General features: G+C 44.8%; 1 protein-coding gene across 1 annotated transcript; it reads right to left on the bottom strand.

Moving 5' to 3' along the window:
* Window positions 1-82,260: 82,260 nt before the first annotated feature.
* Window positions 82,261-142,793, bottom strand: SEPTIN7 (septin 7). Its single transcript, XM_004606886.2, has 13 exons — window positions 142,776-142,793; window positions 139,936-140,038; window positions 120,594-120,700; window positions 109,030-109,130; window positions 107,034-107,168; window positions 101,938-102,055; window positions 99,033-99,125; window positions 97,592-97,688; window positions 95,047-95,098; window positions 92,803-92,928; window positions 85,969-86,104; window positions 85,480-85,619; window positions 82,261-83,324 (listed from the first exon to the last, which is right to left on the bottom strand). Exons 2-13 carry the CDS (start codon window positions 139,943-139,945, stop codon window positions 83,285-83,287), a joined length of 1,155 nt encoding a protein of 384 aa, XP_004606943.1. The 5' UTR covers window positions 139,946-140,038; window positions 142,776-142,793; the 3' UTR covers window positions 82,261-83,284.
* Window positions 142,794-144,179: the final 1,386 nt, after the last annotated feature.

Here is a 144,179-nt window from a genome sequence, read left to right as displayed (position 1 = left end):
TAGCACAGCAGGGGGATGGAGAGATAGCACAGCAGGGGGATGGAGAGATAGCACAGCAGGGGATGGAGAGATAGCACAGCAGGGGGATGGAGAGATAGCACAGCAGGGGGATGCAGGAATATCACAGCAGAGGATGGAGAGATAGCAGAGCAGGGGGATGGAGAGATAGCATGGCAAAGTGATGGAGAGATAGCAGAGCAGGGGGATGGAGAGATAGCACAGCAGGGGATGGAGAGATAGCAGAGCAGGGGGATGGAGAGATAGCAGAGCAGGGGGATGGAGAGATAACATGGCAAAGTGATGGAGAGATAGCAGAGCAGGGGGATGGAGAGATAGCACAGCAGGGGATGGAGAGATAGCACAGCAGGGGGATGGAGAGATAGCACAGCAGGGGATGGAGAGATAGCACACCAGGGGATGGAGAGATAGCACAGCAGGTGGATGGAGAGATAGCAGAGCAGGGGGATGGAGAGATAGCACAGCAGGGGATGGAGAGATAGCAGAGCAGGGGGATGGAGAGATAGCACAGCAGGGGGATGCAGGAATATCACAGCAGAGGATGGAGAGATAGCAGAGCAGGGGATGGAGAGATAGCACAGCAGGGGATGGAGAGATAGCACAGCAGGGGATGGAGAGACAGCACAGCAGAGGATGGAGAGATAGCACAGCAGGGGATAAAGAGATAGCACAGCAGGGGATGGAGAGATAGCACAGCAGGGGATGGAGAGATAGCACAGCAGGGGATGGAGAGATAGCACAGCAGGGGATGGAGAGATAGCACAGCAGGGGATGGAGAGATAGCACGGCAAAGTGATGGAGAGATAGCACAGCAGGGGGATGCAGGAATATCACAGCAGAGGATGGAGAGATAGCAGAGCAGGGGGATGGAGAGATAGCATGGCAAAGTGATGGAGAGATAGCAGAGCAGGGGGATGGAGAGATAGCACAGCAGGGGATGGAGAGATAGCACAGCAGGGGATGGAGAGATAGCACAGCAGGGGGATGGAGAGATAGCACAGCAGGGGATGGAGAGATAGCACACCAGGGGATGGAGAGATAGCACAGCAGGGGGATGGAGAGATAGCACAGCAGGGGATGGAGAGATAGCACAGCAGGGGATGGAGAGATAGCACAGCAGGGGGATGGAGAGATAGCACAGCAGGGGATGGAGAGATAGCACAGCAGGGGATGGAGAGATAGCACACCAGGGGATGGAGAGATAGCACAGCAGGGGGATGGAGAGATAGCAGAGCAGGGGGATGGAGAGATAGCACAGCAGGGGATGGAGAGATAGCACAGCAGGGGATGGAGAGATAGCACAGCAAGGGATGGAGAGATAGCACAGCAGGGGGATGGAGAGATAGCACAGCAGGGGATGGAGAGATAGCACAGCAGGGGATGGAGAGATAGCACAGCAGGGGATGGAGAGATAGCACAGCAGGGGATGGAGAGATAGCACAGCAGGGGATGGAGAGATAGCACAGCAGGGGGATGGAGAGATAGCAGAGCAGGGGGATGGAGAGATAGCACAGCAGGGGATGGAGAGATAGCACAGCAAGGGATGGAGAGATAGCACAGCAGGGGGATGGAGAGATAGCACAGCAGGGGATGGAGAGATAGCACAGCAGGGCATGGAGAGATAGCAGAGCAGGGGGATGGAGAGATAGCACAGCAGGGGGATGGAGAGATAGCACAGCAGGGGATGGAGAGATAGCACAGCAGGGGCTGGAGAGATAGCACAGCAGACAGGGAACTTCTCTTGCAGATTGTCAACTCAGGTTCAATGCTCAGCAACTCATATGTTCCTTTAGTTCCTGTAATCAGGACCAGAAATGATCCCTGAGCACTCAACCAGAAGTAAGCCCTGAGCACCGCTGAGGCTTTTTTGCTGTAGTTCTTTTAAGCAGCACCCCACCAGCATGCCCCCACCCCAAGGAAAAACATTAGGCAAGACAAAAGCAGGTCATAGCACGAGTCCCTTTCACACCCAGCATCCTCCTCAGAGCATGGAGTCTGGGCCAATCGTGGTGCCTCCACTTCAGATAAACCCAGGCTCCGAGCCTTCCCAGCCCGTGTCTGCTCTGCCGCTGGTCCCTCCTGCCCTGCTCCATCTAGTCTGACGGCTCTCAGCTGGAGCCAGCTCCAAGGCTGCTAGGGTGCACCTCTGCCTGCCTCCCCTTCACCCTGACTGCACCCAACCACAGCCTCACTCTCAGAGCCTTTGCATCCTGGAGTGCACCCACCCCACAGCCCAAGCACTGAAGCCCCTGCTTCCCAACGATCTTCAGGGACATCCCTGTCAGAAGTGGCAATACTCCTGCCCGTGTAGCACCTTTGTCTTAGTTCTCCTTGAGGACTCAGCCAGTGCTGGCTCTAGGCCTGGGTGCAGAGCAGGTAGACTCAGCACTTGCCAAAAATTTCCTGTCAAGTGACAAATCTGATGGGGCTGGAGTGATACTACAGTGGGCAGGTGCTTGCCCTGCACCTGGTCCATCCACACCCCTTCCCGTTGCCCCGTATAGTTCCCCAAGCTCATGGATCTCCTCCAGACACATAAAACGGTCCACAGACATGCTTCAGTAATGTCCTCAGTGAGATAGAGAGAGAGAGAGAGAGAGAGAGAGAGAGAGAGGAAAGAGAGATTCTCCCTAAAATAATTTATCACAAAGTCTCTGCCAATTGGGGTTCCTGCAGCCCAGCCCATACCCACAAGCCCACCCACATCTCTGACCACCATGTTTCTGGCCCACCCCCATCTATGGCCGGGAGCACAGTGCTGACCCTACCCTCTCACCTGGGGCAGTGGCGCTGCTGGCCCTTCTCTCACCCCTGCTGTCTCTGTAGGTCATGCTTTACTCGCACAAACCCCCGTTAGCCTTGGGGTTCTGGCCCCCAGAAGCCTCAGCAGGGTTTGCACAGCACCCATCCCTGACTCCTCCTCTCCCGCACTTCAGCAGTGCCGCTCTGCACGCTGGTGGCTAGTCTGTCTCCTTCCTCGGTCCAAGCTCTCGGCCAGCCAGGGTCCTTGCCCTGCCTGGCCATGAGCTGGCCCGGTGTCTGTGTGCAGAAGGATGAAATGTGGCCCAAATCTGCACTAATAACCACCATGGCAACTTTGCCAGCCACTGACCTCTGCTCAAAGTGTCCAGAGTGTTCCAGAATGCATCATTGCAAGAGCTCTCTGAGCTGACCAGGAGACTTATGTGGCTTAAAGTAGTTTAGATAACAACTCCTCCATTAGCCCATCATTCCTGTGTATGCAGACTCACACCTGTATAAACCTAACAAATATATGAGTGCATGCACACTTATAAGTAGCACTGTAGAACTGTCATCCCACTGTTCATCGATTTGCTCGAACAGGCACCAGTAATGTCTCCACTGTGAGATTTGTTGTTACTGTTTTTGGCATATTGAATACACCATGGAGTGGAGCTTGCCAGGCTCTACTGTGCGGGCGGGATACTCTCGGTAGCTTGCCAGGCTCTCCGAAAGGGGCGGAGGAATCAAACCCAGGTTGGCCACATGCAAGGCAAACGCCCTACCCATATTTACACTTATAAGTAAATATGCATATACATACCTGTTCAATGGAAGATTCTGGAAGTCTTCTTAGCTGAGAGTCTACGCTAAGAGTCTCTTACATGTGGTTGAGCCTTCTGCCTCAGGAAGGAGAGGGAAAAAAAATCAATAGTCTCCTCTTCCCAAACTCTAATGAACCAAGGATTTTACTCAGATAGATGTCTCTCATGCATAGGGTACACGATCCAATTTCTTTCCCATAATTTTAATCCACAATTCTATGACCATAGAGGACGCCAGCCAATCGTCTCATGAAAATCACATATGTCACATTCGCTTGTCATAAACATTCCTGTGACTCAGACTATGATTTCATTCATTCAGTGGCTTTGACCAGTTCCACCAGAAACCTAGCAAGTGCTCCTGGGGGTCTGGTGGATGGCGGAAACCTGGTGTCCAACACACAACAAAAGGCTCCAATTGTGATGAATTCAAAGTGTGAGAAGGGAATGAGAGCTGGGGGGGGGGGGGGCAGGAAGTGCCTGTCACAGTGACAGGAGCTCTTCTGACAGAGGTGGCGTCTGAAATAGAACCCGATGAGAGGCTGGAGCAGGAGGTCACGCAGGGGAGCAGGGGAGGAGCCCAGGGGAACCAAGTCTTTGCTCCTGGACAGGCCAGCGTAATTCTCACTCCCTCTCTCCTCCTGCAGCCTCGCCAGGGTCGTCCACTGCCCTCTGCTTCTTTGTCTCTGGAGCTGTTTCCTTGTCACCTAAGACCCAGCTGCCAGCCAGCTCGCCCTTTCACCTGGTATCCACTCCCAGTGCTTGGCAAACAGGCGGAACTCCATAAACGCTGTGCATTGCTGGGTGCTGACTCCATGCCTAGCAGAGGGTCACTACGTGATGCAGCTCCCGGAGCACAATAGGAAACAGCATTCTGGACACCTATAGGAGAGGTTTCTAGCCTGGGGGACTACTGCCGTGATCCCAAAAAAAAAGGAAAATAAACTCACTATGAAGAAGGAGTTCAGCAGTAAAGCCCACAGGAAAGATGGGATTGATTTTGTCCATTATGGAAATGCAGTTTGACATTGTTGCCATTCGTTGAATTGGCTTTAGCTCCATAGGCCACAGCCACATGGGCCTGGGCGGTGTGGTGGGCACGATCCTAGAGGCCAGAGTCCTGTCAGAGCTGTTCTGGGGTCCAGGTCAGGTTGGCAAAGAGTGGAGCCGCCAGGTGTGAGTCGGCACCCCGGGCCCGGCGTGCCTGCATGGGGAAGCCAGCTGGGGACCAGGCCCACCTCTAGGAGCCCGAGACCAGCAACCAGCTGCTAACCTTCTGCTGACCAGGGGGCTGAATTTATCCAGAACTGGCCCAAGTCAGAGCAAACGTCTTTTCTAATCCTATTTGTGCAGAGCATTTCACTAAGGCTGGCAGCAGTATGAATCCCTCCGTGGAGGACCCCTCCCGGTGAGTGTGTATTAACAAATTGCTCTAGAAGCCACAGCCAACTTGACCAACCGTCTGCTGAGGGGGGACTCCCATTCAGACCCGGGCTGCTGGGGACTTGAGAAACGGTCACCAAAGTCCTTAAGAGCACCTTTCGTTTTCATTTGGAACGCTGATAGGTCTGCACTCAGGAATCGCTCCTGGTGGGCTCAGGGGGCCAGAGGGCATGCCAGAGATTGAACCCGGGTCAGCTCATGCATGCTGTACCTATTGTGCTGTTGCTTGGTGGAACACTGGCAGAGGTGAGCCCAGAAAGCTCTCCAGGGTCTTTCACAATCTGTGATGGTCTACAAGGGTCCAGGGCCTGGATGTTCTGAGAATTTGCACCAGGCAGCATCTCTCCTTGCTGTGTGCTTGCACCCAGCCTCACCCCACAGGGAGGAAAGCAGCACCTCCTTCCTGTTGGCCCCCAGGGAGGCCACTGAGGGCAGGTCAGGGAAGAGAGAGAAGCAGGGAATGCACACGGCACTGGATCTTTTCTTTGGAAGAAAGACGAGCATGTACAAGGCAAAGTGCTCAGAGAGTGAGCGTAGAGCTTGCTGAACTTTCACAGCTCATGCACTGGCGTCCAGTGAAGCTTGGTCTGGTGGACTTTTGTGTTTGCACAGAGGGTTGTGCACTGTGTGCCGCTTGCTGCCAGGCTTCACTTTCCAGCGGCGGAGCCTGGAACTTGCTCATTCCTGCTGCTCTCAAATATCCCCCCTGCAACGGGGCCTCGGTCTCCTTACATGCCCGGTCAGAGGCCTCTGGGTCGTTTCCAGCACCCACCAATGTGGACATGTGTCTGGTGTCATGGACACGTGGACTTCTCCAGCTGCCCGTTTCTCTTGGGTCTGTCCTCCCTGTGTGTGGGGGAGTCCCAGAGTCAGTCTGTCCTTGGCCATTCCTGCTGAGTTGTGTCTGCCACTGGACATGGTCTGGGTGCTCTGGGGCAGGACAGCCTGGGCTAATTCCCTGACGCCCACTGGCCCTGTACACTTCCCTTATCCCTCACTGGGAATGCGGAGAATCGCTTCACCCCCAGGGGGCTGTTCAGCGATCTCGCTCCCTGCCTGCCCACACTCTGTGGTCCAGTGAAGCAGCGACACCGCTCCTCAGCTCTTTCTGCCGTAGCTCAGCTACCGTCTATTTCATAACGAGTGCGTCACTTCGGGTCTCCCAGGAGTGCTTTTGGGTGAGAGGCGCAGGAATTTTTATTAACTGAGATACTCAGAAAGAACTTCCATGAAACATATGGTGGCACATATGGGTGCATCATGGCTGCAGCTGTTTGTACCCCAAGGTACAAGGAGGAACCATGTGTTTTAGGGCCACATTGTTGGATGTACTCGGGGAACCAGGAGGTGCCAGGAACCAAATCCAGGCCTCCCACACGGAGAGCAGGAGCATTTAGGCATTTTTCTTGGTTACTTCTGACTCTGAGCTCCAGCTGAGGCATTGAATCTTTGAGGACAAGCAGGTCAGTGTGACAGGCTCCATTTTTAGTGATAATTGGATATTTGTTATCACTCAAGATTTGACTTGGCAGCTATTTAACACTTTACCAGGGATGAAGCAGATGGTTGCATCTCGGTGTTGGTCAGATAGGCAACACCTCAGTGAGTTCAGGTGGCCTCAGACTAAGCAAACTGAGCTTCTTAAGGCCTCACTTACTTAAACAAACCCATTAAAATCATTATCTCTCATTGTCAGTGAAAAGACAGGGAAAAAAAATAAGTCAGGGCAATATTTATTTGCTTCTAGCATTGAGCAGTTTTGGAACAATACAGTTGTTGGTGGCCTGAGGTCTCCAAGAAGAGAGAGCAGATAACAGGATCAATAGGATCCCACTGGCCAGTGAAATGGAGATGTGGGCTGGGCTGGGGTGTGACAGAGCCAGGCCACTTTGGGGTGGGCCTTGGGGTCTGGCTGTACTGTTCAGGATGGGGTGCCCTGGGCCAAGCGGGGCCCATTGCTGACTCGGCTCTTCCTAGTCAGGCCCTGTGTGATTCACTTCTCCACCCCCGTGGATGTGCTAATTCCCACCTCCTGTGACTGGCTGAAATGAGATGTGATGCATGTGGCACAGCCAGGGGCAATCAATGTCATCCCCTCCCCCTTACAGATGTGGGGCTGCCTTCCTCTACTCGGGAGAGGGTCCCAACTCCCGCCTCAGTCGCACCAGGAAAGGCCGGGTCCCACATTCCTGGGCATTCCTCCCTTCACTGGCTTTTATCTCACTCAGATAAGACACAGCCCCATCCCCCCCCAACCATTTATCACCACCCTCAGATGAGGCGTTGCTCTACCATGTGCACATGGAGGCGAGTCGGGAAACGCAGCGTTACAAAAGCCTGACCCAGGCTGCTTGTTTCTTCCTCCCTCCCTTGTGTCACAAACACCTGCACCCATTCAGGCCCAGTTTCTGCCATGTGAGCCATGCGTCTCTCTACTCCTCTTCCTCCCTCGTTATGTGTCTTGCTTTGTTCTATGGGGTCACTCTAGACTGTGTGCAGGGCTTATTCCTGGCACTGTGCTCAAACCTGGCTGTGTCCACGGCCCACATGTGGTACCAAGGAGGAAACTGGGGTGAGTGACCACATGCACAGCAGCTGCCTGAACCCTGTGCAATCTCTTGGATCCTTCTTCCTCCTTCTCCCCTGAACCCTTCTCCTTCCTGGCCCTCTGCTAATGTTGTCATGTCTATCATTTTAAGATGGATGTTTGGTACCCTGCCAGCTCAGTCCCCTCCTCCCTCCTCTTCCAGTTTCACTAGTTTATTTTCTTGAGCATGTGGTTCCTTCCCTGAGGTCATTGAAACCCTCTGGTACAATGCATCTTTTCCATGGTCCTGCGTCCTCGGCTTTCCTTGGTCTCAGGCCACAGCTATGTACACGTGGTGAGATCACTGTCATCCTGTCTCTGGGTGTAGGTGAGGGGCAAGCAGCATTAGTTTTCTGGGAGCTTTTTGAATCTCCTATTATCTCCCACCCAGCCACCCCATCATCCATCTTGAGTGGATCCCCATTCAGTTGAGATATAAGTGACTAGTCAAATTCACTAGTTCAGTGTTGCCATGCCCTCCTGTCTGCCCCAACGTTCCCCTGGAAGATGGCCTTTGTCTACCCCTGGCTCTGTCCTCGTGCTCGGCTGGGACTGGTGGTGTAGGCGTAGGGCAAGGCATCAGGCACAGGAGGCAGCAGTGTGAGTAAGGAGGTCCCAAGTTTCTCTCTCCCGGTCTTTCATTTGTTTGTTTTTGCTTTTTCGGTCTCACCTGGTGATGCTCAGGGGTAATAACCCTGGCTGTGCACTCAGGAATTGTTTCTGGCGATGCGTGGGATGCCAGGGATTGAATTTGGGTCAGTTGTATGCAAGGCAAAAGTCCTCCCCACTGTCCTATCACTCCAGCCCCTCTCAGGGCCTTTGTTTCTGACCCCGCTGCTCACCTGGAGGCTGGGGAAGGTCTGCTGCCCCTTCCTCACCTCCCACCCAGGGCCTGCATCTGTCTTTTACCTTTTCTTTGTGTGTTTTTGGGCTGCACCAACAATGTTCAGGACTTACTCCTGGCAGGTTCAGGGAACCACATGGGATGCTGGCGATCAAACCCTTTTTGGCTGGGTGCAAGGTAAAAGAACTCTACCTGCTGTGCTATCTCTCCAGCCTGGACCTGCATCTTTCTGTGGGCCCTCAGAAGACACGATTGGTGGGCATGAGCTGTTTCTACTGGCCAGAGTCCTCCAATGTGGGAATATTTGGGAGGTTATGGAAGTTGATGCAAAGACAAAAAATTCTATGCAATGGAGTGAAGAGCAAGGAGAACTCCCGAATGTGGCTAGTGCCCTAGGCTGAGCCCCAGGGAACTGTTCCTGGGCCCTGTGCTGGCCCTTCCAGTAGGTGCAGGTAGAACAGCAGCAGAGATGAGGCTGCAGGGCTGAGGGCAATGCCCTGTACACCAATAGGTAGATTTTGGCTGCAAATCCCACTTATATCGATGAGTCATGGGAATGTTGTGTCATGACCGTGTTAGTAATCCTGCACCACGTGTTTTATGGTGGCTGAGTGGAGGTCTTGAAAGTCCTTATGAGAAGAGCGATGGTTTTGCAACCCTGTGTGGTGACGGACATGACGAGAGCTTGTTTTGCAAAACATGCAAATATTGTGTCATTAGGTGGCACCCGAAACGAGTATAACAGTCTCTCCCAATGGCACCTGAAAACAGAGACACCACAGGCAGCTGACAATGGCATTACTGCACAGCTTCCTTCTGGCCCTGGTGGCTGGGAGAGGGGGCTGGGACTGGGAGCATTTGCCTTTGCCAGGGGACCTTCACTTCCAGAGAGTGGTGTCATGGTGGAAAGGGGTCAGCTGATGGCACCCGGGGGACTATACCCCAATGCACTGACCTGGCTCCTGTGGAGCTGGGTGCCCCCAGGAATTGTGTACAGTGCTCTGTGCAAGTCCTGGCTAACCAGGGTGTCTTGACTGCAGGGAGACCATTGATCCAGGCACAGTCGACACCCTGCTGGCGGCAATGAGCACCCACAACTCCTCCTGCGCCATACCCTCAGCAAGCCCCGTGGCCCTCTGTCGAAGATGGCGCTGCCTGGCTGCCCCTCAGGTGTGGTCAGGGAGAGGGAGTATCCTCCAGGGTGTTTCCTCTCAAGGTTACAAGGACAGGCTTGGGAAGCTGTGGAGAAACTAGCCCAGCTGGGACTTCGGGGCCAGCTGCAGTTCTATGCAGACCCGGTGCCTTGGGCCACCCATCGTGCCATGGCCACAAAGGCTGGTTTCTGCACCAGCTTCCCTGAGAACACAGAGTGCCTAGGCCTTGCTCTGGCTGGCCACGGCGCCCACCTGAAGTTAGCAAGTATCCCGAGGAGGGGACCACTGGGTCCATCAAGGCAGATGAAAGTTTCCTGATGCACAAAGCTTCCCGATCTGCTTGGAGACCTCAGGCCACCAACAACCGGATTGTTCCGAAACTGCTCCATCCGCTCCTGCCATCTGCTGCCTCCACTCTTCTCCTTGAGGAGGGAGCCCTTCCCATCTGTGTGGCCCCCACAGCCCTGCTTTTCTGCGCCAGCCCTGGGCGGTGAGGAGGAACTGGGGAGATGTGGAAGCAAGTGCAGAATCAGGGGATCAGACTCCAGGGGATGAATTGTCCTGACCCAGGCCACTTTCCTCTCCATCTGGAGGAGTGCTAGATTGTTCTCGAGCAAAGCAACACAGGAAGGAATTCATCCCCTCAAATACATCGTACTGCTGTAGTTTCTTCAACCCTGGGAAAGCCTATTGTATCTTCCTCCATGATGCCTGAATGGAAAACCTCCTCTTGCTAATTGAAGGGTTTCAGGTTAATTTGCAACCTAAGGTAGATCTCTTATCCCCTCTACAAGAGTCAAGAGAAGCTGGCCCACAGGACTCATGTGATAGACACTTTATACAGTTCCTTTGTGTGACCCGTTGAAATGTGGATGGGAAAGGTTAAGGAGCTGCACCTCACAGTGCCACACCAGAGAAAACTTGGCATGAAAATGCAAGAAGCTTTCAAACTACAATAACATCAAATGACAAGAACCACCAACTGGATGGTTCTTCTCCAGGTTTCCTTTTCCAGGCCATACTCAGTCAAGAAGTTTTAACCGGTTTCAATCTTAGGAGCAAAACATTTGTGCCAGAGACACAGTGCAGCTCAGATGGGTGGGAGGTCGGGTGGGGAGGTACTGTGGACCATGACATAGTCCCAGGATTCTGGGAAGCAGACCCCCATTTCAACATCTGCCTCAGTCAGACCTTCACAGTCACACCCAACAACCAGCAGAGTCAGAGGTCTGGGAGTAAGGACTTGAGTGAGGGGAGCCAGCGAGGAAGCCTGAATCCTATTGTATCTGAAACCCAGTGGAAACGGACAGAGGCCTTGAGGGTTGAAGACCCACAGAGACCAAGGAAGGCTCTGGGAATGGGAAGGAGCTGAAGCCTTTTGCACGGCCCCAGGTGCTCAGACTTCACCAGCCGCTAGCACAATGGGCTAGAAGCAAAGGAGATGCTGCATTTACTTGTCTTGGTAGGCTTGTGCTGAAATGACTGACTCCAGAGCTTATTCCATACGCTGGCATCAGTTTAATCAGGGCCATTCTGCACACAAGTGCACATGATTAGAAAATTCCTTCATCCTTTCAGCAGAGATGGCTCTGGATCTGGTGGGCAAAACCGGGTCATTTATGAATGACAGGAGGATAAGGGTTACAGGGAATTGAATGTTTCTTGGCTTTTCTTGGGCATTGTTCCACCACCAATGTTCTTTCCCTAACCTCTCGCCGGCACTCCAGGTGTATGTCATTGTCACTGCCCCTTGCGCATGGTCATGTGCGCAGTGGAAAGTGGGTCTAAGCTTCGAGTCATGTTCCAGGCCTATGCTGGGGCCTGCGCTTCTCATCCACGTCAGAGCAGAGATCGCTCATGAGGGGTACTCTGCAGACACCGAGTGTGCATTTGGGGATGTTGGCAGCATCAGCACAAAGGAGTGTCCATCTGAGTCACATTCAGGGCACTAGAGTCGCCCATGCTCAGGAAACATTAGAAAGGGTGTGAGGCTTGTGTTGGTAGCAAACCTCAGCCGGCACTGGAGATTTATCAGTGCAGAACAAGAGCTGTGGTGGCGGGGGAGGGGGGATCTGCAGGGGGCAGAGGGGATGGGGATTCCAGGTCACAGCTACGTTCCATGAAATAGTTCTTGGCACTGTATATAGGAAAGAAGATAGGCCACGACTAAACAGCAAACTAATTAATGGAACAGCAGCGTGGAGAAATGTTGAGTTAATCAGGCATTAGCTCTATACTACCCTGGAATAAATGGTGACTGAAAGCAAATTTAGGGCCCAAGAGATAGTACAGTGGGAAGGGTGCTCATCTTGTACATGGCTGAACCAGGTTCTGTCCCCGGCACGTCATAGGGTCCCCGAGCCCCGCCCTGTGTAATCTCTGAGTGCAGAGCTAGGAAAAAGCCCTGAGCACTACTAGCTGTGGCCCCCAAACAAAAATCTGTATAGTCCTTTTGCCATGTATGATCAGCACAGTCATCCAGGGTCACGGAGACAGGACATAACTCAGAGCAGAGACAACATCTGTCTAGCATGATGGGGCAAGTGGTAGGTCTTGTCTTTTTTTTTTTAAAGATTATTTCTGATTCATTTGAGATGCACAGAAAAGGTGTAAATGCAGTGTGAGCTCCATGTCTTTTTAAAAATATTTTTCTATTTCTGTTCAAGTTGTACCAGTGTTTTACACTAGAAATGATGTGAAAACAAGTGAGTCATTGAGTCATCTGCACGAGTACTTGGCGTTCTCGCGTGGAAGGTGCTGGAAGTGCCAGGCATGTGGCACGAGCCTCCTTCAGGAAGCCAAGTGGCCTTTCCTGCCAGAGCAGCCAGTGTCCCCGTCCCTGGGAGCTGCTGCCTGCGGCTGATTCTGTGTGTGCAGGGCACTGCTGCTGACCAGTGAACTCGACATGGCTTTGGATGGGGCAAATGTATTCCACACCACTTCTCTCCAGAAAGTCCTTCCTCCTGTCTCTCAGCATGTTGGGCAGTCACCATCTCAAAATGGCTGTGAATGTTGTGCAGGCTGCTCGAGTCACCTGGCCATGGTGTGGACCAGTTCCTGGCCTGGGGAGCCCGTGTGGGGCACATTTCCCTGGGGTCTGGGGGCCTGACCTTCCCCCAGCCAGCACCTGCCCAAGAACCTTCCTCCTCCACTTGCTACAGCCTCTTGTTCTGGAGCCAGACCTCATCCTGCTGACAGCTGATGCGACCGTCCAGCTCTGTCACACATGTCAGTGGGCAGCATTGGTGAGAAACACTCCACGAGATGGGTCTGGGACACCTGGATGCAAAAGAAAGCAAGAAGCTGCTCCACCCAGAGAACCTTGGGGACTTGTTAAAACAACCCCAGAGCCAAATCTGGGACAACTTGAGCATCAGAGAGACAGTACAGGGGTTCAGGCACCTGCCTTGCACACAGCTGATGCCAGTTTGACCCCCAACACCACTTAGGGGCCCCTGAGCACCTCAAGGAGTGAGCCTATAACCTAAAGTGCTGCCTAAGAAGGACGGCAATGGGACCCAGGGTCATTTCTGGTTGTTTTGCTTTATTTGGGCTCACAGTCGGCAGTGCTCAGGCCTTACTAGTTCTGTGTTCAGGGATCACTCCTGGCAAAGCTTGGGTGCCCTGTGGAGCCCAGGGCTGGACCCTGGTCAGCCTTTGGGTGAAAAGCACTTAAATCTCTCCCTTCACTCTCTCGGGCCTCATTTCTGTTTAAGAGGCTCCCTCTGGAGCCAGGGGAGACACTCAAGGCCCGGAAGGACTGGCCTGACCTCTCCAGAGTGGGGGCCACAGACAGCCCAAATTGTCACCTTGTCCCTGAAACTGCCTGTCCTCAGACATGCATGCTGCTTCCCAGGAGGGGCCCGGGGTCTTTCCAGGCGCTGGCGAGGGGGTCGACTTAAAGGTCGCTGTGCTTCTCGCGGCCATGCAAGGCCAGCGCTGGTGAATGCTGGTGACCGCACACAGCCAGCAGCGTCCCTGGCCCCAGCCCAGTTCAGGGTGAGCCACTGTACCCCAGTGCCACACTGCAGAGAAGGCCGTGCGGAGCCCTGGGTCCACTCCCCACAGCTCAGCCCTGCCCACTGACCTCTCCTGGGAGCCAAGCTGGTGGGCATGCAGATGGCCAGCCTGTCCATCAGGATCTGAATGAGGGACCAGGTAGCCGGTGAGGCCTAGCAGACAGCCAACCCCAGCTTGACCCCCAGCATAGAGCCCTCCAAGCACCACCAGGAATGAGCCCTGAGCACAGAGCCTGGGGCATTGCAGAGTGTGGCTGCAAAGCAAACAAAGCCATAAGAGAATCCGTGTTTGGACTCTAGCCCCAGGACATTGGCATGCACCTCAAGATCTAAGAAGAGCCGGTCTTGGCAAGTCTCTCTGATGGCAGGTCTCTGATAGGGTGGATGTGCTGGAGGATTGGGTGGGGGCGAGCAAGGCCAAGAGCCTTGGGGTGCTCCAGATCAAAGGTGTTGGAGCCCAGGACACTGACACTGCACTGGCCTTGCACTGGGCACCCAGGAGCTTCTCCAGCTAATGTCCTATATGCAAGAGCCTTAGATGAGCATAGTGCCCTCTGCAGCTATTGTCTACACTGGGTGGAGGCAGGAGATGGCCCCTCCCCCACATACACACCCCACAAGCAGACCCTGCCTTGCCCCGTTCTCTTCCTTCATACCCTTCCAGGCAGTTCCGGGCCCACCTCTTCCCCTTGACTCATTCTGCCCAGAGGCAGGTGTGAGTCACCCAGGTGATGTGTAAGGCAGAAGGGAGGAAGTGTGGGAGCCGCCCCCCACTTTCCACCTTCCACTGAAAAAGGCTGTGTTCAGGTCTTTGACAAATCCGTTTCAGTCTCTGGTGCCCTGCCCCTCAGATCCGCACTGAGACACCCCAAAAAACATATTCCTGGCTTTGCTAAGGCTCCTTTTCTTCACCTGTCATGGGTCGGCGGTCCCTGGGATATGTCCCGTGGCCCCTGGCTGGACTGTCAATGCTCCAGGCCCCTGCCCAGCTCAGGCTACAGCATCCATGCCTGACTTCTGTGGGCGTGGCGAGGACCACAGGCAGCGGGCGCTGAGCACGGGATGGGGCCTGGAGCCCTCCTGAATCAAGGTGTTTTTTGCCCTGGAACAGACTGGTTGCGTGCAGATCCCCTGCAGAGTAGGCGGGTCAGGGGCGGGCTTCTGGAGAGCTGGGGTGCCATCCCACCCACGCCCCAGCTCTGATTTCAAACCACATACAAAGCTTTCTCTGCGTTCCCTGGGGCTTATGATAAAAAGATCAAGGCCTTTTCACATTTTTACTGCTTGGCGGTCTATTTTGGCCACACCCTGCGATGCTCAGGGCTTACCCTGGCAATGCCTGAAAGAGCCGTGAGTGATTGAGTGATGCGGGGCACGGCGCTGGGCTCGGCTGCTGCTGGTTATCTCTCCGGCACTTTCTATTGCTGTGTTTTTGTTTGTGTTTGTTTTTAGTGAAATCAAATTGCTCTTATGGAGAGAAATGTATGAGAGAGACACAGCAGGGGGGAGGCGGGTCCCTCTTAAAGTGCGATCTTGGTTTTTACACAGTTACAAAGTTACAAACTTCCAGCAATCTCGCCAGGTGTTGCAGGAGATGGGATGGAGTGGGGACCGAGTGGTGAGGCGCCATGCCTGACCCACCTCGGCCCCCTGGGAAACACCTGGCGGATGCCGCACTGCTCCCATCCCACAGCCCTGCCCAGCAGCCGTCAAGCTGTGCCGAAAGCCCACTTGGTCCACACGGCCTGGGAACGGGTCCCCCCCGCCCCGGGTTCCGGGGCGCCATGGACGCAGGGTGGAGGAGGATCTGCTCTCTGTTGGCCCTCACCTGGGTGCAGGCGTGCCAGGAACGTTGCTTTCCCACGACATTAACGAGGAGCCAGAATCGTGGAGGAAAATAGTTTTATTTCAGGAGTATGAGGTGGGTGGGAGGAGCGGGAGGCGCTGGTCAGGGGCGGACATGGGCTCTCTGGAAAGGCTGGGAGTCACGGCCCAGGGCGAATCTGCAGGCTGGAGGGTTGGGCCCGTATGGCCATGTCCTGAGTGAAGAATGAAATTAGCTTAAGAATGTCGGGGTGAAGAGCTAGTACAGGGGAAGATGCAGCCAACCTGGGTTTTATCCCGGGTACCCTGAGGTATCCTGAGGGTCCCCTGAGCCCCATCAGAAGCAACTCCTGAGCACAGACCCAGGAGAAAGTGCTCAGCATGGCCGGGAGTGGGCCCCAAAAATGAAAAAGAAAAAAAACAACCAATATCTGCATGTGGGCACCAGGAGTAGTCAGCGCCTGCCTTGCTGTCAGCACAGGGTGGTGGGTTTGACCCCCCCAGCCCCACATGAGCCACAGCCCAAGGCTCTGCCGCCACAGGTCAGAAGCAGGTGTGTGCGATCAGCCGGCACGAACAGTGCCCTGGCCAGCACCGCACCAAAGATGTGTGGGTGCCGTGGGCAGGGAGCGGGTGCCTGGCCGTGCTGGCAGAAGCCAGGAGCATGAAGAAGAGCATCAGAAGTCAGGCCTGGTGTACCGCTGCTCGCTTCACCACCCCCTGCAGAATCAAACCCTGCCCGTGCCAAGCACGACGGCCGGGGCAGGCCCAAGAGCAGACACAGAGCGCCAATGCAGACGCTGAGGGCGGCGCCAGGCACCACACACAGCCTCTCAGAGGACACACGCTCCCTGGGCTGTGCTTGCCTGTTCAGGACCCCACACCAGGCTCAGAAACATCCCAGACACTTCCCTCTGACCTTGAGATGCTCTGCAGCTTTGAAGCCCCCTCCCCCCGTCCTGAGGTCAGACAGGAGGGGAGTGGGTACGAGCTGTTGAGGGGCTTCCTTCAGGAGAGTCTCCAGGGTCCAGGTTGGCTCTGGGAGTTTGTCCTTCCTTCCTTCCTTCCTTCCTTCCTTCCTTCCTTCCTTCCTTCCTTCCTTCCTTCCTTCCTTCCTTCCTTCCTTCCTTCCTTCCTTCCTTCCTTCCCCTCTCTCTCTCTCTTTCTCTCTTTCTTTCTTTCTTTCTTTCTTTCTTTCTTTCTTTCTTTCTTTCTTTCTTTCTTTCTTTCTTTCTTTCTTTCTTTCTTTCTTTCTTTCTTTCTTTCTTTCTTTCTTTCTTTCTCTCTCTCTCTTTCTTTCTCTCTCTTTCTTTCTTTCTTTCTTTCTTTCTTTCTTTCTTTCTTTCTTTCTTTCTTTCTTTCTTTCTTTCTTTCTTTCTTTCTTTCTTTCTTTCTTTCTTTCTTTCTTTCTTTCCTTCTTTCTTTCCTTCTTTCTTTCTTTCTTATTGAATTACTGTGAAATACAGTTACAAAGTTGTTCATTATTTATTTGGTTTCAGTCATTCAATATTCCAACACCTGTCCCTTCACCAGTGCACATTTCCCACCATGATGTCCCCAGTTTCCCTCCCACTACCTCCCTCTGCACCCCCTGCCCCTGTAGCCTGCCTTTATGTTAGACATTTCTCTCTCTATCTTTTTCTCCCTCTCTCTCATTTTCCTTTTAGGCACGTGTCGGTGCTTCGTGAAACAGAGAAGGGCAGAGCTTTCCCTAAGGACACCCACACTGGAAGGGTATCTTGCATATCACTTTACCTCCTTTCAAAATATTCAGTTTTTGTCCAGAGTGATCATTTTTAACTATCATTGTCACAGTGGTCTCTACTCTGTCCTAACTTCCCTCCCCCCTGCCCAGTGGTAAGCTTCCTACCATGGGCCAATCTTTCTGGCCCTTGTTCCTACTGTATTGGGTATTATTCCATCGCACAAATGAGTGCAATCATTCTGTTTGTCCCTCTACCTCTCACCGACTTCACTCGTCATGATACTCTCCATGTCTATCCATGGATAAGCAAACCTCATTTTTCCTGGTGGCTAAATGGTATTCCCTTGTGTAGATGTGCCATGGTTTCTTTATCCAGTCTGTTTCCAAATTCTGGCCACTGTGGCTAGTGATGCAATGAACATAGGCGTGCAGATGGCCAGGAGATTTTCACTGAGATGCAGACCCAGACTGTCAACAGACCTGGTAGAGGACAATTATTGTGGTGCTGGGCTCCTGATTGTAGAGGGGAGGCCCTGCTCTGTGATGTCACCAGACAGGAGGGAAGAGGTGCACCCCATTTCCAGAGCGCTGTTTAGACTAGACACAACTGCTGCTGGCTTTACTATTCACAAACAGCCACTGTAGAGATAAGGAAACTCAGCTCTCTGCTGCAGAGGAATCTTTGTCCAGAGTTGCAATGAAGAACGGTTGCCTGTATGGTTGATGGTGTCGGTGCTTCGTGAAACAGAGGAGGGCAGAGCTTTCCCTAAGGACACCCAGCTATGGGTGGTACTTAGCCAGATGGTTCCTGGGTTCCTAGGGTCTGGCAGTGCCCAGAGCTAGGCTTTCTCTTCTGCTACAGCTGAAGGGTTCCAGACTGCATCACCTTCCCTGGCAAAAGTCTCACGAGTGCAGTCTGCATGTCCACCATCCTTGCCATGGGGCCCCCAACTCCCCAAAACTCTGAAGGACTAAGCTGGGCAGTTGTGGCACCACAGCCAACTGGCTTAGCTGTTGTGAAACGATTTCTAGTCTTATTTATCCTATGGGGGAAGGCCATTCCCACAGAGGAACTAACACAATTCATTACACCTTATTGGAAACGAAGTAATGTAGTGAAGAATGTCTCTACACTGGCAGTGAGACCCGCATCTTAATTACTGACATCTTCAGGTGTGTAAGAATGATGGCTGTAGGGGAGAATTCAGAAGTGTCCCCATAACAGTCTGTCCACTATTGACAGGAAATCCCCACCTAGGATTTCCCTCCCTCCTCTCATTGGCTGGTCTCTGTCTCATTTTTACATGAAAACAGAATTCGAATAGGAAACTGTGTCATAGGGAAGAGAACGGAGAAATGATGAGCTGGGGGAAGGTAACTCTATCCGAGCCAGGTGGAAATCAATTGGAATTCAGCAGGGATAAGGAGCCTGTGCCTGGGATCAAAATTGTCTTTGGAGTCCCTTTCCACCCACATTTGCGCCAGCACTGGTTGTTCTTGTTTTTTTTTGATGGTGACAGTCTTTGTGGTGTGAGATGATATCTCATAGTTGTTTTGATTTGCATCTCCCTGATGACTAGCAATGTAGAGCATTTTTTCATGTGCCTTTTGGCATTCGCATTTCTTTTTTGATCACTTCTTCTCCCCATTTGTTGATGGGGTTGGAGTTTTTTTTTCTTGTACAATTCTAGTAGGGTCTTGTATATCCTGGATATTAACCCCTTATCTGATGAGTATTGGGTGAACAATCTTTCCTGTTTCATGAGCTCTCTCTGTATTTTAGTCACTGTTTCATTTGAGCTGCAGAAGCTCCTTAGTTTAATGTAGTCCCATTTGTTTATGTTTGTTTCCACTTGCTTGGTCAGTGGTGTTTCATCCTTAAAGATGTTTTTAGCTCCAGTGTCATGGAGGGTTCTGCCTACATTTTCCTCCATGTACCTTGTGGATTCAGGTCTGATATCAAGGTCTTCAATCCACTTTTATCTGACTTTTGTGCCTGGTGTTAGACAGAGGTCTGGCTTCATTTTTTTTTTTTTGCAGGTAACTGTCCAGTTTTCCCAGCATCGCTTGTCAAAAAAATGTGAAGTGCTTGTTTCACTTCACATTTCTTGCTTTCATCAAAGATTAAGTGATCATATATTTGAGAGTCTGTGACAGAATATTCAACTCTGTTCCTTTGGTCTGTGGGTCTGTTTCTATTCCAATACCATGCTGTTTTAATGACTACTACTTTGTAGTACAATTGGAAGTACAATTTGTAGTACAATTTAAGTACAACTTGAAGATGTCCCCCATCTTCTTTTTCCCAAGGATTGCTTTAATTATTCATTGGGGTTTTTTGTTCCATATGAATTTCAGTAGTGTTTTGTGTATTTCTTTGAAGAATGTCATAGGTATCCTTATAGGGACTGCATAAAACTTGTATAGTGCTTTGGGAGTGTTGCCATTTTGACAATGTTAATCCTCCCTATCCATGAGCAGGGCATGTGTCTCTGTTTCCTATTGTCCTCTTTTATTTCTTGAAGTAGTGTTTTGTAATTTTCTTTGTATAGGTCCTTCACCTCTTTAGTTAAGCTGATTCTGAGGTACTTGATTTTCTGAGGCACTATTGTGAACAGGATTGTTATTTTAATATCTCTTTCAATATTTGTATATAGGAAAGTCATGAACTTTGGGTGTTGATTTTGTAGTCTGCCACTTTACTAGGATGTGGGGAGAAAGGGACTCTCTTTCACTGTTGGTGGGAATGCCGACTGGTCCAGCCTTTCTGGAAAACAATATGGCCATTCCTTAAAAAACTAGAAATTGAGCTTCCATGTGACCCAGAAATACCACTTCTGGGAATACATCTCGGGGGTGCAAAAAAAGCACAGTAGAAATGACATCTGCACCTGTATGTTCATTGCAGCACTATTCACAATAGCCAGAAACTGGCAATAATCCAAATGTCTGAGAACAGATGACTGGTTAAAGAAACTTTGGTACATTTACACAATGGAATACTATGCAGCTGTTAGGAAATATGAAGTCATAAAATTTGTTTGTAAGTAGATGGACATGGAGAATATCATGCTAAGTGAAATGAGTAAGAAAGAGAGGGCCAGACATAAAAAGGTTGCACTCATTTGTGGAATATAAAATAACAATATAAAATAATATAACACCTAAGGACAGTATAGACAAGGGTCAGGAAGGGTCCATGGTTGGAAGTCTACCTCATGAGCTGAGGGAGAAGGCAGCTGTAATAAAGAATGGATCATTAAGTCAATGATGGTGGGAGGGATTGCTTGGTATTGGAGACATGTGCTGAAAGTAGATAAAGGACCAAACAGACAGCATCTCAGTACTTGTATTAAAAACCATAATGCTCCAAAGTAGAGAGAGAGTAAGAAATAAATTGCCATGCAGGTGGGGGGAGGAGTGGGATGGTGGGGGGGTATACTGGGGACATTGGTGATGGAAAATGTGCACTGGTGAAGGGAATGGGTGTTCAATCATTGTATGACTGAAACTCAAACAAGGAAGCTTTGTAACCATATCCCATGGTGATTCAATTAAAAATAAACAAACATAGTTATTTTATAATGTAAAAAAATTGTCTTTGGCTCTTCATTTGAGAATGTTTGGACATTGCCCTTTCGCTCACTTCCAAAGTCCATCTTCAGAGCTGGGATGAATCCACCACGTTGTCCCCACAGTGCTGCCTCTGATGCAACGGGAACTGGGTGATGCTGCAATGGCTAGTCATTTGGGACAAAAGTCAGGCAGTGATTGCTGCAAGTTTGCCAAAGGTGAACACTGAGCTTGAGGAGATGTTGATTAACTCCGTGAATTGAGACAAATAACTGGTACCTCCTTCGAGGCATTTACCTAGCACTGCTTCTCCTGAAGCATGCATTTCTGTCTGTCCTTGGGAGGAGGTGAGAACTGTGCACAGGCCTTTTGTGGATAGGACCAGCGGTGCAAGCAAGAAGGCATCAAGGAAATGAGCAAGTTAGCTTGCTCATCCGCTCCCCTCCTTTAATGCAATGTTTCTAAACGCCGACCCTGCTGACATTTTGGTCTGGAAAAGGTTCGGTTGTCCATGCTGACTTATAATTTGGAGTTTGCTCTATCCCTGGCCACGATCACTAGATGTGAAGAGCCACCTCCAAGATGTGACCATTCACAATGTCTCCAAACACAGATCACCCCGGGTCAGGATGGAAGGTCACTCCACGTTAAGAATCACTACTTCAGATGCCAGGGCAGGTACAGCGGCAGGTAGGGATTTTTGCCTTGCACGTGATGCACTGATGGGATTTGGTCCCCAGCATCTCATATGTTCCCTTAAGTACTGCCGGGAGTCCTGAGCACAGAGACAGAAGTAGCCCTTGAGCATTTTCTAAGTGTGGCCCAAAAACAACAAAAAAGAATCACTGGTCCAGAGTCTGGCTCCCGGGGCAGGGACAGTAGAGGCGATGCCTGAGGATGACTTTTCATTTTCATTTTCCCCTAAAAACATTCACAGGTAGCATCTGGGAGGACACAGCATCTGGGAGGACACGATCTCTCCTGAGCCCAACTTAAAGTTAAAGGGGTTAAAAGCATATTGTTTGCTTTTTACCAGAAGCCAAATGAATGTGGCATCCAGACTAGGAGCACAGTGCAAGGAAGTGGTGGAGTGAGTGCAGACCCAGTTGAGTGAGGCCTGAGCTCCAACTCAGCACAATGCATGGCCCCCCAGCAGTGCTGGGATAGCCCTGGAGGCCACCAAGCATGAGTACCAAAGCATCAGGCCTGCATCACAAGACTGAGTACCCTGGGCGGGCTCTGAGTTCCCCTGACACTACTGGGTTTGGTAAACTCTGTTCTAGAAAGAATGCAGCTTTCTCAAAATACCACATGGAGGACTGCAAGCAGAGGTCAGCATGCTGAGAAAAAAGAGCAGAAGAAGAAAGAAAACCTGAAAACAGACACTCAGTGGTATCTGGTGGGACTCAACAATCACCAGTGTCGATCTCATTCCTGGTCTAAGAGTGGGTTTGTGAGATTCAGAAAGAGCTTCCTCCTGGGAAGCAGGAATGGTAAGAAGGAGGTAGTGGGGCTGAGAGAAAGAGTCCTTTTCTGTTGTTGTTGTTGTTGTTCCAGAGATTACTCCTGGCTCTGTGCTCAGAGATCACTGCGGATAATGCTCAGGGGACTATATGGGAAGCCGGGGATCAAACTACATTGGCTGTGTGCAAGGCCTATGGGCTGTACCATTGCTCTGCCCTGAAAGCTCTTTTTGGCCCTCCCTTCCTTGCCTTTCTTATAAGGTGGAACTTTTGGTGCCACAACAACTACTCTGCAACCACTAACGATCACAGCCTGTTGAAGACACAGGCTGGGCGTTTTGATGATCTGACTGAACCAATAAAGGAACAGAGCAACCTGAGACGAACTGTTACATGGTGTTAGTGCCTGTGACCAAAGATAGAGCCAGCTGGTTTCTATCATTTATTGCTGAAGATGTTACTAACACCCGGAGGTGTTCAACAGCGGCCAATAGAGTACCCCACTGAACAAAAGCAGAGGGAGGAAGCAGGTGGTTTTCTCACCAAGCAGGAACTGAAATCAGGGTCCCGTGGTTGGGTTGGTGAATGGAGAGCATCAGCGCTCTGGGCTGACCTATGTGAGCTCCCTGACCTTTTCCTCGGGGTGCACTATTGCCGCCACACTTCCTCGAGTCACTCCACAGACAGGGAGATGGAGGCAAGTTTCTCTTGCTTAGCTCTCCCTTTTACTCAGGAGAAAAATAATTTCCCCTAATGCTCCTAATAAACTATTCATTGTCTCACTGACTAAAAGTGAACCATGTACCAAAATAGTCTGGGAGAATTTGGCATTTTAAGTCTGTCATGGGAACCGGGTTCTTCCAGAGAATGATCCTTGGGTCAGCAGACAACAGTTACTACCACCAAATTATTGCTCACACCGTGGATTATCAAGTCAGTCTTCCCCTGCGGAGGACCCTAAGCCATTCCATCCTAACTGTCCTCACACCACCCAAAGGAGGCGGGCCGAGTTTCCATGCTCCAGAGGAGAGTGCTAGAGCCAATGAGATCAGTCCTGGTGGTCTTTCTCTCTGACTGAGGGCCCAAGTCCCTCATAGCAATGCCTTGCAGCCTCTGCTGAGTGCCCTCCCCCAACCACGTCCCTCAGAAAGCCTGTCTGTGGAGGACGCAGCGATTTCTTTAGGAGAGACCGTAATGCACCCTCAGCACTAGGCCAAGTGGTGGTGGTCTCTCACATTCACTGGGTGATGTGACCTGTAAGCTTTTCTGTTCAATGAAACAAAATCATGAAAATATGTTGTTGTCGTCTAGCAGAGACTCCATTCTGATATGATTCGTACATAAGCACGTACGGTTCCCCAGTTTAATTCTGGCCAAGGTGCTCTCTCTCTCTCCCTCCCTCTCTCCCTCTCTCTCTCTCTCTCCCTCCCTCCCTCTCTCTCTCTCTCTTTCTCTCCCTCTCTCTCGATCTCTCTCTCTCTCCACCACCCCCTCACTTTCTCTCTCCCTTGTTTTCCCTGCACCTGCTTTATCAAGTAGACTTTTTGGTAGATTTCTACCCAAATCTTTTGTCATCCTCCTTCTGTCCTGCCATGAAATCCAGAGCAGCTTTCCAATCAATTCAAAACTGACCCTGATATAAAGTGAGGCCTTGCCTCTATATGTGTCTGTCACCAAAATAATGGCGAGAAGGCCCTAAGTGAGCTCCTGCTCTCCAGCTGGGACATTTGGAAGCTCAAGTTTGTTTTCCAAAACTGTTGCCTGAAAGCCTTTTTCATTGACAGGAGGGAGCAATTTGACATCATGCATAATCCTGGATTACTGGTTTGGTTAATATTTCATGATATCTTAGTCATTCACATTTATAGCAAAATGGGTCATGAAAAATTAAAGCTTTAATTGCTTTGGGTTGCCTTAATTTTTTTAATGATTGGGACCTGTCCTCTGTGTTGAACTGTCTTCCAAATCTTAAGCTCAGTTACTCAAAAGAATCTGAGAATTTGGAGTTATAATTTGACCATAGACTGATATATAGTCAGACAAAGCAGTGTATAAATAATGAATGTCATTTCTCAGCTCAGCAGTGAGGTTCTGCAATCAAGGAAGAGTGAGCCAACATATCATTTTTCACTCTCAGCAAGACAACTTTTTGCCAGGAAATAAAAGCTGAATCTATAACTGCAGAACTTCAGGAGTGAGGATGACCCAACACTAGAGATCATGACAGTATGATTCATGGAAAGCCCGTCTCAGTGCACTGGCTGGTGGGACAGTTGGGTTCTTAAATGCTAGCCGGGCATTTCAGATAGGGTTGGGCCATAGGCATCAAAAGTGTCCAGCATGAAGCACCCAGAACAGTAGCCAGCCGGACTGGCCCCACCCTGGGAAATTAGACCTGAGAGCTGAGGGGCTTTGACCAAGTGTTCATGACTCCTCAGTGTTGCTACTGGCCTAAGAAATAAACATTTGGTCTTTGTGGTTCTATACCTCTCTTTTCGTTCATTAATTTAAATTTCATTTCATTTTAGTGACTATGATACTGTCAGTGATACGGTATCATACATCTAATGTTCCAGCGCCATACCTTACCAGTGTATGTTTCCCTCCATTGTTGTCTCAGAGTCCCCCACGCCCGCAAACTCCCATCTCCCTAACGTGGTAAGCTCAGTTCTTACACTATTTACCAATTCTGTTGCTTTGGGCCATTTGTTGCTCTTTACTATGTCTTTTTAAAAATTTCTCATATGAGAGATTATTCTTTATCCTTCCTCTCCATTAGGCTGACTTCTCTCAACCTGCTACTCCCTAGTTCTACCCAAGCAGAGGTAAATTGCGTGACTTTGTCTTATATCTCAGGAGCATCCATCGTGTCTACACATCACAGCTTCCTATGAGCTATCTGCCTTTGTCCCTCTCTGAACTGCTCATCTTTATTTGAAGTATGTGTTGGGAAGATGAGGTATAGCTTATATTTGACTTGGTTGTTTTTTTTTAAAAAAATAATGTTTAATATCTTGGCTTTGTCTTTTGGGGCATGAAATTGGCTATTAAAGGGATTTGTAGAGTGGGGCCTTAGGTTTTATCTTCTTAAGACTTTGGGGAGATGGGGGGGATGTAAGGAGATTGGTTGTTCGTGTTGAAGGAAGAGGTAATCCATTTGGAACTAGTGGAAAGGCCTGGGGGATCATTGTTTTATCTCACTTTCCTTTAAACCATGGAAATCACTTCATTGAAAATTAGTTTGGCAGCTGAAAAGACAGTAGGGTGGGTGAAGCACTTGCCTTGCTTGTGACCAACCCCAGTTCTGTATGGTTCCCCGAGAACCATCAAGATTTATCTCTGAGCACAGAGCCAGAAGTGAGCCCTGAACACCGCTGGATGTGACCCAGAGAGAAGAAAAAGAAACGTGAATAATTTTTAACTTCTGAATTAAGCAAAGCTTAATTAAACCAAACGTACTGCAATTCACTCTTCCCACTCGACTGTATTTGTCAGACACCCGAGTTGGGATAGGTTTATAACACTATAAACCCACCTAAAACTAAGTTTTCTACAAGGTGGCACTATATAAGGAAACCAACTGAAGAGATATTTTATTTCAGGATTAATGCTTTAGGTTTCATGAGATTTTTACAAATGTACTTAAGCTTTTTCTGTGATATTAATCCTCAGAAATTCACAAAACATTGGAATGTCTAGACCATTCCAATCACAGGCAGCTTATTTCAGCATAGAAACATACAAATTATTTCTTGAATGTGTTCTCATAGTATAGTGAGCACTTTAAAAAAAAGGTGAAAGCAGACCTTTGGAAAGTAGCATCTTAGTTACTCTGGTTAGTTTCATTTTTTTCTTTCCATGAACTCCTTGAATGCTCAAAGAGTTGAGTTCAGGGAAAGAAAAGGGCAGGAACTTGCTAGATCTATGATGAATGAATATGGAAAAGCTATTCACTGCAAAAAATGAGTATTTAGAAAACACATTTAGATTTTTAAAGAATTGAAAATTTTTATTTTCACACGAAGCCCTTAGGTACTTATTTTGCTTACATGTATACATACATGTTGCAGAAATGGTGAGATACGGCTGCCAAAAGACAAAAGATCTCATGAATTTGAATGACATGTTCATATCTTTTACTGCAACTCTTTCGTCTGCAAGTAAACCACTGTCTTACACAATCACTCGGTCCTACTTGCTAACCCAGAAGTTAGCAAGCAAAAGAAAGAAACTCAAAGCTAATCTTTGCAAAAGGAAGCCAAGAGAGCTGCACCTGCCATGCACACAGTGTTCCCATGAAGGCAGATTCTGGGAGGGAGTGGGCATGGCCCATTGGCAAGAAGCATGAATAGCCGCCCCCTGCTGACTTAGCCATGGATGCAAACAGATTCATTGCTTTATTAGAAAATGCCTAGACACAAATAGTTCCAAACAATGACCATGAAAAGCAGTCATAGCTATTTCAAAAGGCTGGAGAGATAGCACAGCAGGTAGGGCATTTGCCTTGCACTTAGCTGACCTGGGTTCAATTCCTCTATCCCTCTCAGAGAGCCCAGCAAGCTACCACCCACAGGACAGAGCTTGGCAAACTACCCATGGCGTATTCGATATGCCAAAAACAGTAACAACAAGTCTCACAATGGAGACCTTACTGGTACCCTCTTGAGCAAATCGATGAGCAACGGGATAACAGTGACAGTGACAGCTATTTCAACACATCCTCAAAACAAAACCACAGTGCATTGATAAGCCCCACTTCCCTTCTTGGTCTCTTTCCCCCATATCCTCACAGTAGTCACATAATGCAGCTTGACAGGAAGACAAAAGGGCCTTTTCTTTTTTTTTTTAATTATTTATTTTTAATTAGTGAATCAACGTGAGGGTACAGTTACAGTTTTATACATTTTTGTGTTCGTGTTTTCCCCATACAAATTTCAAGAACCCATCCCTTCACCAGTGCCCATTCCCTACCACCAGTAAACCCAGCATCTCTCCCGCTCTCCCCAGTCCCGTCTCCCCCCACCCCACACTGCCACTATGGCAGGGTATTCCCTTTTGATCTCTCTCTCTGATTAGGTGTTGTGGTTTGCAATAAAGGTGTTCAGTGGCCATTGTGTTCAGTTTCTAGTCTATATTCGGCACGCATCACCCTTCCCCCGCATGACCTCGGGCCACATTTTACTTGGTGTTCCCTTCTCTGAGTTTCCCAGAATGAGAGACCAGCCTCCAAGCCATGGGGACAACCTCCTGGTACTTATTTCTACTAATCTTGGGTGTTAGTCTTATAGTCTATTATTCTATGCTCCACAGATGAGTGCAATCTTTCTATGTCTGTCTCTCTCTTTCTGACTCATTTCACTTAGCATGATACTTTCCATGCTGATCCACTTATATGCAAACGTCATGACCTCATTTTTTCTAACAGCTGCGTAGTATTCCATTGTATAGATGTACCAGAGTTTCTTCAACCAGTCATCTGTTCTAGGGCACTCGGGTTTTTTCCAGATTCTGGCTATTGTAAACAGTGCTGTGATGAACATATAAGTGCAGATGTCATTTTGACTATACTTTTTGGCTTTTCTGGGATATATTCCCAGCAGTGGTATTGCTGGGTCAAATGGGATTTCAACCTCTAATTTTTTGAGAATCGTCCATATTGTTTTCCAAAAGGGCTGAACTAGTCAGCATTCCCACCAGCAGTGTAGAAGGGTCCAAAAGGGCCTTTTCAGTCCTGACAGCATTCCCAGGACAATTCCATTGCTTAAAAGAGAAAAGAAACCGGCAAGAGTAACTCCATCTTTACTATTGTATGTTCTCATCTTTACTTCATTTCCTCTCCAAAGGCTTATTCTCCAGTGAAGTCACATTCTGAAGTTCTGCAATTAGGACTTCAAAATATCAATTTTGGGATGGAAAGAGTTTTAGTCCATAATGTGGGAGGGGTAATAAATTCCCAGATTTCTACCCCCTTTCACGATATTCTCTTTAATATTCATTTTCTAAAGTCAGGGGCATCGTATTTTAAATTCCAATAACATTTAGCAGCCTTTCCTCTCCTCTCCCCTGGGATGTTATTTCTCTGCCCAAAGGAAAGTGAATTCAATTCTTTTAGCTCTTTATTCTAAGTTTCACCTCCCTGTTCAGAAAACATGTTGTGTGAGTTTTCATTTTTATATGTTCTCCACTGGTTTTCTACTTTAAAAGATAAACTGAACTCTCAATACTCTCCTTGTACATTTGGACCCTCTCCATTCTCCTGAGAAATCACAGCACAATTTAAAATATTAAGCAATATGGAGTATTTTCACCATTATGCACTTGCTTTGCCTTGTTCAGTTTATATTCTACCTTATCAACACTCAAATTTGAGAGTTGGTCTCACCTTTCTGTGAGGGGATTGTTGTGTTAAGTTATCCTTGCCCTGTGCTTCTCTTTGTGTTTATCAGTCACTGGGTATGTGCCGCTCTAGCACTGCTCGGTTCCCCTGTGTCTACGAAACTAACTAGACTCCTGTGTTCTTTTAAGAAATACACTTGACTTAGAGTCATGTTAGATTTACAGAAAAATTCCGAGATCAATACAGATAGGTCCCATATAACATCACACTCAATTCCCACTATTATTAACACCCAGCATCTTGTATAATGGAATATTTGTTACAATTACTGCATGCTAGTAGTGGTACATTACTATAAACAAAAGTCTGTAAACTGTTCTTATATTCTTAGCTATTACCTAAAGTTCTTAGCTATTACCTAAACACGTCTAGGTGTTTCTTAACCTTTTTCTGACCTCAGTACCATTCTGTCTTGTTTCCTTCCTGGCTTGGTCCCCTTGGAGTACCCTCGAGGCCATATGCTCCCAGCTGAGAAATGCTGGATAAAGTCTCTTTTCTCTACCGAATCCATTAAGATGCTGTGTACCATGGTCATCATGTCTTTTAACTCCCCCATGAGGGTTTAGGACGTGAATCAGATGCATTCTAGGGATGCATAATTTCCTTGTTAGGAACTTCAGAGCTAGAGACAGAAAGGGTGTTAAGAAGAAAACTTGTCTTCAAAATGTACTTATGAGTCGCAGGAGAAAAGGAGAGGAGTTTGGAATAATATTCAGATTAGAGAAGGAAGAAAGGGAGTTACCAGGTGGAAGAACTCCTATTGGGTATAGACTGTGGACAAGTAGGTCTCTTACGCTTGATATCACCTTGGCGTGATTCTGTTGGAGAACTGACTGGACTTCGGACATCTGACCCCATGCAGAGTTGCTTCCACAAATTCAGAGCTCTTTATTTCACTGCTGTTGCTAAGTTGGGTTCAATCCATGGTGGACAGGGATTCTGCTGGTGGCTCAGTTCTGCCACCTGGCTATGTGGGATCCCACACCAGCTTCTAGGAGTGGCGAGAGCCAGCAGGAGGATGTGCACCCCTGGAGAGGGAAATGGGATGGGTTCGTTCTGCAGTGCCAGGACGGTTAGCGTGCGGCGGAGAATCAAGACGGTGTGAACTTGCTACCTCAAGGAAACCTGGCTTTGGAGAGGAGAGGGCAGAGAGAGAAAGTGTCTCCAGGGTTCATCAGGATGTCATTTTGATGCAGGAAGAATTTGTGGGCTACAGAAAGCCAGGGAGGAACTCCAGAGAAAACAAGACATCAAGACAAGACAATATCAAAACAAGACAACAAAAGGGACTAGCTTTTTTTTCTTTTTGGGTCACACCCAGCGTTGCACAAGGGCTACTCCTGGTTCATGCACTCAGGAATTACTCTTGGCAGTGCTCAAGGGACCATATGGGATGCTGGGAATTGAACCCGGGTCGGCCACGTCCAAGGCAAATGCCCTACCCGCTGTGCTATCACTCCAATCCCCAAGGTGACTAGTTCTCGAAGGATTGGCCTCCGTGACACTCACATAGCTCTCCCAAAGATGTGCAGGACTTGCAGTCTTGGAGTCTCTTTTCCTCCTACAAAGAGACTTTTTCTACGATCCCTCTCCTGGAAGGTGGAGACTCTCAAAGAAGACCCTGTGAACTTCTGGAGAAACTGCTGCCGAGTGGCAACCCCTGAGCAGCATGAAGATGGCCGAGTCCTCGCAGAGCTGCTCTGCTTCTGGGCCTCTTCTCTGTCCTCCAGCACAAGCGCTGGGCCAGGCGTCAGTCATGAACAAAACTTCCCAAGCATCCTGTTTACTCTGAGATTGACAGTCATGCAAATTCCTCATACTTAAGCAACTAGCTTTGGTCTTTTTCTCCTACCAATATTTCTAATGTAGGTTTGTTTGCTGGACCTGCCAGGTGGAGAAATTTCATCTCTGCCCGCCTTTCTGCAACTGGCACCCTGACACCCCAGGCTCTGCCGTGTTTGCATGACACCCACCGCAGTGCATAACTTCATCATGGAGGGCACAGGCAGTGTCCCAGGGGCACGCTGGCCCCAGGTGCCCTCCACTCCATCCTCACAGCGGGGCCCTCCCCTCTACGTCTCCTCTGGGTCTGCTCCTCTTCTTTCTTGTCCAGCCACAAATAATCCACGACAAAGGTCTTTTTAAAGTTTTTATGTAACCATTTTTTTCTGCTTAAAAGAAAAATGTCAAATATTTTCCTCCCCATTTAAAAATTAATAATAGGTTATTTATAAATCATTTAAAATAAGATTTACTGGTAACAGTTTGCTGTGTATCTTGTCAGACTTTTAAAAAGCAGGCATTCTTTTTAGTGAGAACTGAGAACTGTGTTCATATGCTGCTTCCTGACTTGTTTCACTGGATGGAAAATATTTCTTAGTAGCTCACGCCAAGGGCCACTTACGTACAGCAAAGGAGAAGGCCACTCACGGAGGACTCAAACAAAGCACAGATGCTCACGGCCCGGTGTGAGCTTAGTGGCAAATGTTTTGAGGTTTTATTGTTTGTTTTGTTTTAGGGTCAGACTTGGTGGTGCTCAGGGCTAAATCCTGGCTTTGTGCTCAGGGATCACTCCTGGAGGGCCTTGGGGACTCAATGTGGTGCTGGGGATAGAACACAGATCAACAGTGTGCAAGGCAAGTGCCCTGCCCGATGTACCATCACTCCAGCCCTGCATGCTTTAGTTCATCGAGGGCATTTCTTGAGAGTCTTCAATGCACCCAGGACATGCCATGGGCTGGACCATCTGAGATGAGGGTGGTGGGAGCGTGGAAGGGTCAGAAGAAGTGGAGAACTCAGGGGCTGCTCATCTTTCCAGCAGCCGTGGGCGGTCTGTGGAACCACAGGAGCAGACGAAAGTGGTGCTTCATGCTCGTAACCCAGGAGCGAGGACAGGGAGGCAGGGGGCACTGGAGAGAAGGAGCAGATGTGCGGAAGGGAGAGCATCAGTACTGAGGGGTGGGGGAGGGCGGGGAAGAGCCACTGGAGAAAGACGGGGGGCGAGGGAAAGTGCATTCACAGGACTTTTTTTTCCTTTTTGGGTCACATCCGGATGCACAGGGGTTACTCCTGGCTCTGCACTCAGGAATCACCACTGGTGGTGCTCAGGGGACCATATGGGATGCTGGGAGTCGAACCCAGGTTAGCCGAGAGCAAGGCAAACGCCATACCCCGCTGTGCTATTGCTCCAGCCCTGCATTCACAGGACTTGATGTCTTTCTGGGTTGTGTGAAGTCCCTGAACCCCATTAGCTATTTGAGTTATCGACCGCCCATGGGTGACAATTTGTTATGATTCTTGGACTCTGCATTTCCTTAGCTGAAAGCAGGCAAAGAAAACAAATGTTTTCCTGTAAATTCCGCATGTAGTAAACATGTTGGGCTTTTTTATATCATGGACTCCTATTCAACTCTGCTAGTATGGCATCTAACAGCCATGGATGATAACTCAACAGTGAACATGGGTGTGTGATAAAGAAACTTTTTTTTAACAAAACTCAGCTGTGGGCTAGATTTAGTCAGGATGTGAAAATTTGTTGGCCCCCTGGCCTCTAGGAGAATGCTTCTGTTGTTTTCTGTTGAGGGCATTCTAGTGACAGAGAAAGGTAGGTTTATATCCCACGGGTCTTAGGGGGATGCTTAGAGAAGTTTATTACAAGCATGAAATGACTTTGGACTTTCACATATATTTACACATTTGGATAAAATTTTACTGTTCTTAATATCTCTGATTCAGCTGATTGGGGGAATAGTCAGCCTTAAAGAGACTGGGGAGCTCAAGGGAGCTTTCTGTCCAGACCTTTCTTACATGTAGACCCTCCTTAAGCCGAGGTAACTAGTCAGAGATCTCCTTCCCATTGAGTCAGGAATCTGAGGTCAGAGGAGATGGATTTGGACTCACTCACTGCCTCTGATCCAGCCTCAGATTCTCCACTGGGTTCCTGAAAAACAGCACCACTATGGCGCTTAACCAAACTCACAACAGGGCACACATCTTCAGGACCCCACCTGTCTTGAGGGCATGCAGCAATGATGGCAGGTGGAAATGAGTACATTTAGAGCCAGTATATTTGGTATTCTTCAGAGAGAAAGAAACTAGAGAAAACAGGATCCAGCTAGAAGTGAAGATGGCTCTTGGGACCTCATTGCACCGAGAATTGAAGTTAGATGGACTTAGTAGGTCTGGGCTGTCGGAACTAAGTCTCTCTGCTTCCCAGCAAGGGCCACCTGAACTCAGAAGAATTAGCTTTTCTATTTTCAAATCACAAAAACTTACATCTTCTCTGAATGAGAGACCGTCATTGGCAGTCAGCTTTGCTGAAAGGAGCTGATCATGATGATTCATTCTGAAGACAAACCCACCTTCAAGTACCCGGTAATAAACTCACTCACGTCTATGCACCATCACTTTCAAAGACAGGTGCATGATCATCTCATTATCCCTGCAGAAGGAAGAGCCAAGCATCTAGCCTAGCAGAATCAGTTCTCAACAGTAGGTCTGTCAAAGCCCAGTGCAGCCTTCTCACCACTTACAATCCCTGGAAACACAGGAAATGAGGACAAAGTGGAATAAAGTCTGATGATGCCTCGGGGAAAGAACTTAAAGACCCTCCCCAGAGTCTCTTGCCAGATCCCCCTCTCCCTTGGGCAGACTCAGCTCTCCAGAGTGAGACTTCATTCTCCCTGGCTGAGGAGCCTGGGGGAAGAGATGGAGGGGGTGGGGTGGCCCTCTGACACCAGGGGAGCCTCCCTCAGGGTAATTTGAGAGATGACTGGGAATAAATGACTTCAGCTGTCCTCCTCAGAGGGGAAGGCAGATCAGATTTCAGGCCAGTTTTCTTGGAAGTAGCCCAGCTCCTTCTGTGCCAGTCTGTGCCCCAGCCTCGCTGAGGGGGCATTAGAGCTGGGAGTGCAACAGCCACAGAGTGAGCTAGACAGGCCGTGCTGGGGGCATTAAGCACAGCTTTGAAAACTGCCACAAAAAAACTGCCTGGAAAAGGGTGCCCAGTGCAAGCACATGCCTGGGATTAAATCTAAACACTCCTCACGTTTGAATTCTGTGGGGTTACTTGGTGATTCATTAAAATCCTGGCATACAGTGTTGGCAGGGCTGTGGTGAGAAAGGAAGCCTCATCCACTGTTGGTGGGAACGTCCTCTGGTCCAGCCTCTGTGGAAAGCAACATGGGGGTCTCTCCAAACATTAGGAATAGAACGACTATTCAAGACACCACTACCTCTTTTTGACATCTATGCCCCAAATACAAAAGCATTAATCTGAAAGAATATATGCACATATACGTTCATCTCTATACTTAGTACAATAGCCTGGACATGAAAACAACTCAAATGTACAACTACAGATAAATGAATCAAAAAGTTGCAGTTTATATACAAAATGGAATACTATGCAGCTCTAAGAAAGAACAAAATCATTCAATTTGCAGCAACAGAGATGGAACTGACGGATATCATGCCTAGTGACATCAGTCAGAAGGAAGAGGACAGATACAGAATGATCTCTCTCATATGTGAGACTTAAGATACACAGCAATGTGGCAACAAAGGGCCAAAGGCAACACAACAGGAGAAATGATCCACACAATTGAGTTCTCGTGGGAGGGTTGGGTGTGGGGGGTGTATTGTGGTCCTTGGGAGAGGGAGATGGGTACACTGGTCATGGGTGTGGTGTTGAAACTTTGTGCATACGAATCCATTATAAATAGCATTGTAAACCACCACAGAATCTCAATTAATTTTTTAATTAATTGAGATTAATTAATTGAAAATAAAATCCTGGCATAGACATGGTCAGAAGAGGTTGGTGAGCGTGGCAAGTTAAAGCAGCAATGGGCTAGGTCATTACTGGGAGCCTGGCAGCTACCCCCAGCCTCCAGTCTCTGTAAAGAACCAATGAGTGGCATTTGAGAGAGGGAGAGGGAAGGACCATTTTCTGGAAACCGGAGGATTGAGGGGAAACCAGGTTAGGAGAGGGGAGTTGACCTGCCTGTGGCAATCAAACCAAGACCCCCTGCTGAATTGCCACTGTTTTCCTGCTGACAGGGAGATGGCCAATAAAACAAGCAAATACACCCTCTGGGGCTGGAGCAATAGCACAGCAGGTAAGGCATCTGCCTTGCTGACCCAGGTTTGATTCCCAGCATCCCATATGGTCCCCTGAGCACCGCCAGGAGTAATTCCTGAGTGCAGAGCCAGGAGTAACCCCTATGCATCTTTTTGGGTGTGACCCAAAAAGAAAAAAAACAAAAAACAAGCAAATACACCCTCAAGACTGGAGATAGTTCAGTATGAAAAGACTAGTAGAGAATTTCATAATCAGTACCCGTATCCCCAAGCAAAAGCTAAATGAATGCATATTAGTAATATTTAGTTTAATAAGAGAAGCATACTGTATTTTGCAATAGAAGCCATAAAAAAATCCAATACAAGTATCCCAGATTGGCTGTTGGCAATTTAGAGTGTGCGTGCATATGTACACACACACACACACACACACACACACACACACACACACACACACACATTCCCATCATTACAATGCTCTTTCCACCATTGCCCAGGCTAGAGGCTTTATGGCTCTAGTTCCCTCAAATCCTTTGTCAGTACGATTTTGATTTAGAATCTACTAATAAGAGACCCCAAGCAATATCAAAGTTTAGGGATACTATAAAACTTCTCTGACAATGTTGGCAGATGTATAAACTTCTGAATTCAGAGATTTTCTATCAAGGCCCAGGAATTTCTCTGGAAATCGCCTGTTTTTATGTTACCAACCATGGAGACTACCTCTGGTGCCTTTTGTAAGTCTTACAAATGTCTGTTTCTCTAAAACTAATTGCAAACTTGAGAGTTAGCAGGAGTTTTGCCTCATCATTGCTCCAAATAACAATACTAAAAAAAGAGGGAAAAAGACATTCAAATTGGAAAAGATACTAAATTATTCATTTTCAAATGACATAATCTTACGTGTAGAAAGTCCTAAAGAATTCACATATGTATACATACACAAACATACATCCTTGTTAAAATAAAAATATAAAAAAATTTCAGAGTGCAAAATCAATATCTAAAAAGATCAGCTGCATTTCTTTACACTAATAATTGCAATCAGACTGACAGCTGCCTACTGTGCTAAGAAGGCAATTAGAGCCTGGCAAGCTCCCCGTGGCATATCCGATATGCCAGAAACAGTAACAACAAGTCTTACAATGGAGACATTACTGGTGCCCACTCTAGCAAATCGATGAACAAAGGAGTACAGTGCTACAACAGTGCTACAGTGCTAATAATTGGCAATATGAAAAGAAAATTAACTAAATAATTGCATCGAATTAATAGCATATAATAGCACCAAAATTATATAATATCATATATAACATCGAAATATAATAGCATCGATTATAATAACATCAAAATTATATAATAGCATATAATAGCATCAAAAAGAACAAAAAATTTAGGAGTAAATATGCATAAGGATATAAAAGATTTATACACTGAAACTATAAAACAATGCTAAAAATAGAAGTACATGGAAGCAAGATGGAGAACCAATCTATGGCTATATATGGAAAGCCTAATATTAAAATGTTTTAGTACCCAAAGCAATCTATAAATCCAACTCAGTCTCTACCCTGTAAAAATTCCAGTGATAGTTTTTGTGGGGAAAAATTCCTAAAATTCGCGTTTACCCTCAAAGCACCATGAAAAACCAAAACAATCTTTTAAAACAGAATGAAAAAGAGCAAAATTGGGACTTTTAAAATTCTGATTTAAAATCACAACATAAATAATACATCTCAAGACAATATAGTAGTACTAGCTTAAAAACAAACAGAACAGAGCCCAAAGTAAATAATTATGTATATGCTCAAATGATCTTTTCTAAAGATGTCAAAACCACATAACTCTGAAAGAACAATCTCTTTAACAAACAGTGTTGGGAAAACCAGTTATCCGCATACAAATTAATTATATTGAACACTTAACTCACAGCATACACAAAAATTAACTCGAGGTGGATTAAAGACTTCAACGTAATTGAAGAAGAACTGGAGCAATAGCACAATGGGTAGGGCATTTGCCTTGCACTCCTCGGCCGACCCGAGTTCAATTCCTCCGTCCCTCTCAGAGAGCCCGGCAAGCTCCTGAGAGTATCCCACCTGCATGGCAAAGCCTGGCAAGCTCTCTAATATTTCCCCTTCACATATTGGAGGCTCTTTCAGGGTCAGGGGAATGAGACCCATTACTGTTATGGTTTTTGGCTTATCGAATACGCCACGGGGAAATTGCCAGGCTCTGCCGTGTGGGCAGGATACTCTCGGTAGCTTGCTAAGCTCTCCAAGAGGGATGGGGGAGTCGAACCCGGGTCGGCCGCGTGCAAGGCAAATGCCCTACCTGCTGTGCAGTTGCTCCAGTCCTTCCACTAATATAGCATCTAAAATAGTCAGAATACATAAACAGAAAATAGAGGGATGTTGGAGGCAAGAGAGGAGAATGTGTATCTACAGATACAATTTCACTTCTGCAAGATGAATAAACTATAGACATATGAACCTGTAGACATCTGAATTTGTACATTAATCATGATTGGGACGTTAAAGTTAATTTGATATGTGTTTTATGACAAAATCAATACCAAAAAAGCACGAACAAAAAGAGAAGTTCATTTAGAATCTTTCTAGTCATTGAATATTTTCAAGAACCACACTGTCCTCTGTAATAGAGAATTGTTTTCTTGACATACCCGTGTTCACACATCTTTTCACTCCGGTGCCTGCAAAGGGCCACGCGCCTTAGTTCTGGTGTCACGTACAGCTGGCCGAGATGGGCCGGAGCTCACACCTCTTTGCAGCAGGCCAGGGGGCCTCCCAGAGGTAAAGCACGCAGGTGGCACCAGGGGTCTAACTCTGTGCACTCCCCCCCAGGGGCAGGTGCTTTTCACCACCGAGCATTCCTGGGCCCTCCCACCTCTTCGATTGATAAGAAAGATGGTCACGTAAATTAAATGTCTAACATTTGTATTTTGGCTGTCTTCATGGCCTCATGTCTTCTCACAGAAATGAATCGTTTTGTTTTTCTTTGTGGGGGTGGGGCAGGGGGTGGGTTCTCCATTTCAGAGTAGCCAATGGATGCAAATATTTTTATTTACTTATGTATTACCACAGCAGAACCTGGCAAGTTACCTGTGGCATATTTGATATGCCAAAAACCGTAACAATGATGGGTCTCATTCCCCTGACCCTGAAAGAGCCTCCAGTACAGCAACGTTGGGAAAGACGAGTAAGGAGAGGCTGCTAAAATCTCAGGGCTGGGATGAATGGAGATGTTACTGGTGCCCGCTCAAGTAAATCAATGAACAATGGGATGACAGTGACAGTGACAGTGACTGACAGTGACCCCCTGCCCAAAACATCCATTTTCTTCTAAAGCTGCCCCTGAGGGCTCATGGCTCTCAGCTGTGACTCACTGACATGTTTTCGGGTTGGGCCATGGGGCTGCAGGAATCCGTGGGTAGATCACAAACTTGTTTTCTCTCTCTGCTTTTGCCTTCCCTACCTCACCTCACCCTTCAAACTTGCATTTTCTAGGAGAAGCAGATTGAAGCATCCTCTGATCATGGGAAAACGCAATTAGACTCAGGACAACTAGTGACGTTTGAAATGGTAACGAGGAGCCTTTAGCGCCCTCTTCAGCTCAGAACCTGGGCCTGAGTGACCTGCTTGCTCTTTGCACCTGTCAAGGGACAGAGCAGATACTAGGACTACGCAATAAAAATCATCTCCCTCTGAACCCCTTTCTCTCTCCTCTTGAATACACAGATGGATTTCATTTCCCATGAGATATTCCTGAAAAAAATATGAGCTTCTGACTGGAAACATAAGCTGCTGATGGCCAAATGCCTAGAGGGACAGAGGCTAAGGAACAGTGAGGCTACACAGAAAGTCTCCTGCAGAACCACGATGAAATGTGGGTTAACAGGGGAGTGTATGGCATGCAAAGTTCCAAAGATCACCCAGTACATAGTACAATTATAACAAGAGGGAAGGTGGAGAGAATGAGGGGGTGTGCAAAAGAAATTCTAACTTCACAGAATATTGAAATGATACAATTAGTATTGCTATTTCAAGACCGCTGTGTATATAATTTGGAAGAAAGGAGATGAGTCATTATGGAATATTCTAGTTCCTTTACCCCCTGGGTTGAACAAAAACCTGAAGAAACTAGAACCACTAATGCTGAAGAAAGGGGATAAATGTCATCAGAAGCGAGGAAGTGTGAAAATCCTATAGTCTGGAATCTAAATTAGAAGGATCAGTATGAACTGATGAGATATTTTATCTTTAAAATAGACCTGATTTTTATTCTGTCTGCAGAAGGGACTTGAGCCAATGCTTAGCTCCCGGCAGCATCTACCCCAGTCTTTGTCTTGAAATACCACTTTCCCCTTGAGCACGCTGAGCCATGACCATATCATTACCTTCAAAATTCTGTTGAAATAAATAGTATTTTTATTAAAAACACTAAGCAAAGAAGAGAGAAGGGGGAGGAAGGGGAGTAGAAGGAGGAGGAGGAGGTAAAGGAAGAGGAGGAAGAAGAGGAAGGAGGAAAAGAGAACTAGGAGGAGGTAGAGTAAGGAGAAAGAGAGTAGTAAGAAAGAAGAGGAGAGGGGGAGTGGGAAGATTCTGCTTTATTTCTCAGCTCTGGGTTTCTCGTGCACCAGGGGGTCTCCGCAGCAGACCCCTTCAGCCAGGCTGGGCTACTCTCCCCTAGTGCAGCACCACTTTCTCTTCGCCAGAAAGTTGTCCTCAGCTGATTGAAGCCAGCCATCCACTCCCATAGCTTCTCTGAAGGTGGTAAGTGTTGCTTTGTTACAGGGGTGTGGGGGGCAGAGAGCAATTCTGCAGGACACAACCCTGGCTCCCGAGAGGCAGGAGACAGGGCTGAAACTAGCTCTTGCTGTGTTTGCCTCCTTCCCTCACTGACAGGTTTCTGGGATGTGCTCCCTCAATACACCGTAAGTTCTGATTTCAGCAACCAAACTAAGCCAGTTCTTTAATTTCCCTAAAACCCAAAGACCTCACTTGGTCATGCCTATTGGGGGGGCTGGAAAGTCACGTGGGACATGCATATACTTTTAAAATGCCATATTAAAATAAAATACTTATTACTGAAGAAAGATATACTGTCTCCCAGTCAAATAAACAGGAGCCTCTTGGGGAAATGGCTAATTGCAAGTTCCTAGCAGCTGAGAGGGACCCGGAGCACAGCAGCACCCCAGACAAGGAAGATGCTCTTGAGCATTCCTGAGCCCTGTCCCAGGAACTCTGGGCCACTTCACAGCGGTCCTCTGACTATCAGGGGCAATTTGAACTTCAGAACAAACCATCATTTAAACAGACCTGATATACCTGACTCACATGCCCAGAACGATGTTTTTATCATTGGTGGTCACTTAGGCTGGAGAGAGGGTGCATGGGTAGGGTGCTCACCTTGCAACATGGTAGACCCGGGTTCTGACCCCCCCCACCACCTATGGTTCCCCAGCTGTCCAGGTGTGATACCTGACACAGAGCCAGGAGTAAGTCCTGAGCACAGCTGGGTGTGCACCTCAGCCCCCAAACAATCAACCAACCATAGGTGGTCACCCTGAGGCTCTGAGAGAGAAGTGACTAAGTCTCTTGGAAAGTGAATGATCCTCACACTCCTGGTTGCAGGGTCCCCTGTGCAGTCACTTCAGGGACAGGGAATGAATTTCTCCTTAAAAGCACTTCAACGAGCAAATGGAAATAAATTACAAGCACTGTTCCTAAAACATATAGTGATATAAACCAATGTTACCTCAATAATGCAATGAAATGAAAAGATTAAAAATAGAGCATGAGATTGTATTCACAGTCCCTGCAGAATTATAGATCCAGGCATTGAGCATTAACTTCAGCAGTGGCGGGCAACACAAAAGTGGCAGAGGTGAGAAAGAAAGGGGGAGGGAAACAATGGAGGGGGAGGGGAAGAATGGGGGAGGAGGGTGGAGGAAGAGGGAAGAGTAGAGGAGGAGGAGGGTGGAGGAGAGAAAGGAAGAGGAGTAGAGTAGGGGGAGGAGTAGAGTAGGAGAAGTAGAGTAGAGGAGGAGGAGGGTGGAGGAGAGAGAAGAGGTGCAATGGTAGAGGAAGGGGAAGGGAGGGGAAGGAGAGGAGTATTTAGGGAGAAGGGGAGGAATAGAGAAAGGGAGGAGTGGTAGGGAGGAGGGAAGGAGGATAAAGAGTAGAGCGGAAGGAGAGGAAAGAAGGAAGGGAAGGAGAAGGGAGGAGAGTCAGGGAGGAGAGGGAGGGGAAGGGAAGGGCAGGAGTTGGGGGGGAGGGGGGAGGAGAGGAAGCGAGAGAAATCCAGACACCATGCTCCCCCTGACGAGAGAACAGCCGCCACTACACAGCATGGCAAAAGGGCCTGGAGTGAGAGCGAGAAACCTCTCCTCTCAGCTGCCACCTGCAGGAAGTCGTTCAGCTGCACCTGAGTCTGCAGTGACACATTCCCGATGGCGAGAGAGGATGCTTACACCTTCTCGAGCTTAGAGGGAAGATGGTGAGGCTATATGACAGGTCCACAAGGACTGGCACTGCCCATTTCGGTCAGGCGCTGCAGTGAGAGAAAGGGTAGCCAGTGGTGAGTGCCAGGCCAGGAGAGGCGTGTTTGAGGTTGTTAGGGGGCAATGGGGCAGGTTGGGGGTGTCAGACAAAGCTCTTCTGGGAAGTGACTAAGGGATGACCACCTTCAACTCAGGAAGTTCTAAACGTACTTTATGTGGTGTCCACGTGTCCTTTCATTCTTTATTTAGGTGGTGTGATGTACACAGCTACTTATAACAGAGAATCCAATGTGGGCATCTCATGTGGGCACCTGCACCCACCAGTGTCCACATCCCTCTGCCAATGGCCCCTGTTCTCTCCCACACCCACCTACCTCCTCAGCAAACTCATCATTTCCTGTAGGGTCTCAATATGCCTCATTTTCTCACCTCAACTCATGTGTCTTTTATTTTATACATTTTTAAAAGGAGGGGAGAGAGAGAGAATCACATACACAAAGACACACACACAAACACACGAGGAACTTTCCCTTAATTGCAATGATGGCCCCAGACTCAGGGTTCTTGGATGGTATTTTCAGGGCACAGTAGCACTGAGGTTGCTGTGTTGCCCAGCTGTCCTCTAAAATGGTGGTGATCCGAGCCAGAGCAATGTAAGTGGGTAGAGCATTTGCCTTGCACGCAGTCGACCCAGGTTCAGTCCCCAGCATCCTCTGAGCACCACAGGAGCAAGTCCTGAGTACAGAGCCAGGAGTAACCCCCAAGCATCACTGGACGTGGCCCCTCCAAACCTTCAAAAGCTGGTTGTCTCAAGAATGATGAGTCAGACGAGAAATGGCAGCTGAAGCTGATTCTGTTCTTTCTTTGGGAGAGAGAGTTTCTCCACCAGGAGTACCTGGCACTCTGCAGAACCCAGGGCCTCACTGATGCAAGGTTTGTGCTCCTCCACATTGAAATAACCCCACATGCCAGCCTGCCAGCCACCTCTTCTATTGGGGAGGAAATCATGATTCCAGAAGAACAGCTCCCAAACGGTGTGGTATTGAGCTGGAATGGCGGGGCAGTAAAGGGTGGTCAGGGAGTTTTCTGAGAAGAGGAGGCTCTCCTCCTCAGGGAGGGCACATGGGCCAGTGCCCAGGGAGCCGGGGTTACGGGGCCAGGTGAAGCACTGGGCAGTGCAGCTCCCCACTGAATCTGGGCAGGGCTTTGCTCATTCGCTGGGAACAATGAGAATATGGCTGCCCTGCCCAGTCCTGTGAGTCAGTAGGACTAGGAATAGATGCCATGATGAGTATTTCTTTGGGGGGCACAGAAGGATCTGTTGGGTCATGCCCTGAGAAGCCCAGAGCTTACTCCTGGCTCTGAGCTCAGAAGTGACCCCTGGCAGTGCTCAGGAGAACTATATGCAGTACCAGGGATAGAACTGGAGTCTACTGCACACAAGGTGGGTGCCTTAACCTTGGTGCTATGCCTCTGACCCCAGGATCCACAGCTCCTCCTGCAAGTCTCCTGCAAAGCGGCTCCCCTCATTCTGATGTGCAAGCAGGTTCAGGAACTTACGGCCAAAAGATGTCACTGGACTAGGAACATGGAGGAAAATGAAAGCAATTGAGCTGATGCTTTGAATTTTTTCTTCAGGCCCTGAATGTGCTCATTTGTCAATGGGAATAGAAGTGCCCTCTTTGGCTATCTACCTGGAACTTGTATAATGGAATAAGCCAGTGTCACATAAATAATTTTTTTAAATGCCTTATCGGGGCAGGGGCGGGGGGTAGGTTTACCGTGGTTCTTGGTGGTGGAATATATGCACTGGTGAAGGGATGGGTGTTCAAGCATTATGTAACTGAGACTTAAGCCTGAAAACTTTGTAACTTTCCACATGGTGATTCAATAAAAAATAAATAAATAAATAAAATGCCTTCTTCATGGTGTTGAAACAGGCTTGTCCCAGTGCAGGCATGGTTACCTTGGAGCATGCCAACACATATGGACTGTAATTACACCATTTCCTTGTTTTCTAAGAGGACTATTTTTAGAAAGAAGGGTAATTTTAATCAGGTGGTGTCATATCTGGGTTTTTTTTGGAAACTGCTTTTACCCCTCATAAACCTGAAGCGAACCCCCCTGCTCCCCGCTTCCCTAGTGAGAGCAGATTAAGGTAAGGGCTGTTGGCAATTTTTATGGCCCTCTGCGGCCAGCAGGGCTCTGTTCTCAGCTGTCCGCAAGGGTGAAGAATCTTTGTCCTAAAATAGACAGTGGGCACAGGCTCTGCCTGGATTGGCTTTCACCTCTGTCAGTCTGGCAGCCAGTACTGAGGCCAAATTATCTCATTGAAAAATCTTAAATGATGAAAAGGCCTCTGGGGTACAGATTCTTGGCCTTGGAACAGTTATGTGACAAAACTCTCCAGATCTGAAAACTCAAGCAAGAGCTGCATCTGAACCACGGTGACTTACCCTTGCAAAACCCGCACCGACACCTGAGCTGCTCTGGCGGGGAGGATGCGCCAGGACCAAGGGGCGCGCCGGATCCAAGGAGGGGGAGAGGGAGGGGCCCAGAGCTCATGTCTAGATCTCATCCAAGAAGTGTCCGGTCTAACGGCCAGTGCTGTGGTTTTCAAAGGAAAACTCCAGAGAGTTCAAACGGAGAGGAGGGGTGTGTGAAAGGGCAAGGAGAGACGAACAGAAGGGAGATGGGGCTCGCTGAGTTGGGCCTGCGCCCCTCTCTGTTGTCTGCTCCAGGCTTCTCTCTGATTAGTTGCGGAAGTGCGTGTGTGTGTGTGTGTGTGTGTGTGTGTGTGTGTGTGTGTGTGTGTGTGTGTGTTGGGGGGGGCGGTCCTCTGTCTATCTAGACTTTTCTGTGCAGAGTCCTTTGCCTGGGCAGCTTCACCTCGAAGCACAGCCCTGGGGCCGTTCCTTTATTCCCTCAAACACAGGGGACACGAGGCAGCTGTGTCCAGCAAACTTGGCCAATGCCTCCACATTACTTGAGAGAATTATATGGCCCAGTGGAGCAACTTAAATGCTCCACCACTCAGGAGCCCCGGGCCCAGCCTCTGCCCAGACCCTGCCGAGTCTTTCTTCTCTCTTCTTGTCTGAGGCAGCACCATTAAGGCTTCCTCCCTCAGGAGCATGATTGTTTCAGATACTGGCACATCCTGTGCCCAGGCTCAAGAAGATGAGGCCGGCATTGAAATAGGCGTCAGCTCACCCACCACTTGCCTCTGCCCTAGCTGCTTCTCTTTCTGCTCTTGGGAAATCATCTGTGGATTGCTAGACCCAACAGTCACATCTGGTCCACAAACACACAGCGTCACCTTCCCTGGCCCCTCAGCCCCTGCTCCGGGGGCCCAAGCAGTCTGCCTTTTTGTGCAGGAAACACCGGAGGTTGCTTCTGTGAAGACTAGAGGCCAAACTCCTGCAGAGATGGTGAGAGACTGGAGACACTGTCTGGAACATGAGCGTCTCCAGCTGCATGCTGGGAAGGGCTTTGAAAATGTATGATCGAAGAAGGAGCAGGATTGAGTGGCTGGGCTGAGTGTTCCTAGCTGACCCTCCAGTGCCATCCCTTTCTTGAAGAGCAGCACCACGTTTGGAGCAGTGAAACCCACACCCGGGTTAAGCATGAAACATGCTCAGGAAAGAGAAGACGTGATTAAAGGGCCTGTGTTTACTTGGTGTCAATACATGATGCTTCACACAGCAAACATCAGTATTTGCTCAGCTTACTCCTCTCCCTGGGGCTTCTTCCCCGCCCCACTGGCTGAAGAACTAGATCCCTCCCTCCCTTTTAAGACTGCAGAAGGCATCTCCTTCCTTCCTTCCTTCCTTCCTTCCTTCCTTCCTTCCTTCCTTCCTTCCTTCCTTCCTTCCTTCCTTCCTTCCTTCCTTCCTTCCTTCCTTCCTTCCTTCCTTCCTTCCTTCCTTCCTTCCTTCCTTCCTTCCTTCCTTCCTTCCTTCCTCCCTTCCTCCCTTCCTCCCTTCCTCCCTTCCTCCCTTCCTCCCTTCCTCCCTTCCTCCCTCCCTCCCTCCCTCCCTCCCTTCCTCCCTTCCTCCCTTCCTCCCTCCCTCCCTCCCTCCCTCCCTTTCTTCCTTCCTTCCTCCCTGATTCCCTGCCTCTCTCTCTTTCTATTTTGTTTCGGGGCCACCACACCCAGCCATGCTCAGGGGTCAGCATTACTTAGTGCTCCTGAAGTTGGTCAGGAGATTACGAATGAGAGAGGCTTATCCTGTGTATGCCCAGGCAGTTTTCCATCCAACACAGAAAAGAATAATAAGAACAATCAACTATTATTAAAAAAACATGGTACAAGTGATGTTTTAGGGGAGATACAAACAATTTGGGAAAGTTTTAAAGAATAATTTTGTGCAATAAAGACATGATATCTAAATAAATAACTTGTTATCTAAATCCATCTTGAAAAAGCTTGCTGCTAATTGTATCTTTTTGCAATGTATTTGTTTTATAAATAGTAGGGAGATAGCAGTTAATTTAATAATGTGATGAGTTTATTCATAATTTGAGATGCTTTAAACTTTTAAAATAGTTATTGATCCAAGGAGATAACTCAGAGGGCTGGAGTTGCTTCCATAGGGGCCCAGGTTCCATCCCAGCACTCCGCAGATAAGGAGGCTCCCCATGTGCCAAACATTTGCTAAGAATTTTTCAATTACCCTTCTTTCTGGCAGTAAAATCAATGGAGTACAAAATGGTCAAGTGATTTGGCCAAAGGCCTCCAGGAGTAGAGAGTGACCAAGGTCAGATTCTGAACTCACTGACTGATGCAACATCTGGGGCACACGAGGTCTCCTGGAGATGCAGTTACAGATGAGGCTAATGTTGGCATTTGTGGAAGGCTGGCCAATGAGAGTTTAATCGGGTCCTTGATGTCCTAGAAAGAAAAACGGTACCTAATTCACTGAATTAAGTAGGCAAGCCTCCATTCAAGTTCAAACCACAGGTTCTGCATGGTTTGGGGGTGAACTGGCAGTTTTGAATGTATCTAGAAGAGAAAGCATTGGCTCAAGGGTAAGTGAGAGGAAAGACAAGTGCCCTGCCCCTGGGCCTTGGGGTCATCTCACGGTCCCATGGCTGCCCGGGGGTGGCCCTGTGGATGCAGTGCAGAGTCGTGAGCTGGGCCTTGTCCAGGGTCAGGCAGCAGACAGAGCCTGTGGGTGGCTGTGATCCATGTTCCTCCGCAGCTCCTCTCTCCTCCCCAGCCGGGGGCCTGTGGTCCCGGCCTGTGCAGGACATCCTGGTGCAACACTCAGCCTCCTTTGAGATCTCACCCAGCAGAGCTAAGGGCTCATTTTCACCCAACACGGCTTGAAGCCAGCACTTTTGTAATTCTATAACGTGTGGACAGGAGGCATAGAGGGTGGCGGTTCCCATCCCTCTCACTTCAGCCGCGGCTGCACTTGATCACAGCCCTGCCTCCCCCTGCTCCTCAACAGACCCTCAGCTCCTTCCCAAACAGTCCACAACTTTCTCCGAGAAGAAGCCCGAGGAGTAATGTTTCCCTGTTTCACTGCAAAATGAAGGCTGGGAGACGTGACAAGGGCAAAGATCTTGGAAGCTTTGGAGATTTGGAGATTTGATTGCTGTTGTATGAAAACTGGGCGAATGAGGGAAACTTCACAGTCACGAAAAGGCTGAGAAACTTGAGTTCAAGCCACTGTTGATGCAAAACTATTGATCAGGACTGGTAGCTGTGAACATGTTTCTGCATATCACACTGCATACCACACTCTGTCAGATGCACCCAGCTCAAGTCTTAAGGGGATACAGGGATAAGGCAGATTTCTTGCTGTGAAACCCAGGGATGCCGGAATAGTCTCATTGGCATGTGGGGGGACTGCGCCCCTCTGGCCTATCTGGCCTTCGTCTCTAACCACTTAGTTTCTATTGAGGAATCAGCTCTGAATCAAAAGTCCTTTCAGATTTCGGGTCCTCATTCTCGTTTAAATTCAAAGTACAATAGTGCCGCTTGTCAGTTCTGGGCCCAGGCCCCTCGAGGAGTGTCTGTCACTTGGGGTGTCCGTGCAGGTGTGGCACCCACAGCCCAGCAGCCGTTAGTGCCAGAAATCTCCCTCTCCTGCCCACTCCTTGCTTCACACCCCACCCCCATCGTTTCCTTCCAAGTCAATTAAAAGCATTAGAAATTTTTCCTACTGCAATGAAAACAAAGTTTGTCTAGTACACTAACTATTTGAAGGGTTTAAAGGTTACTCATGATGTGAGAAATACATGACACAGGAAATGAGCAGAAAGCTGCAGCAGTGTTAGAGAAACATGAGACAACATGTCTGCTATGGAAAATCTCTATCTTTCAGCAAAATAGTTAGAATAACAGCGAATATTGGGCCAGAGTTAGTACAGGGTTAAGACACTTGCCTTGCAGGAGTCTGGCCCTGGTTGGAACACAGCGTCCCTCCTTCAGTGATCCTTGAGCTCAGAACCAGGGGTAAGTCCTGAGCAACAGCAGGTGTGGCCCCCAAACAAAAACAGTTAATATTTATTAAGCAGTTACAATATTTTCATAAGTTATATCACTCAATCCTACAAAGTGGGATTGTTAGGATTCCCATTTTACAGCTCAGGAGACTGAGGTTTGGAGACAAGCATGGGCATACCACCTACTTGCTCAGCTGGTATATTTTAGAGTCATAATTTCCACTCCAGCAGCTACCCTCAGTTCATGCTCTTGGGTCTTGCTATCCAAACCACGAAATCATGTTGGGTAGTGGCCTCACCTGTGAAGAAGCCCTTACTGGCAATCTTCCAAGTGACGAGAGCATTTTTCTGCTTATTTCTCTTGAGAAAGTACTTTTTCACTTGTTTCTCATTTACTGTTGGCCATCTTTCACAGCCAGGCCAAGCTCGGACCAGGTCTATCTGGATTCCACAGTCTTCCTCCAGGGCTGTCACGCAGTGCTCAAAAATACCTAAGAATCCAAAAGTGAATAAGTGAATGCTAATCCCAATCATTAGCCAAAAAGAAAGCTCCGAGGTCAAGGTATACCAAATTTCTAAATGAAATCCCTCCTCCACTAGGGAACGTCATAAACATGTCAGTAGTGGGCAACACATTCAGTGCATGTTTGAAGCATGCCCAGAGACTCAGAAATAAGCACACACATTGATTACACACATGGTGAGTGAGTGTAGACTTTGCAGTGCGAGATGAATCCTGGAGTTTTCCTTCAGCCCTTTAAAAAGAGCCCTTGCTCGTTGTCAGTCACACTGTCAGCGCCGCGGTGCGAAGTGAGCAGGGGAGAGGGAGAGGGGTGCGAGAAGCAGCCGTTGTTTTTGTTCGATTGTGTGGTTGGTTTTTGGATCACACCCTGCAGTGCTCAGGGGTCACTCCTCAGGGACTATCGTGGTGCTGGGGATTGGGGCTCAGGCCAGCTGTGTGCAAGGCAAGCACCCACCCACTGTCCTCTTGCTCTGGCCCAAAAGTCATTGTTTGAACACTTGGGCGTGTGCCAGGATCCGTCTGAACTTAGGAAGCTCATCCTGGCAAGGCCCACTGGGAGAGGAGTGAGGGTGATGCAGAAGTGGGGGCGTAGAGGAGAGCCCCTGACAGCCTGCATGAAGGCACGGCGGGGAGGGGCGGGGAGGCTGGGATGCCGAGAGGGATGCGGCTCCGAGCTCTGAACTCCAAGGAGGAGTGGACACCACTATCAGGCGTGACCATAGGCCTGACACCCGGCCTCAGGAGAGGGCAGGAAAGAGGTCTTCAATCTACAAGGCTTTGAAGTGTCTCGTGCATTGCCTCCTCGTGCTAAAGAAACCCTCACTCCAGGGATTGCCTTGCACGGGCCTCCTGGCCTGCTCACTGCCCAACCCGCCCTGCCCTGAAACACACCTGCACAAGACCATCTGCCAAGAAGAGGCAACCGTGACCTCTCCTTCTCCGCAAGGGTCAGCCTCTGCTTGCAGCTTGGAAAGCTGACCCCCCTCCTGCCCTCTCACAGGGAGGATTTTCTAGCACTCTCCACAAAGAGGCTCTCATCCAGCCAGGGGCCCCTCCTTCCAGTCTGCCCTAGAACTCTCACTCTGGGCCTTGTCCCTGCTTCCTCTGACCCAGGGCAGACTCTCCCCGCCTCTCCCGGGTGAACAGCGTTTTCTTCCTTTTGGTTCTGACGTCAAAGCCAAGGCCTCATACATACATGGCATGTGTTCACCGCTCAGCAACCCTCTGGTCCTCCACCCACCACCACATGACTCATTTCTGTGAGGAAAGGGTCATCGTAAGCAAAGCTGAAAAGCAGTAACTGGGAGAAAATATTTGTGATGTCAAGTATGAAGAATTATTGTTCTTAAAGTAACTTGGAAAGAAGCAAAGGACTAAAAGCAATATAGAAAAATGAAGGAAGTGGAGCAACGCGCAACTCACACACACAAAGATATGGAGGAGGCCCTGAGACAGGAGGTGGGGGCTAGCAGACTCAGAAAATGTTATCAAAACACCGAGATTTTCCTTACCAGACTGATAGAAATGAAAAGGCTTGTCGGTGCATTCTCTAGGCAAAACTGTGATGAACTGGGCTCATAAAAAGTTGGCAGAGCTAACTGGAATATCACTGTGGACATAAGCTAGGAAAAATCCAACAGAATTACATATGCAGCTAACCCTTTGACCCACTGCTGGCAATCTACCTGAGCATCTCAACAACACAAAATACATATGCACAGGGTTACTCAAAAATATTGTCTGCTGTTGTCAAACACTGAAAACCACCTGCATATCCAGACATAAAAAAGGGGTTGAACAAATTAATGCAGAAGCTCATGATGGGGTCCTTAAAAACAATGGGAAGATAGCACTATGAAGAGAGTCAGAGTGATTCCTAGGGCATAGTTTGGAGTATAAAGCAAGTCTAGTATGCGATAGAGGGTACAAATAAAACATGCATGCATCTGTTCATTTGCACAAACAAAATATAGAAAGAATAAAGCAGAAAACTAAAAGGATTGGTTACTGAAAGGTAGGAGATGGACACTGGGGGTAGAAGGGGTGGAAAATGGGATGGGATGAAAGACTGACTGCCTTAGTAGAAAGGAGAGGAACGAGAAGCACTTCCTGCAGAAAATTCCCTGTAGGTTTTCCCCTGGTTCCCCAGTTAAATTCACCCAGGAAGTGGGATGAACCCAAATAGTAGTGAATTAACTATATTTTAAATGGGCTGTTGTAACCATACTAAAGAGTATGGGGAAGAAAAGAGCTAATTTAAATAAGTTCAGAATTTGTGTTTGACTAAATACTACAGCAAAGATAAAGATGAAAAAGATCTTGACATAGGCTTGCAGCCTACGCCCTCAACGCGCCCCTGGCACCATCTTGTCACACTCAGCAGTGAAGAATCCTGGCTGGGAGGCGCCACCACACCGGAGAATGCTCGGGAGCCCAGATTGAGCCGATAACACCAGGTGCCCCAGATGGAGCAGGTGCAGTCTCCCTGCCTTCTCCAGATGGAATCCCAGCGACCATGAGCTTCTACAAACATGGCTCCGGTATGTGGGAACCAGGACTATTTCTCCAAACCACATGGCCGCTTATGTGGCCGCACGACCTTTCCTGATGTACAAAAAAGTGCTCAGGAATGGCTCCTCCGTCCCTGAACGGCCATGATCCCAGGGGCATACAAACCAATCTCAGAACACAGTGGTTACTGGCAGAAATGCTCCTGGCTATAAACTAAGTTACGGCCCTGTGCCGCCCCCGGAGGGGAAGGGTTTTTGTCCCTCGGCCTTTTCCCCTTTGCGGCAACATGGCCGCCTTTCACAGCCAATTGGACAGAGAGGTAGGAGCTTGCAGTGATGGGGTGCGTGGGAAATCTCGCAATGGGGGGATCAGAACCGGCCCTGCTCCCTGCCCAAACGAGACCCAGAGTGGCTGCCCACAAATGGCTCCTCCGCTCCTAAACAGCCATGATCCCAGAGACACACAAAGTAATCTCAGAAAGCAGCCGCTGCTGGCAGAAATATTTCTGTACTTAATTACTAAAAAAAAGTACCAGAATTCCAAAACCATGCAGCCGCTGTCACGGCCGTGTGACATCATATGCTCTTCATTATCAGCAATAGAAAACAAATGATCTAATTATGCCTTTTCGGCAGGTCTGATTGTTGGGGGAAATTCCAAATAATAATAGTGGGTTTTCTGTCAAAAATTGAATGTAATCAAAGTAAAGAGAGAGTAAAGTGAAAATCATCTGCCACACAGGCAGGGTGGGAGGTGAGAGGGGGGTATACTGGGGTTCTTGGTGGTGGAACATGTGCACTGGTGAAGGGATGGGTGTATGATCATTGTATGACTGAGACTTAGACATGAAAGCTTTGTAACTGTTCTTACGGTGATTCAATAAATAATAATAATAATAAAATGAACAAATAAAAAAATTTTAAAATTTTATTTTTTAAATTTAGTGGGTCAAGCCAGCCTAGTGGGTCAAGGTACTCCTATAAGAGCATAGAAGAGTCATCCTGAAACGGCTTGAAGGGCACACGGAACTGAACAGACACATAGCTCTATGGAGTGCAAAAAGAGTAAAAGTCATTCCAAGTAATGAAAGAGGAAAATCTCTAATGAAACAAGTGCTGCTGGATTAGAATTGGCATTGCAATATAAAATGCTTCTATAATGCTTTAAAAGATAACAGCATTAAAGAAGTATAATTCATATTCAGTAAAATATGCACATTCAAAGCATACAACTGGTAAGTTTTGACCTGGACCATGCACACATCTCCACAAGCAATGTAGTGACTGAAGATAATTTTTTGTGTGTGCCAAAGTTTTTCCTTTAATGTCATCAAATGGATCCATCCTTTACAATATTGCAATTACATTGCATTTATTTATTTGGAGTTGGTATAACTTTGGGGAATAATTTAATTTTAATTTTTTTTTGTTTGGGAGAGATACACCCAAGTGCCTCTGGACTTTAAATCAGGGATCATTTTTCCCCATGCCAAAGCAATGGAGAAATTCAGTTTTCTTCCATGTTTTCCCTGCTGTACTTGTACCATTTCACATTCCCTACACTTGCCAGTGATCAAAATTCAGGGGAAAGGGCCCCAGAGATCAGAGAGCACATGCTTTCCTTGCATGTGGCTGCGTGTGGTTCCCTGAACCCCACCAACACTAGTCTCCCAGAGTACGAGCCAGGAGTAATCCCTGAGCCAGGTGAGTGTGGCTGAAAGCAAAGCAGAACCAAAAATCCACATACACAGGTTTGTCTGGAGAAGACAGAGTAGCGCTGAGCAGTAGAAGGCCTCAACCCTATGATCTGGCCAAATGTCATTGCTCATTCATATGTCAGTGCGTGTGAGGACCCTGGGCACCAGAGACCTGGGCTTCCCACTGTATAGATGGGGCTGGGCCTTTGGACAGCAGACTGGGTGCAGCCCACAGACCAGGGGCAGCTGGGGTCTGCCTCTCCTCTCAGCACCTCTTGATGTGGGCGAGTCTCTTCAACCTTCCAAACTCCACCTTCAACTCTGCACAAACCCCCAGTGCCTGCTGGCCACTTCTGAGAACCTCAGGAGTCCTTTGAGAAGCTTCTGTTTGCCCAGTTTGTCTGTGGGGGGCAGAAGTGGAGAGAGGGCGGCAGGAACAGAGCCTCGAGACCTCCTCAGAGCCAGGCCAGCGCCACGTGGGTCCTGTCCTCTCCCGTGGTCCTGGGGAAGAAGCTTAAGCCCTGGGGCCCAGGTGAGCATGCCAAGGCCCCAGGTGACCGAGCCAGGGGGTGGGGCCCACGTGAGTGTGCCGGGCAGGAAGGCCACAGGACTCGGCAGGCTCCTTAGCAGCCAGCCTCGGCTGTGGACCGTGGGACACGCGGCGGGTCTGCTCTGTCCAGCGGTGCTGGGAAGGGTGGGGGTGGGAGCAAGCTCGGCGCGGTTCTCAGTGCTTCTCAGCATGACGGAGAGCTGGTCCTTGGCACAAGAGTTAAGACGATAACAATCTGTTGCCTGGCAGCCGTTCTTCCAAACAGTCCGAGGACTTGCTCCGAGAGTCAATAGTATGTGATTCTGCAGCCAGTGGTCATCTGGCGGCTGGTCAAGAAGTGGAGCCAAGCGGCCTTGCACATTTTCTCTCTGCTGGCAGCTCTGCGCCGGGCCTGGGAACCGTTTGACAGCCCCCCTGCAGCACGCCAGGAGGGAGCAGCGGGTGGGGAGCAGCCAGAGGCTGGCTTGGCCCTTGCAAGCCTCACCCTCTCCCTCTCACACCCCCACCTCCTCTACACCCCCACCCCACCCCACTCCCCGCCCGCCGCCCCAGCTACAGCTTCTCTCCTGCCAGGGCAGCGTGCCAGGAAGAGCCAACACAGCCCCTCAGTGCCCTGGCTCCCACCCAGCCCCCCTCCCCTGTTCCTCCTGCCCGAGTGCTCGGGAGGAGCCCCCCGGGGCCGACCCTGGGCCCCAGCACCAAGCAGTAGAGAGGCAGACTACAGGCTGCAGCCCTGCAAGCCCCATGCAGGCCTGACACGTCAGGCTACTCAGCTCCTAGCCGCAGTGACTCCAGGGCTCGCCCACTGGGGCGGCATTCCCTCGGCAGGGCCCGGGTCCACTAATCCTAGGTTTTGTTATTGCTGTGCCTTGTTGGGGGGAGAGGGTTGTCACACTCCGGCTGGTGCTGGGCCTTTGCAAAGGGTCAGGCCTCTCCTCTACCCCAAAGGGGTCACTTTCTAGCATGGCCAGCTCAGAGTCTTGGGACATGGACCGGGCTCAGCTTCAGACTATGGATGGTGCCGGTGTCCAGCCGCAGCCTTAACCATGCCCGTCACAGAGCCCAATCAGCCTCAGGGGAGAGGAGGAAGGTCTAACCTCTCTGCGCAGTGAGTGGCCAAAATGTTATGGATTTCTTTCTCCAAGCTCACACCCATTTCCAGATAAATGTCCAATTTAATAGTCATTTGTCACTCCAAAAATGTTTCTGGAGCTTCCGTTTGCCGGCGGACAAATTCCCCAAGGACTGGACTTAGATGTGAGGACAGCAACATTTGAGCCCAAGCATCCTCTTTAATGCAATGAGGTGAGAGCCCTCACATCTAATACAACGTCCGTCTGTCCGTCTGTCTCCCCACCCCTGCCCCAGCAGAGCAGGCAGCACCCTGTGGCAGCTCCCCTTGTCCAGTGGGTCATTGTTTATGATCCACTGTGTGTGGGCCTTTGATTTAGGCATACTTGTAGGCCCCTGAGAACTCTTTGGTCAAGGGCACTGCGGTCCCCATGACACTGTTGCTAGAGTCTTTCCCAGATTCAGGCGTCTCCTGGTTGGCTCAGCACCCAGTGAACAACCACTTAAGACGGGCTTATTCAGTCACAGTAGGGAGCATGCCGGCCACGGGAGACCTTGGCTTCTTGGGTTAGGCGTGGCCCTTCCAGTGATGCTCCCCCTATCGTCCTCGCCAACACGAGATATTCTTACCTCAGACTTGCACCAACATCCAGAATATCTACGTATCTTTCCATTTGTCACATTTTCTTCCATTGGAAAAACTAAGAAGCATCTCCTCACTCCTGGCAGTGCTCGGCGGACCATATGCAATGCTGGGGATTGAACCAGGGCTGGCTGCATGCAAGGCAAGAGCCTTACCCTTATACTATCTCTTAGGCCATTAGGGACACTGGAATGTGGTGTGTGTGTGTGTGTGTGTGTGTGTGTGTGTGTGTGTGTGTTGTTTTTGTTTTACTTCTCTCTGTTTAGCATCTATGAAAATTCTTCAGGAGGTGGATTGATGCAAGATGCAATAAATAATCATCAAGCATCTGACAACTGTCCCACCCGAGGCTGCTGGCTGGTGCCTGGGAGTTTGGAGCTGGAGTCCTGCGAGTGGAGGGTAGAAGCAATAAAGGAACCAGACCAACTGGGCCTCAACCAAGAGCTCAGAGAGAAGTCAGCAAGGTAGGTGTTTGGGGCATCTAACCCGCTGGTAAAAGAGAGCTCTGAAAGGCTTGAGTGGTTGTTTCTTTCCCATTAATATTCCTGGGAAAGAGGCAAGTAAATTGACAAATCCAGGAGCGCAGGATGGGCAACGACTTGGAGCCCCCAGGCGAGTGTGGTTGTGAGTCCAGTCCCTGGCATCCACATGTGCCAGTGTGCCCTGGGCACTCTGCTCTTGGAGCCTGAAGCTGGGCTGCCTACAGCTGCAGCACGGCCACCCCGTCCAGCCCAGCATGGCTGTGAGCATGGCAGGCCCGGGCGAGCACCCAACCGCAGCGCCTCTGAGGAACTTGTGGCTCCCGCAGCCAGCAGTGGCCTTGGCGAGCACATGTGAGCTCCGCAGAGACCCATGGTAAGCCCCACCACCACCCCCAGGTGTCTCAGTAAGGGTGTGAGCCCTGGGGAGCACTGTGCCATAGAGCAGCGCAGGTCTCAGAGAACACCAAGGCCAAGTGTGTGTCTGAGCTCTGGCAAGCAGCACAGCAGGTGTGTGCGCAGCCCCTGGAGTATCAGCTCCTGTGGGAGGCGGGGGGAGGAACGGAGCCCAAAGCAGGCAGACAGTTTGGGTTGCGTGTTTTAAATATGCTTTTAAATGTTCTTCACACCATGCACTGCACTGTTCACTGTCTCTGGGCAGAGCTCTGCCTCAGACGGAATCAAACAGTAACCTTGGATGGAGCTGGTAGGCTTGTTGCTACCTCAGAGGTTACCTGAGGGCACCCTCGGGTGGTACCTGACGGCGGCGTTGGGTGGTGCCTGATAGTGTCCTCAGGTGGTGTCCTATAGTACCCTTAGGTGGTATCTGATAGTATCCCCAGATGGTGTGTGATAGGACCCTCAGATGATACCTGTAGTACCCCGGATGGTATCTGATAGTACCCCAGATCGTGTATGATAGGACCCCCCAGGTGGTATATGATAGTACCCTCAGTGGTACTTGATAGTACCCCTGGATGGTACCTGATAGTACCCCAGATGATATCTAATAGTACCCCAAATGGTGTGTGATAAGACCCCCCCAGTAGGTGTGTGATAGAACCCTCAGATGGTACCTGATAGTATCCCCGGATGGTACCTGATAGTACCCCAAAATGGTATGTGATAGTACTCTCAATCGTATCTGATAGTACCCTCAAATGGTACCTGATACTACTCCCGGTGGTACCTGATAGTACCCCCAGATGATATCTCATAATATCCCCGGATGGTACCTGATAGTACCCTCAGATGGCATCTGATAGTACCCTCAGATGGTACCTGACAGCAGGGGGTGTACTCTACACTGCATTTTGAAAGGTTTTAACCTGGACTTGTACTGTGGGAGCCACACCCACCCATGACAGAGAAAACAAGAGACAGAGAAGCCACAATGAAGAGAACTAATGGGCAAAAGTGCAAAATTTCACAACCTGTAGCTTTGACAATATCTTTATCTGACCATATCCAGCCTTGGTGGCATATTTTCACCTTCAGTAATGCCCTGATGGCGTCTTTCTCCTCCGTGACACGTGGTCCTAGTGAAGTCCCCAACCCAGTTCATCTAAGTGAGACCATCTCTCCTGGAAGGCTGATGCGGGGTTAATGCACTGGTGTCACTGGAATAAAGTGGTGAAGGCCCACCTACAGAGAAGAGGAAAATGTAGTGTGGTGCAGGGGCAGGCGGGGCAGAGTGCGGGGGTGTGGGCACTGCTTTCCAATTCACATCCATTTGACTGAAACTAGCTGGACATCATCAAACTAGGTAATGACATCAGCCAGCATCTCAAACAGTCTTAGAGCAGCCACTTAGCCCTTAGCATCATCCCAGACCTCTGGGATGTGCATGAGAGAGAGACAGAGAGAGAGAGAGAGAGACAGAGACAGAAAGGCAGAGAGCAGAGAAGTCTCACACACACAGAATGAGAGAGCATGAGGGCCTTCACTGTGCCATCTTGCCCAGCAGGAAGGGAGATTAAGTTCCCTCACTGCTTCTGCTCATCAACAGTGAAAAGGAAAATAAGAGAAATACCTTCTCTAGACAGCCAGTCCACAGACTCAGCAGAGGAACAAGCAGCCCCTTTATAGGCAGCTGACAGGCCTTTTTGGAGAATGGGAAGGAAAAAAAATACAGGCACAAAAAATAAGACTTGGCATTAGCTTTGCCCCCGGGAAAAGGAGGGGATGAATAGAAAGCCAGTGACGGAGATGCATGGGCTTTAACAGCTGCTCTCTGGTCATCGGCTGAGAAGGCAGAGCTACCTGACTGCCGTTTGTTTGAAGTCAAGGAACAAATGTGCTTTTATAACATGTTTTTGTGCTTTTCCAACTGGTGTCAGGAGGCCTGGGTGCGTCTCCTACCAATCCCCAGATGTTCCGTGTGGGATGTGAGTAGCACAGCAGCTCAGCCGTGGATAGAACCCCACACCCGCCCCAGGGGTTCTCCATGTGGTCCCGAAGGTGGAGCCGGGGTTCTGTCTCTCTAGACCCATGTTTCTGCCCTTCCCACTCCTCATCTGCACAGCTATGGCCCAGGAGATCCACCCTGGGGCCTGACGACCCCCAGGAGCCCTGCTGAGAAAGTCAGAGAACTCCCTCGCAGGGAGGGCCACGGCACCGTCATCTGTAAACACTTGGTGAGGCTGAACAGGAAGTGGACACTGCTGCCATGCGCTGCTCTCGGGAAGGCTCCAAATCTAACAGGTTGAGCTTCTGCTTCATGACACATGTACTTCTGTGTGGTCCTGGGGTGCGTGTGAGCCTGGGGTGTGAGCATGACCTGGGGTCAGGCTAGCGTGGCTGCCTCACCCCTCGCCCTCTCGGACCACGCCCTGTGGCGTGTTTCCTCCCAGAGGGCAGCACCAGTGGTCTCCCTTCATCACAAGAGCTGTCAGCTGAGGTTCTCCAAAGGCCCCACGAGGGTCCCAATCCCTTTCATGTCTGAACAGTGGCCTGTCTGGTCGCACTGCTAAATAAGGAGTTCTCTGCTTATTTATTTATTTATTTATTTATTTATTTATTTATTTATGTATTTATTTTTGGGTCACACCCGGCGATGCTCAGGAGTGACTCCTGACTCTGCACTCAGGAACTACTCCTCCTGGCAGTCCTTCTTAGTTTAAGATAGTCCCATTTGTTTATCTCTGTTTCCACTTGGTTGGCCAGTGGCGTGTTCTCTTTGAAGATACCTTTAGCTTCAATATTGTGGAGGGTTTTGCCAATCTTGTTTTCAATGTTCCTTATGGATTCTGGTCTGATGTTGAGGTCTTTAATCCATTTTGATCTGACTTTTGTGCATGGTATTAGGTCGAGGTCTAAGCCAATGGATAGCTAAGTGTTTTCAGTAAATGAGAGAGTCAGTCTTGTTTTACAAAATACTAAAGGTTTATAAAGTACAGAGAATTAGAAAGTCAGACTAAAGATGTACCATAATCCATTGTTTTTGGTAAATCTCAAATTAGTACCAATATTAAAAAAATTGATGAGAGGAATGTATAAAAATAAACCAACAGTACGGCAAATATTAAAGTTGGTATAATGCTATTTGGAATTTTTTCCCTATTAATCAGTAATACAGTCTAATTTATTGTCAGAAAGAAAAAACAATATACCCATAGCCAAATGCTAGTGTGTTAGCACAAAGTGATAAATGATTTCACTTTTGTTTCCCATCATTCTTAAATATTTATAAATATGACATATATTATTATCTTTTCAAAATAAACATAATTTTAATAATTCAAAAGTGAGCATTTTTTAAAGGACAGCAATAACTGAGTGTGGTCTTGGCTTGTGAGAGGGCCCTAGCCAGCTGCCCCCCACAATGTGTCTCTGGCTGAGCCCAGCCCTGGGACGAGCGGGGAGCTTGCCCGGAAAGCCGCCATCTCAATCCTGGACGCTGGCCAGTGTGGACACCAAGGAGCAAGCTAAGGCCTCGGCCCCTCTGGCCAGAGCACGCCCTGCGTGTGTGGATAAGCGTCGCGGGCAGGCCAGCATCTGTCCTTTTGGCCAAGGAGCCCGGGGAGCAAGTCCAGGCGAAGTGGCCTGGGGCCAGCACCAGGCACCAGGACTGGCCAGAGGGGAAGGGGGTGGGGGCTACACACAGCCATATCCCCTCAGAGAGTAAGTGCGGGGGCCTGGCCATCTCAGGCCTCCGCTTCTGCACCTTCCCCTTCCTTGGTGCCTGGACCCCTGTGGGCAGCAACTCTGAGTGGTCTCTGTTAGCACCTACAGTCTGTCAGAGCAAAAGGCCTCGCTCCCCTGGGATCCCAGCTGGGCCTCTCGGAGGAAGCCCGGCTGAGTCACTGTGTTCTCCACTTAGCGCCTGTCTCTGCTTCAGGCCAGCCCAAAGTGCCCTCCTCAGGCAATTCCGGGAGCCAGGGAGGAGCCTGGTGGGGAGAAGAAGGGTTCCCGGGCTCGGTGGTGGAGAGAACGCTTCTGGGCGTGGCAGGGGCCCCAGCAGGCCTGCAGCATCACGACTGAGATGAGTCTGTTTTTTTTCAGTCATTAACTTTGTCCTTTCAAAACACACAGAAGAAAAAGAAAACTGCGCCAGCGGAGAGAAAGGACTGTCTAAAGAGCATGTTGAGAGCATGGCAGAGAAAGGAGGATCTCTTCAGCAAATATAAATAGCTCTGTGGGGCCCATGGTCCAGGTGATGGGAGCGTGGGTGTTGCTTGGGAGACAAAAGCTGGAGCGACTGTGACCTATTTCATCTTTTAGGATGAAGAATTCTTATACTTTTTCACCGGAGTGTGTCCTGAGGACCTCAAGGAGAGCTTGCTCAAACCCTCCTCTACACATTCTACACATAAAGTCACGTGTGTCGGGGCTAGAGCTAAGATATCTGGTCGGGCGTTTGCCTTGCATGCGGCCAACTCTGCCGCAATCCCCAGCACGACATATGGTCCAGTTATAGCCATATGGGGCCACTCTTCATTTATGGTCCCCCAAGTACTGCCAGGAATAATTCCTGAATTCAGAACCAGGAGTAAGCCCTGGGCACCACCAGATGTGGTCCAACAACCAAACAACTCAAAATGAAAAAGGGCCGCTTGTTATGAGAGGGGTCAGGAGAGGGGTTCAGAGAGGGGTCAGGGCGGCTGTGGTAGGTCACGCCCAGCTCTTCAGATCCCGGCACTGGGAGGGATTCTCCCACGGCGCCAAGTCAAGCTGGGTTTTCTGGCCAGTAGCACTTGGCAGCTCTGGAGTCAGCTGCAGGGGAGAGGCTGTGAGGAGAACCCGTCCCCCTGGCTGACGGTGGGACTCACTGGGTGGACACAGGCAGGAGATGCCTGACAGAAATCCCGGACCTCTTGCAGAGGCACCCACAGAGCCCTGGGAGTCAGCTGCAGTGTTTTCCCACACCCAGAGTTTGCTGTTTGCGTCCGGCCCTCGTGGCCAAGGGAAGCTGCGTCCCCTCATTTCCTCCCGCACTTAAGGCTCTGGGGATGAACCTGCACTTTCCTGCTCTGCCCTGAAAGAAAATCTCCACAGTGGGCTCCATCAACGCATGTGAATCCCACCTACTGGGGGACCCCGGGGATTCTTCCCCTGTGCTGTGCAGGGAGCTACCTTTGCCAGTTCTCTTTCAGGAGCATTTTGTCGTTTGGTTTGGTCTGTTCTGTTCTGGTCTGGTCTGGTCTACTTTGCTCTGTCTGGTCTGGTTTGGTCTGGTCTGGTCTACTTTGGTCACATCTAGTTTGGTTTGTCTGGTCTGGTTTGGCCTGGTTCTGCCTGCACTAGAGATGATAGAAATAGGGTGCTCAGTACTGGTCAGGAGGTTCCCCACTTTGCTTTCTCCTCATCAAAGTCTGAGCACAGCCATGTGCCCGTCAACTACCCTGAGTTGCTTTTGCGAGACTTACCTTCGTTGCCTCCCTCCATGCCCAGAAACTTCACTCCCAGGACTCTGGAGACTGACACTGCTCGATCACATCGCCATGGTGATGAAGACGTGTGACTTGTACAACACTGTTCTTTTTTTTTTTTTTTTTTTTGCTTTTTGGGTCACACCTGGCGATGCACAGGGGTTACTCCTGGCTCTCTACTCAGGAATCACCCTTGGTGGTGCTCAGGGGACCATATGGGATGCTGAGAATCGAACCTGGGTCGGCCGCGTGCAAGGCAAACAGCCTCCCCACTGTGCTATTGCTCCAGCCTCAACACTGTTCCTTTATAGATTTAGCAAGAGCAATTAGTGCAGCCACAGTGGCACAGAGCTGGGGCTGGTTCTCTGGCTGGTCCAAGCATCTCACAGAAAGTGCAGTTCCCACAGTAGGGGGCCCTCAAGGAGAATTCAGTGAGGTCTGGGTTCTCCCCTGGCATGGTGCAGTGTCTCTAATGAGGTGGGCTTGGGGGTATAGCATGGACAGAGGACAGGGCGAGCCTCTGTGGGTCTGGAAGCTGGCAGGCAGGCCATGCACATGGAGGACCCCTGTTCAGTTAGGGGATCCACGTATTTGGCACTCTGCCAGGGTACACTCTGCTAGCCGGATCACCTCGGGCCCAAAGTCCACCAGGATGGTTCCAGTTTTTCAGATGGTGGCTGGGGCTCAGGAAGGGTAAGTACCTGGCCTGCGTGAGGCAGAGCTGATCCAAAAATGTAATCCTCACTTTCAAAGTATCATGGTATCCTCTCCAACTGTCTTTTTTTTTTTCTGAAGCTTTTTGGGAGGTGGCAGGGAGGGGCCACACCCAGCTGTACTCAGGGCTGTCCACTCCTGGAGGTACTAAGTGTCGAGGATTGAACCTGGGTTAGCTATGTGCAAGGCAAGCACTTAAACCACTGTACTATCTCTCCAGCACCCAATTCTGCTTTGTAATCCATAAAATGAGTGTAATAAAAGGCTCCCTCTTGCCTGAAAGTTCAAGGAAACTTAGGAGTGGCCGAGAGCCATAAGGGACTGTGCTGAGCCTGGAGGGCAGGAGGGAGGGAAGAGATGAGGGGTGGCAGGGCAGGAGATGTCCCGACCAGAGGAAGCTCAGGGGCTGGGATGTGGACTTGGGGTCTTGAGCGACAGTCATCGATCGGCCAGGTGGAGTTTCCCAAGTGGAAGAAGGTGGATTCTTCCAACAGACAGGCTGGCTGGGGGCATGACGCAGGAACTCGCCCCAGGCCGCCATGTTATTCACTGACACAGATTGCCCCACCTTGGCACACACTTTTGTGCAACATTCTGCAGCTGTGCTCATTGACAAAAGGGGAAACTGGCGCTCAGGGTCCAGCAGTGATCCTTGAGCTGGACTCACTCTGTTGTCCTTCAGTTGCTGTAGGATGTCATCGGTTTGTCCTTTCTCCCTTGCTGCTGAGAGCTTAGGTTTACTGGGTTACACCCATCACAGTGCTCCCAAGGCACTCCCATTGCTCTGTGTTTATCTTTAGCCTCTTCTCTGTGCTCTGCTCCCCTATCTGTTAATCACTATATCCCCAAGTCAGACCCTGTGGCTTGTAAGGTCAGATCCTTCTAAGGACTCTGGATTTTGTGTGTGTAAATGAAATGTTGCTTTTCTCTTTCCCTTATGCCCTTTGCATAGTTTACTTTAAAGCAATGTCCTTTTTGTATAGACATAGGAAGACAGTTCATGCTATGCTTTTGTAACTTGGGAGTTAATTGACTCCGAGTAATATTTACTCCTGGGCCTCTGTCATATTTATTTGACTTAAGCCTCAGTTGTCCTTAGTTCTTAACATCCTCAAAGCAGGGTCCTAATGAAGAGACCCAAGCTACCCTGGCATTGAAACAGGACAGGCCAAGTGCCATAAAACTTCTAATAAGCTAAGAGCATGGTTGTGGATGAATTCTGTCATGACCCAAAGAGAAGTGACTGGACGATGACCTGAGAGGGTTAGGACGGACTAATCTGGCCTAAGGACTGTAGTCTGGGATCTATAGCAAGATATCCCAAGGAGATATCTTTAAGTGTATTTAAGAGATATCTTTAAGTGTATCTGTATTACTGTGTCCATACGGGCTGGAGCGATAGTGCAGCAGGTAGGGCGTTTGCCTTGTATGCAGCCAACCCAGGTTCAATTCCTCCGCCACTCTCGGAGAGCCTGGCAAACTACCGAGAGTATCGTGCCCGCACAGCAGAGCCTGGCAAGCTACCCGTGGTGTACTCGATATGCCAAAAATAGTAACAACAAGTCTCACAATGGAGACCTTACTGGTGCCTGCTCGAGAAATTGATAAGCAAAGGGATGACAGTGACAGTGTGTCATACAAAATGACTATGATGTCAGTGGGCCCCACTGGTGGCTTATGTGAATTGGGGAGGAAAGAGACGGTCACTTTCTCCCCATCCACCTCTGCCACCAGGGACCCAGGGCTACTGGGTTCTTGTCTTGCCTCACAGAAAAGAATTCAGGGGTAGATGAGCAGTGAAGTGAAAGATTTTATTTGGAGGTTTCGAAGGGGAGGAGAAAGAGAAAATTGGGAGAGAGAGAGTAACGTCCTTAAAAGAGAGCATGGGCTTCCCCAAAGATGGAGAAGCCTCTACACACGCCCGCATTAGATAGGAAAGTCCACATCTCAAGAGGGGAGAGGAGGGTGACACGTGCTTGGGTGACACATGTGCTCAGCTATGGAGGTGCAAGCAGCACATAGGATTGGGCAGCAAATGCACATCCTTCCTTTGTTCAAGGTGGCTTTTATACGGATTTTCCACCCTGCCCCCAAGTGGTAAGAGTTACCACTTAAGTGCTAAGGGGGTGATGGTCTTCTTTGAAATTCCCTTTCCAGGCCTTTTTCTGTTTCTGCTGGAACTTCTCTGGGTCTGTTGCTGGTGCCAGGTGAGGGTCTTATCAGGCGTCAGCTCCTGTTTTCTGCAAGGTTGGCTCTCAGGACTTCAGGGCCATTACTTCCCAGGAAATGTATTGCCGTTGCCGTGGGAAGGCCTTCCCTATCTGCCCGCCTGCCTACATCAACTAGAAAGATTATAGAGAGTAAATTTAAGGCGACTGCTTAACTGGTTATGGAAAAAGGAAAGGAGAAATATGTCCCTAGATGAAATTCCACCCTTGAGCCATCTCCTAGCAGGAGGAGATCTTTGTCTCACAAGAGCTTCCCCCAAAGGAAGGGCTTTTGCATGTTGGTTGTGCTACTTCACCTGGGTGCAGTTGCTACCCCAAGGCTTGATGGTTTGGGTCTTGACTAAGGATGCAAGACTGGGTATGGGGAGACTGCATGAGGGACAGGGGGAGTCGGGAATAAGGGGTGGTGTGAGACTGGACTAGGGCACTCGGTGAGATTAGAATAGGCACGTGGGGACAACAGAATAAAGGGCAGGACAGAGATTGGAATAAACGGCAACTGATCACCAACCAGCCTAGAGGCCCCGTTCCCTCCTTCCTGCATCTGTTGGCAGAGACTGCAGGCCAGGGTGGGGAAGCAGCTCATGGCCACTGCCCTAACATACATGGTGAGAGAGTGCCACACATGATATTGATTACACAGGTTGCCAGCATCAGTTGTGGCCACTGATGGCCATGAACCTGACGCTTCTCAGCACAGGGTTGAGCTTTTCTTTCCACCAGGGAGTCCTACCCCCAAACTGCACTTGTCTTGGTTGAGATGACTATCAACGTGGGGTTCAAGCTGGCTCTGAGGTCCCTGTGCCAGAAGCCCCCAAACTGCCCTGTCTGAGGCCATCAGTGGCGAGTCCTGTCGGCCCTCAGGCAGGACAGGCCTGGTTCTCCTCTCCACACTGGGTGTGGGGCCTAATGGAGCAGCTTGGTGTGGTCACTCACCTTTCCTGAGGCAGACAGCACTCAGGGTCAGGCCTGCCACTGAGCAGGGGTGGTGAGGTGGCCACAGTGAGAGGGCCAGCACTGAAGTGCTCTTGCTTTGACCAGACCTAATCAAGGGCTGCCTTCTCTCAAATCTTCACACTGTGGAGAGAGAACGTTCTCATGCACAGTCTCCACTCTGTGTGTAAGGATGTTCCCCTCCACAGGGAACACCCCTATGACCAGTGACCTTTTGGGATCCTAAGAAGGGCTCACCCCTAATGCCATGTTTGCGAGTGGCACTGACTTTCTTGGTCTTCACCTGCACTCTCCCTGCTCCCCCTACCCCTCAGCCTCCTGCCCTCCCTCCAGATTGGATCTCATGCTCTGTGTTTTTGAGGCTGAATAGGGTCCAACTATGATGGGGCAGGGGAGAGGGGAAAGTGACAAGCATCTCAGAGTGTTCTTGGGACTGCTCCTGCCCACACACCCTCTTGCCTCGCAGGAAGATGTGTCAGGGTTATTCCACAGGCCCTGTAGGTCCAGATGATGTTGGGTTCATGCTGCCTGAGTTGACTGTAGCATGCACCTCCTTCCGGTGAGGCCTGGCACAGCAGCTCAGCAAACAGTAATGAGATGATGCATCTGCTGTTCAAGAAACACATCATCACTGGACCCTCTTCCAAGGATTGATGGCGAAAACTGAGGTGGTGGGAAGTTAACTGAGATTTTATAGAACCAGGATTGATAGAGAAACTCTTACAACTCTCATTGTAGAAGTGACCAAAAATACACAGAACCCGAAGAGTGAGCCCATGAGCTAGAGGAAGTTCAAACCAGGAACAAAAACTCAGCTCCTGAGTACAGACCGGAAGGCAGAGTATAGCTCCAGGGTCTTTGGGTCTCCAGAGAAATGTCAATGAGCAAAATCAGGCCTGGGATTCCTTGGAACAGAACCATGACCAAGCTGAGTGTTGAGTGACTGACCATGTCCAGTCCAGTGATGACGAGTGGATGAATTATTAATGAGAGTTCCCCACAAAACTTAGTCCAATCATTAATATTGCAGCAGGCTCACTCCTGGCTTGTTCCCATTAACCATTAGACGCCTCATCATGCTGTAAGGGACATTCTCTTAGATTGCTAAGATTAAAGACTGGAGCCACTGCAGCATTTTCTGCCATAATGGGAGATTTGAAGAATATGAATAATTCAGATTTGTAGTATAGTATCCAGTTATTTCAATCCCCAGATCTTATCTAAGCTTAGCTGGAAATAATTTTTGTAACATTTACATACTTTTCCAGACTTCCTCCTACCCTCTGCTTTAATAGGTATGTGACTGAGAGAATAGGCTGCACAGGGATGGAAAGAAGCAAGAATGAAAGCCAGAAACAGGATGTCCTGCTGCCGAGTACCGCAGGGCCCTTCATCCTGTGCAGCGTTAAGATCACTCCTAAGAGCTGCATCCATGGGACAGCAGATCAGGTGCTTACCTCGCAGCTGACACTGGTTCAATCTCCACTGCCCCGTGTGGTTCACTGAGTGCTGCCAGGAGCGAGCTCTGAGCATAGTGCCAGGACTCACACCTGAGAACCACCAGATGTGCCCCAAACATAAAAAGGAAAAAAAAAACCACCACTCACGAGTGTGTCAAGGCTGCACTCCATGATTGAGGCAGGGTCCTGAGTGGTTGGCTGCTTGCTTGGTTTGGGGCCCCACCCCACAGAGCTCGGTGCCCGGGGAACCATGTCGTGGTGGGAAGTGGACCCAGATGAAAGACAAGTGCTCTAGTGAAGACCTAGTGGAGCTCATATTCCCAAACTCAGGCAGGAGAGGTGGCAGTTTGTTTGGTCTAAATACTGGCACATCACTGACTGCTGTGTCCGTGTCAGTAGTCCTGAGCACCCTCGGGTGTTGCATAACCCCCCCCAAAGGAAAGAAGGTATTGTGAATGCATAATAGTTGCATAAAATAAATAGATTCAGTAAGTTAAAATACCTCCACAAAGTAAAATCCTCCTGGTTTATCAGCAAGCTAAAACAAACATACATTTTTACAGAAATGATTTCAAAATATAGATAAAGGTTTTACACACATCTTCTTTTCCTTTCGTTTTAATGATGCTAATATAAACCTAGCACCAAAATCTAACAAATTATGAGAAGGGAAAATTACAGCCACTATCACTCATAAAAATATCAATAGATGAGATAGAGATAGATAGATAGATAGATAGATAGATAGAGAGAGAGAGAGAGAGAGAGAGAGAGAGAGAGAGAGGAAAAATGCCTGACATCTCTGTCAGGTGGGGTGGGGCAGTGGGGTGAGTGGGAAGGAAACTGAGGACATTGGTGGTGGGAAATGTACACTGATGGAAGAATGGGTATTGGAACATCATTTATTTGATACCCAATCATGAACAACTTTGTAAAAAAAATTAAATTTAAAACAAAAGGAAAAAATAGAAGCAAAACACTGGATAATATATTAGTAAAACAAATCAGCAGTGGTTTTTTTTGTTTTATTTATTTATTTATTTATGTATTTAATTAATTTGATTGAATCACTATGAGATAGTTACAAGCTTTCATGTCTGAGTTACAATTACACAATGATCAAACACCCATCCCTCCACCAGTGCACATTCCCCACCACCAATATCCCGGGTATGTCCCCCCCTTTCCCACCCTCCCCCTGCCTCCATGGCAGACAATATTCCCCATACTCTAGACTCTTTACTTTTGGGCATTATGGTTTGCAATGCAGATACTGAGAGGTCATCATGTTTGGTCCATTATCTACTTTCGGCACACATCTCCCATCCTGACTGATTCCTCCAACCATCATTTTCTTAGTGATCCCTTCTCCATTCCAGCTGCCTTCTCCCTGCCCACTTGTGAGGCAGGCTTCCAACTATGGAGCAATCTTCCTGACCCTTCTATTACCCTTCTTGGGTGCCAGTCTTGTGTTTATTTTATACTCCACAAATGAGTGCAGTCCTTCGATATCTGTACCTCTCTTTCTGACTTGTTTCACATAGCATGATACTCTCCATGTCTATCCACTTATAGGCAAATTTCATGACTTCATCTCTCCTAACAGCTGCATAGTATTCCACGGTGTAGATGTACCAAAGTTTCTTTAATCAATCGTCTGTTCTCAGGCACTTGGGTTGTTTCCAGATTTTGGCTATTGTGAACAGTGCTGCAATGAACATACAGGTACAGATGTCATTTCTCAAATCAGCAGTGTTTAAGAAAGAATAAGACATATTATTGGGATTAATTTGAGAAATGCAAAGTTGATTTATTCATTGAAATCATCAATTAAGATATATCATCACCTTAACAGATTGGAGAAAATTATAATATTGTCTAACAAATGCAGAAAAACATGTGAATTTCAGTATTTGCTCAAATATAAAGAAATAAAGACTTTATCAGATTAACAAAAGATAATGAAGTTTCAACCACCAGAAATGCACTAAAAGAAAGGTAGGAAGAATTTTTAAAATTAATTAATTTTTTTGTTATTGGGCCACACTTTGCAGTATGACCAGGGCTTTAGTCCTTGCTCTGTCCTCAGGGATCACTCCTGCTGGGGTTGGGGGTATTTGTGGGGTATTGGGGATAGAACTGGGTCAGCTGTGTGCAAGGCAAATACCACCCCCCACACACACACGTACACTGTGCTACGCAGTCACCTTGCATGCAGCTGACCTGGGTTCGATTCCTCTGTCCCTCTCAGAGAGTCCAGCAAGCTACTGACAGTATCCCGCCCGCACGGCAGAGCCTGGCAAGCTACCCATGGCATATTCGATATGCCAAAAACAGTAACAAGTCTCACAATGGAGACGTTACTTTGTGCCCGCTCGAGCAAACCGATGAACGATGGGATGACAGTGCTTCAGTGCTACTGTGCTAGTAGTGCTCCAGCTCCCGGAATTTTCTTACAGAGAAAGAAAACCACAAGAACATAAACTCTTGAACATGGGGATGAATAGTAATATAAATATCAGGGCCATAAACAAGAGTTCTTGAAATTCTCCATACAACCTTATCATGTTGTGTTCTATTCTATTCACCTTCTATTCTGTCCTTGTTCGCTTTCTAGGTAGTGTTCTTTGAAGCAAACATTTTTTAATTTTGGGGCTGGAGCGATAGCACAGCGGGTAGGGCGTTTGCCTTGCACGCGGCCGACCCGGGTTCGAATCCCAGCATCCCATATGGTCCCCTGAGCACCGCCAGGGGTAATTCCTGAGTGAAGAGCCAGGAGTAACCCCTGTGCATCGCCAGGTGTGACCCAAAAACCAAAAAAAAAAAAAAAAACATTTTTTAATTTCAGTGAAGTTTAAATTTACTTTTTATTTTGTTGTTCATGCTTTTGGTGTTCTGTTTAAGAAATAATTGTCAAATGCTTTCAAGGTCATGGAGTTTATGCCTATGTTTTCTTTGAGAGTTTTTAAGTTCTAGATCTTATATCAAAATCTTTGATTTGCTTTGGATGAGAAAATCAAGATCCTTCTTCTGCAGTAGATATCCCATTATTCCAGCTTTTTTATTGAAAAGATTTCTTTCTCCACTAAATTGTGTGGTCACCCTTGCTGAAATTCATGACTATAAACACAAAGGTTTGTTTATACATATATGTATACATATAAACAGATATATATATATATATATATATAAACTTTTTATTGAATCACTGGAAGTAGACCCTTACAAAGCTGTTCATGGTTGGGTTTCAGTCATACAGTGTTCCAACACCCATCCCTCTGCCAGTGTGCGTTTCCCAGCCCCCGTGTCCCCAGGCTCCCTCCCATCACCCCCTAGGCAGGCACTTTTCTTCTCTCTCTCTCTCTCTCTCTCTCTCTCTCCGTCTCTGTCTGTCTCGGTCTGTCTCTTTCCCTGTCTCTCTGTCCCTTTGTCTCTCTCTGTCTATTTCTCTATTTCTGTCTGTTTCTCTCTTCCTTTGTTTCTCTGTCCCTCTGGCTCTGTCTGTCTGTCTGTCTCTCTCCACCCCCTTCCATCTGTTGCCCTGTTTCCTATTGGAGTTCCTGCTTCCTCAATCCAAACAGACTGCATCCTTCCTTCCTCTTGACCCCAAAAGCCTGAGGGGAGGACCCGCCTGCTCCTGCCCTCTGACCCCCACAGGAGCCCAGCCATTCCCAAGCTGGTGACCCTGTGTCAGCTCTGCCCTGCAAACCAGCTCACTGTGGATGGACAGCATTTCCCGCCATCACTGTCAGTGCTGTGGCCTGCTCCACCCCCGCCCCCCCCCCCAGTCCCCAGGGCCCTGCCCCCAGGTCAGTCGGGAGGACGCCATGCTGTGACCCTCATGCAAATGGACACTCTGGTGAGCTTCCCTAGGCCCGTCACGCCTTCCCTGCCTCCTGGGCCCCACCCCGAGACCCCATCCCTCTTGGGCCCAGCCTGAAGAGCCCCCTGGCGCCTGTCCCAAGCATGCAGTCATGCCCATCCTTCCCACAAGGACACCCCGTGGACTTAATTCCAGTCACATCTAATCAGTGGGCAGAACAAATGCCCCAGGGGTGGCCAGGCCCTTGATTCTGGTCCTTCTAGAAAGCCCACAAGGCTTTGGGGCCCAGAAAATGGGAGAGTGAGCCCGGTGGGGTGACAGGAGGCAGCACTTTGAGCAGGACCATCTTTAATGTCAATCCTGAAGGAAACCAGTCAGATGCAACTGACAGGATCCAGAGGAATCTCAGGGGTCCACGATGGACCCCTGTGCCAGGGGCCAGTCGGGTTAGTCCCAGTTACTGAAAATAAAAGGAACAGACACGGGCTTTTATTCATTTATTTTTGTTTTGTCTAGAGTTTTTCCTTTCTTAATTTTTTAAATTATTATTTTTTATTTTTTGGTTAACAATCCTGTTGATAGTGCTCAGCTCTCTGGATGGCCCCACAGAGCTGTGTCCTTCCAGCCTCAGGCCTTGACGGCGTCTGACTCATTCCGGGCTGCTCCACAGCCACCCTGCTGGACAGCGTGAGCCTCATGCCACTGCAAATTCACCTGCAAGTTCCCTGCAGTGATGGGGGCCTGGCCGCTGACCCCGCCCCCTTCCTGTTCCCTGCAGTGATGGGGGCCTGGCCGCTGACCCCGCCCCCTTCCTGTTCCCTGCAGTGATGGGGGCCTGGCCGCCGACCTGGCCCTCTTTCCTGCACTCTCCAACCTGTGTTGCTTGGCGTGTGTGGCTTCTGTTCTTTGGCCAGCTAGGAAGGTGATCCCTGAGATGCACGTCATACTCTGACAGCAATGCCTGGCGCCACCTGACTGAGATCCCGGGACCCCGGCAAACATTATCCATGCCATCTTTGCGTTTCACTCACAGGCCATTATTCTCCTCGGGTGAAATGTTCCTGGGCTTTCTCCCTCTGGTGTATTGTCACGTCCCGTGAAGACTGGGGGTAATTGCACACCTGTGTTTGGGGACTCTCCTTTACACCCAGCACACACTGGGCCGCACAGGGGCCTGCTCGTGTCCCTCCCAGGACCCCCCAGCCAGAAGCAGCAGAGCCCATTCGGGGACTCCTCCCGGCTGCATGGCCGCACAGGGCCCCAGTGCTGCAGCCACCTCTTGGCCACCTGGACTGTGCAGGCTGCCTGTCCCCGGGCAGACAAAAACGAGCCCAGACCTCCAAGATACCACCCGTTAGTCTCACCGTTTTGTGCCGTGAGAGGGTGTCAAGTCTTAACGCCACAAAGGGTTCCTGGCTAATGCTGGGTAACGATCTTAAGAGTAAGAAAGTCTGGTTCAGTCCGGTTCTTTCCCTGGGAAGAATAACCCCATTCTCGTTTTCTCACTGATCAAACGCCTGCTCTGCCTCCAGTCCAGGAAGACTGCAGGGTATCACTTAGGCAGAGCCTCTGCAGGTGTGCGGGAGCCAGCAGAGGGGCTGCGCGCCCTTCTCTACACACACAGGCCTCCAGCCACGCGGGGAAGGGCTGTGGGAACACCACCGGCTGCGCTCCACAACAAGGGTGCCCAGGTGCTCAGAGCGGGGAGCGTGACAAACACAAGCTGCTCGCAGTCAGGAGGACTGGGGTCCCGGTGCTCAGCAGCCAGTCCCAGCCCCAGAGGTCCCGGTGGGCACAGGACAATGTGTGAGCACTGCAGCCAGAGGAACAAAAGCTCAGAGTATTGCACTGAATACGTGCACAGCCCCCGCAGCACCGGCCCGTGGGTGCTGAGGACAGAGCAGGCCTGTGTGTGCCCCAGCTGAGCCATCTCCCTGGCCCCACAGGTGGACTGTGCGCTGAGGAAGAGGGGGAGCCGCTGAGGCAGCCACCTGGCATCTATCAGCTTGGCACACACAAGCCCCTCTGGTCTGGCACCGAGGAAAGCAAAGGACCCCAGGGAAGGACACCCCCTGCCCCGGGAGGGGCCCACACAGGCCAGAGAAGAGCCCAGTGGCAGTCTCTGACACCCCCCAGGTGCCAAGCACAGTCTGGGCACCTCTGCCCCGGGGGTCCCCAGAGCACACAAGACTGCCCCTCACCAGCCCAGACAGGCCTGTGCCCCCTGGTGAACATGTGAACAGCAGAGCTGGGGGAATGGGTGTGTCAGCACCGCAGAGACCCTGGTAGGCCCCCAGGAGCGCATGTGTGAGCACTGCAGCTGGTACACAGACCTCGGGGCTCTGTGGCCAGGGCTGTGTGCATCACCCCCAACAGGCACCACCCCCGGCAGTGTGTGTGAGCTGCTGCTACGACACCGTCAGTGGCGGGAGGTGTCTCTGGACACACCCGCGTTCCCTGGAGCACCTTCCTTTCCCTCCCTTTGCTCTCCCTCCTTCCCTTCGCCAAAGCCTCCAAATAAAATGTTTTTACTTCACTGCTTTTCGACTCCTGAAATTCCTCTCTGTGAGAAAGATGAGGCTCCGGGAGGCCTGGGTAAGGCCCGGGACTGACTCTCCTTCCTGCCCCCACACCTTTCCTGCCAAGCCACACCTGACGTCTCCTTGGTCTTCTTGGCCAAGCGTCAATCCCCACCACCCGATCTCTTGGGGAGCCTCAGGGTGGAGGGGCTGGTTGAGGAATTCTCCTTGCAGGAAAGGAGAGTGGTCAGGGTCTTGTAGAATTGAGGCCCTGGCCCCTGTCCTGCCCCCAGGCCCCTGCACACAGCCCCGCGTGCACTCCCTGCTCTGTCTCATCTCGTCTCTCCTCAGTTGGGAGGTTGCCGCCAGGCTCTTTCCTCCCCGGGCAGGTCATGCTACTCTGCTGGTCGCTGTTTCCCTCAGAAGCCTGCGGGGGTCCAGAGGGGCAGTGAGGGGTTACGGGTTTGCCTCGCCTGAATGACCCCCAATATGGTCCCTGGTGTGCGGAGTCTCCCGAGCACCACCAGGAGGGACCCTGAGCACAGAGGCAGGAGCAACCCCTGAGCATGGCTGGGTGTAGCTCCCAGCACCCCCCTACCCCCCACACACACCTCCCTCCCAACACCTCCCACACACACACCCACACACAAACACCAGAAACACACAGACACCCAACACACACCTCCCTCCCACCCCCCTCCACTTCACATAGATACACAGACACATCATACACACAAGCACACAGGGAAAGCACTATCACATCAGTGTCCCATTTAACGCAAGCATCTTGTAAATGTAGGTGGGCAAGAGACTGCTTCCCCCCACTCCATGAAAAAGAGATGGGGTCTCATCACCCCCACCCCCAACAACACACACACAGTCTATACCTGCCCCTGGAAGGACCTATATTAAGATCACAGCCCTCAAACGGCCTTTTTTAAAATGCCTCAAATATTACTGTAAGTGGAGGAGCAGCTGCCGGACCTGAAGGATGTCAGACACTGGGCCAGTGCCGCCCCCTGGTGGCCACTCGGAGCTGTGTTCCCACATCCTTTGCCACAAGTCATGTTCCTCTCGACTTGAAACGGAAGCAACAAAACTGAGCTGGGGCTGTGGACTCAGGGCAAAGGGCAATGTTAGGATGCTTCTTAAATAAGTATTTGAAGACAATGTGGCAAAGATAAATTATAAATATCTATGCTATCAAAGAACATTCAACTTGATTTTTTTTATATGGCCATTACATTATCCATTCTTTCAAGTGAAGCAGGACAGATTTTATTGAATGAAACTTAGAACATGTGAGAGTGGGAGAAGGAAAGAGTTCCGTGTCCGAGAGAACATGGGCTTAAAAGCGTGAGCAAGCAGGCAAAGCAGCATGGAGATATGCACACGAGATATGTATTCCAGGGAGAACCCAGGCCTGAAGGAGTGGCCAGCACTTCCTTATTCAAATACACGAAGTTTTCAACATAAGGCGTACGGGACTCTGAACGATTCAGAAGTGTTTGAGTGACCTCTTGCAAATTTGGTATTACGCCAAACGCCTGGTATCATGCCAGTGGCTCAGAGCACCTCACACAAGCGTAAGGACATGGGTTCAAACCCCTGGTGTCCCACATGTGCCAAGCATGTCCCTGTCAGCTCTGCTGTTTGCCAGTTCCAGCGCCCCAGGTGATTTCTGGTCACACTGCAGCAAGATGACTGAGCCCCACCACTAATGGGGTGCAACCTCTCACACCTAGAGAATGCCTTCAAAGGAGCAGAGGCTACCGACCGACCTTCTACTAGCAATGGGGAGTCAGCCTGGGGTGACGGGGGTGGTGCTGGGTGTGGGTGTGGGGGGCGCTAGGGTCATCTAAGTTCATACCAGGAAGCAGCAGGCAGGGAGAAGGGTGCGGTCTCAAGAAAGTCAGAGTGGGGTCACCCCAGGCACGGAGCAGGCGGAGTCTGGCGGGGCTCAGGAGGGCCCATCGGGGCCAGGTGAGTCACGAGGGCTGCAGAACCGGCACTCCTTCGTCAAAGACACGGTCACTGGAGGGGTGGCGGGTGGGACAGTGCTGCTCTCGGTGCGTCTCTCACCCCCACGCTGGGCCTGCTGGGAGTTTTCTCGGAGGCTCACACTAAGGGAGCAGAGCTGGCATGCGATCTTCCCTGAAGATGCCGGCCCGGGTGCCCAAGATGTGCGGCAGGAGGCACAGGCGGGAGGTAGACCCTCATGGCGCCCACGACATGCAGTGCCACAGCCTGCCTGCCTGCCTGCCTGCCTGCAGGGCAGCTCTGCACGGGCAGTACTGTGTCCCGCACGCTGCATCCACGTGAAACCATTCCTGTCAGGTCTGATCCCTGGCGCCATCACAAGGTCGGTGACCCCCAAGGCCACGAAACCAAGTGTCAAGCATGACAGACACATGTGCATGCCACAACAGCTGCAACCACCTTCCCCTACACATCCGGGAAAGAGAATGTGCATGGAAAATCCACGTCAGTCTAATGTACAAAATTGGGACCTGAGAGGACAGCAGGTGAGGTGAAGCCTTGCACACGGCCGGCCCAGGCTCAATCCCCAGCACCCTCTGTGATCCCTGAGCACCTCTGCTGTGGCCCCCAAGACAATAAAAATTGGGCGAGGTTGAAAGAAAGAGGTGCCAGGGTACACTGGTGATGCGTGTGGTGCTGGAATGATGTGCATGAGCAACCGTTATTAATAATATCGGAAACCACAGAAGCTCAATGAATACAGAATTTTTAAAACAACTAGATAACCCTTGGCCCCAGTGTATTAAAAGGAGGACAGAGAAGAAGTGAGCGCGGCTAAGAGGAGATAGACAGGAAGCACCTGGGGCAGGGGTGGAGGGATCAGGCCCCGGGCGGTGTCGGGACTGGCACAGCCAGTCATACACTGACCTCAGGATACCCACACTACAACCGTCAAAAGGGCGCCTGTCAACATGCAGGCCAGAGGGTGGAGTGGCAGAGGGTCTGGGGACACTGGGGGAGGGATGGGTGCTGGGACAGTCTAAAACTCAACTCTGGAGGCTGGAGAGTTGGCACAGTGGGGAGGGCTCTTGCCTTACATGCGGCTGGCCCAGTTTGATCCCCGCACCCCACAGGGTCCCCCTGAACCCACCAGCAGAGCTCCCTGAACGCAGAGCTAGGAAAAAACCTGGACACTGCTGGGTGTGTCCAAACACCAAACAAATTAAAATTAAAACTCAACTATAATTTTGTTAACTATGGTCTTGAATTATACATATATATGTAATTTTTTTACAAAGAAGAAAATTTTCTATTCTCAAAGAAAGGAGGAGGGGGTTTAACTGCTGAGAACAGCCCTCTTGGGCAGAGCTGAGCCCCATCAGCAGTTGCAGAAGTACCACTCTTGTGACTCCCAAGACACGTGACTTGTACTAGCCCGTCGCTCGGTCCACTTGCTCTTGGAGAACATCACTGCTCCCAGCCCGTGCAGCTATGGGGGGTCCCTGACTCGAAGCTCTGGCCTGGCCCTGGTCTCCTGCCTTCATCTTGGGAGCCCTCTTGGAATCAGCATCCTTGTCCCTAAGTGTCAGTCTTTTTGGTCTGAGGGTTACAGCCAGTGCTCAGGAGCCCAGGCAGGACCAAGGGAAGAACGAGGCCTCCTGTGAGCAAAGCATGTACTTCAACTCTTTGAACTGTTTCTCCAGCCTCCAAATTTATTTACCTCGTTCTTAAAGAAAACTCCATTTCTGAGCATCTGCTATATGGGCGGGGTCCTGGCAAGAGCTTCGAGTGCTGAGTGCAGGCTCTGCGTGGCAAAGGCCCATGGTCCCCAAGCACTGCCGGGAGCACCCCTGAGCACTGTGGGTGGAACCCACAAAACAAACAAAAAATCTGTCATAATGACATAGACATACCCAGTAAGGATTCTACCAACTTCAAGCTCAAACAGGATCTCCCAAATGAGCGATTCTCCGCAGCTGATTGCAGCCACCACTGTGCACCAGTTCTCAGGGCAAGGCGAAGACAAGGCCTGTGTCCACTCTAGAACATGAGCTGTCACCGGCTGTTCCCCCCATGGGGGCTCAGAGAATTGGCTTCAGTGGCCTCTATTCTAACATCCAAGCGCAAGACTAGGGGTGGGGTCTAGTTGGGCAGTAGCAGAAGTAAGGAAGAGAAATGCCAACCTCAGTTCCTGCCATTCTACTCGTGTTCCGAAGGCCAAAGGACTGCAGACCAGTGTCTACGCCCAAGAACCCGCTCCTGAAATACTGTCACACACTGGGGGCGGGGTAGGCCACACCCAGCAACACTTGCCTCGGGATGCTCCCAGCAGTGCCTGGCAGACCATGTGGTACCAGAATCAAGCAGTCTCCTGCACGCAAACCCCGTGCCAGACCACTGAGCTAGCACCTGGCCAGACTGTTCTTCCTTTTAAACATTGCTAAGCCATCTGGCAATCCTTGACTCTCAACCAGACAAAGTATCTATCCCCCATCTTCTCAGTGGCACAGGGGTTAGCTCATGGCGACGCCCACCAATTCATCTCTCACTTGCCACAGTGACTCGTGTCCTGATTACTGGGGCATAGGACCGTTCTGGGCAGAGATCTAACTGTGAGAGGAATCTGTGATATTCAAAGACGACAAACTCAGAGGAGGAAGAGTCGTAAGCCACCGCCCAGATCTCAGTGCTTGGGGGAGCCAGTTCCTCAGGTGCAGAATCCTGGGGTGACACTTCCCACCCACCTCCAGATGAAATGCTGCTCTCTGAAGCACGTCTAGAAGCTGGGAAATGGGGACCAGTTTTACTTATGGCTCCATCATACTAGTTACTGAGGGGGGCCACCCGCCAGAGGGGCCACCTGGGCTCTGTGTGAAAGTATGCATTCCAGCCCACCATTCCAACAGACCCCCTAAAGAGCAGACCACTGTTCGTGGGGGTGTCTACTTCCTCCCCCATTCCCAAAGGACTGTAGAAAGCCACTATGGGCACTAGCTCTTGGCAGGTCTACAAACACTGCCTCTAAGACAGTGATTCTGTGTGGCCAAATGGCGTCCTGGGCTATACCATCAGACAGTTTGGCACAAAATGGTCTCTTTCTCTTGGCCCTCCCGTCAGTACAAGGCCGCTGGACCAGGCCCAGCTCCCCATGGGGCCAACTGTCAGGCCAATAATACACTTCACTCTGCCTGGGAAGCTTCTGAAAGGCTTCTGAAGAACACAGGAAAGTATTGGCCACTATTTTCTGCTGAAAAGGCTGACACTAAACTTTAAACATTCTATAAATTAATCCCAAATCATGAGATTCAAGTTCACTTGAAAAGGAGTGTAGTTTCCCACAGAGATGCAGCACTCCTGAGTCATCTCAGCAGGACTTACAAAGAGCCACGCACTTCAGAATTCCTGTGACTCGCACCATAATCAAATTTGCACCGATTTTCTTTGCTGGCAAATGCTATTGCTGAAACACATTTCACCCTTTAGAGACTGCACCACTGCTGACAGAGAAGCCGGTCTAGAGTGCCATCAAAGCACGACACAGCCTCAGGGGAGAGCCAGTCCCGACTGGGAGGGAAACAGCTCTTGGCCCGTCCTGGTTCCCAGATCACTGCCCCCGGCAGCATTCAAAGGAAACCTCTCGAGTCTGGACAATTTTACACAGACAATCAGTGTCATTCTCTAGGCAGTGGGAGACAGACTGGCCCTATCGAGTTTTCAATAATAATAAAAATAATAACAACAACAACAACACTTGAAATACACAAAGGGCTAGGACTTTTAACCTGGAAGACTAGAGTTGTGTGTGTTACTTCTCCGGGATGTCTGGTGACATCTGAACTGACATCACTTAGCACTAATAGCACACAGCAGGGCGATGGCAAGCAGTCGGAGGACACGGGCTCTGCGCTATCAGTATCAGTTCCAAGTACAGTTCTGCCACTCCCTGTCACTCCCTGCCATTATCACCTGTCCAGAGCATGTTACAAAATATTTCCACATCTACTCCAACACTGTGAAGATACCAGTGTGCTGTAAGGATAAAAGAAAATGGCACTTAAACTATTTAGCAAATAGTTAAGAACTAAAGCTCCCAGAACTTAAGTATTCAAAACGCAGTTACTATTACATTAAGGGGCTGAATTGTCTTATTTTGATAAACACTTTTTGTTAGAAAGAACCTCTACTACTGCAGAAAGACAATATTCTTCCTTTCTATCAGAGAAGCCTTCATGAGGATTTTGCTGGGAATTCAAAAGTAACTGAATATTAGCTACTTGCATAGTCCCTTAGATCAATTTACTTGGCACGGGAGAAGTGTGACTTCTATTTCACTCTGAAACTGTTTCAGAATATTACCAGTGACATATAGAACGTGTGTTTTGTTTGGAGACCACACCTGGCTGTGCGCAGGGCTTTCTCCTAGTTGTGCTCATATTCACCTGAAGTGCAGGAGAAGGTATCCCAAGCTCATAAGGCTAAGAGGCAGCAGTCTGCATTTCCTAGCTATGTATGTAGTAAGCCATATGGCTGATTATCAGCTTTCCCAGTTGGGAACTCAGCAAATAACCTGGACACCTATCTGGATACCAAATCTTAGGTATTGAATTCAAATTCAGTATGGTGTAAATACATCCTTTTGAATGTTTTCCTGTCTTGGGGGTAAGTAGCCAAAAGTGGCATTGCTGGGTTACAGGGTAGCTCAATTTTAAGTTTACTGAGGGTCCTCCATACTGTTCTTGACAGGGGCTGAACCAGACAACATTCCCTGGCAGTGATGAGGGATCCTCTACACCACATCCCTGTTAGCAGATTGTTCCCATGATTTCTGTCACACGCCATTCTCACTGGTGTGAAATGGCATCTCCCTGTCACCTGGTTTGGCTTCAAGTGATGGTGTTTTTCAGGAGCCTACTGGTCAGATGTTTGTCTCCCTCAGAAGTTCCTGCTGATTTCCTCTCCCCATTTTCTGATGGGGTTTTTGGACTTTTTGCTGCTATCTTTGTGGGTACGTAATATATGCTAGATATAAACAGATCAGAGGATCATAAAGACGTGGTATATATACACAATGGAATACTAGGCATCTGTAAGGAATGTTGAAAATATGCAATATGCCGACATGCATGGACTGGAAGAGAGCATGTTAAGTGAAGCCAGAAGGACAAACACAGGATATCACTCATAAGTGGTATCAGTAAATGGATGAGGAAAACACAATGGTTTAAAGGGGTGATGAGCTGCCTAGGCCCGAGGACAGGGAGAAGGAACACTGAAGGGAAGAGACAGATGAGAAGCAGTGGGGACAGTGCCAATGAATGGGGTTCCTGTAGAAGGGAGGTGTTGAGGACAGAGTTAAACTTCCAGAGTACACGGAAATCACGAGACCCACACTTGAATAACCAAGCTAAAAGATGCCTGTCGAGACGGTAGACGAGGCTGCAGCTAGGGTGGGTAGGAGAGGGAGGCCGAGCAGCACCAGTGGCAGGATCAGTGATGGAACACTATTATCAAAAACTCAACTGTGAATAATTTTGTAACTCATGGTGCTTTCGTTAAAAAAATGTGTAAAGAACCTTAATCTCATGCCACTAGGTGGCAGTAAAACTCTTATAATGTGGTGCCCAAGGTTAGTCTCGGGTTAGTTTACCTGGCCATCTTAGAAAGGCATCCACCAGCAAATTACTTTAATGATACAATGCCTCTGCTAACAGACTACGCATTGCCCATTTTGCATTTTAGAAGAGGGGCTTTATGCCCTACTGTTTTATGTATTGTGAATACTAGCACTTCTCAGGAATACGCTGGTAAGCCATAGAGCTAAGAAAGTACTCAACAATGCTTGAAAAATCTGGAGTCGACAATCAGAAGACCCAGTCAAGGTGCTCAATTCCTTGGATCAGGTACAGGAATTCCGGAAGAACATGGATCAAGTCTTGGAAAATTTTCCACTTTGGTGGAAGTGAAAAAGGTGTAAAAGCACCAAAAAATTTACAAGTTTTAAATGGCAACTCTAAGTACCATCATTAAGCAATGGTATATTAACTTTTTCATTCATTCACTAAATTCAGTAAATTGTTCTTAAATTTCCTAAAGTCAAACTTCTATGGTTGGAATGTGAACTCAATCTCTCTCTTTTCACATGAAGAGCCAGGATTCTGTAATGCCAACAGCCACAATATGGAAAAAACCAGAGTGCCCAAAAACAGAAGATTGGCTAAAGAAACTCTGGTATATTTACACAACGGAATACTACATAGCTGTCAGAAAACATGAAGTCATGAAATTTGCATATAAGTGGATCAACATGGAAAGTATCATGCTGAGTGAAATGAGTCAGAAAGAAAGAGACATAGAAAGATCGCACTCATATGTGGAATATAAAATAGCTGAGAGATACAAACTCACAATGTTGCGATTTCTGGCAGATATTTCTCTGGACTTAAGTAAAATACTGAAATACAGAAATCCAAAACTGTGCGGCTGCTAGTGCGGCCTCCTGACCTCATATCTCTTCATTCTCAGCAATGGAAAACAAATTACCAAATGCTTTCTTTCAGCAGGTCGACTTTAGGGGGGAGGAACTCCAAATCAATGATAGTGAATTTTTTTTTGAAATATTGAATGTAATCAAAGTAAAGTGAAAGTAAATTGAAATTTACCAGTTACACATGCGGGGTGGGGGGCTGGGGAGGTGGGGGGAAGGGGGGAGGTATACTGTGATTCTCGGTGGTGGAATATGTGCACTGGTGAAGGGATGGGTGTCTGAGCATTGTATAACTGAGACTTAAACCTGAAACTTTTGTAACTTTCCACAAGGTGATTGAATAAAAAAATAAAATTTTATATGAAAAAAAAGATTCTGTAATGCCACACCTGGTGTTGCTTGGAGGGCCACATTCAGTGCATGGCCAGCACCTCTCCGACCTGTGCCAATGATACCAGAGACACAGAAATAAGCACCCCTGAGCAGTCCCCACAGTAATAATTAGTAATCCAAAGAGTAAAAAATATGCATGGAGAAACCTTTTAAGGAAAATGAACTGGGCTGCATTACATTTAAAATACCATAAAGAACTGTGCTAAATGTGTATGACTGAACTGTGATGACAATAATTTTTGCACCAGTTAAAAACTACTCATTTATTTGTATTGCAAACCAGAGAGAGTGAGAGAAAACAAGCAAGCAAGTAAGAGAGAGAGAGAGAGACTGCCACAGAGGCAGACCGAGGAAGGTGATGGGAGGGAACCTGGGGACACTGGTGGAGCGATGGGTGCTGGAATACCATATGACTGAAACCTAATCATGAACAGCTTTTTAAGGGTCTATTCACAATGATTCAATTAAAAAATGAATAAATAATAAAAACTACTCATTTTCTGGGTGGAGAGGGCAAAGTATGGTCCCCCAAGGTCCACGGGAGTGATCTCGGAGGACAGAGCCAGGAGCAGCCCCTGAGCACTGCTGGGCAGGTCATTCTAAATAAAACATACAAGAAAAGAAAAAACAGTGCCATTACTTCATGGACAAGCTTGCCAAGAAGCTTCTTCCCAAATATGTTTTAATCTTAGAAACTACAGATCACACTTGATTACATCACAACATTGTTTATTATGTGAATTTTTTTTTACAATACAAACAAAAAATACAGAAATGCAATATATGGATACAGCTAAATGCAGGATGGTGACATTTTTTTTCTTTTCCAGAGGCCATGATTCCCATTTCTAGTAAAATAAGGAGACTGCACATAGGTAGAAACAGGTTGGTCGTTAGCTTCACAATTTTGCCTAGAAAGGAACTATAAATGCATTTTTCCCCCTGCTACTTACATAAAGTGTAAAAAGGGAATTAAAGGAAAGTTTCCTTGTTGGTTCCTATCATATGAAAGATGCTATATTCTATTTTAGCAGGGCCAAGATACGGAAAATACCTAAATTAAATGTTATTACAAAAATGAAGCAGTAATGAGATTCTGGCTAAAGAGGGTACTAAATGAGAATAATATATATTTAAAGAATCCAAAACAAACAAACAACAACAACAAAAAAGTTGTTATAAAAAAGCTCTAGGTGCATTGTAAGCATATAGCGTTTTTTTTCCATGTGTATCTTTAAACAATGGAAGTGTCAAAAAATAGGGTCAACTGTGTTAGACTAAATTACATTATTGTATACTGCTGCATTGAATGGAACTTTGTATTATAATTATCATAGAGAAGCATAGTTCGCATCATAATATGGCAATTTATCCTCAATAAAAACCTTTCAGAGTCCTTTAATTTTGTAATATCCTGTAAACAATCAAACCACCAGAACATTATTGTACAACAGTAAAATGTTTTCTTGCATTAAATTGAAGACATCTGCTTAAAAAAAAAAATAGGAAAGGTACTTAGAGCTGTTAGTTTCTAAGTACACAACACCCTAGACAATTCAAGGCATCTTAATTTTCATCAAGAACAACAACAAAAAAAAAATTAAGAATTTTTGTCATGCTGTTAAATCCATTGTTATGGATAAAAGTGGTGCAAATTGGTCAAACGGATCCAACAAACACTGATGTCCAAGCTGGCATATTGGCAACTAATACATAACTGGTGGTCAATAGAGGGCTTAAAAGATCTTCCCTTTCTTCTTGTTCTTTTCCAAGGTCCTAAGTGATAAAAATAAAATATAAGTGCATTATAAACATTACGGACAACAAATGATTGTAACAGCTAAAGAAATTACAATTGCATTGAATTTTCAGTAAAAATGGCTCATGAAGACCAGAGAGCTAGTACAGCAGGTAAGGGGCTCCCAAGCAGGACCCAGGTTCAATCCCTACGCCCTATCTGCTCCCCAGAACACTGTCGGCAGTTAGCCCTGAGTGCAGAGACAGTCATCAGCCTGGGCACTGCTGCATGTGGCCCCAAATCAAAATACAAACAAGCAACCCCCCCGCCCCCCACCAACTAACCCGGCTATTTAAATATATTTGAAGTGGCCATCCCACAACCTCTGCTATGTAAGCTCATTTACCAGCCCAGCTTTGCAGAATCATGATGGAATCTTGGAAGAGATTATTAACTAGGTGCAGAAATTCACACACACGGGTCCTCCCAGCTCTAGGGGCCCTGACGAAGCCATGTCAGCGCACTCCCACCCCCGCTGACACCATGCCAATGCCCTGGCTCCACTTCCTCATGACTGAGCTCAGAGAAATGCCCAACTGCCAAAAATTCTAGGTACAATGGTCTTCAGGTTGAGAACTCTGAGGTCTTCTAGGGGGGTCTTCTCCCCCCGCCCCCTTGGAAGCCCCAGAAGCCACACTGAAATCCCACCACAACTGCTTGGGGAGACTCACTGCCCAGTTAAATATTGCGGAGTTTCTGGAGCACACAGGCGCATTCATGGTCCTGCAACAGCTCAACTCTACATCCTGACATCCCAGCAGGCGCACACCAATGAGACGGGAAGGCAACACAGAAGCCAAATATGCTCAGCGAATAATGACAATAACATGCAAGGCTCAACTAGCAGCAACAGCTTTGTAAACCTGCAGACAAGGACTTAAAAGCCCCATGGTGAGATTTAACTATTTTTATAAAATTTTTTTTAACTGAAGTTTTTGATAATTGCATTAGCCATACGGTTGTAACAAGCAATATAAAATAAACTGCTCTGTGCTTGCTAAGGGTGCAGGGAAGGTCAGACCAGTGGTGGGACTGGTGTTGAAATACTGAATGCCTGTAAGCAATGCATCATGAAAACTTTGTGAATTATGGTTTCTAAATAAAGAGGGAAAATTAATAAAATCTAAAAAGCATTTTAACACAGCAAAAAAAAAAAAAAAAGAAAGCAGTGAACTGTTAGTCCATCTAGTGTTTTCTTCACTACTTCACAAAATTCCCAAATAAGCACTAAAAAACATGTTAGAACCTCATTTTAAAATATACAAGAATATTTCTTTCCAAATAAATGGTACAGTTTAAGAAAGATCAACTGTGATGAAATAGCATGTCCATTGCTAAGTGTATCTGCCTTTATAAAAATATATTATTGGGGAAAAGTAAATGGAGGAATAATGTTATTGAACAAATGACTAATCTTCAAAATGTGTAGCAAGAGGGTAAGCTTATAGGATACTTTCACTCAGTTTTATTTCAATTTTTTTTGTAAGTTAGTATTGTTGTAGTATTATTTCTGAATCTAACCAATACCATAATCCTTTCTCAAAATTACTGGGTTTTATGTAAATTAACAGTAAATGACAGTATTAACATAAAATCATTAAGAGTTTTAGCCTCACCAAATTCAGCACAATGAACACATACCCCTAAAATGTGCAAAGAGCTTTCTAGCAGTATGCTATGTTTGCCAAAAATTAAAGAGAACCATTATGTCCAGTTTTTGGGTGGTGTGACAAATGGATTAATGTGAGCCCACTGAGGAAAAATGGTATTAAGGCTGAATTATAATTATGATAATTAAAATTTAATCTATAAAAATATTTATAACTTTGGAAAATTTTATATTTGGACTGCATCTATATAAATAAATCATCTATGGAAATAACTGGCTCAAGATGTATGAAACGGTGAGGATTATAAAAGGCTGCTACTCTAGGATTAGGGACATGGCACGTAAAGTTCACGCCTGCAAGCACGAGATCCTGGTTCAAACCAGAGTCCATTTAATACAGTTTTGATACTGGGGGTTACTGTCCTAGATATTATACAGAGAAGGCATGTTTAGTCTGTAAGCAGGAGAACTGTTCTTTATTGTTCTTGAATACACATATTTTTGGGGAATCTGGAGTTAGTTACCTTGAAGAGTTCTGCTGTTCTAAAATACGTTGTTGAGCTTCCCAGTTTGCTTTCTCATCTTCAAACTGGCGACGTTTTTCTTCTAATTCTTTGTGCTGTGCTTCCAAATTCTTTTTCATTTGTTCATGGCGCCGCTGGAGCTAAATTACAAAAAAATAATAAAAACAAAAATGTTTTAAAAACTCGAAATAGGGGCCAGAAAGTTAAGGTGTTTGCCTATGTGCAGCTGACCCAGACGGTCCCCAACCTCCAAGCTGCCTGGAGCAATCCCTGAGCACAGAGCCAGGTAGGTATCTCTCTCTCTCTCTCTCTCTCTCTCTCTCTCTCTCTCTGAAGATTTTGAATAGTAAGTTCTGGGTGTCATCTAGAAAACAGCGTCTAGCATTTGTCCCATTTGAAAAAAACGCGTTCAGGAAGGACATACTATCCGAATTAAATTATTATTACGAGAAATAATTTTTCTCTATAGGAATTGGATGTATTGCTCACCTCGGCTTCAGAGTCCTTCAGTTTCTGAACTTTTTCTTTGACTTTCATCTCAAACACCTGCTCCATCTCCATCTCCATCTTCTTCATCTTAGCCACATGCTCCCTTCTCTCTTCTTCCATTTGTGCAAGAGGGCTCCTGTAAGCAAATTGAAGATAATCATTAAATACTTAAAATCGATAACTGCAATACAAAATTCTGAAAAATGATGGAAATAAGACATGCTGCCATTACTTTTTTGTTTTTCAAAATAAGCTTCAAATTTTAATTACTCTGATACCATCTTAAAAAGGACAAATTTGATGTTTCCTTCATAAATGCATTATAACTTACATGTAAGTGTAAATATGAATTACACATATTTACATACATCCAGATACTTTAAATGTATCCATATTTATAATCTAAAACTTCATGCTGCAGCTTCGTGACTAAACCTGAACCTCTCATGAATAATTACCGTGGAAATGGATCTATCTAAATGATAAAGAAATTCCACTAACGCTAATACTCACCAATTCTAATAAAAACAATGGAACAGAGTATAGAACAAATGTGGGGACATTCCTCATACAATCTCAAAATAGAAAGGTGATAAAAAAATTATTTTATTTTGTAGTCTTTTAAATAAAGCTTTTAATGTAGAACAAAAACAAAAAAATTAGGTAATAGATGATATATTAAGAAAAAAAGGGAGGTGGGGGAAGGTCCAAAATAGAGTCACAGTTTTAAGCTGTAAAATCAATCTTAGTAACTTAATTACAGTTCTAACCTATTCCAAGAATGGAATCTTACACTAGAATTACCTAATCACAACTAATAATTTGCTGACAAATCCATTCATTGATTGTACTAAGTTCTGTGTCCTGTCCAACAGGGCTGGAGTGACAGCACAGCGGTAAGGCATTAGCCTTTCACACAGCTGGCCCGTGTTCGATTCCTCCGTTCCCCCTGCAAGCTACCGAGAGTATCGCGCCCACACAGCAGAGCCCGTGTCGTATTGGATATGCCAAAAGCAGTAACAATAAGTCTCACAATGAGAGACATTACTGGTGCCCACTCGAACAAATCGATGAGCAACGGGATGACAGTGACAGTGACAGTCCTGTCCAATTCTGTCCATAAGAGTTCTGGTACTTAATTTTAATCCCCAAGATAAATTTTTATCATATAATTTTAGGCAAGCACATTTTCTTGGTCTCAGTATATTTTCTTTTTCATTCTGCCACACTAGTTTTGCTTGAGGGACCATGAGATGCCAGGCACTGAATGCGTGCCCTCCAGTCCTTTGAATTATCCCTGACTGCTCAATATATTTTATCTGTCTCAATTTCCAAAACCACTACAAATTCAATACTGAAAGTCTTGGCCTTAAACACCACCACCTTAATTTTGGTGAAAGTTAAAAAGTTCTGTCACTTTATTTTTGGGGGGCCATACCCAGTAGTGCTCAGAGTTTATTCCTGGCAGGGTTCTGGGAAACCATATAGAGTGCCAGGGATTGAACCTGGGTTGACCATGTGCAAGGCAAAAGCCCTACTGACTGTATTATCTCTCCAGCCCATAAAAGTTCTTTTACTTTAAATAGCTCTTCAGCATTACTTTCTATTTACTAGATGAGAAGTTTCACAGCTTGTGAATCACTGAATAAAGCTGGTAAGATCTCTAAGAACTTTCACTTGAAATCTGTGTTATACGGTGTAATATTTTTACCCCACAAAAACTCCAAGAATAACCTCTACCTCTGAGATTATATGGTAATATTCCAAACTTATTCTGGTAACTCAACCAATAGACTGAAGAAACTATCAATCTCTCAAACACTTCAATGAGGTAGCAGAAGATGCTTTACACATGTTCGGCACCACATGGTCCTGGGTCCCATTGGAAGCAGACCAAGAACAGGCTGGGAGTGGCCAAGTACTACATGGTGTGGCCCAAATACCTCTCCACCCTGCAAATTTATCCTTTCTATGATTTTACCTCACCTGCACGGCAGAGCCTGACAACCTACCCATGGCATATTTGACATGCCAAAAACAGTAACAAGTCTCACAATGGGACATTACTAGTGCCCACTCGAGCTAATCGATGAGCAATGGGATGACAGTGATACAGTGATGATTTTACCTGAGTTGTATTTTAACTACTAATGACAGCACTAGAATTCAATTAACACTAGAATTCTGTATATAGCACTGTTGTCCCGTTATTCATCGATTTGCTCAAGCGGGCACCAGTGACAGTAACAAGTAAGTCTCCATTGTGAGACTTGTTACTGTTTTTGGCATATCGAGTACACCACGGGGAGCTTGCCAGGCTCTGCTGTTGAGGGTGGGACACTCTCGGTGCTTGCTGGGCTCTCCAAGAGGGACAGAGGAATCGAACCTGGGTCGGCCATGTGCAAGGCAAACGCCCTACACATGGAGTGCTATCACTCCAGTCCAGAATTCTGCATATGGAGAATTAACAATATTGTATTTTTTCTCAAAATACTGACATTTTCCTCAATTATCATACATGCATCTGACATCAGAAATATCTAAACCAGCACTATTTTAAGAGACTCACATCTAAAACAATGAAAACAAATGATTCACTATTTAGAGGACATGAACAGATACTTGAAAGACCATAAACTGCGTACCTTTAATAGAATATATGTACTTAATACAACTACCTTTAACATATAAAATATTGGTGACTTTAACTATGCTTCAGAAGAGGATTTATAGCTATTTGCTATGACAGACCTTTCAATTTTTGCAATTCAGTTGTCTGAAACAAATCTTTCTGAGCAGAGTCTTCTTTCCTCACTCACTGAACCACAGAATCTCGGAATTTAAAATGTAAGAAAACTGTTGAAACAGTAACCAATCAGCATTTTCAAGAACTGTTCAGTCCTGGAGATCATGTTTTTCAGGACATGCATTATTCATCACCTAAGTCTAAACTAACTCAAGTGCTTACTAAAAATGCAAACTCTCAGGTTCATCCCATATGTCACCATGTGACAAACGACTGAGCCTAGAAATAGATCTTAAGGGTACCACCTAACTACAAATGCACATGTATTAAGTTAGTTTTTCCTATTAGAATCTTCAGTATTTCCAAATAAAGGAAAAAGTGTTACCACAAATGATACAGCAATTTACTCTCTACCCTCCTAACACATCTCTTTTCCCTACTCTAACATAAAACCAGTGCTTGAAATATTAGCTCTGCCTGGTGAAGTCACACACTCAGGAATCACACACCACCAGAAAGACCAATAGGAGAAATGTAAACACCAGCTAATATCGACTACTTCAAGATATTTCACAGGAACAGAGTAACCAATCTACATCCTTGTAAATATTTCTTCTGTTTAAGTCCTGTTCCTAGTTTCTATTTAATCTTTTGTAAAACTCTATTAAAAGAATGTCAAGGACATGAAAGGGCCGGAGATAACACGGGGGCTAGGGGGGAGGGGGGTGAAGCTACCTGCCGTGCATCCTCAGTCTGAATCCCTGGAACCACACAGTGTCCCCTGAGCAAGGTCCTGCGCACTCCTACAGGTGTGGTGATATCAATCTCTCACGTCTCCCCTGAGATATTACAAAGCAGGCAGAGAACTCCAGCCAAGACAATTTGGAGAACCTGTAGATAACTTTCTCCAGCAAGCCAGTCTCTGCTTTTTCCACTCTGAAGGAGCCCATATTCTCTCTCAATCAAACATGGATCTCTTTCTCTCCCCTTACATTTCTCTTAAGTTTTTTTAAACAAAATGTTCACTAAATTAAAGGAAAAAAATCTCAGTATTTAGTTTCCTTAAAGAGTCCAAGGAATATTTATATTAAAAGGGGGTTACCTATGGAAAACAGTATGGCGGGTACTCAGTAAAGTCAGAATTGAGCTCTCATATGGCCTAACAATTTCACTTTTGGGTATCTATCCCCAGGGAAAAAAAACAACAACAGCCATTCCAAAGTATGTATGCCATTATTCACTGTAGCACTCATACTAGAATCAAGTCGATCATGAATATGTGACACACACACACACACACACACACACACACACACACACACACACACATACATACACACTCAATAGAATACTACACAACTGTAAGGAAATGATGAAATTTGCTGCAATATGGATAGAATCTGAAAGACATCATTTTAAGTGAAGCCAGAAAAAGGAATAAACACAGGATGATAACACTATATTTTGATATTTAGAGAAATTGGATGAGGGAATATAATGGCACGAAGGGCTATGCCTAGATCACCCTTGGTCCCAGAGTATAGGCAGGAGAAGGAAAGAAATCTGAGTGGAGATGGGGGTGGGGTGGAGGGAGAGAAAAGACAGATACATGGGCTGGGGTGGGGGGATAGGGGTCAAGGTATTCAGGTACAAAGGTGGCATTAAGAAATGATAGAGGGGCTGGAGAGATAGCACAGCGGGTAGGGCGTTTGCCTTGCACTCGGCCGAACCGGGTTCAAATCCCAGCATCCCATATGGTCCCCTGAGCATGGCCAGGGGTAATTCCTGAGTGCAGAGCCAGGAGTAACCCCTGTGCATCGCCAGGTGTGACTCAAAAAGCAAAAAAAAAAAAAAAGAAAGAAATGATAGAGCCAGGGCTGGAGCAATAGCACAGTGGGTAGGGTGTTTGCCTTACACATGGCCCACCCAGGTTTGATTCCAGCATGGTCCCCTGAGCACCGCCTAGGTGCATGAGCCAGAAGTAGCCCCTGTGCACCGTCGGGTGTGACGGAAAAAAAACAAAGAAAGAAATGATAGAGCCAAATAGCCACACCAGAGAGTCAACACCACTGAAAATCACGAGACCCAAACTTGAACAACCCAACTTAAAAAGGTGCCAGGCGGGGGTGGAGGGAAGGTGCCACATGTGGTGGGATCATGTGGGAAACTCGGTTATGAACAAGTTTGTAAACCACAATGCTTCAATAGAATCAAATCTGGGGACAAAAAGTGCCTGTGCCAAGACAGCAGGCTGGGGCGAGGTAAAGGGAACTAGGGACGGAGAAGAACAGTGCTGGAGCACTCTGTCAGAAACCCAACTATGAATAACTGCAAATTGTGGTGCTTTCATAAAATAAAATTTTTTTAAATTAAAAAAAATTGTCATTTGATGTTATCTTAAAATACATTTTTCTAAAAGCAAAAAAAAAAAAAAGTGAAAGTAATGGGGTTAAATCCCAAAAACAACAAAAATGACAATCTTGAGAACTAACCCTTCAGTAGGAAGCACGTCACTGCCGAGTGGGACCGGGCAGGGGGGCAGACACCGTGACAGTGGCCAAGAGGTCACTCTGGACAAGGGGCTGATGGACTGTGCTTAAATGTTATGCACAAAAGTAACAGTAAAATATCAGCAACTGTTGTAAACCACAGTGCTAAACGGGACAAATACAGGGGAAAAGGTGCCTCCACAGAGGAGGGTCAGGGTGAGAAGGAAACTGGAAACACTGGTGGAGGGAAGTGGGTATGGTGTAGGAATTGGTGTCGGAATGCTGTCGGCCTGAAACTCAATCACGAGTAACTGTAAACCATGGTGCCATGGTACTTAAAAAATTTTTTTAAAAGGCTGGAGCAATAGCACATGGGTAGGGCGTTAGTGTTGCATGCGGCTAGGTTCGATTCCCAGCATCCCATATGGTCCCCTGAGCACCGCCAGGAGTAATTCCTGAGTGCAGAGCCAGGAGTAACCCCTGAGCATCGCCCAGTGCAACCCAAAAAGAAAAAAAAAGTAATGGGGGTCATAGAAATTCGCTGCTCTTTCATTTTAAAACAGTATTGGGGCCCTCTAAGAGCCCCGGTGGTCGACATTTTCTAGAAGTCAGCGAAAAGCTCCAGGTACAGTCCCAGTGATGCAAATCCCAAGACTCTCGGGACAGGGGAAGAGTGGGTCCTCCTCCTTCCCCCGCCCCGATGGGACGTTGAGATGACACCATATCTGCCCACCATCTACTTACGCTCCCACACGGCTACAAGCCAGAGACACACAAACAAACCTCGGACTGAGCAACCTGCTTCACCAATCTCTTCAGACCCTAATTATTAAAATCTTAGAATTATTATTATATCCATAACAAGCAGTACAAAGCGCATTGTCTAGCACTGCATTTTAGGCAGGTATGAGGGGTGGTAGGACTGGTCTCAAAATATCAAAGGTAACTAACGTAGAGAAAGAGTATTTTGCAAATTGTCTGACACACAGGTAGGAGGAGGTGTGGAATGGGGGAGAGGGGATACTGGGGATTATGGAGGTGGAAAACGTGTAATGGTGAAGGGATGGGTGTTTGATGACTGTATGATCAAAGTTCAAACATGAAATTTTTGTTACCGTACTTCATGGTGAATTAATAATTTTTTTTAAAAAAGTATTGGGTACAGTTGTTTCCTATTTTTAAATTAAAATTTCTTCAAGAGGGGAGGGCTCGAGCCACACCCTGGGGTGCTCAGGAGCTCCCAGGGACTCGGGATCAGACATCCTGTCAGAAACTGAACGAGGGTTGGCACAAGCAAGGTTGGGTGCCTTCCCCGATACTCCAGCTGTGTCCTTCACTGCTCACCCACAGACCCTTTGGCATACGGTGTACACGGGTGGTGGCATGGAGACACCCCGTGACCTTCTTCGCCAAGAGCAGCACTTCCTCTACCAAGCAGATAGAATAGGCAAGTGACCAGCAGTGCTTGGCAGTTAAGTCCTGCTATGTGCACCAAAAATATATTTTCAGTTTTCTACTGTGGCTAGAAGGAACTTAATGAAAATGACTCATGTATACCATACCAGTAACCCTCGTCTGGAAGAAAGGATGAATACTTACTTAGTCAGCTGCCCTTTGTTCTTATTATTATCTACTCCATTGTAAGTCACAGCTGCCAGTTTTCTGCTTCGATAGTTTTCATAGTGTACATTATTAGTAACATCTTTCAAGTCCTGCATGTGTGTTCTGTCAGAAATAAGTAGACATATCAAGAATTTACCTCCACTCAAAATTTTATCAAAGCAAAACTTTCAGACTTACTATGAATAAAATAAACTTTAAGGAAAGTGGCATTCATCAGTCTTCATTTTATAAGCACAGTACAAATACAAGACACGAGTTAACACCAAAGAAAATTTAGATTCCAAGTGAGAATTTAAGAGTCAGAAATCTTCTCAAAACATTACTGAAGAAATGACATTTTTACAAAAGAGAAGTTTGATTATTTTACTAAAAAAGGAAAAGCATAATACCTCCTTCTAAAGCTAATAAAACCTGTAAGAAATTGCTTTCTTTTAGCAATATTACCAATATCTGAGTTTCTGCGAAGGTACATATGGATACTCGAGATCACAGATAAAGTTCAACTTAAACCATAGAATTTTAACTAATAGTCAATTTCTTTTTATTCAAGTTGTCCATGAATACAGTATTTTGGTTAAATGAGCTTTTTGCCCTTAGCATTTCCACCATATACAAAGCCAATATAAATGAAATAAACTACACAAAATAAAATGATCATTTTTAAATGATTCAACAATGCTAAAGATAGTCTTAACCTGTTCTACAGACACACTAATAAATTCTATAATAGATTATGTTAATGATTACCTATTATCAGATCGGTAAAATGATGCCACTTATCAGCATCCACACTTCATATGACAGCTATCATTTTTCATTTTCAATTCCCATTAGTTTGACCAAAACTCCCTTGTGGGAGACAAACATAAATATGTTTTCTATTCAGACATTCAGGAAACATTAGCTTTCTATCTCAATAATGTGACATTCTATTCAATTAACTGATTCATCTCCAATTAAGTGACATTTTTATGTAGTTCTCTGACAGTTTACTTCTTCCAGTACCAAGTCTGAGTTTTCTGTATGTCTAATCCGTTTAATCCCCAGCGCCAATAGTCCCCTGAGCCCTGCCAGAAACAACCAAAACTCCCCCATCTCCTTCTTCTCCGACAAAAAAAAAAAAGGAAAAAAGAAGTCTACTGTTCAGGAAGCTTTCTTTTACAATTTAAATTCAAGCCAGTCTAATCCATGACAATTTTATTCTTGGTTTGTGAATCATTATTTTTCTACCAATATACATTACAGGTGACAACAAAACCTTTTCAATAGTGTTAGTTCTTCTGTACATGAAATATGTTTATCGCCTTTTGTATTCTCACTACAAGTAGGAGAAAGTTCTTTACAACAGAAAGATCCTACACAATTAAACCTTTAATAAAAGTAACAATGAAATCTCAGAGCTGAGATCTGATACGCACTGTTGGTTTTCTTTCTTTATAGTGGCCTATCCTGGCAATGCCCAGGGACAAACAGGGACAGACCACCTGTACTGGGTGGGTGAGGGGGTGAAGGGTAACATATGATAGTAGGACTGAAGTGAACACCTCAAATATGCAAGGCAAATACTCTACCGCTCAAACTATTTTCCCAAAGAATGCTAACTTGGGGGGAGAAACTACTGCTACTAAACTGTTGCTTTGTTTTTGTTTGGGGACCATATCTGGCAGTGCTCAGAGCTTGTTCCTGGCTCTGAGCTCGGGGATCACTCCTGGCAGGCTCAGGGGACCATAAGGGGTGCCAGGGATTCAATGCAGGTAGGCCATGTGCAAGGCAAGCAACATACCTGAGTTCAGTACTGTTACTGCTAAAATACATCATTATCTGCTCTAGAAATCTCCTCAGTTTTGTGGGAAATACTATATGCGTATGCTAATGATAACCGAATACCATGAAATGTAATACTTTATTAGAAGTTTAGTAAATATCTAGCATAACACTTCAGTATTATTGCTCCAGGTCCCAGCCCCTAAAAATATTTTTATCAAATTTTCTCTTTTCCATTATCTTTTTGAGTTTGACAATCTCTGACCTTGGGTCTTTCTTAGACTCAACTACTATTTTGAAGTTTCACCAACAAGATTTGGTTTGAAGCCTATGCCTACAAGACCTATATTAAATATGTCTTTCTTATTGCTACAACAATAAATTGAAATGTTCCTAAGCTTTTTTATTTTCAAAGTATACAATTCCCCAGCATGCATTCCCATTCAAGAAACTTACCGTATCAACATGTTTCTCAGAATTGTAAAATCACAGTGCTCACCATTTTCAACTGTAAGGGACAAAGGAAAACCCACATACATTATTTAAATTAAATCCAGTATTTTCAAAGAAATCCCCTGGGAAGTTTAGGGATAAGACAAATGAGAGAAAATGCAAAATAGTGTACAACAATTTTCTTCATCAAAATTTGACATTATAACAAGGTATTCAAATATAGAACATTATTAATTTATTGTAGTCTAATCTCCAGTAATTAAGTATGTAAACCTAACAAATGAGCTCTCCAGAAGTAAACAATTTTGAAATTTTGGGATACATTAATAAATAATGTTATTTATTCAATAATGAAACTATTTTAAAATTGAAGTTTCCGTGCTGGAAGAGAAAAGAATGATTTTAGAAAAATCTCTTTACGGTAACTAAAGTTTATAAGCTGGTTACTTGAGATGGGAGAAATGGGAAGGAATAAAGGGTGGGAAGTCACTGATTAATGCTAACACTTGGCACAATACCCTAAAAATTAATTTTTCAAAGTAGATGAAGCGATCATATTTTACGTTATCAAGTACTGTAACACAAAGATGAGATATTAGATTAACCCAATAAAGAAAAAACAGACTATTGCCACCATGCTTCCTGGCTGGACCCTACTGATCAGATGAGTCTCACCCAGAAATCAGTTTGTTGAAACAGTGAGGTATGTGATTTTTGTATAGAAATCTTTAGCTTACAAGGCTCGGGATGGGGTATCTTCCCATTTCCCTGTACTCTGGAAAGACAGCAGCTGAGAGCAGGGCTGAGAGACACAAAAGAAATCTGGAAATAGATCGACAAGTGGCAGAATTTCTCCTGGATTCTGCACAAGAGGAGAGAGAGAGAGAGAGAGAGAGAGAGAGAGAGAGAGAGAGAGAGTGTGAGAGAGTGTGTGTGTTTGGGGGTGGGTGGGAGAGAGAGAGAGATAGAGAGAGAGAGAGAGTGAGAGTGTGTTTGGGGGTGGGTGGGGGAGAGAGAGAGAGAGAGAGAGAGAGAGGGAGAGAGAGAGAGATAGAGAGTGAGAGAGTGTGTGTGTGTTTGGGGGTGGGTGGGAGAGAGAGAGAGAGAGTGAGGGAGAGAGAGAGATAGAGAGTGAGAGTGTGTGTGTGTGTGTGTGTGTGTGTGTGTGTGTGTGTGTTTGGGGGGTGGGGGGATCCTGAGCTTGCCCAAACAGAGCCCCGGTAGCCAAAACCCTCCACACTCCACAACTGCTGTCATGCTCCTTGCAGGACTCCCCTGCTCAGATGAGCCTCATGCAGAAATTCATCTGTCAAAACACTCAGGTGTGCAAGTTTTATGACTAAAGCTTCCAGCTCTCATGGGGCTGGGGACGGGCAACCTCCCCCCATCCTCTGTACTTCTGAACAAGACACATTCCCCAAATCTGCCAGTCATTTAAGAATTTAACTCCAACTGTATCATCTCTTTAGAAATTTTGGACACCCTGGAGTGCAAGGCTGCAATTTCAGCCATGGAACATCTCAAACTCTGATATAACACTGATAAACCAGGAGTAACACAACAGATTGTAAAGGATGTAATTAGAAGTCAACCAATCTCGGTGAACAAAATATAGGCATACAAGGCTTAAGCTGTGACAAGATCTTAGTAATCTCTTATACTTACGAGCTTAAGGGCTCCATGGAAAGATACAACACTCTTCACTAACTTTCTTCTAAGGAAACCTCTTTTTCTTTTTTTTTAAAAATCATCTCTATACCAAGTTACTTGTAACAAGCAATGTAAAATAAATTACTGAGGGCCCACTACGGGGGCAGGCTCAAGGGTGGTTGGGAAAATTGGAAATAATGGTGGTAATAAGGTGCAATGGGGTTGGTGTTAGAATACTGAATGTCTGTAACTAAATTAAACTAATGGCTCAATAAAGTTATTAAAAAAAAAGAGAGAAATAGAGAAATAGATCTGTTACGAGGCATGCTTCTGAGGTTTGGTGTCGTAACTAAGATTTGACTGGTTTAAAACTCCTTTTAAAATTAGCAGAAGATTCCTTTATAATGAGCTGTTTATTTTAAACAGATGATGTCAACAAAAATGACTTGCTCTTTAATTTGGATTAGGAAAGTTTATTGTCAGTAAGGTCCCAGACCCACCTGAGATTTGGATAAAAGTGAGAAACCTTTTCTTCAACATTTGCTTCTCAATTTCAGAGGGGTTATGGGTCTCTTGGAAGCAACTATTGGGCCCCAGACAGTTAAGAATGCTTACGTGTAATTTTCCAAAGAAGAAACCAAGAGATTTACTGAAGGGGCAGATATTGGAAAACAGATGACAAATGTATACTTTAGATGACAAATAACATTTTAAACCATTAAATGTAACATATACTTGCCTACACAGAACATATGATGTGAGAAACGGAGAAGAGAAAATAGACTAAGGAAAACTACCGCTGTCTGAGACTCTAGACTGATAGTGCTAGTATCTGTCATAGTTTCCCACTGCGTTTTTGAGATTTCACAGAAAGTCATTCACTGGAGAAAAACCTTACCTTCAGCAACACCCCAAGGATACTGTCTTCCTCTGACTCTTTTGCCATTAACTTCAATGATAGTATTACTACCTACCACAGCAAGAGGTAAACGGTCCTGTAAAACAAAGTATTCTTGTTCAATTAAACCTCTGCAGCCATCACAAAAATCTATTAAAAAGTTACAGTACTCAACAGATTTATAAAAAAAGAGAATAACCCATCTTGACAATGTCTGGCAATTCTGTTTTACTGACCATTCAAGTACTATTAAATAAATTACTATGGTACTGGCATCGATATAAACAATGAAAAAAATTAATCTTTGAAAATTTATAAACGCCAACACATATAACGATCAAATTCCTCCCCAAAAAACTACAAAAGAAACTTGATTTCTTATAACAGAGAAAAAAATTGAAGGGTAAAATACAGTGGCAAGAAGCCAAAGAGATTAAGGAACTTGTCTTACATTCCAATAACCCTGTTCAAATGCTCCAGCACCAAAAATAGTGCTCGGAGCATGGCCAGGGGCCTCTTCTCTGCAGGAAGCCAGAAACAAACAGCCCTGAACATCTCTGGGTATAGCCCAAATCTTCCTCATCCAAAAAGAAATAAGTCGGCAAGATTCAAGAAAAAAACAAGGTACCTGACTAAAACTCCAAAAGTTCTGGTAAGCAGAGAATAGTATAGTTGCAAAACTCTATCTTTGGATTCTCAGATCTGGGAAACTGACTTTGTACTTATCCAAGCTAACTCAAAGTATAACCCTTTGAAATGCTTGAAGATCTAGAACTATAAAATATATATAAAATTTATGGCATTTAATAAAAGCTCAGGAATTCTCCCTTGATCACGTAAAAGTAATTTCATTATTCTAAAATATAATCATTAGCCTAATGCATTAATCAATATACATCTTTTAATTTGGTCTACTAAGAAAACTATTGTAAATCAAAATTTCAGAGAATCATGTTGGTATAGATATTTTTGCCTTGATTTTATAAGACAATGAAACAAAATTTGCTTTTGCTTTTCAAGACAAGGATCAAATAAAACAGCCCTGAAGAATAACTCCCCTCTGTTCCTTCCTGTGGGGGCAGGGAGTATCAGCCAAACGGTGCTCAGGGTACCAGAATGTGCTGGGAATTGAAGTCCAGGTTTCTGCATGTGAAGCTGAGTCATCTCTCTGCTCCCTGATTATCACGAATTTAAAGTGGAAAATTATGTAATAGGACACTAGTTGAATGAAAACCAAATGGAGACAGGAAACATCTATTTTATAGAATGCCTTAATTAAATGCAGCAAATTATTAACTGTAGGCTGAATTCAACATTAATCTCTGGATCCATTTTATAAACCAACTAATTAAAAAATGCTCAGTTTTTAAATCTTTCACTGGGTATCATAATTTTATTACTGCCCCAAAGCATATTAGTATACATGCAGAAGTGAACCTACTTTTATCTTTTTAACAAGCTTATTTTCTTCTTCATCATCTGTTTCTGGAAATTCATATATTTTAATTTTATGTTCTTGGATTTCTTTCATTATCTAAAAATAAAGACGGGGAAGTTAGCAAAAGAGCACTATATATACTATATATAATTGGCACATTACTTTATAATACCCTCAAATTCCTTAAAATCTTCAGCTCTAGATTCATTACTGTTTTGTAAAGATGCAAAATAGTAACCCCAAATCAAAATCCTTTGCTGGTATGTTTTAGTAAGGGGTTAGTGCATGATTCCCAGGTACTTGACCTAGGCTTGATTTCTAGCACCACATGGTCCCTCAAGAAATGCCAGCAGCACCCTCAGGTCTGAGAAGCACCACACTCTTGGGCCTCGCACTGAGTCACAGGTAGGCTCCCAAGATCTGCTGAGCACTGTTTGTGAGGATCCCTCCCCCCAACCCCCTAAAGGAGGGGCGGAGAGAAGATACGATACAGGTCTACAATAAGTATGTATATATAGCTTACAGGGTTAGGAAAGTGCCAGCAATTGACAGCATATGTCATAACATATAGCAAACTAGACCAAGAAAAAAATTAACCACTTCTTTTAAGTTTTCAGCTTTCTCTGGAAAACTAAATGCAATGCTACAGAAACGATCAGGTATCACTTTATTCCAAAGAAAGCTTTAAAAATAAAAACATGAGCTTTCCACTGTTGCTGCCTCTGAGCAAGATCTCAGGGGCCCAAATGAACTACTTTGGACACCAGCAGCCCACTGAAATACCTCCAGACCATGAACTGAAAGTTTACCCCAGGCTGCGACAGCGGGGTAGGGTATTTCCCTTTTTTTTCTTTCAACCTTTCCCTCCTGGGCACGACATAGCGGTTGCCACTTTTTGAGCACAAAATGGAGACACCAGGCCAGCTGCTGCGGGACGAGCAGGAGATGGGGGTGGGGGGCGGCGGGCGGCTCGGGAGAACCAGCTCCCCCCCCCCGCCGATACTTAAGTCCAGCGGACCCACATGTGCGTCCTTTCCGCTGCTGCTGCCGCTCGAGCAAGATCACGGGGCCCAAATGAACTACTTTGGACACCAGTAGCCCACTGAAATACCTCCAGACCGTGAACTGAAAGTTTAGCCCAGGCTAAGACAACGGGAAAGGGTCTCTCTAGGCTTTTCCATCTTATGAGCACCACAAAAGGGGAGTAAAAGCTTGCAGTGATGTAATTTCTGGCAGAATTTTCCCTGGACTTCATACAGAAATCCAAAACTGCGTGGCCGCGGCAGGAGCCGTGCAACCTAATATCTCCTAATTGCCAGCAATATGAAATGGTTCCTTTTTAGCGGGTCAGACATTGGGGGGAAAATCCAAACAAGAATAGTGAGTCTTTTGTTGAAAGATTGAAGGTAATCAAAGTAGCAACCATCTCTCTAGACTGTGAACTAAGCCATAACTCCACGCCGGCCGAGAAGAAATATCCTTCTTTCTCGGATCTCTTGCTTTCTTGGGAAGAAATTCGGCGTGGCGTCAGCCATATTATGATGTCTATTAAGCAGGCACGAACTTGGTGGCGCAGGAACAGGATAAAAGAAAAAAAAAATTATTATGTACTTGGAACAGCAGGACACTTGGCAGTCTCGAGCCGGGGCCAATACCAGCACACACTACACCGAAATTCCACCCAGGCAGCCACACTTTTGTGCGGCCACCTAGATGCTGATATACCAGAATTCGGAATCCAACTAGACTACTTTTGGTTCCAGAAACTGCTTGCAGACATGCTGCTAGACTGTCAACTAAGCCATAGCTCCATGCCAGCTGAGGACGGGAAATAACCCTCTTTCTCAGTTTTTTTTTTCTTTGTCGGGCGGCATGGCGTCAATCATAGTATGAGGATTACTAAGCAGGCATGAACTCAGTGGCGCAGGAAGGAGGGGGGGGGGAAAGCTTTGTACTTGGAACAGTGGGACTTAATATCTCTTCATTCACAGCAATGGAAAACTAATTATCAAATGCTTCCTTGGCAGTAGGACTGTCTTTTTGGGGGGGGAAGCTCCAACAACAATAGTGAGTTTTGTGTCGAAACATGGAATGTAATCAAGGTAAAGAGAAAATGAAGTGAAATTTATCACTCACATGGGTTGTTGGTGGTGGAATATGGGCACTGGTGAAGGGAAGGGTGTTTGAATACTGTATAACTGAGACAGAACCCTGAGAACTTTGTAACCTTCCACATGGTGATTCAATAAAATTTATTAAAATAAATAATAATAAAAATAAAAAATAAAATAAAAATATGAGACAAAGATACCAAGGACACCAAAACGAAGACAACAACCTTAGAAAGAATATAAAAATAGTTTTGTTGAAAACTTTGCTTGGGATAGCACCATGAAAAAATAGGGAGGGTGGAGAGTAGGTCATAAAATAATCTTACTCTTTCAGAAAGCAATCTCCCTCAGTGAGAGAGAGTCCAGTGGGGAGGGCTCTCGCCCCGCAAACAGCAACCCAGGGTCAGTATAGGCAGCTCATGTGCACCCGCCAGCAGGCACCAACAGGATAGCACAGAGCCACCAGGATGAAGCCTGAGCGCCAGCAGGTGTGGTCCCTAACCAAACCAAACCAAACCAAACCAAACCAAACCAAACCAAACCAAACCAAAAAGTGGTATTTCTGGGTATTTGTCTAAGATTCTACTCTGGAGCAAAGGTAAAAGCCACTCAGAAACATCTCAAAGAATCACAAGCAAGTGGAAACAGAATACAGACTTTGAGGAGAAAATTATGTCAAAAGATTATTTCAAGAGCTATTTTTAATATAATGATAAGACAACAAACTGAAAGTACTAATGCTGCTACTGATATGAATGGCATGACAAATACATGACTCCCGGGTCACTTCCACTCACCTGTTTTTTAAACTGTTGGCATTCCTCTGGTGTGAGTGTATCTGCTTTGGCAATAAGTGGGATGATATTCACCTTTTCATGCAAACGCTTCATAAACTCAATATCCAAAGGTTTAAGTCTGAAACACACAATTAATATGACTGAATCCAGGCAATTACCTGAATTTGGGAGAACTGATTCTTTGCTGCCCCAATGCTAAATATATTGGAACTACCATTTCTTTAGCAGAAACATTTGCTGAAGATACACCGAAGCAGCAATAATTAGCAGAACGGTATTTTCAAGAACAGGAGGTTAAGGTTTGATGCCTGTCATTGAACACTCTGGCCATAATTTTTGGGTCTTAAAGACTGGAAACATCAGAAAGGCTGCTAAGAGGCCTTCCCAGAATAGCCTCTAAAAGGCTTAAAATTTGAAAAAGAATAGTTTTCTCTTTAAATTACAGTGACTGAGCAAACATCTTCTTCCATTCCACAGGATGTCTTTCATTCTAGTCAGGAGCTTAGCTTGCTTTGTTTAGGCATTTGTGTACTTAGCCAAGCACTGAGTAACTGAAGATGCCTCTCGGGCCAAAGGGTAGGACAGGGCTCGGGTGCTTGTCCTGTGCAGAGCCAACCTGTCTCCAATCCAAGGCACTGCATTTGGTGCCCTGAGAGAAGTCCTGAGCATCATGGGGTGTAGCCCCCAGACCAATTGCCCCCACCCCAAATAACCAAAACCCAAAACCCTTTAAAAAGGCCTCTAGATCCAGTGTCTTCAAGAGTCCTGCCTCTGTTCTTCTCAATGTAATTCACGGTGTGAGTTAACATTTGCATATGGTCTGAGGTAGGAATGCAAATTCATTTTTCTTGCATGTGGCTAACGGGTTTTTCCAGAACCATGTTAGAAAGGTTTTCCAAATTCCCTGAAACGTATGTTCAGTTCTTGCCTCGAACCCATTCTCACAGAGGCTCCATGAACTCCTCCTCCTCATCGCTCTCGACAACCTGACTGCAGTCTCTCCTGTGTGACTTGGTCTTTGCCGAGTCCCTTAGCCTTTCCCACCAGGAGGCTGACTCTCAGGAGGCATCCTTCAGTATTCTGCTTACAATTCTCATTTCCTCTGGGAATTAGTCTCTAAATTAAAAGAAGGCATCTATCTTCCTGCAATGTCAAACACTTTATCCGATGTAGATAACCACCTATTTATGTTTTTCCTTTCTTGTCAGTAGAAGGTCCTCAGGAACAAAAGCTCTATGTCCTTCAGTGTATCTTGAAAGTAACAGTGCCCAACGACCAAAAGCAGCTGATTTTTTTCCAAACACCTCACATTGAAGGTATATTAAAAACTAGACACTGAGAATATTTCACACAATAATATTCAAAAGTGCATTCCTTAAACTCTATAAAACCATGAGAAAATGGAGGAAGTCTAATCTCATAACAAATATTAGTTAAGTAGTATCTTAAAATATAAAGAAGTCCCTGCTAGGATTTTCTTAAAAGTATTACAGTATGTAACTATTCTTTTTTACTAACAACTAACAGAACTCTCTGGTAGGCTAAGTGGCACAAATAAGGGGATGGGAAGGCAGATTAAAAAAAAAGAATTAAGATAGTTGCCTGCAACTCACTCTTATTTTGAATCTTTTAAAATTTTGTACTAGCATTTAGCGATAAATTCTATACAGAAGTTAGAGTAGTGAATTACAACAATTGCAAACTACCTCACTAGTGCTATTTGAAAGAATCTATACATGTCTGAGAACAAAAAATTGAAGTTTTGCTTATCATCATTCCTTACATATAATACTAAATCATAATCTATGGCCTAATTCAATCAACCCCCAATTTGTCATTCTTTTGCATGACTTCCTTTTCAGAAAACACTTCAAACAAATTTATTGCCTCCTTCCAAAATTATTGCTTGAAAGGAATCTGTTCATCACATTTTTAATAAATCAAGAATATTTAGTAGAACATTAAAATTAAAATATAAATCGGCGAGATTTCACAGTCAGAACAACTATCTATCATACCATTGTGACGTTCTGGGAGGAGGGGGTGACATGGTGCTGCCTGGGGACTGTTCCTGGCAGGGTTCAGGGGACCCAGGAGAACAGGGATTGAGCCTCTCCCAAGCAGACGTGGGGCACTAGTGTTGTCCTAGTCTACTATTTGAACTTTTAAATAAAAGATACTTAAAAATAGCTATGGCAAAAAAGGTAGGAAATAAGTCAACTTCTTAAACTAAATTCCTCAGGGTCAACGAACATTTCATTGGAAAAAGGGTGCAATTTTTGTAAATAAAAACCTCCTGCCCTTTTAAATCAGAATATATATTTAAAAAGCTTAAGAATACCAACAGCAAAAATATTTAGTTCACATGTAGATTACATTCTGATTAAAATTTTTTCTACCCATTTAGATTTCATGAGCTTAAAAAAATTGTTTTAAACAATGAGAAGTCCTCTATAAAATATCTAGACCATAAACCCATAATAGACTATTTTTTAAAAGATTTTTTCATTGAATTACTGTGACAGACCCCTCCAAAGCTGTTCATGGCTAGGTTTCAGTGATACAGTGCTCCAACACCTTCCCTCCTCTACCAGTGGACATTGCCCAGCACCAGTGTTCCCAGTTTCCCTCTCATCACCCCCCACTAGAGAGACTAATTAACTTAAGGCTATAATAAAATAAGGAAACTGACTATAGTGCAAAGGACAAATGTTGTTGCTCTTGTGTGTGTATGTGTGTGTGTGTGTATGTGATCCTAAGGAAGAAAATCCATGAAAACTTACTCAACTACACTGATCATTTTCAAGTAGTAATCTATATCCAGAGGGTAAGAACAAAATGCGAATTCTGCCAGGAGTCTGGCTCAGAGGCAGAGCAGCCTGCCTTACGTGTGTTTGAAGCCCTGAATTTGATCCCTGACATCACAATATAACAATTACAATAACTACTAATAATGTGCTCAGTGATGTGATATATTAATAATGTGCTCTTGTTGCAGTGAAGCGGGGGTGGGGGAGGTGCACTACAATACACAGATTCCTCTAAAAAGGGAATTCAGGGACCACCCAATAGGCATCCTCTAAAAGGACACCTGGAGTTTCAGTCTGTAGTGAGGGGGAATTGGAACTGTAAAATTCAGCATCACATTCTTTTACTTTATTCACATGGCAAAGCTTTGTTATGTCTTTGAAAATTATTAAACTAAAATTTATTTATAAAGCACATGGGAAATTAAAAATCTGAATCCATTATCTTTTGTGACAAGCAGAAAATAATCCACAGGGATGGAGAGATAGTATAGAGGTAAAGGTGCTTGCCTTGCTTGTGGCTGACCTCAGTTCAATTCCTGGCACCACACACGGTCCACTGAACACAACCTGGAGTAAGCTCTAAGCACCTCAGGTGTGGTCCAAAAAACCAAATGAACCAAAAAGCATTAAAGAAAAAAAAAAAAAAAGAGCCAGAGTCACTATCCACCGTTTGAATCATACTAAACAGAATTTTTTAAAAATCTTATTTCCCATGTAATTTTAAGAAATATATTTTCCCTCAGAGGAATACAAGGAATGTGATTTCATGAGAATTATTAAATCTTGGAGAAAGTCCAAATTTTAAAGCTAAATATAAATGGGCAAATTCTGTTTTAATAGCAGATTATGATTTTATTCTGACAGCCTCCAGGAAAATGACCAAACAAGTCATACTAAAATCATAAATATATTCAACAGACACCACTCAAAAAACACTCACAGAAGGATACCCAGTATGATGTCTGACTCCCTTTTCTGAACCTAGAGCAACAGCACAGTGGGTTGGCACCTGCCTTGCACGTGGCTGATGGGGAGCCCACCAGGAGTGATTGTAAGTGCAGAGTACAGAGCCAGGAGTCAGCCCTAAGCACCGCCAATGTGGCCCCAAAAATCAGGAAAAAAAAAAAAGGAAAAAGAAAAAGAGTTACTCCTTTTCTGGACTGAATCTAGAGCCACACATATGCAAGAAAAGCATTATATACCGATAGACTGGAAATAGGTTTTCTTGAGACTTTCAAATATAGTCAATTTTGTACTTTAAATATGTAAATTTATAAAATACTTATAGAAGTGTAGCACTGTCTTCCCATTGTTCAACGATTTGCTTGAGAGGGCACCAGTAACGTCTCCATTGTGAGACTTGTTGTTACTGTTTTTGGTATATCGAATATGCTACGGGGAACTTGCCAGGCTCTGCCATGCGGGCGGGTTACTCGTGGTAGCATGCCAGGCTCTCCAAGAGGGACGGAGGAATCGAACCCGGGTCGGCTGTGTGCAAGGAGTTGAGTCTTTGTTCATACAAAGCAGTGATAATGGACACTAGGCTATTTGGTTAAGAAGTAAAGAGTAATGCAAAAATTAGAAGAAAGGGGTATTACTGTGAGGGATCTGTCATATACTACTGTAGTCTGGGTGCTGGGTGACTTAGTACTACTTAGCCTCATGCTTTGAAACAGCCCAACTCCTTGAAGCAATGGTGGAGTTACAGTGATCAGGTGACTGAATTATGCTAAGTTACTACCTAAGGAAGAAGACGGGAGAATCTAAAGAACACTGCATTTGTCAGTAAAGTATGTGGCTGGCTGTATTAATCACACCAGATGAATATAGATATTAAGACTTTAACTTCTAGTAAGCTGAAGGTGTGAAGTGGCATCATACTTGACCAGTGACTGAAATCGCTATGTTGAAAAAAACTAAATTTAATGAGGAAACAGATGGTATATTTGACCAATTGTGCTTGTTACTACTTTTTTAGTCATATAAGAAAAAAAAAAAAAAACAGAACACAGCCAGTTTCTCCTGATTTGGTATTCAGAGTGGTCAAAGGGAAGATATACTGGCCACATGAACATCTCAAACCATGATGGAAATACTGTCTTTTTTTAAAAGCATGTGAAATTATTCTAACATGAGAAATTAAGTAAAATTAGTGTTAGTTTACCTAAGCATTAAAAATTGGTATGGTTAAATTGAAATCCACAGCAATAAGGATTACTGAAGCACGCACCCCAAACTGAGTAGTAACAACAAAGATAATATCGACAGAAGCATTCCGGTACTGACCCGTGTCCTGAAGGAGCGATGAAGTACAAACAACACTGCACCCTGCTATCAGGCATTTGACGTCTGTTCACCCGAGATTCTGCATTTAAGTAGTCCTCAAATTTACTGTCAATGTAGTCAATTACAGGTTGCCAGCTACACAATGCAAATAAACAAGACATTTAAGTTGCAATCCTATGTATAATCAGTAACTGTTAATGGACAATCTTTTTCAGTTGGTAAACCAATCTAACTGCTGAACATCCCAAATTTGTCTACATGTACTGATTTAAAATCAGGTACCAATTATATTGAGTAAATCTTGACAATTTCTAAATGAAACTCAGTCAAAAAAGAATTATTATTTACACTAATAAGTACATTAATACTGATACTTTACAAGATGACAGATTATAACCCCAAAGTTATATACTTTAAATGAAAAGATTAAACAATAAAAAACTCATCATTATGAGCTCATTTATACGATATGAAAGTTGACAAAACTATTTCGAGAGCAACTTGGAGGACCAGAAACATAGCTCAATGGGCCAGGACCAATTCCAAGCAGGGTATGGTCCCCAGCACTCCAGTAACCACTATAATACTAGTAACCTAGGAGCATAAAGTTAGGATTAACCACTTAAGCACTGGCCAAGTGTGACTCAAAACTAAAAATCAAACTAAAACAAATGAACAAGAAAACCTTGGAGCTCACAAATATTTTTAAAAATTTTATCAGACATTTGTGACTGTAAGGTCGTGAATGTTTTCTTGATTAATGAAAACACAAACACCTGGAGGGCCAGAGAGACAGCATTAGTGGGTAGGCCTTGCATGTAGCCAACCCAGGTTTGAATCCCCGGCACCCCACATGGTCCCCTGAGCAGAGCCAGGCGTATCCCTGATTATAGAGCCATGAATCTGCCTTGAGCTCCCTGGGTCAAGCCCCCAAACAAACCCCTGCTCCCCCACCAAAAAAGGGCAGCTTTAAAGTGCTCTAGTGATAACTCAGCAGTTGGGCTTTCGCCTTTCACACGGCCAATCCGTGTCCTATTCCTCCGCCCCTCTCGCAGAGCCCAGCAAGCTACCGAGAGTATTGGAGCCCACACGGCAGAGCCTGGCAAGCTACCTGTGCATACTGGATATGCCAAAAACAGTAACAATAAGTCTCTCAATGAGACGTTACTGGTGCGCGCTCGAACAAATCGATGAGCAACAGGATGACAGTGACAATAATGAGAATTATTTTATCTATGCTTTTTTAAAGCACTGTAATCCCATTGTTCATCGACTGGCTTGAGCAGCACCAGTAATGTCTCCATTGTGAGACTTGTTACTGTTTTTTGCATATCAAATACACCATGGGTAGCTTGCCAGGCTCTGCCATGCAGGCGGGATACTCTAAGTAGCTTGCCAGGTTCTCTGAGAGAGATGGAGGAATCGAGCCCGGGTCAGCCTCGTGTAAGGCCAACGCCTTACACGCTGTGCTATCGCTATTCGGTATGTCTAAAATGGGAACAACAAGTCTCACAATGGAGACGTTACTGATGCCCGCTTGAACAAATCGATGAACAACGGGACGACAGTGCTACAGTGCAGTTTGTCTGTTACTGCTTTTTGTTTGGGGACCACATCTGGCAGAGCTCAGGGAGCTACAGCCCAGCTATGTGCTTAGGGGTCACTTTCAGGGGTTGATCGCTCACTCTGATCACTGCGTACTGAAGGACACTCGGTGCTTCTGTATGAAGCACGTGCTCCAGCCCTCTAAATTATGTCCCCAGTGTGAATGATCGAGAGGCATCATTTCCATTTGATGGAAAAGGAAACCAGTTCCAAGAAGTTAAAATCAACACTGTGAAATGGCAAAACAAGGATATGAGCTCAAGTCATTTGACTTAAAATTCCGTGGATTTTGGTTTTTTTGTTTTTTTGACTCTTAACAAGTTAAGCAGAAAATGTCCGGCCATCCCACACACCAAATGTAATGAAAACAAGGATGACAAAACCTTCTTACCAATTACTATTGTCCACAGCATCTCCAAATCCTGGGGTATCAACTATTGTGAGTAGCAACTGAACACCACCTTCTTTAATCAAAACTTTGGACTGCTCCACCTACAATATCCATTAGCACATAATTAGAACAATATATTACACTGTAATGTCTACAAGGGACAGGAGATAAGATAGTCAGTGATCATATTCAATTGGTAAGCTTTTGAAAAACTAAATCTACCCACTCTCATTCTCTAAATTATAAAGAAAAGCACACTTAGTAGGCCTCAAGGTTCACAGTAGTCAAAAAAGGAAGCCAGGAAATTAGGAAAGTTAATAATCATTTCAGTTAGATGTTTCATACATAACCTAAATGCACATCTATAAATACAGTAAGCAACATACTTCTCTGATTCAGAAATTGTGACAAATGTGCTTAATCAGACAAGTACATCTAACCTATTTGTTGTAAATCTTTTCCTAGACTGTATCCATCTAGTTTTGTTAATAACTCAAGTGAACTAATTACCACTCCCAAATCATTATCAGAATCGCTATGATTATTCATACTTGTTTTTATGTTACAGTCAAGATCCCATTTACTTTTCAAATGGGACATTTCACATGTAGGTTAAAGCAATTAGCAAATACAAGTTTAGCAAATATTAGGTCCAGGTATTAGGAAAATGTATTCCTACTAACTCTAATTATAATCAGTTCTCTTAGGAATTCATGAAAATGTTCTATTTGGATTTGAAAAGTAACAGTGATTCCTTCTACAATCTAAGATTTTTCTGTAACCCCAACCATGCTCTGTGTTAGAAAACAGGAATCTTTCATTCTGGGCTTATGCTGCTCCTAGATAAATCAAGTACTGATACAGAGAAAAAAGAGAAATGATTTCCCTAGAAAAAGACAAGATATTTCCAATACATACTTATATCAAGTGTGTCTCAACACTATAAGCTCATGCCTTGCATGTGTGAGATCTTGAGCTTAATTTCTGGCACCATCAGCCTCACCAAATATATACGTTTGCTTATAGTTATTCAAAAATTTACTTATCTATCAAATATACACACTGAACAATCTAAACATTAATAAGCATTCATTTCTCAAAATAGTAAGTTAATCACAGTAAGGATTCTAATTTTCCTGGCCGTCTTCAGTATCACTGGGAGTTTCAGTTTTAAAGACCACTATTAATTTCATGTAGATAGGATACTAACTTGGATCAGACATCAGAGTATTCTAATGATATGAGGAAGGAAAAATATGGTTCTCTCATCAAAATACAATCTGATGATATAACAATTATTTCAACAAATTGGGAGTGGGAAGAATTTGGGGTGACATCCAGCAGTACCCCAGCTGTGGCCCCAAAACAAAGCCAAAAACAACACCACCTTCTTTCAAAAAAAGGGAAAGAGGCAAAGTGGTCAGGTCTAATATCTCAATATATCTTGAATTTGTCTCTCACCTCCTTTATAAAAACAGGTTACATGTGTTAACTATTAGTGACACTGAGAAAAACTAGAGCAACCATACCAAAATTTCCAAAATATCCAGCTCCAAGACAAATGTAGCACTCCTTTACATAAAACTTCTTCTAAATGACAAAGTGTTATAGATGAAAAAAAAAGAACTGATGCAAAAATAAAACTGTACTACATGAATCATTTCCTTCAACTTTACTCCAAACCATTTTTGGTTCACCTTTTACTTAAAAAAAAAAAAAAAAAAGGAAAGAAGTCCCATATTTACCTTCAGAAACAGCTTGTATATTATATATAAACAGCTTAAATTCTAACACATTTCCTTATTTTAAAAATAAACTCAATAAATCATTCCTTTATTTAAAAAATAATCTATGCCCAATGAACTTAAAGATATCTTATAAAGCTTCTTTTCTTCTCTAGCCTATGAAATTCTGCATATCCAAACATGGTAAAAGAGAGAGAAGACAGCGCCATATGGAAAAGATCCAGAAGGCATAACTGTAAACGAGTCCCATTCACAGGATCCAACTGCATCCTATCATCTGGTTTTTGCAAGTATCCTCATGGGATTCATGGAAAAAGTTAGCTCAAGTCCAGGAATTCCAAACTTTTCTTAACAAATCTATTCCAAATGGCCACTTTCCCATGCACTTTACTAAAAGCAGGTCACATCGGCAAATTTTATGGCATCACTCTCAAATTCTCTAGGATTAAACACATAATTTAATACTAAGGGAATGAACTGTAACATTGTCAACTATTAGTCCCTGATAAATGAACTAAAATCATTATGTTATTAATTGTGATTAATTGACTGATGCCTCTTTTGTATACCTAGACTCCAAAATCCAAGGCAACCTACTTTACTGATATTGTTTGATTTTCAATATTTCAATCCAAGAGGGGCAAGATAAACCTTCATCATTTATTATACAGCTTCCTTCCTTCATACCTCCTAAGGAACTTGGGAATCCTGCAGTGAACCCATACTCTGGAGTGGCTTGGTTTTGAAATCACCTATTCCCTCAAAAACACCAAAAAGTTGCTGCGATAATAAATCATAGAACCCTAATGTAGAGTCAGATTGGTAGCAGGGCCAACAGCACTGAAAGCCTGCCTAGAACCCTCCCACGAAATTATAAACAACCAGTCAACAACAACAAACTGTTGGTGTAGCTCCAACAGGGGAGGAAGACGGTAATGTCGAGCTGGTTCACCTATTCAGTATGGTATGAATTCAAAAGGAACAACATTAAGAATCATTGGAATCTCTGAGGAACAGAAAGAAATTCTGATGAAGTATTAATCAAGAAATCATGAGTAAGAAGTTCCCAAAGTTGAGGAGTACGTGTACTCAAATCAAGAAAACCAAAGGATCCCAGCCAAAATAGACACAACTTGGGGCTGGAGTGATAGCACAGCGGGTAGGGCATTTGCCTTTCACAAGGCCGACCCAGGTTCGATTCCCAGCATCCCATAATGGTCCCCCGAGCACCGCCAAGGGTAATTCCTGAGTACATGAGCCAGGAGTAACCACTGTGCATCTCTGGGTGTGACCCCAAAACAGAAAACAAAACAAAACAAAATAGACACAACTAACAATACTGGAAGACACATCATAATCAGAATAACAAAAAAATAACAAATAACAAAATAACAAAAAAATAACAAAAATAAAAAATAAGAATAACAAAAGATTTTTGAAATAGGGAAAGTAGCAAGGTTAAAGATTACATACATAGGAACTTCCTGAAGATTTAAAGCAGATTTACTGAGACTCTAAGGACAAAGAAAAAGTGGTGAAATATCATTTTTAAAAACTAAATGATGTAAATACCTCATCGAAGAATATGCCACCTAGCTAGACTTAATCAGATTTGAGGGAAGGATACAAACAACATATATCCATGGACAAACAACTCAGGAATTTCAGTCTTGAAACCAACTTCGCAAAAACACTGTGAAGAGCAATCTTTAAGAGAAGACGGACTTCACAAACACACATAGCTTCTACGGAATGGTGGCAAAAAAACCATTCCATGTCAGTAATATCACTCACTATCAATATCATCAATATCATCCAACTTTCTGCTGTTTACAAGAGACACACCTGAACAGTCAGTGCACATATAGGGTCAAAAACAGTATTTCAGGCAAACAATTCCTTAAAAAGGGCATAAGTGACCCTTCTTAGACAACATATAAAGTTTTAAAAAAAGTTATAAGGGACAGGGGTGGTCATTTCTTAATGATCAAGGGATATATCATGAAGAAATCGCACTCTAAACATATGCATCTAATAATGGACTGTCAAAATATTTAAAGCAACTGCTAACAGACCTGAAGGAAAATACTGACAGCAACGTGATAGTAGTGGGAGATTTCAGTACCACTTTATCACTTGTAAACAGATTAACTAGACTAAGATTCAACAAAACACACAGGAAGAAATGGAAAAGATAGGCTTAGAAGACATGTACATAAGGCTCTTTATCACCCTCCTCCTCCAACCCAGAAGTGAATGAAGTTTCTTCGCCAATGCACATGGGACATTCTCCAAGACAGAACACATTCTAGGTCACAAAACATACCCCATAAAAATCAAGATAAGAAAACACTCAAACTACCAGCTATCCTCTCAGGCTATGATGAACTGAAAATGGGAGTTAATCACAAACAGAAACAAACTCAACACTTGAAAATTAACTCACTACTGCACAACCAGTAGATCAAATGATGAAATCAAGGAGAAAATAAAAAGACTCCTAGAAACAAATGAGAATGAAGATATGAGCTACCAGAACATTAGGACACAGCAAAAGCAATGTTAAGAGGACAGTTCACAGCAAAGCACATGTTTATTAGGAAGAAAGAGCCCACATAAACAGCTACTCAGCTTCAGCAGCAGGGAAAAATACATATAAGGAACCAAAGTAAGCAAAAGGAAGGAAGAAAGAAAACAGAGCAGAATCAACGAGAGGTAAGCTTTAAAAAAGAATAATAAACTAAGAGCTAGTTCTTTGAAAAAATAAACAAGACTGACAAACCATTAGGAAGACTCAAAGAAAGAAAAAACCCTAGCAAACCAAATCAGAAATGAAAGGAGAGATGGTACAAGACACCACAGAAAATCAAAGGGTCATCAGGGATTATTCTGAAAATCTTTATGCCATGAAAACTGGAGAAACTACAAGAAATGAATAGATTTGGGGACTCCTATGAGCTTTCACAGCTGAGTTAAAAGGAAACAGAGCGCCTGAAGAGGTCAATTATTACCAAGAAAATAGAAATGGTAATCAGAACTCTCCCAAAGGAAAAGCCCAGGCCCAGGCAGGGTTACTAGGCGATCTTTCGAACCTTTAAAGCACCACCCTTTACCCCCATGCCCAGTCCTTTTCAGGCTCGTTCAGAAAGCTGCAAAGATTCTCGATCGTGCGCTGTGACCAAGTAGGATTCATCCTGGAGATGCAAAGATAATTTAATATACAGTCAACATAATATACCACATCAAGGGAAAATTTTAATCACATGATCATATCAATAAACTCAGAGAAAGCATATGACAAGATCCATTTACCCATTTACGATGAAAGTTCTATATAAAATGGGAATTGAAGAACTTTTCTCAACAGTTAAAGCCATTTACCAAAAGCCTACAGAAACCACACTTGAAGGTAAAAAATGGAAAGCCTTCTAAGATCAGGCATAAAGAAAAAAAGAATGCCCACTCTTAACACCACTATTCAATATTGTATTGAAAGGCCTTGCAATCGCAACTTGGGAAGAGATATTAAGGACATCCAGATCAGAAAAGAAGTCAAACTCACTTTTTGCAGATGGCGCGATACTATACTTACAACATCCTAAAGACTCTACAAAAAAACTTCTAGAAATAACAGAAAGTCAAATAGCAGCTACATTATCAGCAGAAATTGTTGACTTTTCTATTTGCAAACAATGAAATAGAAATTTTAAAAACATCTCCACTAACAACTGTGCTTCAGAAAGCTTACCTAGGAATTAGCTTTACCTCCTTTGGAGAAGACTGAGTTCTCTCTAGAACATTTATTTCTCTCTTCCCTCACATTCCTTTAAGTGAACTTTAAATAAAGCTATTCTGCTTCACTGAATAATAAAAAAAAGGGAACTATTAAATTGTATAACATCCTAACCAGACCTATAAAAATGCTCCAGTCTAACATTATATCCTTAAAATACAATCAACTTATCTCAATCTATAACACTGAGGTCACTGACTTCATAGGAAGACCCTTTCCCACCCAAATTTTTTTTTGGTTTTTACTTCTCTAAGTTTGGAGCCATACCCAGCTGTGTCTGGGGACCATTTGCTGTGCTGGGTATTGAACCAGAGCCTATCTCATAATAACCAAAGATCTTTAGCCTCTCTACTAGCTCTCTAGCTGCAAAGGAAACATTTTTAAGGAAAGCAGTGAGGATTCCAACTAAGAAGTGAAAAACAAAAACTAAACAAGCCCATACTGTCATTTCAAAAAATAAGTGAAATAAATTTAGTTTTGGTCTTTCCCATAGAGATAGCTGGGAGCCACTCACTGATATAAAATGTGATAAAAAAAAAAACTTCAAATATAATACAGAGCAAAATGTTATCATGCATCCATAAATGTTAGTAATTTTCTTAAAAAGTTGTTTATCTAACAGTCTATATTTAAGATCAAGACTGAAACAGAAAGCAAGTATATATTCTTTTCTTTAATCAGCCCACTGGGTGGGGGGCAAAGGGAACACACACATATAAATACAAACAAAAAACAGGGCCAACAGACCACAGTGGCTAGAACACCTGTTCTGCATGCACCTAGCCCTGGCTGGATCCCTAACACCACATATAGGAGTGATCCCTGGGGACAGCTGGGTATGGCCTCCCCCAAAACAATACTAGTACTCATAGAAATTTTTTTTTTAAGTCAAAAGTTTTGTTTGGTGATGGGTGATGGGGCAAGGAGGCACAGAACTGGGATTGCTTTGGGATCACTCCTGGTTCTGTTCTCCAAGGACTGTAAGTGGTACCAGGTACCAATGAGGGCATTTGAACTCTTCGTAGTATCTCTCTGGCCCCACGTTTCCAAAATATTTTTGAACTAAGGTAAAATAGCTTCCTCTTTTACGGGGGGGGGGGGGGTGGAGAAGGAGGGGGAGAGTAGGAAGCCAGTCTGCAGAAGGCCAGAAACCATAATCATCACAGTGCTGTACCAAGACATGAACTGGAAACTTATTATAAACTAATTATGAGGGGAAGTGGATTCAACCTTAAATCTACTAAGCAATAAACTCTGCAGAGGGGTGTTCGTAATCTGCTTTAGATAGCCCTTTAACTGTGACATACACTCAAATTTGAGGATCGCTGGTATAAATATAGTGACAGCTCACACGTTAATCTCCAATTCCTGAGCACAGATAAAGAGGCTGAGAATGAATCTCAAGAGGGCTTCTAACAATAATGACTTCATTCAAATAAGAACCACTGGTATGTTGATACTCAGCATCATCAATTCAGTGCAGACAACTTCTTTCTTCTAAAACTATGGATGTGAAGAAATTTCTTATTTTAGATACAAGGCATTCGTAAATAAATAATGCTGGTGGGGGAGATTGTGTTTATTTCACTCCCTCTTTGGTCACATCAAAGAAGAGGATTTTTCTGTTTTTCTTTTTGACATTTGGAAGGAGTCCAGGAAGCCTTTAGGTCAGGGAAATTGTAGACATTTGCCTTTCAAAACTTAGAAAATGTTTTTCCTGGTCTATCTATCTGTACTGAGATGTAAGCATCTAACCACTCCCCACTGAGACCAATTTATATAAAGTTCCCAAGAGAAGACCACTTGAGAGACTACCAGCTTAAGGAAAGAGCCCATCAAGTGTAAAAGACCATCACATTCTACTCTCTACCGCATCTCTTTGCCACATCTACTTAGTGGTCTGTCTCTGCTCTTAACACATCATGTTCTCTTCTGGGTAACTGGGGAAAAGAGGTTAGATGATTTTCAACTTCGAGCGGGCACCAGTAACTTACGCCCACTATATTCAAGAACACCTCAATGGTACAGTCAGGAAAGGGTACTGTGAGAATTAGTCAGGACCAGTTCAGTACTCCAAAGTTACAGGGCCTACTTTTGGTTAAAAAAAGAAAAGGATGGGAGGTGGAGATTTAACATGGCCTTTGGTTTTAAAATTTAATTGGAGATGACTCGACCCTAATTACTACTTTATTTCAAGGTAGGATAAATCAAAAGATATTCATCAAAAAGAACCCTTTTCACCTTTACTTTGAAAGGTAAAAAGGAGGCAAAATTTAGACAGAATTATTTTGGCAACCAGCCAAGCAAACAGAATTTGAGCAAAGCAAAAACTTCACACATCTCTAACAGTCTGGAAGAAGATATCTGTTAATACCTGATATATAAGGTCTAGTATTTAGATAGCGCTGTAGCACTGTCATCCTGTTCATCAATTTGCTCGAGCAGGCACCAGTAACATCTCCATTTTGAGACTTGTTACTCTTTTGGCATATCGAATACGCCACGGGTAGCTTGCCAGGCTTTGCTGTGCGGCAGGATACTCTCGGTAGCTTGCTAGGCTCTCCAAGAGGGACGGAGGAATCAAACCCGGGACGGCTGCGTGCAAGGCAAATGCCCTACCCACTGTGCTATCGCTGCACAGTATTTAGATAAGGAACTTCCAAATCAACAGGAAAGGATTAAGATAGTCAAAGAACATTAATGAAATCTGAAGTTCATGAATACTAGGTATGTTCAACATCATGACAAAACATAAAAGGAATTTCCATAATCGATTAAGAACCAAAAACCATATGCTTTCCAACAATAAAAGGAATATATTATAATAAAATAATTGTGTCATTTATATATATATACACATATATACATATATATATATATACACACACACATCCATCAACCTCAAGGAGATCAACCTGAGGCCACAGATGTCCCAGATACTGTTCAGAGACGCAGACAAGGTGCGTGTTTGTCAGTGTGCAGATCGTTACAACATGCCCGTCAACCAAAAGCTTACATTCGGTAGACTAGGAAAACCCGTAAGGCGATTGGAGGCCACGTCACAAGCCTTTGGCCCTCTAGGAGAGCCTGGCAAGCTACCGAGAGTATCCTGCCCAAACAGCAGAGCCTGGCAAGCTATCCATGGCATACTCGATATGCCAAAAACATTAACGAAGGTCCTCATTCCCCTGATCCTGAAAGAGCCCCCAGTACGCCATCAGGCTGCACTAGCATGTGACAGGGATGAACAGAGAAGTTACTGGCGCCCACTCAAACAAATTGATGAACAACAGGATGACAGTAATATGGTAACATGCATACATATACATATATATATACATGTATATAAAAAATGTTTTCCGAATGCTGATCTGTGATTTAGTGCTATTCCACAGGGCAACAGAGTGAAAACCAAAAGTGTATCTATATGAAATCAACATCAGAAGATACTAATCTCAGGAAATAGATGTCAAAAAGGCATTTATTTTTGAGGGTGGCTATTAATACTGAGAGCACAAGTAAACCCTTCTGGGGTGCTAGCAATGAACATTATTAATTGGTAGGTACCGGATATATATGCAAAAGTTCAGAATTTTTGGCTTAAATGTATGCATATTTAATGTGTAAGCTGCACATCAATTAAAAAAATTAAGTTAAGAATGCTGCTTAAGACATCACTCCTTCCCCAGTGATCTAAATGTATAAGGAAAAATCCAGAGGCATTTAATCAGATCACAAATAGCTTGAGTCATAACTAACAGTTACTGCAACTCACCCAACATGTGGAATTCTACCAATAACTAATATGGAGGAATACAATTCTAATGGCTTTTCTGCAAACTATATATTTTTTTACGCCATCCAAGAGAACTTACTGCAGTGGTGGGTTGTAGGGTAACATTGGTTTGTCCTTTCTCCCTTGCCGAAGGGAGCTTAGGTTTACTGGGTTACACCCATCACAGTGCTCCTGAGGTACTCCCATTCCTCTGTGTTTATCTTTAGCCTCTTCTCTGTGCTCTGCTTCCCCAACGGGTCAATCACCTTTATTCCCTAATAAGACTCTGCTGACATGTAAGGTCAGATCCTTCTAGGACAATGGATGTGTATTTATAAGTGAAATACTGCTTTTCTCTTCTCCTTTGCATAGTTACTTTAGAGCAATGTCCTTTTTGTATAGACACAGGAAGACAGTTAATGCTATGCTTTTGTAACTTGGGAGTTAATAGACTCCGAATAATATTCACTCCGGGGCACCTGTTTTCTCAATTTAAGCTTCAGTTGCCCTTAGTTTCTAGCACCCCAAAGCAGGGTCCCGATGAGGGACTGGATGGACCCAGGGCAAGCTGTGATCCATCCTGGCATCGAAACAGGACAGACCAAGAGCCATAATACTTAAATGTAAGTTAAGAGCACGGCCATGGACAAATTCTGTCATGATCCAAGGAGTAATAACTGGATCAGGACCCTGCTAGGATGAGGGAAGACTAATCTGGCCTGAGCACTGTAGATTGGGATCTGCAGTGAGATGCTCCCAGGAGAGCCACCCTACAAGCTCAATATATCTCTTATTGTGTCCATACAAAATTACTAATATCGTTAAGAAGTAGAATTGAGATGAATGTTTCAATGGCTGTTGGACTAAGGAAAGGAGAAACAGATCCCTAGGTGGTATTTCACCCCTGAGCTGATTTCCTGGTTGCAGAAGATCTTTGTCTTAGAAGAGCCTCCCTTGGAAGAAAGGGCTTTCATATGTAACTTGTGTTACCTCACCTGGGATGCTTGAAGGTTGGGGTTGAGACTAAGGCTGAGAGACAGAGTGGCCAGAGACTAGCATGGGGGACAGGAGGAGACAGGAATGAGGGGTAGTGTGAGACTGGAATGGGGCTCTCAGTGAGACTAGAACAGGTGCGTGAGGAGAATGGAATAAATGGCAACTGATCAATCAGCCTGGTGGCCCTGTTCCGTCCATGAGTCTGTTGGTGGTGGCTGCAGGCCGGAGTGGGGGAAGCAGTTCATGGTCACCGAACACACATGGCGGGAAAGAGAGAGACTGCCACCACCACCCCACTCACTCATTTATTTTGTGATTACACGGTGGGTATGTTTTGGCACTGGCCAAAATGGTAGCAATTTGCCACATATGGCTAATGACTACTAAATATGTGACCGCAATGTCCAACCAAGAAAGTAAATTTTAAGTTTTATTTACGTTTAATTTATTCAAACTTAAATTGCCTATAACACGTGGCTTCTATTACTATATTATACAAAGCAATATTAGGGGTATTATTTACTACTGTCTGTAGCAGTGTCGTCCAGTTGTTCACTGATTTGCTCGAGCGGCACCAGTAATGTCTCCATTGTGAGACATGTTACTGTTTTTGGCATATCGAGTATATCATGGGTAGCTTGCCAGGCTCTGCTGTACAGGCAGGATACTCTCAATAGTTTGCCAGGCTCTCGAAGACAGACAGAGGAATCAAACTTGGATCGGCCACGTGCAAGGCAAACGCCCTACCTGCTGTGCTATCACTCCAGCCTACTATATCACAGAATTTTTTAAATATAATCTTTAATTTGTTAAAAGAGAATTTTTAAAAAATCTCTAGGATTGTCCTCAGGGCAAACTTATAGACTATAATGAAGGTGATTTCTCTAAATGGTCACACTTCTCTGTGTCTCTATTAATAATTTTTTGACCACATCATAGTCAAATGCTAACATAAAACCTACTTCTAGGCAAAAATCTATAAAAGTTGAGACTGGAGGACAGTACAGGGGGAAAGGGTGTTTACTTTGCATGTGGTGACCTGGTTTGGTCCCTGGCATCCCAAATGGTCCCTGAATTCCTCCAGGAGAGATCCCTGAGTGCAGAGCCAGGAGTAAACACTGAGCACTGCCAAGCATGACCCCAATGTCCCTAACCCCATATTTTTTAGAGTTACAGTATATCTTCAATTTTAATATATTTACTGTGTTTTAATGCTACACCAGATTGTCATTAACTGCAAGAGTAATATACATACCTGCACAGTCTTTTTTATCCTATGAGAAGGACCTGGATATTCTGGAGAATACAAATCTGTGAGGAATAATGAGTTGATTAATGTTGATTTTCCCAGTCCAGATTCACCTAGAAGATAGAGGGATAAAGGGAGGAGTTCTGTTAAATTGAGACATTTTATAAATATTCAACTTAATGCTATAATCAAACCTGCCTCATCTAAGTGCTTCTTGATGGGGAAAGTAACAAAACGTTATCAGAAGACTCCTTATTAGAAGAAAGATCTATTCTATTCTTACCAACAGGCTCGAGTCTCTGACCGCTGTGTTTTCAGCTGCCCAGCAGTACAGACAATGGGTGCTAAAGAGGGCATGCAGTGCTGGGGGTGCAACACTTGGGCCCTGTGTATGCCCTCTGACCTCACTACCTGGCCCTGCAAGTGTTCTTTTTGGTTTTTAAGATTATACAATGGGGGGATACAGGGAGCTGGACACAGCACAGTGGGTAGAGCGCCTGACTTGTACACTGCTGACCTGGGTTCAATTCCTGGCACCACTTTTGGTCCGAGCCCAGCCAGGAGTGATCCCTAAACAGAGCCAGGAGTAAATCCTGAGCACCACCCAAAAACCCAAAAAGAAAACTGAATTTCACAATCTGTGTTTTTGAAAAATTATATATCTAAGCTGCACAGTAATGTATTTTAGACATCACAGTTATATGAATATTTAGAGAAATAAAACAGGAAACATAAAAAATAACAATAACCAACACAAAAATCAAGCATCTATAAAAAGCGCACATCTACTGAAACAAAAGAAAAATTAACCACAATATACTTCAGCATAAAACCTGAATCACAAAAATAATTCCAATTGATTCACCTACCAATTTATCCCCCCATATTCCCACCAGCTTCAGTGTAAAGGTATCTTTCCTCCATACCAGATCTCAGGAAAAAAAATCATAATTACTTTTGTTTCTGGGTCCCATTTAGTGGTACCAAGGGAAACCAAGTTGCTTTGAGGACTAAATCTGGGCCTCCTGCACGCCTGGCATATACCCCCACCCTTGAGCTGGTTCAAGTAACTACTACTTTTCTGTTTTTAGGGGTAGGGGCCGCCTGCGGTTGCTGGCCAACCAGACAGGCAGTTCCTGTGAGGGCCCAAGGATGCCGTGCAGGGAATCACCCGGACCCCCTGGATATGGTCAGGATGACTGCCAGGGTAATTAACTAGCAGTGATGGGGTGGGGGAGGGGTTCGGACAGAACTACTGGGGTGGGGGATTGATCCAGGGTAGCCTGTATATGCCAGGCATACTCTCTCTCTAATCCTCAAGTAATTACCTTTTTTGGTTTTGTTTTGAGGCCACACCCAGCTGTGCTCAGGGACTACTCCTGGCTCTGAGCTCAAGGGAACATTTCCAAAGCCAGGGACTGAACCAAGGTCAGCTGTATAAGGCAAGAGCCTTACCCACTGTACTATCTCTAGGCTCAAGTAATTACTTCTAGGGTGCTTTGATTTGAGAAAGCTAAGATACAGTTTCTACTAAGAATATACTCTGATTCTTCATATAATCCCATTTGGAAATCCATAACAAATAAATAGTAACTTTTTACCAGAATGTCAATATATACATATATATTGATATTTTGTATATATGCCATATGCTAAGTATATGTTAAGTATTATGTTATGTTATATGTTAAGTATACACATTAAGGCATATGTTCAGTATATATATGTTAATGTATACATGTTATATGTTAAGTACATGTTAAGGCATATATAATGCAAAGTCAAGATAAATTACAAATCACATAATAAAGTTAAAGTATTACAGAATCAAAAATTCTAGTCACTGCAAAACTGCAAAGATAATAAACAAATGGGATTTTCATTACAGCAAAAGAAACTTACACTGTAATTGAAAGATACTCTACCAAATAGGAGAAGACACCTGCACACAACACTTCAGATAGCCAAGATGTCCAATGATTGATATTTAGGATTTTTCAAAAGCACTCATAAAGATCTACAGCAAAAATATTCAAGATCCCCTTCTACAAACAGGGTGAGGAGATGATACAGAATTCTCTCTCACATGTGGAACTTGTAGGTACACAGCACAAGAGCAGCAAAAGCCACAGGCAACACAACAGGAAAAATAATCCACACAACTGAGATACAGGAGCTCTGAAAGGGAGGTGCATGGGGGTCCTCAAGGGGAGAGAAGTAGGTACACTAGTGAGGGATGTGATGATGAAATTTTGTACACAGGAAACCACCATTAAAAGTCCTGTGAATCACAGAAGCTCAATAAAAAGATCAGAGCAGTACAAAGGTTTTGCTTTCACCTCTTTCATTCAACAAAGTACTCTTTTCATTAAACAGAGCAGTTGAGGAACAAAAAGTATATACAAGCATCCAAATTAAAAGAAACAAAATGATCTGTTCAGATATGATCTTGCATATAAAAAATCCTAAATATGCACAGACACACACACATTAGAGCTAACAAAGTTGCAAAATTCAGAATCATATTTCTACATTAACAGCAATCCAGAAAAAAATTAAGAAAATAATTTAATTTATAATAGTATGAAAAAGAATAAAGTAATCACATAATAAACCTAACCAAAGAGAAAAAAAATAAATCCTAAAAATGAAGATCCTTGCCTCCGGTGCCATCTCAGCACATCAACGGTCTTGACCCAGAGATAAAGCAGTGAATCCCGGGAGACCTCGGATGAAGTGGGTGTGTCCTCTCCACCCACTCCAGATGAAACCTCGGTGGCCACGAACTTCCAGAAGAAAAACCCAGCTACGAGGGATCTGGGACTAAGACTCCAGGCTACATGGCGGCAGCGGAGTCCCTTCCCATCCCCCCACCTGCTTGGGGTCCCGGCAGTTAAGCCCACCATCTGCCTCAGGATGCCATCTCAGCTCATCAATGGCCTTGATCCAGAGACTCCAGAATTCCAGAAGTGCAAGGCCGCTTTTGCGGCCGTGCAACCTCTCATGATATTCATAATAAGCAACAGAAAATTAAGTTATCTAGCATCTGCCTCTGGCAGGCAGGCATGAATGGTGGTGGGGAAATTCGAAATAATAGTGGTGGGAATGGTGTTGAAATACTGAATGTAATCAATAAATGTGAAAATAAATTTTTTTTAAAAAATGAAGATCCTAAATAAGTGACAAGACAGCCCAAGTCAGAGTAGAAATAAGGTTTCATGATATCATGTCAGGACTACTTAATACAGAGTTGACTCAGACGATACCAAATTCCAACAACTTTTTCTTTTTTTCCCCCTTGAGTTCTGACATGACAGCATGGATAAAACTTGAACACACCACACTCAGTAACTACCAAGTCAAATACATTAGAGCAGGTGGCGTATAATTCCTCTTTATAGGAGGTGTGAAGAACTGAAATGGTCTGATTGAGTGACAGAAAGTGGCAGGATCACCAGGGACAGGGATGGTGTGGAGTTACTGCTCACTAGGTGTGTTTTTTGGCCACATGCAGGACTCCCGGCTGGCTCCAGCCCAGTGACGGGGCTGCTCTGAAGTGCTCAGGAGCCTGTGTAGTGCTGGGTTCAAACCCGGCCTCCTGCAGGCAGTCTATGTGCTCAGTCCATGCGGCCCCTCTTTCATAGATAGGGAATTGCAGTTTGGTCTGATGAAGAATTTCTGAAGATAATATCGATTTGTGCACGGCAAGGTGGACAGCACTTAATGCCACTTAACTGTATTTGTTTGTTTTAGATGAATTATTCCTTACAGTGTGAACGTGATGAGCAAGATACCCGAGTTCTTATTTCCTAATACAGCAAAATAACACAAGGTACAAACTATGAGGAATAAACTAGAACATAGATGTGAGATCTAAGCACTGTGCCAGCTACACAGTGAACACTCAATGGCATTATTTCTTTTAGAGATTAAAGAGGCTGGGAATATAGAAAAATGCACTTTTCAAATAGCTGTGGGACATTTGTATATACACTAATTATATGCAATAGTGTACCCTTACCTCTGGTGGGAGAATGAAATAATGGATACTATCAAACCCTACATAGGCCATTTTTTATTACTTATACACATATCTATGATTATATAAGTAGGCACTGTAAGAGATTAACAAAAGAATTATAATAATACACCAATAAAACTATTTTTAATAACTCATCATGCAATATTTTCAACTGACTACAGTAACAGGAAATTTAGAAAGGAGAACTGCAGATACAGTGAGCCTACTGAATTGGGCTACAAAAAAACCCAATCTAAAAAAAAAAACACAAAACTGAGGTCATATTCTTCAACTACAATACAGTCAAAGTAGAAATAAACATCAAACCATCAAAACATCTATCCACACAGATATAAAACCAAGTCTCTCCCCTGTACCCTCTTTGTGACAAACTATTTAGAAAAGTTATTACATATAAAAAAAGAAATATGGTGGTCAAAGAGAAACTTGTGATTAAACAAGTCTCAAGTTAATAGACCCTCTTCAGAGTGGATCTTAATCCAGCTGCAAACTGGTATAGCCTAGGGAAAATTTGGCAGTCTTTCAAAATTTAATTGCATGTGTCTTCTGACCTAGTAACTTTGCTACGGCAAAGGGCATCCCCTGCAGAAGCTGGGGACGAGCTACAAACATCGTGTCTCAGCCTAGAGTTTGCTGCTAGACCCGGTCATGCAGTGCTGCCTGGGCCCAGTAGTGCTGGGGTGACCGGGACTATCACCAGGGGTCCTGGGGCTGCCAGGGAGGATGTGGTACCCCAGAAAGAACCTGGGGCCTCAAGGCATGCACTCTCTAGTTCCACAACTAAAGCAAAACATGAAACTGCAAGAAAGAGGAACCACACTTTTATACTCAGTTCCATTTCTTAGAAAATAAGCACACTTTCATAAACGTTGTTGGATAAATAAATGAGAACAAAGCAGAAGAGTATGAGTAGTAACTAAAGATACTGACACTCAAGGGCAGAAGCTCTACATAACTAAAAGTGAATGTTGAACTAAAATGAGGCTATTCCTATGTTTGGACAATAAATTATTAATTCTTACTGGTATTTAATGTAGAGTAATATTCACTTCCCTCTCAAAACATGGCAGAACTATAATCACAAGCCAAAATACAGAAACCTTGTTTGAAGACTCTCACAGTGACATTAACTACAACACATTCATGCTCATTTGTTTTACTTAAGGGAAAGTAGTAGTTTCACTAGTACAAAATAAACTTGTCCTAAATATCAAATTTGTGGAGACAACCTCAATGAAATTTACCTCCATTATATAGGAAATGTTTAAGAACAACAAAAATCAGATTCCACATCCTCACTTAAGTAAAAACTATTGAATAAAAGGGCCAAGAGAGAGTAGAGCAGGGAAGGTGCTGGCCATGCATGCAGCTGCCCCAGCGCAACCCCCAGCAGTACGGATGCCATAACCCGAGCATCCCAGGACCAATCCCTAGCCCAGAGAACTGTCTGCTGGGGCCCAAACCACCCCCGCCCCAAACTGCTCAATGGTAGAGTGCCACCCACAGCTTTACTTTATTTTTACATTTATGTGTAATTTTAATATTTCACTGTCACTGTCATCCCGTTGCTCGTCAATTTGTTCGAGCGGGCACCAGTCTCTCAATTGTGAGACTTATTTGTTACTGTGTTTGGCACATCCAATACGCCATGGGTAGCTTGCCAGGCTCTGCCGTGGGGGCTCGATACTCTCGGTAGCTTGCCGGGCTCTCCGAGAGGGGCAGAGGAATTGAACTTGGGTCGGCCACGTGAAAGGCGAACACCCTACTGCTGTGCTATCACTCCAGCCCACAAGCAGTAGTTTAAGATGTTAAATAGAAGACCCAAATGATTAATTTTTATGTGTGATTCTGAAATATGTACTAAGTATATTCACGACAAAGGTAACATTATTGTCATATCTCACCAGCATTCAGAGGGAAATAACCGGGTATACTACAGTTTCCTCCAGGACAATTAAACAGTTTAGTTAGGAGAGTCTTGCCTTGCAGGTTAAGAGCCTGGATTTGATTCCCAGCATTGCTCGGAATATAAAGACAAAAAGAGCTCCACAAACTGTTTTCCCTCCTAGTTAAAATATTTTAATCTTTGTAAGTTACAACTTTATTCCATGAAAAGTACCCGAGTAAACAGAATATTTGATACTGCACCTTACTTAAACGTTCCACTAGTATTAAACCCATGCCCTCTTTATCTGTGAGTTCCAATGAGTGACTGCTATGCACATTCCACCACCATTCGAGGATGTTTCATTTCAAGCCATCAAACAAAACATTCATCAGATATTTGGTTGTACAATTTTGAAGAAAATGACAGGGGTCGAAGAGAGAGCTCAAAGGGCCAAAGACAACTTTTCAACCCTGTGTCTATACTGTGGAAACGAAAGCAAAGGATCTTTACAAAGAGGATGTTAAGGATATTGAACAATGGAGGAGCATAGGAAAGGGAAGCTGGTTCTACAAAGGAAGTGGAGTGTTTATATTGCTCCTTGACTTCTCACTCATTTTTTTTTTTTTGTGATTGATTCTTTTATTGAATCACCATGTGGAAAGTTACAAAGCTTTCAGGTTTAAGTCTCAGTTATACAATACTCGAACACCCATCCCTTCACCAGTGCACATATTCCACCACCAAGAATCACAGTATACCTCCCCCCTCCCCACCACCTCCCCAGCCCCCCACCCTGCATGTGTTTGGCACATCCAATACGCCATGGGTAGCTTGCCAGGCTCTGCCGTGGGGGCTCGATGTGTAACTGGTAAATTTCACTTTACTTTGATTACAATCAATATCTCACTCATTTTTGCCAGGAGCCTGAAACCAGTTTTATTTAATTACTACCACGTGAAACCAATCATGGTATTTTATTAATGCTTTACAAAATACAAATAACATAATCTTACTGCCTTAATTATTAGTATAGCATCTGACATAAAATAATTTGAACAATACATATTAAGATACAAGTACCAATTTTTATTAAGATACAAGCACATGATTCTTACCCCAGAGTGCATCTAAAGTCATCTAATAAGCTATTTAAAAAAATGACTATATTTGAGTCTTGGGCCAGGGCCGATAACGGCTCACACTCTGCCGAGACTCAACCCGGGTGGCCACACTTTGTTGCGGCCGCTTTGCTGCTGATTGACCACGATCCAGAGGCCAGCTAGACTACTTTTGGTCCCAGAAACTGCTTTGCAGCCGTGTCTCTAGACTGTGAACTAAGCCATTGCCCCACACTGCCCCAGGAAGGGAAATCATGCAATTTATAACATAAATCTCCCTGGACTTAATTACTAAAATATTAAAATACAGAAATCCTAAACTGCGCGGCAGCTACTGCAGCAACGCGACTTCATCTCTTCATTCTCAGCAATGGTAAACTAATTATCAAATGCTTCATTGTCAGTAGGGCTGTTTTTTTGGCGGGGAAACTCCAACAACAATAGTGAGTTTTGTGTTGAAATATGGAATGTAATCAAGGTAAAGAGAAAATGAAGTGAAATTTATCAGTTACGCAGGCGGGGGTGGGAGGTATACTGGGGTTTTTGGTGGTGGAATATGGGCACTGGAGAAGGGACGGGTGTTTGAGCATTGTATAACTGAGACATAAGCATGAGAACTTTGTAACTTTCCACAGGGTGATTCAATAAAATAATAATTAAAAAAAAAACCGACTATACTCTACCCAGGACTCAGGCTACAGAATATTCAGATAAGTATTTCCACATATAGCTTAAAGATACTTCTCAAAGTGATTTGAAAACAGATGTGTTAACTAAAGTAAAATATCACTGCTACATGGGCAGAAAGGAATGGGAATTAATTTTTCTGAGTTGAGAACTGCCAGAGAAAAAAGCCAACACAGAAAATACTGAGTAGCTGCAACCCTTCCTGCCCAGGTCCACAATCAGACGCCAGCTGACACCAGGCTGGAACCTGCAGACGGATCCAGCAGTGAGAGAGCACTGATCTCGGGAAAGCACATGGCAACACCTAACACCCTAGTTAAATAAGAAAATGCATATTTAAACACCCTGTTTCTGAAGCATGAGTCTCTCCAGGCGAGGAGAGGCAAATGAGGAGGACAATTCACCGAGAGATCTTTGTGCCTGCTGGGACTTCGGCCTGGTGTGTGCAGCTGCTGTGCCTAGTCTGGGCTCTCCCGAAAGCACAGCAGGAGCGTGGCGTGAAGGCTGGGTCTCGAGGCTTTTCATCACCAAAAAAAGATGTTGTTTTTACTCTTCATGCTAACTCAAAACCCTCTGAAAACTCAACTTATCTGCATCTAATTTTATTCCATATATAAATTTCAGAATTTAGTGACAGATTTGGGCTCAGGACCAAATGCCAAATTAGGGGCCAGAGTGATAGTCCAATGGGCAGGGCACTTGCATGCAGGCATCCCATATAATTCCCTGATTCCTGCCAGGGGTGACCCCTGACCAGAGCCTGGAGTAAGCCCTGAGCACCACCGGGTATGGCCCAAAACCCAACAACAACAACAAGCAGCCAGACTACACCAACACTTAAAGAAGACATCTAGAAAACAATCCTAAATAACCAGGTAAACCCAAAGCAGTAGCACAATAAGAAAGGGAAAATGTGACTAACAAAAAAGAGACGTAAGGAAATGGACAATACCATTAACTTCCAAAACTTCTACAGGACTAGACAGATTGTATGGACAGTAAGATATCTGCCCTGTACACAGCTGGCTCACATTCAATCCAGGCCCAGACACAGAGCAAAAATAAGGACAATGGATGTGTGTGTGCGCGCACACACACACACACACACACACACACACACCCTCTAAAAACAGCAGTTTTATGTTAAGGAGAGAAGGTAACTGGTGGGTTACGTAGATTGAAAACAGACTGCAGATTTAAAGTGAAGAATAATACACTATAGGCAAATAAAAATACATAAACAAAGAAGAGTCCTATTCTTTACTTTTTAAAAATGTTTCTTTTTAAAATTTTTATCAAGAGCATCATAGATTACACTAGATACCAATTATTTCCAAGTTATTTCATACATGTGAAATTTTCTATTAAACTACTTCACTTTCTCAAAATCATTAAAGTATTCTTTGACATAAAAACTGATGCTAACCCTCAAAGGCAAGCAAAACAGGTAACTGATGATCAGGCTCTGCAATTATCTAAATACAACTTACTCTAATTATAGTAACTGACCAACAACACTAAGTAGTAATTCTATGTATCAGAAGCAAACAAATCATTCATTAGTGACCTCATTCACCAAGTTTAAAAAAAAAAAAGACTTCATTTGTAATGTGCCTAAAAGTTATGTGAGGTCCTGATAAAAATACTGAATGCTCTGAACAAACAGGATGACCTCTTGGTACCTGTGTTGCAAATCATAATGCACAAAAGGAAAAGGAGAGAGAGTGAAAGAAGAAAAGTGCCTGCCCTATATAGAGGCAGGCTGGAGGTGGGGGTGAGGTGTTGGGGGTGTGGAAGGAAAACGAGGGACACTGGTGCTGGAAAACTGCACTGGTGGAGGGATGGGTGTTGGATCACTGTATGACTGAAACCCAATCATAAATAGCTTTATGATGACACATCTCAAGGGTAGTCAATAAAAAAATTTTTTTAAATGTAATGACTGCTTCAATCAGCTGAATCAGTGGTTGAAAAAACAGCAGTACTCCTACATTAAAAAAAAATTGTTACCGTTTGTAGAGAAATAATACTAGTTTGGAAAATATGAATTAGGGAAAATAAATATTTTAAAAATCTATCACAGTGAAGGGATCAATTAAACCAGATGGCAGGTCCCCGTCATTGAGTATACTTGTGAGTTAAGGAGACAGAAGAGCCGAAGTAGTAGTCCAGGGTCCAGACACTAGTCTTGTGGATACTGATCCCAGTTCAAAGCCCCAGCACCCTGCATTGCTTCCCAACCTGAGCACAGAGCAAGAGCGAGTGCTGAAGAAAGCTTTCACATGGATATACTGCAGGAAAGAAGAATCAAAATTTTTAACATGAATATCTATTAGACAGAACCGAAGAGGCAAGGGGATTGATTTATCTTGAGCAGGGAGCATGTTCTAAAAAGCTGAGAGTAGTTCAAAGTAGACAGGCTTGAACTACCAGATGATCTAGAGATTCAAGTTCTTTAAATCTCATACAATGAAAAACTTAATACTGGATACCAGCAATGGTTTGTACTAATCACACTGGAAACTATGATTCTATGTCACCAATATTTGTTTTTCAAGAAATACCTAAGTAGACAAAGTCATAAGCTTCACAATAATTAAAAGATGTCCTGGGTGGTATGAATACACCTAATAAGCAGCTAGCAAAGAGCTAAAAATAACAAAATTGACAGCACATGCTCTCCATGTCCAATACCACATGGACACCTAAGGCCACTAAGAGAAGTGACCAGAATTACCGCTGGTTGTGCTCAGGGGACCACGTGGAATACCAGGGACTGAATCCGGTTTGGCCAGGGCCAGGTGCAGGGCAAGCACCCTTACCTGCTGTTCAATCACTCTGGCGCCGATATTCATTTAGTCTTTGTTATCTTAATTTATACAGTGGCTAATGAACTGTATTTAAGTTTACAGATACAATATATATAATATACATTCACGTACACAATTGTCTCAAGCTTACACTTAAGAATTATTTTCAGGTATCTTCAATAAACCACCATCTTTTAATCTTAATGCAGTGCCTGATTTAAGAAAACTAGGTAAATGTTTATTGTGATTCAAAGTGATCTGTTCAAGGTCATAAAGCTCACTGTGGCAAAAATTAATCTGAAATTAGTACAGTATGCTAAAACTAGTACAAAACTAGCACAATAAATAAATCTGCTCTCCACAATAATTGCTGCTGTACTAAACAGTCTGCCAGGAACATTCCCCACTGAGTATGCTGTTAGCTGTGGGTTTGCATGGTCTACGGTTTTAACTCTATTAAGAAAAGTTCCTTCTATCCCCATTTTATCTTGGGGCTGGCGAGACTGTACAAGGGTTGAGGTGCTTGCTTTAATCACACATACTAGAATGTAATTACAAATGCGCACTTCTTAAAAAAAAATCCCTTTAAGGGTAAAGAGGTTGTTTTAGCTAGTACTTTAAATTAGCTTAGCACTTCACTGTTACTGAATTGCCCATAAATTCAAATCAAAGCCCATGTCAAAAACCCTATAGAGCAGTATTTCTCAACTTTTTCTGCCCATGATTCCTTCCAACCTTGTTCCCATCCCATAACTTCACTTATGCAATTTTCACCTGTAGCTTCTTTGAAATATCCTGTGGGCCCAGAGAGGGCCATATGCCCCAGCTGAGAAATACTGCTACTGTATTACTATTATTATTACCAGCTATAACACAGTAGTTCAGAGTTTTTCACCATAAAAACTTGAGTTAAGAACTGAAGCAAAAATCACCCTGCAATGACCTTGTGTTTACCATCTGCTTATTTGCGATTTCTAGGTAATGTTACAGAAGTGTCACAGTCAAATTTTCTTTCTAAATACTTTTCATCTCTTTGTTTCAATTGTTAATTTGAAAGGTTATATGAGTGATCCAGTTTATTACAAAAAATGTAAATGTAAATAACTGAACCTCTGCAATACAATACATGCATGTAAATAATTTGAATTTCCAAGATATTTTTTTCAAGGTTCATATCCATTAGACATTTTTCCATCAGACAGCCCCAAATTACAATTTTTTAAATTTATGCACTCATCAACCCCATAAATTGTCCCCTCTATTCGTGTACCAACTAAATATAATCTTTAAGCCCTTCAAAATTATTTTAGCTGTTTCTCTTCTAATACCCTTCTTGAAAACTCCATCCCCACTAAAAGCTCACTGGAGCTGAGAAAGGCAGGTGTCTGTGCTGGGTGGAGCATAACAGTGGCCCAGAGCAAGTATTAAAACTTGCAAGATGAAGACGTTTCCCAGAAGTGCTGGAATAATTTGTGAAGCCAGCAAGCTGAGGAGGACATCGTATGCATAAACTATCTGATATGATGAGAAGTGATGAGGGGAGTGACCTGGCAGGAGGCGTGAGAGCCAGGTGGGTTGACAGAATGAGCAAACAGACTCAGGAGGGGGCGCCCAGAGAATGCAGCAAGCAGATCAGTTACATACAGGAGAATGATGAAGGATACAAATGAAGGAAAACTATATTTCACCATCAGGACATTACAACTAGAAAAAAAGGCGAAAACTAGAACAATCCCTGTGGTGTGGAACTGAAACTAGAAATAGCATAAATTTTAATTTAAAGGATTTTAATATGCAAATAGACTGGAGCCGTAGCACAGCGGTTAGAGCGGTTGCCTTGCATGTGGCCGACACGGGTTCAATTCCTCCGTCCCTCTCGGAGAACTGGCAAGCTACCCGAGAGTATCCCGCCCGCAAGGCAGAGCCTGGCAAGCTACCCGTGGCATATTCGATATGCCAAAAACTGTAACAAGTCTCACAATGGAGACGTTACTGGTGCCCGCTCGAACAAATTGATGAGCAATGGGATGACAGTGATACAGTGATTGTCTTTACAGAAAATAAAACAATCTGCAATTATTTCAATTATTCACCTACCTACATAAGTTAACAAATCCAGAATCTTCCTACATAAATAACAACATAAGTATACTATAATTTACAACTGTAATAAAGTAGCATTAATACAGGGAAAACTAAACTATGAACAATATCAAAGGTTAAAAGAACCAAACAGGAATATGTACATTTTTAAATGGAGCTGCAATACAGTTTTGGAAAGACTAACCTTTTAAAGAAAAGACAAGGGTGAGAGAAAGAGCTCAACATGCTGAGAGCATACTTTCAAAGAAGGAGGGGTGGGACTGAGCCCTGCTATGGCCTGGTCCCCTGAGCACAATGCCAGGAATAGCCCCAAGTTGTGTGGCCTGAAAACTCAGAGACCAAAGAAAGACTATTCCTGCTTCACTTCTTACATAAAGTGGCACATGTTGGTTTAAGATTGAAAATTTAAAAATCTATATACTTAAAAATAATGAAGCCTCAAATAACCTTCAAGAAGTTATTAGATTATTGATAGAGATTATTAGCAAGAGGATATTGAGGACAAAATAAAGCTGAGTAGATAGAAATCTGAATATTAAGCCATTACAAAACACAACACAGAAAGGATTCCTGAAAAAAAATGCTAAAGCCTAACAACAAACTGTAACAATACCCTTAAAGTACTAAAAATAAAACTGGAATCTACCACTTAGAAAAGACTCAATACCAGGAATAAACATGGGGGGAGAAGGGAAGTAATAATACTGTTATGAATTACTCTGGCCAAGAAAGACTGTAATAGCCACTGCTGACAGTGTTGTAAAGGCGGCTGTCAATGCTTGGAGAGTCTGAAACAGTCACACAAGCTATTTTCGGGGAATTCAGTATCATATGCTAAAACTTTTAAAATAATGCAGTTTTGAGAGAGATTCAGAGTGAACTATTAAAATGTCCAAAGTTTTACCCAAAAGAAATAAAATAGAAGCATCGCTATAACCATGAATATTAACAATCCTGATGTTTCATGAGGCAAAGGACGGTATAATTAACCTACAAAAGCAATCAAAACCTGTATTTTCCCATAAGTAGGATACCAAAGTCTATCTAACCATCAAAGGATAATTACAATTTACTGCTAGGTTTAAAAAGTGATCAAGAGAGCCAGGAAAGAGCTGCAAGGGCTGCTGGGCACACCTTGCACGCACTAAGCAGAATGGAACTCAAGCGCTACATGGCCGCCTGAGATCTTCAACCACTGCCAAACGTGTCGATTTAGTCAAGGACAAAACTTTTACTATGTTACCCAACACATTTCAAGAAATAAATATACTTTAACTTCAGAATTAAACATACTATGACCATATGCCCCAAAAATTAAATACAAAATGAATTACAATTATCTTTAAATCTCTTAAAATACCTTCGCATATTATTTTATCAAGTAGTACCTCAATAGAGGGAAATGACAAAGGTGACAGTCGCTTTATATAGGATATTATAACTAAGCTTCTCTTAAGCTTTCTGAAAAGTCATTAAAAAAAAATCCTCTGCAAGCTTTGACTCTTAAGAGCTAAGAACATTCTGAGATCCCACCCAATTAAAATGCCAATCCACTACTGAAGACATTTGAGAAAGGTCAAATAAGTTGACATATCAATAAAACTAGAAAAACTACCACAAAAATTTTACCATATTCAAGATTAGCGAAATGACTGAACTGTGAATTTTATGGTTGAATAATTCAAAACGATAATACATAACTTTGGTTATTTGCTTGTCAGATAAACCAATCCACATACTGAGTTTTACTGCCTTAAGAGAATTTTACAAATACTAGTTATATTCTGAGAGCATACTCATAACTAAGGAGTCAGGATCAAAGAGATGTAGGTTTGACAGAAAGCATCTTCACTGTTTGACATGCCTGATACTGGGTTTTTAACTCAAGTTCAAAGTAAGATTCAGTCAAGATCTTCAGAGTTCAGGCTACCTTACCTTTTCAGGTTTATTTCCAACTACTAGAAAATTACATCTTAGAATACAGATATTAATCAATACAAAGCATAGCTTTTTAAAAACAAACCGCTGTATCATCTATAAACAGTTTGCATCATCAACAGCCTGTTTTACTTCCCACATGAAAACATGTGTCTGTTTCTCTGAGCATATAAGAAGTAACTGACACATATCAAAATACGGTATTTCTCACTGAACTACACTCAGCCGTGCACGATACTCACAGTGTCAATACGTGAGAGTCAGAAGACACGGGACATGGAAAACTCATTCTCCACCTTCCACACGCCCTGAACCAGACCCTCACTCCCATGGAACCACACACACAAACTAACCCCCAAATTACTCAATTACTCATACTATTTAAGTGTTCTAATTCTCATTCATTCCTCCCTCCCTGAATCCTGTTTCTACAGTTTTTTAGGGATTCATAAATGGTCAAGGGTAATTACATTATACTGAACTCTCCTCTGTATCTAATATCCCTCAATTAAGACTACAGAGTACTTAAAGAATGTCAGTGAATACGAAACAGACTAGTTCTGGGTCTAACCTAGTATATGACAATGTAATCATGGACAATTTATTTCTCTATGTCTTCCACTTTTAATCTCTAACCATGAGGATAACAATGCTTACTTGGTTGTTAAGAATCATTTGAGGGGCTGGAGCGATAGCACAGCGGGTAGGGCATTCGCCTTAAATGCGGCCGACCCGGGTTCAATCCCCGGCATCCCATATGGTCCCCCAAGCATCGCCAGGAGTAATTCCTGAGTGCAAAGCCAGGAGTAACCCCTGAGCATCGCTGGGTGTGACCCAAAAAGCAAAAAAAAAAAAGAAAGAAAGAAAGAATCATTTGAGTTAAGTACATGGAGCATGCACACTCTGAGCACTTAGTACATGGAAATATAGTATGTTATATAGCTGTTGAGAATTATTTTTCCAATTGTACTGGACCCTCAAAGTCTATCCCAATTCTATTCTTCAAAAAAATCCTCAACTATGGCAGTTCTCTCTAACTAGGGTAAAGTTCTACAAGCTTAACTTTTATGATGATAATTTTTACATAAATCTACTGGCTCCAACTTTCTGAAAATTTACCTTTTTAAATGTATTTTACCAGATCATAGAAATTCTTTAAGAGATAACAGAACGGGGAAAATATGGGAAAAGAGCAGACTACCATGTTTGATGAGTCACTCAAATAAATGAACAGTAAACAGTACTTATGTGGACAGCTTACTGAAAAGTTTTCCAACAAAGGAGAGAAAGTTTTATAAAGATATCAAATGTTAACTATAAATTCTCAATTTGTATCAACATATTTGTCCTTAAACCAAGAATTCCGGGTCAAAATTGTGCTGGGATTTAAATTTTAAAGAACGAGGGCATACTAACTCAAAGAATCTTGAGTGCATGAGCCAGGAATAATCCCTGTGCATCGCCAGGTGCAGCCCAAAAAGCAAAAAAATAAAACAAAATAAAAGTAAAAATAAATTTTAAAAAGCATGATCTAGCTTTCTATGTTTTGCAAACAATGTTCTTAGTTAGATTCAGCCTAAAATCTGAAAAATAATCTAAGCAATGTATTAGAGCTCCTTAAGAAATGACTTAAGTACTACAACTATGTAGATGAAGGTTTGATCTCTGCATTCAGGAAGTCAACATCTATAAGACACCTAGTTAGTACCTGAAAAGATCAGAAATACAATTTTTTAAAAAATTATCAAGGTATGGTATAAGAGACAGACACCTATTCTCCTTTATTCTCACTTGAAGTCTTAAGGGAAGTGGGGGAGGGAAGCATAACCATAGCTCACAAATGGATACACCAGAAAGACAAAATACATTTAGAGACTACCTATTTTAAAATTTAAGATTAAATATCGAATGTCATAAAGATCTTATACCAATTATCAATTACTGATCCTCACATATTCAAGAAGTGATTTTGCTGAGGGGGGCTGGGGAGCACCGAATCATTACTCAGGGGCCCATATGTGGTGCCAGAGATTAAACTGGGGTCAGTCACGTGCAAGGCAAATGACTTAACTTCTGTAGGTGTTCTTGGGGCGGGGAATACAGGAAAAAGACTAAGATGCTTGCTTTGCGTGCAACCTGTTGGATCACAGATCTAAGCATTTCAGGTTTAACACTCATTTGTCCTTTCTCTCCCAAAGGGAGCTTACGTTTACTGATCCCACTCCCACCACAGTGCTCCCAGGCACACCCAATCCTCTGTGCTTATTTTTAACTTCTCCTCTGTGCTCTTCGTCCCGTTCGTCACTAATATCCCCAAATCAGACCCTGTGATCAGAAAAGTCACATTCTTCTGAGGACTCTGGATTTTGTGTAAGTGAAATACTGCTTTTCTTTCTCTTATGTCCTTTGCAAAGTTTACTTTAGAGGAATGTTCTTTTGTATAGACACAGGAAGATAGTTAATGCTCTGCTTTTGTAACTTGGAGGTTAAATGACTCTGAATAATATTTGTTCCTGGGCATCCGTCATACTTACTAGACTTAAGCCTCAGTTGCCCTTAGTTCCTAATACCCCAAAACAGGGGTCCCTCCAAAGGACAAGGATGGATCCAGGGCAACTGAAAGTTACCCTAGCCTCAAACAGGGACAGGCTAAGCGTCATAAAAAGTATAATAGGTTAAGAGCATAGTCACGGAACAAACTCAGTCAAGATCCACAAAGAAGTAACTGAATAAGGACCTTGCTAGAATTAGGAAAGACTAACCTGGCCTGAGGACTGTAGTCTGGGATATAAAGTGAGACATTCCCAGGAAGAATCACCCTTTAAGCTGAATATATCTTACTGTGTTCAGCAAAATAACTAGAAATATTAGTAAGAAGTAAATTTATTATGATTGTTTAAATGAATTACTAGCTAAGGAAAGGAGCGAGAAATAAGCCCTTAGATAGAATCACACCCTTTATCAGATTTCCTAGGAGGTGCTGATGATATTTTGTCCTTTAGTTAATCTCCTAGAAGAACTTCCCCTGAAGGAAAAGCTTTACATCTGTTCATTGTTTATGATAATGTTCAACCACACCTATGTGTATCTGCTTCCTCAACCTTACATGGTTTCTCTGTAACTAGGGCTATGAGACTTAAACAGTCACTGACTACCAACCAGCCTGGTGGCCCCCATTCCCTCCTTAGTTTTCTGGCCAGCCACCCGAGGGGTGGGGGTAGTGGTAGGGGGGTAGGTGACTGACCCCAGGAACAGGACACAACCCATCTTAGCCTCTGCATCTCCATCACCACATAGTTCACTGAGCACCACGAGGAGAGAGCCCTGAGCTTTGCCAGATATCAAATTTTTAGTTGTTACAGTTCTCCTAATAGACCCTGGAAATTTTGCTTGCCAATTAATTTTTTTCCCTGTCTAAAGTTTGTCATTACAGGTGACTAACATTATATATGTAGAGGCAAGAGATAGTTCTTTCTTCACACATGATGATGTTGCCTGAGTACAAGTTAAGGAATGCCCAGGAAAAGCTCAGTTCTGTGTTCTACACATCTCTCTAGACTCAGGGCCAACTCCACAGAAAGCCACTTGCAAACTAGATATACTTTACACCTACTCAATCAAATCAAGTCTGCAGGTTAAGTACCATATGTTAATTATGAAGCTGCTACAAGGAAGATAATTTCCAGGTCAAAATATATTCCAGCAAGTATTATATTCTAGTCAACTGATAACATGGTCCCTTCTTCGTGACTAAGTATTTAATGGTTAATCTAACAGAACACTAAAATAAAAAATGCCTTGAGTGTAACTAGCAAAAAGTAATTCTTATTAACAAAAATCCTAGCAAGACAACTGTCCATTAATCCAGTGTCCTGTCTTTCACATTCTTGAAATACAGAAAGAAAATTTAGTTTCATCATACATAGGATTTTTGTTCTAAAGTCAGACAATGAAAAATGAAAATCGGTAGTCATTTAATAAGATTATCATTAAAAATACTAATTTTAAATATGGCTGCATTTCTTTTCTTTCCCCCCCTTTTTTTTTTGCTTTTTGAGTCACACCCAGCGATGAACAGGGGTTACTCCTGGCTCTGCACTCAACACTCATGGTGGTGCTCAGGGGACTATATGGGATGCTGGGAATTGAACCCAGGTTGGCTACGTGCAAGGCAAATGCCCTACCCGCTATGCTATCGCTCCAGCCCATACAGCAGTATTTCTAAACAATGGTTCTGTTATCAAATGACAAAAATAACCCTAGACAATTTTTCAAATAGGCAGGAAATAAGAAGTTATAGTTCACTCACTCTAGTTTATACGTAATACATTTAAATCCCCAAAGTAATCATTCTCATGATTCTGATCCTTTCTATCACTTTTTAAATTCAGCACAGATGCTTAAGATAAAGCTTATATCCTATGACTCTATTACAACATATGAAGTAAAGGAAGTAAAGAATATCCCATAGTAATAAGTAATCACCAGGAGATTACTAGTTTATTCAGTGAAAGAATCTTTAGTATCCTATTCTACCACCATCTACCAATTTTCAGCTTAATTCATTGCTTCCAAAATTGTCACTTTAAAAAGATGCATGAAAATATAGAAATCCCATTATGCTATCAAACTTAATTTTTAAATGCATTCATATATAAAATATAACTCATGATCCCTGCCGTTAATTGGGCTATTATTTTTATACATTTATTTAGACTTGATTAACAGCTTAAAACAACTTTACAGAGAAATTGTATCTTACCCACAACCATAAGTGTAAATTCAAAACCCCTCTTCACTGATTTTCTGTATACTTGATTTGGGAGATTCGCAAATCCCACATAGCCTTCAAGGTTCTTCTGTTGCTGCGGAAAAAGCAAAAGAAACAGTCAAGTTATTTCGGAATCAACAAAACACTTCTGTCAAACACCTCAAATTCCCCTCTTAAGCTCTAAAAGAAAACTATACAAACCTCTCGTTAATAGCAAATCCACTGCTTTCCTACTATCAAATTTATAGTTAAATTTGATACTATCAATAGTTAAATTTGATACTATCAATTATAGCTGTGGACAAATGAACTAAGACTAAATTGGCTAAATTATGACTAAACAACATAATGATGCATTATAAAAACCCAAGACACTAAAATAAAAATTACAAACACGAACCCCAGAGAAAGATTTCAATTTGTAATAACAGCAAGAATCTGACTCCCCAACTTAAAAAAAAAAAGTGGGAATTTCATAATAAAAAATCCCAAATTCCCATAAAGCTATTTTGAGGACTTGAAGGTCCAGGCAGGGGGATAAGCATCCTCGAAGCGGTGCTCAGAGGCCATTCCTAGTGATTCCTGGACCAGGTTAGGGCTCAACGTGAAGAAAAGTTCTGAGAGTACAGTGCTGCTTGGGCGCTGAAGAGCCAGGGCGTATTGGGCCAGCTGGTGGTAATGCGTGTCCGCCATGACTGTGCACTGCAATGCTGGGAACCATGTGGTACAGGAGATCAAACTGAAGTTGGGGCTGGAGCAATAGTACAGTGGGTCGGAAGCTTGTCCGAATCAGTCAATTCAAGCAATCCCTGTTATCCCATATGGTGCCCCACGTCCACCAGGAGGAATACCTGAGTGCAGCAGGAATAACCCCTAAGTATCATCAGGTGTGGCCCAAAACCCGGGTGGGGGAGAAGGAAGGGGAGCTCCTTAAAAAAGCATGAATCTCAACCCCTCTCTCCGGCACCTTAAGGATTCTTTTAATTATCTATTTTTGCTCAAGCTAATTATAACAGGCATGAGTACCTTGAATTTTTGTCTTTTTCATAAAATGAAATAAAATAATTTTTGAAATAAAATTTTAAGGTTCTCATTATCAGTGTTCATTATAGTAGAGAATTTTCAAGCTGTTAAATCAAATACATCATTTGAGAGTGGGTTTCATATGCTGCCTCTATCATCAGAAACACCAGATTTATCCAGATTTTAAAGTGAATTCTAACTAGTGCTTTGGTACGGTGTCGATTCTCTGATGACTGCAGTTTCGAGGGTCTCAAAGACAACCACTTCTACATGGGAGGAGCAACTAAGTCTGTTATTTTTTTTAACTTGCCCACCATCCACGTAGCCTTACAAGTTAACTTCACTTAGAGGTAGGTCTTATTTATCAATATATAATGGTGAAATATTCCTAAGAGGTATACACTTTTCTTCAAAGTTTTGTCATGGGGTCAGGAGACAGTACTGCAACCAGGGCTCCTGTGCAGAGCCGGGTTCGATTCCCGGCATGGCTCGGGAGGGTCAGCACATCAAGGAGGCCAGGGAGCCAGCTCTGGAGAGATGAAGCAGCTGCTGCAGCACAAGCCCTTGCACAAAACCAAATTTTAGTTAGCTGAGAATTGCCAGTGGGCCCTCAGACCATCTGAGCACTGCTTAGGAATCCTTCCACAAATCCCCCAAAAGGTTTGCCAAACACAATCTTTTAAACAAAAAACAAACAAAAACCACTTCAAATGAAGAATAGAAATGTAGCTCGAGTGACGGGCCTTGGGTTTGATCCCGAGGACTGCAAAACCCCTCTGCAATACCAGCTATGGTCTCCAAAGGGATTGAAAATACTCCATGAGGTCAAACCATCATGAACATAAGTGAACTAAGCAAAGAACAGAAAATTAGTTGCAAAGTGTAACTATTCAATTTATAACCATTTACTCCCTTTCCCATTTTTATAATTGGAGCAAATTAAGTAAGATAGCTAAATTTCAACATTAGGGCACTAAGCAGAATACTGCACTCTAAAATCATCAATCTTGGACCACAGCAGCAGTACAGAGGCACTTGCCTTGCATAAAGCCACCCAGGTTCGATACCCAATACCACATTTGGTCTCCTGAGCCCCATCAGGAGTGATCTCTGAGAGCAGAATCTCAGTGATCTCTCATCAATCAGATATGATGAGCCCCCCACCCCCCTCAAAAAATGAAAAAAATGAAATAAATAAATAAATAAATAGGGGCTGGAGTGATAGATAGCACAGCGGGTAGGGCGTTTGCCTTGCATGCAGCCAACCCAGGTTCGATTCCCAGCATCCCATATGGTCCCCTGAGCACCAACAGGAGTGATTCCTGAGTGCAGAGCCAGGAGTAACCTCTATGCATCTCCAGGTGTGACACAAAAAGCAAGGAAGAGAAAAGAAAATAGATCGATAAATAAATAAATAAACAAACAAACAAAAAACCCCAAACCAGAAAAATTAATGAAACCATCTACATTAAAACCTATTATATGTAGAGGTAAAAATATGCATTAAATAAGTCTTGGTTCAGACTTCATCCAACTGTTAAGTTAAATTTATATGTAAATATATAAGGGCCAGTGAGAGTGTACAAAAGGGAAGGTGCTTGCTTGCCTTGCATGCAATGCAGTATACCCTAGTTCAAATCCCCATCTCATCCTGTAAGCATCTCCAGGGATCACTTCTGAGCACAGGCCAAGGAATAGTCCCTGAGCACTTTTCAGATGTGTCCCAAACACCACCCCACAGAGTCCCATTATATGAAGGGTAAGGATAGGGGGAAAAAGTCTCTACATAAATTAACCAGTTTACTCACAGCTACTTTGTAAAGGGTACATTTCCGTCATTCCAGTGTTCCAGATTCCAACAGAAACAGATTCACAGGTGAAGAGTCAACAAGGAATTCCAAAAATTGTACAGGATATATTTGGTCCAAACAGGAAAAGTAAAATCCATTGGAACATAGAAAAAATAAGAGGGAAAAGTGAAAGTTACTTACATGTAGTTAAAAAATTAAGAGGCAAGTTACAAATAAACTAAGGATATGTTTTTTTTTCAATTTCTGAAAGATAAAGTCCCAGTAAGTTTTAGTCCATTTTCGGAGCTTAATTTCTTCTGCTAACATAAGTAAAAAATGAGGTATCTATTTATCAGGCCCAATTACTATGCTTAGCATTAAAGTCACACCAAAAAATGGTGAGAATAATGGAAAGTATTTTGTATTTAGGAAAAAATAAAGAAAGTGAATTTTATTTAACTAAAGAACAATGGTTTCCAAAGTTATTGAAAAAAAATGTCTTAGGCATAAACTATTCCAACACCAATCCCACCACCAATGCCAATTTCCTTCCACCACTGTTCCCATGATTCCCTCCTTCCCCCACTCCCCATCTGCACATTTCAAAGTTCAATAGTTGTAGTTTAAAGCTCATGTTTTCACTGTGGTTAAATCTGTGCTTTGGAAATACAACTACACCACCTTCCCACAACACCTTATAATTGAAGCCCCAACCTCTATTCCTCTATTACTTCCTAGAGAGTCATTTTAAATCCCAAGAAAGTAAAGTAAAATCTAAATAAAATTTACAGTTTCGCTTTCTCAGTAGCACTGTAGCACTGTAGCACTGTCATTCCATTGTTCATGGATTTGCTCAAGCGGGCACCAGTAGCGTCTCCATTGTGAGACTTGTTACTGTTTTTGGCATATCAAATACGCCACAGGTAATTTGCCAGGCTCTGCCTTTCGGGGGGGATGCTCTGGGTAGCTTGCTGGGCTCTCTGAGAGGGACAAAGGAATCAAACGTGCGGTGCAAGGCAAACAAATGCCCTACCTGCTCTGCTATCTCTCCACCCAGTACTGAAAAAGTAGAAGCTAAACTGAACTAAAACAGCCCAGACCAAAAAAAAAACACAACTTTTTAACTAAAATCTTTACACAATGTTGTATTTCAAGTTTTATTAATACAATAAACTATATTAATAATTTTTATTTTATTGTAAACATTTTATCATTTTATTAAAAATTGCTGGTTTTACCCAAGAACTGTAGAAATAAGTACCAGGAGGTTGACTCCATGGCTTCGAGGCTGGCCTCACGTTCCGGGGAAAGGTCAACTCAGAGAAGCAATCACCAACTACATTGTAGTCGAAGGCCATGTGGGGGAAGGGAGTTGCGGGCTGAATGAGGGCTAGAGACTGAGCACAGAGGCCACTCAACACC

This window comes from Sorex araneus, chromosome 1, assembly GCF_027595985.1.
Source record: "Sorex araneus isolate mSorAra2 chromosome 1, mSorAra2.pri, whole genome shotgun sequence".
NCBI lineage: Eukaryota > Metazoa > Chordata > Mammalia > Eulipotyphla > Soricidae > Sorex > Sorex araneus.
The sequence above is the reverse complement of the archived record's forward strand: the minus strand, read 5'-3'. Positions and strand labels throughout refer to the sequence as shown.

Excerpts from the sequence above, each read along its gene's own strand:
- SEPTIN7 (XM_004606886.2), bottom strand. Across the intron at positions 107,169-109,029 it reads GCTGTGGACAATAGTAATTG|CTGGCAACCTGTAATTGACT; the intron begins GTAAGAAGGTTT and ends TGCATTGTGTAG. Across the intron at positions 85,620-85,968 it reads TGAAGGACTCTGAAGCCGAG|CTCCAGCGGCGCCATGAACA; the intron begins GTGAGCAATACA and ends TTTGTAATTTAG.